Source organism: Daucus carota, chromosome 7, assembly GCF_001625215.2.
Source record: "Daucus carota subsp. sativus chromosome 7, DH1 v3.0, whole genome shotgun sequence".
NCBI lineage: Eukaryota > Viridiplantae > Streptophyta > Magnoliopsida > Apiales > Apiaceae > Daucus > Daucus carota.
This window is the reverse complement of record NC_030387.2, coordinates 36,937,042-37,076,173: the sequence shown is the minus strand read 5'-3', so window position 1 is coordinate 37,076,173 and position 139,132 is coordinate 36,937,042. Positions and strand designations below refer to the sequence as shown.

The 139,132-nt window shown below is 33.9% G+C and overlaps 18 protein-coding genes, 3 long non-coding RNA genes, 2 other non-coding genes and 1 pseudogene across 35 annotated transcripts; 13 read left to right on the top strand and 11 right to left on the bottom strand.

Annotated features, from left to right (window-relative positions):
• Nucleotides 1–2,977: 2,977 nt before the first annotated feature.
• On the bottom strand, nt 2,978–5,958 carry LOC108195892 (U-box domain-containing protein 4). Its single transcript, XM_017362903.2, has 2 exons — nt 5,563–5,958; nt 2,978–4,103 (listed from the first exon to the last, which is right to left on the bottom strand). The coding sequence occupies exons 1-2, from the start codon at nt 5,862–5,864 to the stop codon at nt 3,254–3,256; spliced, it is 1,152 nt and encodes a 383-aa protein (XP_017218392.1). The 5' UTR covers nt 5,865–5,958; the 3' UTR covers nt 2,978–3,253.
• A 1,544-nt stretch (nt 5,959–7,502) lies between these two features.
• On the bottom strand, nt 7,503–16,286 carry LOC108193292 (double-stranded RNA-binding protein 4). Of its 2 annotated transcripts, none has more exons than XM_017359894.2 (6): nt 16,018–16,286; nt 15,509–15,759; nt 11,646–11,853; nt 11,147–11,519; nt 8,038–8,132; nt 7,503–7,882 (listed from the first exon to the last, which is right to left on the bottom strand). In XM_017359894.2, the coding sequence occupies exons 1-6, from the start codon at nt 16,172–16,174 to the stop codon at nt 7,851–7,853; spliced, it is 1,116 nt and encodes a 371-aa protein (XP_017215383.1). In that variant the 5' UTR covers nt 16,175–16,286; the 3' UTR covers nt 7,503–7,850. The 2 variants fall into 2 exon arrangements, with proteins under 2 accessions (XP_017215383.1, XP_063937830.1); XM_064081760.1 differs by having other exon boundaries at nt 7,606–7,882; nt 8,038–8,135.
• A 3,009-nt stretch (nt 16,287–19,295) lies between these two features.
• Nucleotides 19,296–23,315, top strand: LOC108194106 (probable serine/threonine-protein kinase PBL7). Its single transcript, XM_017361004.2, has 6 exons — nt 19,296–20,221; nt 20,350–20,607; nt 20,709–20,881; nt 21,001–21,080; nt 21,191–21,338; nt 22,741–23,315. The coding sequence occupies exons 1-6, from the start codon at nt 19,696–19,698 to the stop codon at nt 23,089–23,091; spliced, it is 1,536 nt and encodes a 511-aa protein (XP_017216493.1). The 5' UTR covers nt 19,296–19,695; the 3' UTR covers nt 23,092–23,315.
• A 481-nt stretch (nt 23,316–23,796) lies between these two features.
• LOC108195652 (polcalcin Bra n 2) lies at nt 23,797–24,319 on the bottom strand. The gene has a single exon (XM_017362633.2). It carries the CDS (start codon nt 24,175–24,177, stop codon nt 23,929–23,931), a length of 249 nt encoding a protein of 82 aa, XP_017218122.1. The 5' UTR covers nt 24,178–24,319; the 3' UTR covers nt 23,797–23,928.
• Nucleotides 24,320–30,060: 5,741 nt separating this feature from the next.
• On the top strand, nt 30,061–30,489 carry LOC108195460 (probable calcium-binding protein CML23). The gene has a single exon (XM_017362422.2). The coding sequence runs from the start codon at nt 30,061–30,063 to the stop codon at nt 30,487–30,489; it is 429 nt and encodes a 142-aa protein (XP_017217911.1).
• Nucleotides 30,490–33,090: 2,601 nt separating this feature from the next.
• Nucleotides 33,091–35,324, bottom strand: LOC108193751 (protein C2-DOMAIN ABA-RELATED 4). The gene is made up of 4 exons (XM_064081822.1): nt 35,198–35,324; nt 35,006–35,167; nt 34,718–34,813; nt 33,091–33,644 (listed from the first exon to the last, which is right to left on the bottom strand). Exons 2-4 carry the CDS (start codon nt 35,114–35,116, stop codon nt 33,354–33,356), a joined length of 498 nt encoding a protein of 165 aa, XP_063937892.1. The 5' UTR covers nt 35,117–35,167; nt 35,198–35,324; the 3' UTR covers nt 33,091–33,353.
• A 6,929-nt stretch (nt 35,325–42,253) lies between these two features.
• LOC135147610 (uncharacterized) lies at nt 42,254–46,348 on the top strand. Of its 3 annotated transcripts, none has more exons than XR_010285206.1 (3): nt 42,255–42,386; nt 43,141–44,039; nt 46,121–46,348. It is a non-coding gene; the product is annotated as an uncharacterized LOC135147610 (long non-coding RNA). The 3 variants fall into 3 exon arrangements; XR_010285207.1 differs by lacking the exon at nt 46,121–46,348 and having other exon boundaries at nt 43,141–43,243; nt 43,582–44,140; XR_010285205.1 differs by lacking the exon at nt 46,121–46,348 and having other exon boundaries at nt 42,254–42,386; nt 43,141–44,140.
• Nucleotides 42,442–42,591, top strand: LOC135148132 (small nucleolar RNA snoR2/U65). The gene has a single exon (XR_010286025.1). It is a non-coding gene; the product is annotated as a small nucleolar RNA snoR2/U65 (small nucleolar RNA).
• LOC135148127 (small nucleolar RNA snoR77Y) lies at nt 42,620–42,703 on the top strand. The gene has a single exon (XR_010286020.1). It is a non-coding gene; the product is annotated as a small nucleolar RNA snoR77Y (small nucleolar RNA).
• A 73-nt stretch (nt 46,349–46,421) lies between the features above and the next one.
• LOC108193960 (L-type lectin-domain containing receptor kinase IX.1-like) lies at nt 46,422–48,566 on the bottom strand (annotated as a pseudogene).
• A 2,915-nt stretch (nt 48,567–51,481) lies between these two features.
• LOC108194265 (L-type lectin-domain containing receptor kinase IX.1) lies at nt 51,482–58,119 on the bottom strand. 3 transcript variants are annotated; one of them, XM_017361215.2, is made up of 4 exons: nt 57,680–58,119; nt 57,508–57,573; nt 56,703–56,768; nt 51,482–53,570 (listed from the first exon to the last, which is right to left on the bottom strand). In XM_017361215.2, the coding sequence occupies exons 2-4, from the start codon at nt 57,520–57,522 to the stop codon at nt 51,657–51,659; spliced, it is 1,995 nt and encodes a 664-aa protein (XP_017216704.1). In that variant the 5' UTR covers nt 57,523–57,573; nt 57,680–58,119; the 3' UTR covers nt 51,482–51,656. The 3 variants fall into 3 exon arrangements, with proteins under 3 accessions (XP_017216704.1, XP_063938361.1, XP_063938360.1); XM_064082291.1 differs by lacking the exon at nt 56,703–56,768 and having other exon boundaries at nt 57,680–58,118; XM_064082290.1 differs by lacking the exons at nt 57,508–57,573; nt 57,680–58,119 and having other exon boundaries at nt 51,482–55,463.
• A 4,029-nt stretch (nt 58,120–62,148) lies between these two features.
• LOC108196459 (serine hydroxymethyltransferase 1, mitochondrial) lies at nt 62,149–67,434 on the top strand. The gene is made up of 16 exons (XM_017363754.2): nt 62,149–62,427; nt 62,517–62,567; nt 62,715–62,801; nt 63,156–63,277; nt 63,514–63,590; nt 63,729–63,853; nt 64,024–64,116; nt 64,599–64,691; nt 64,806–65,003; nt 65,134–65,238; nt 65,600–65,665; nt 65,825–65,902; nt 66,156–66,267; nt 66,346–66,456; nt 66,938–67,106; nt 67,236–67,434. The coding sequence occupies exons 1-15, from the start codon at nt 62,335–62,337 to the stop codon at nt 67,084–67,086; spliced, it is 1,560 nt and encodes a 519-aa protein (XP_017219243.1). The 5' UTR covers nt 62,149–62,334; the 3' UTR covers nt 67,087–67,106; nt 67,236–67,434.
• A 1,899-nt stretch (nt 67,435–69,333) lies between these two features.
• Nucleotides 69,334–77,533, top strand: LOC108195951 (probable cytosolic oligopeptidase A). The gene is made up of 17 exons (XM_017362982.2): nt 69,334–69,772; nt 69,872–70,039; nt 70,249–70,372; nt 70,726–70,802; nt 71,082–71,225; nt 71,323–71,553; nt 71,636–71,726; nt 72,336–72,457; nt 73,054–73,161; nt 73,250–73,495; nt 73,613–73,758; nt 74,316–74,433; nt 75,170–75,329; nt 75,483–75,514; nt 75,954–76,019; nt 76,910–76,981; nt 77,102–77,533. The coding sequence occupies exons 1-17, from the start codon at nt 69,362–69,364 to the stop codon at nt 77,180–77,182; spliced, it is 2,397 nt and encodes a 798-aa protein (XP_017218471.1). The 5' UTR covers nt 69,334–69,361; the 3' UTR covers nt 77,183–77,533.
• A 1,442-nt stretch (nt 77,534–78,975) lies between these two features.
• LOC108195953 (protein BRICK 1) lies at nt 78,976–80,353 on the top strand. Its single transcript, XM_017362983.2, has 2 exons — nt 78,976–79,207; nt 80,021–80,353. Exons 1-2 carry the CDS (start codon nt 79,075–79,077, stop codon nt 80,143–80,145), a joined length of 258 nt encoding a protein of 85 aa, XP_017218472.1. The 5' UTR covers nt 78,976–79,074; the 3' UTR covers nt 80,146–80,353.
• Nucleotides 80,354–82,143: 1,790 nt separating this feature from the next.
• Nucleotides 82,144–91,954, bottom strand: LOC108195950 (nodulation receptor kinase). The gene is made up of 15 exons (XM_017362981.2): nt 91,394–91,954; nt 90,301–90,823; nt 88,970–89,445; nt 88,668–88,818; nt 88,507–88,578; nt 88,330–88,398; nt 88,146–88,217; nt 87,881–87,952; nt 87,597–87,769; nt 85,559–85,785; nt 85,038–85,164; nt 84,878–84,946; nt 83,915–84,104; nt 83,415–83,547; nt 82,144–82,685 (listed from the first exon to the last, which is right to left on the bottom strand). The coding sequence occupies exons 1-15, from the start codon at nt 91,485–91,487 to the stop codon at nt 82,344–82,346; spliced, it is 2,790 nt and encodes a 929-aa protein (XP_017218470.1). The 5' UTR covers nt 91,488–91,954; the 3' UTR covers nt 82,144–82,343.
• A 2,580-nt stretch (nt 91,955–94,534) lies between these two features.
• On the top strand, nt 94,535–97,618 carry LOC108193698 (uncharacterized protein At4g37920). The gene is made up of 6 exons (XM_017360478.2): nt 94,535–94,828; nt 94,951–95,231; nt 95,987–96,152; nt 96,297–96,541; nt 96,745–96,932; nt 97,046–97,618. Exons 1-6 carry the CDS (start codon nt 94,636–94,638, stop codon nt 97,251–97,253), a joined length of 1,281 nt encoding a protein of 426 aa, XP_017215967.1. The 5' UTR covers nt 94,535–94,635; the 3' UTR covers nt 97,254–97,618.
• A 669-nt stretch (nt 97,619–98,287) lies between these two features.
• LOC108196820 (heat shock 70 kDa protein, mitochondrial) lies at nt 98,288–101,916 on the top strand. The gene is made up of 6 exons (XM_017364265.2): nt 98,288–98,445; nt 98,777–98,853; nt 98,984–99,062; nt 99,170–99,736; nt 99,817–100,437; nt 101,005–101,916. Exons 1-6 carry the CDS (start codon nt 98,371–98,373, stop codon nt 101,626–101,628), a joined length of 2,043 nt encoding a protein of 680 aa, XP_017219754.1. The 5' UTR covers nt 98,288–98,370; the 3' UTR covers nt 101,629–101,916.
• An 876-nt stretch (nt 101,917–102,792) lies between these two features.
• Nucleotides 102,793–115,975, top strand: LOC108195779 (glycine-rich domain-containing protein 1-like). 3 transcript variants are annotated; one of them, XM_017362731.2, is made up of 9 exons: nt 102,793–103,075; nt 103,164–103,343; nt 104,211–104,328; nt 104,427–104,681; nt 105,011–105,466; nt 106,402–106,934; nt 107,549–107,747; nt 108,218–108,373; nt 108,462–109,402. In XM_017362731.2, the coding sequence occupies exons 2-9, from the start codon at nt 103,186–103,188 to the stop codon at nt 109,077–109,079; spliced, it is 2,493 nt and encodes an 830-aa protein (XP_017218220.2). In that variant the 5' UTR covers nt 102,793–103,075; nt 103,164–103,185; the 3' UTR covers nt 109,080–109,402. The 3 variants fall into 3 exon arrangements, with proteins under 3 accessions (XP_017218220.2, XP_017218223.1, XP_063937930.1); XM_017362734.2 differs by having other exon boundaries at nt 102,832–103,075; nt 103,167–103,343; XM_064081860.1 differs by lacking the exon at nt 108,462–109,402 and adding an exon at nt 115,141–115,975 and having other exon boundaries at nt 102,842–103,075; nt 103,167–103,343.
• Nucleotides 109,835–112,986, top strand: LOC135147859 (glycine-rich domain-containing protein 1-like). 3 transcript variants are annotated; one of them, XM_064081863.1, is made up of 5 exons: nt 109,836–110,766; nt 110,976–111,093; nt 111,192–111,446; nt 111,969–112,424; nt 112,517–112,825. In XM_064081863.1, exons 1-5 carry the CDS (start codon nt 110,399–110,401, stop codon nt 112,556–112,558), a joined length of 1,239 nt encoding a protein of 412 aa, XP_063937933.1. In that variant the 5' UTR covers nt 109,836–110,398; the 3' UTR covers nt 112,559–112,825. The 3 variants fall into 3 exon arrangements, with proteins under 3 accessions (XP_063937931.1, XP_063937933.1, XP_063937932.1); XM_064081862.1 differs by having other exon boundaries at nt 109,839–110,766; nt 112,798–112,986; XM_064081861.1 differs by having other exon boundaries at nt 109,835–110,766; nt 111,969–112,828.
• A 258-nt stretch (nt 115,976–116,233) lies between the features above and the next one.
• LOC108196019 (uncharacterized) lies at nt 116,234–117,410 on the top strand. The gene is made up of 2 exons (XR_001801703.2): nt 116,234–116,943; nt 117,058–117,410. It is a non-coding gene; the product is annotated as an uncharacterized LOC108196019 (long non-coding RNA).
• A 787-nt stretch (nt 117,411–118,197) lies between these two features.
• LOC108196018 (transcription factor GTE7) lies at nt 118,198–121,000 on the bottom strand. 4 transcript variants are annotated; one of them, XM_017363073.2, is made up of 3 exons: nt 119,017–120,999; nt 118,745–118,931; nt 118,198–118,609 (listed from the first exon to the last, which is right to left on the bottom strand). In XM_017363073.2, exons 1-3 carry the CDS (start codon nt 120,472–120,474, stop codon nt 118,548–118,550), a joined length of 1,707 nt encoding a protein of 568 aa, XP_017218562.1. In that variant the 5' UTR covers nt 120,475–120,999; the 3' UTR covers nt 118,198–118,547. The 4 variants fall into 4 exon arrangements, with proteins under 4 accessions (XP_017218562.1, XP_063938269.1, XP_017218560.1 ...); XM_064082199.1 differs by having other exon boundaries at nt 118,745–118,928; nt 119,017–120,997; XM_017363071.2 differs by having other exon boundaries at nt 118,198–118,931; nt 119,017–121,000.
• A 4,034-nt stretch (nt 121,001–125,034) lies between these two features.
• Nucleotides 125,035–125,996, bottom strand: LOC108194339 (uncharacterized). The gene is made up of 3 exons (XR_001801413.2): nt 125,840–125,996; nt 125,633–125,720; nt 125,035–125,295 (listed from the first exon to the last, which is right to left on the bottom strand). It is a non-coding gene; the product is annotated as an uncharacterized LOC108194339 (long non-coding RNA).
• A 960-nt stretch (nt 125,997–126,956) lies between these two features.
• Nucleotides 126,957–130,738, bottom strand: LOC108193586 (probable beta-D-xylosidase 6). Its single transcript, XM_017360302.2, has 6 exons — nt 129,839–130,738; nt 129,017–129,183; nt 128,815–128,912; nt 128,383–128,733; nt 127,764–128,180; nt 126,957–127,654 (listed from the first exon to the last, which is right to left on the bottom strand). Exons 1-6 carry the CDS (start codon nt 130,601–130,603, stop codon nt 127,053–127,055), a joined length of 2,400 nt encoding a protein of 799 aa, XP_017215791.1. The 5' UTR covers nt 130,604–130,738; the 3' UTR covers nt 126,957–127,052.
• A 1,291-nt stretch (nt 130,739–132,029) lies between these two features.
• Nucleotides 132,030–137,763, bottom strand: LOC108196318 (cystathionine gamma-synthase 1, chloroplastic). Its single transcript, XM_017363550.2, has 11 exons — nt 137,190–137,763; nt 136,934–137,037; nt 136,752–136,825; nt 135,259–135,427; nt 134,607–134,666; nt 134,259–134,462; nt 134,066–134,152; nt 133,845–133,952; nt 132,942–133,037; nt 132,710–132,828; nt 132,030–132,265 (listed from the first exon to the last, which is right to left on the bottom strand). The coding sequence occupies exons 1-11, from the start codon at nt 137,575–137,577 to the stop codon at nt 132,142–132,144; spliced, it is 1,533 nt and encodes a 510-aa protein (XP_017219039.1). The 5' UTR covers nt 137,578–137,763; the 3' UTR covers nt 132,030–132,141.
• Nucleotides 137,764–139,132: the final 1,369 nt, after the last annotated feature.

The following is a 139,132-nucleotide window of genomic DNA, read 5'->3' as shown; positions in this document are numbered from 1 at the left end:
CAGGTTGCTTGTTTCATGTTTGGGCCCTTGCTGGATATTGCTGTGTAATAATACCTATCAAGTCCAGTCTTTCTAATGGGCTGGTCAGGTATATTGCAACAAAAGATCTGACAATATATTTTTTCTTTTTGGTATGCAGCCAGCCCACAGACATATATGACATATTTGTTGTGGATGATTGATGATTCCAGAGCATGTGATGGCTTTAAGATATTGAGAACTACAGCCACTTACTAAAGCAGATGATCAGCATAAAGGTAATTTGTAACAGATCTTTTACTTTAGGTTTTTTGCACTCGATTCTCAGGGAAATGAATATTAAGCCGATACAGAATGCATATAGTGTAATATAGTGTACTTGCGATTAACATCACATGAAATAGTTTGGTAGAATTTTTAAACTGAGAACTGAAATCAAATTAAGTTTATCTGGTGTGGTTTCTAATTAATCTCGTTTCTGAATTGATGCATGTATATGTCATTATTTCTTGCATGTTTCCGAATTCTCTGCACAACGCAGTTTTTGCTTTTGGGACACAAAATACTGGCCGCCAATATTATTCTTACAATTCTGTCAAAGATTAGCTCGTATATATTCCTCTGGGGCAGCCATAAAGTGATGCCCAGTGCTTTAGATTTGATGCCTTTCTCTATGTTTCCAGGTCATGTATATTTTTTTTAATATCAAAGAAGACATTCTTGTTGCTTAACACTTATGTGCAGCCCGAAAATATATCTAAATATCATCAGCTCGGGCATATATAGACACAATAGTTGTTGATGGTGTATATAATAATTGTTTGCGGAGAATGTGGAGTGTCCTGCTCTGCAGAATATATTCTGTCAGGGAATTCTATTAGCAGCAGTGAATACAGTTGCAGTTTGTAACTGTACTTTGTGTTTTGATGCATTCAATTTTCAGTAGAAGTGAAACTGAAGGAGAAGCTAACAAAGATGAGGGTCCTATATAGTTACACCAGCCACATGCAGTACGCATTCATGATCTTAGCTACTGTATATAACCAAAAACATTACCCTCATTATTGACATTACCAAGTCTCCTTCTCCATAAATAAGGAAACCTAATTTCAACCTAACTCGACTCCAACAGATTTATAGAAGAACAATGAAGAAGGGGGAAGAATGAATACTTTTTGATGTAACCGCGCTTGCATAGCCATAACCGACACCTGTGTTACCCATGTCACAGAATAATTCGATATCAAGAGACCTGTGTTACCTATGTCAGAGAATAATTCTCACTACCTCTTACATATTGCTCAGAGAGAGTTCAATTATGACCTCTTTTACCTTGCCAAGTACAAACTGTCAATTTAAATTACTAATACAACTTATTAGTAAATAGAATGTGTCATCCTCCTAACACCTCGAGATTTTGGAAGAACTGGTCAGTTAACATGGTACCTGAGTTCAGCTCACGGGAGACTTTTGACTCCCTAGTATGTGTGAAGCACAAGACTCCAACTCTCCTATATATTTCCTTCTTAACATTTATAGCTTCCTCCTATTCTCTACCTTAGTTTCTTCTCCATCACTAGAAAAATAATAACTCAACTAGCATAGGAGTAGCATTTGCACAATCTCGATTTCAATGAGGATGCTTATATTCATTGTGTTATTTTCTCCTGTGATCATCACTTGCGGCGCCACTGATACTCCTCTGGTGAAGCATGATCAACAAGCAGAAACCATTCCAGTACTTCCTGATCCTTCTATAAAATGTGGGGAGTGCCCATGCGGGAACCCCTGCAGTCAACAATATTCTCCTCCACCGCCACCACCACCATCACCGCCACCTCCACCTCCCCCAGCGCTGCTGCCACCAAAGCAGTATTGCCCACCAAATGCACCACCATCACCGAGATTCATCTACTTCACAGGTCCACCACCTCCAAGGTTCATCTACTTCGCTGGTCCACCAGGAGGAGACTTGTACCCCATCGAAAATCATCCTTTCAATATGGTGGTATATGGTGGAAGCGGACGACATTTCGTTGACAAGGGACTTCTCTTGCTTCTGCTCTGCAGTGGAGTAGTAAAATTGTTCTTTTGGTAACATTGTAAGGTTGAAGATAAACGTTATATCTCCCAAGGCTATTCATGCTCTTGTGTTTCTTATATCTAAATATGTTGTATACTCATCAATTATCTGATAATATAGGTTTGTTCTTCACATATATTCAACATTTTGCAGATTATCATGGCTACACAAAATTCATAAACCCCAATTCATGCCTCTCGGTTAAAGTTTAGTCTAGTTTAATACATATGTTTAAAAAAAATTTAATCTTAAACAATTGTGATATTTTTGTTTCTGAAGAAATTGAGCGAAATAATTATAAAAACTAATTATATGAGCAAAATACGAAGAACTCGGAGCGAAAATCTCCGCGTCACAGACTCGGTCTAGGAAAGGTTCTCCAACTTAACCCTCTCAATAAATAAGCATGCTCTTTCTAGATTCAATATTTGTGATTATTTGCTATTACATATATAGTGCTACTGTGCTACGAAGCTGGGTCGTTAATGTTTATCACGAACAAATGCTTGAAAATGGATTTGATCTTTTGCCAACTGAATAAGAACGTGAACGATCGGCAAATCTGAGGAAGCATTGAAGAAGTTCCCCAGCTGCATCTGAGGAAGCTTTGAAGAAGTTCCCCAGCTGCACCTTCAATCAGTGGTTTCGTAAACGAAAGGAATCTCAGAAAAGCTGACAGGAATATCAGAGTCGCTGAAATAGTTATCCCCATAGTTCGAAGGACGCTCCAGAAATCTATTGTTGATACTAAACGGTAGGCTGGCCTCAATTTACAATCCTAAGGGACAAAATTTCATATACTTTGGGCAAGGATGGTATTCACAAGAAGATTTATCACCAGAGAAAGATAAAATGATAAAATGACATCATCTGGTATAGGGAGATTAGTCGATAAACACATTATGAGGCAGAACATGAGAAACACTTCCGATTGTTGCAGTAGTACTACAATTATAAGTTTATAACAGAGTATTTGATCCAAACATAGTACATAAACTATTACTATTAACCACCTCTTTGTATATCCAGTTTATTACAATACTTACCAGTCACTTGATACCATCACATAGGCCTGGACTGGCTTTCCTCGTCCTATCTCTTCTTTATTCATTTGTACAGTAGTTCCCCAAAACCCCATACCCGTGAAAGTTTCAAAACAAAAACAAAAGAAGATCTGATACATGCAGACAATCATTTTAAAGAAACTTCGGACGCACAGCTAGTAATAGGCAGATCCGTAGGGGTGCATACCATAGCCCGTTGCTGTAAATGTCTCAAGCTCTGTTCCATGCTGATCTGAACCATCTCAGTCAACATCTGCTTTGCTTTCCCAGATTGTTCATCCACATCGATTTGAGATATAAGATTGCACACGATATTCTCAAGTGTCTCAGGTTGAATATCAGTTCTTGGATTGGGAGAATCTCTCAACAACCTCAGAAGCGTCTGTGCTTTAAACTGGGATCTCTGGGATCCTAGAACAGTCAGCTCAAGAAGACCAGGAATTACACCTTCTCTAAGGATTGGTTCTCTATATTTACATCGATCGATTTGACACATGGTCAAAAGTGTACCAAGTGCATGTTCTCGGCTCTGAAGAGATCCACTTTCAAGCACTTCTACAATTGCAAGCACTCCACCTTCTTCAGAAGTTAATGCAATTCTAGCCTCTTCAAATTCAACCAAAGACTCTATCAATGCACTACATTTTTCAGCTAGTTTTGAAGACTTTTTACAGGTCTTGAGCAAGTAGACTATCGAAGGAACAGGTTCTGCATGAATAATTAATTTACAATAATCAGGGTGAGTTGACAGATTGTAAAGAGCCATTAAAGCATCAACTTTCGCCTGTGGGCTCCCATCTCTTAAAATGTCCGCAAGGAAAGGTATAACCCCTGAAGCCACGATAGCTGGCTTATTGACAGAAGCAGCAGAAAGAGTGAGCAGAGTAGCAGTTGCATGCTCCTGCATGTTACTATCTGAGTGAAGAAAACCAATAATTGGTTCCAAGGCACCAGCATCAACGATACTTATCTTGTTTCTGCAGCACATAAAAAGCACAGACGGTATATTAGTAAACTCTATGATAAGAGGTAAGAGATAAGCTTTGAAAGAGTATATGAACTCATGAAATCCACGGAGACTCGATCAGTTAATAAAAAACAGATATTCAACAAAAATACTTTAATATTCAGTTCAAGATGAACTTCCTTTACACAATATTGCTGTCGCCTTAATTGATACCCAACTAGCACTCAAACAAAGCAGTGATTGTCACCCATTTATTTTATTGGCTAGATAAGCAAAAATTATACAAAAAATATGTAAAGAAACTTATATGCCTAAATGAAAACCAAGCAAAGCCAGATTTAAAAAGAAAACCCCATACATACATGTTTCAAACAGCACATAGGCCTTGCCTATTATAACATCTGCAATATTTATCAAGTATCAAGTTTTGGGTTCTAAAGCAAACTGCTGAAGCAGTAGCCAAAATCAAATTTTACAATGGTCAATCATTTCTTATAGAACATACACTTGATAAATTTTGTTTTGCATGTCATAGTTCTACATGTATTTGGAACTCAATATTCCACTGTAAGTCTGTAAGTGAAAATAATGATAAGTCAAATATAGGAAATATTATTTAATAAGAAGATATGACGGGAATAGGATTCCTTTCTTGGCAGGGTAATTCCTACTTGTGATAACTTCATTTTGAAGATAAAAGAAAAGGGAAAAGGAAGACAAGTAGACAACAAGATAAAAGAAAGAGTAACATGTGAACAAAGGAGAAAACCCATCTTTAATCAATCCATATAGCATCTGAAGCGTGGTGTTAAAAAAGTATCAGATAGAGTACATACAAAACATCATAAACCTTTCTAATGATGCCATCATAACACGACCCATCAATATACAAATATATATATAAATTCAAATCAGTTGGCCAGTAATTATGGCATATCTTATATTCCATAATCTTCCTTTATTTATTCCACTCAGGTAGAGCTAAGGAGTTACTGTTCGGATGACAAAGATACTCGAGAATATCGCAACACTAAGTCCTAATGCTTATTTAGTTTAAGGCAAGACTTATCAATTTTAGAAGCCTTATATAATTTATTTAAATCTATATCCTATAACTGCAAAGGAATTACACAAACTAATAATCCTAACTCATCAAAAAGCAAAGATGACATAATATAACACAATCTTCCGATTCCCACAACGACTAATCCATATATAATTATATATCGAAAGTATGAAAGCAAGAAAGTGATAAATAAGTAGCCACAACACACAGCAAAGATATTATACAATTTAATCAAATTAATTAACCAAAGCTTCAACAAGTATGATTAAGAGAAGAAGTTTCAAACTTTATTAATTAAAATCAAACAAATCACTATAATCAACAGCAATTAAACATAATTTAATCAAATTTAAACAAAGAGTAATTTATTTAACCGGAAAATAAATGAACGAAAGACGCATACGTTTCATCTTTGACGGCGAGATTGAGGAGCGCGAGAAGCGCGGACTGAGCGGACTCGACCGAGTCAGAACGGAGCATATCGACGAGCTGTGGAATCGCCGACGAGAAGTGTCGGCGATTGCGGTGGGAAGTTTTGCTGAGGCGTCGGATTTGTTTGGCAGCTTCAATTTTGGAAGAGAGATCGTCGGATTGAAGGAGACGGAGAGTTTCGTTGACGGCGTACGGAGTTCGGGGACTATCGTTATCGGAACTTGTGCCGGCGGCGAGAGTATACGAGTCGGAGGAGTATTTTGGTGAATCCATTTGTTAATCTCTCTCTCTCTCTCGTGCTCTCTCTCTGGTATACTTGGCTGTGGGGAATGAAAAGAATGACAGGTAGGTGGGTGTTATGTGGATGGATTTTCTTGTTTATATTTTGAAATTATGGGGCGTATAATTTTTATGTCTACACGTGTATTTTTAGGTGTCATTATCGATTATATTTTTCTTAATTTTTAAGTTGGAAGTTAATAATACAGTTTGTTTTCAAAATTTCTAGTTTCATACATTAAAATTTTATCTGAATGTCTTTTATATCATTTACATCATATACTTTTCAGAAAGATATACGGATTTCACTTTTTTATGTGTATGTATATCATCAGTAATAAATCACTGATAGATATATAAATAATTAATAATTATCAAATCAAATCGAAAGTATCTGGTATATGTTTTGTTATCAATTTGAAAAAAGTAAAATGTACGCAAATCATGTCTATAATTTAAACAAGTAGGGAGATTAGTTTTGTGAAGGCTATCAATTAGTGCAAGAAGTATCGTGTGATGTGTATGTAAATAGTACTTTGGTGATTGTATTTATCTTCACATGTGACTAACCTCGGTGGTCAAGCCCCTTATCGTTATATGATCTGAACCCTTCTCTTCAGAACAATGATCTGAACCCTTCCCTTCAAAACAGAATGTCATAATTTTGAAATCTCACAACAGGCCTTAGATAAAATGTTATTACTGTTGTGTGGAACAAACATGTCATGTTCGGACTTAACAGACACGTTTTCATAGAAATAATAAAATTTGGGAGTGATTTTTAATTGGTTCTTAAATAACACCTCTCTTTTGATTAATCAACGGGGATTTGGTTAATTAAAAGGAACGTTAGAGATTGAATATTATTGGTCTCAAATTTATGAATGATTTCTGATTGTTCTAAGATAATTATTTTTCTCTTGATTGATTAACTGGAGATTCTGGTAGACTTGGCAGACTGAAATATTATAATATAAGATTTGGACAAAATTACAACTACTTCACAATAAAACATAAAATATAAAAAGTTGAAGATAATACGTGTATTTTACTATTTTAGTACACAATTCATCAGAGATATTTTAAGACTTTGTAAAGAGAGAGAAGGGAAACGTAAGGTTGAGAGTCGGGAAGAGGGTGTCTCGTGGGGTTAGCTTTAAGGAACAGTCTGCAATGAAAATAGATATTCTTATACAGTATTGTAATACTAGTCATGTTCCAGCCGACTGAAAGAACACTCATCTTTATACATCCGTGGACCAATTAGTGAGTTCCACAAGTCTCTGGTGGTTATATACATATTCCACATATCTTGTCGTATGAATCAATTACTCATTATTTATATTACTCATTATTTATATAAAAGCCGATGGCTCCTTAGCAATTATTAGTTCCTTTGCAAAACCCCAACTCTGCTTAACATAGATCAATGGTTTAAATCTTTTAAAAAAACCGAGACGGGCATGAGTGTATTTAATTAAAAAAAATACCTAACAAAGTTTGCTGTAGCCTACCAATTGCAAATTAGAAGAGAAAATACCAGGTTCAGTTCGCACAGCTCATGCGCGTTCCAATTTTTTTTATAACACTCTATTCTACCTAAAGGCTAAAAACAAATGAACTGTGCTTCGCTTCGCCACAAAATCAAGCAGAAACTCAAAATTTCTACTATCACCAAAGTTGTTTATTTATATTTGCAGTCGAACTAAGGTATGTGATGATGTGACAAGCTAAGAACTTTGAAATCACCATCCCCAACTTTAAATTACCGCCTCAAGAACTCATGGTTCTGAGAGCTACACTGATAGTACCATCCTTAAACTCTACCGACAAGCTATATGAAGGGGTAATCATAGCTCTGCATAACATCATCTACAAAAACTACAGCAAGTGCCAACAACATCACAAGTTCAGCCACATCCACAATTACAATGATAAAAAGGTTCCAGAGCTTTCTGGGTTCATTGAACACTTGATAATTCAGGTTTCCAACAGTACAGCATTGTCTGAACCTGCAAGTGTTCAAAGAACGCGAATTAGCCAAGCTTCTAGAACAAGAATATACACTTGTCTCAAACTATTCGTAGTATTGTAGGAAAGACGTCAGGGAAAGAAGGTGCAACATCAGCAGTGTGCTCCTATACTAAAAAATCACTAGTTGATTCACCTGGTAGAGATGCACAACTATTGGGCGGACAAATTTGGTCACTATAGTCTGCAGATGCTGTATTTTGACTTGATGGTGTTGCAGCAACCTGTACCCTGCTAATTGAAATATTTTAGTACTTGAGAAACCACCCAAAAAGTTACGTAATATATACAACCCAACTCCATATCTGGAATAGCATGAATGAATACGTATCAACTATGCACGAGGAAATAAATAAAATTTTCTGAATATAAATAATCATATTGGGAAGCTAACACTACTAAACTTAGCAACTAACATTAGTTAACATACAGGTTGCTCTTCATCATATCATTGGCTAGGGAAGATTCACCTAAATAGCGAACATATTTCACCACAGTAGAACTTCAAAAAAATTATATAATCAACAAGGCAGAAATGTATTCTAGTCAATCAACCAGTTGCACGGGCACTCAACAGTGAGCCTGTGACCATAAAGGACCACGTCAAAGCTCGAACCTTACCTAAACTTACAGTTTAATGTAGTAGCTCGCTTTATTTAAATAAAATTGTATTGACAAATATAAGAAAATGCTTTATTTCTGAATGGATTTACCACACAAACAGCTCATGTATTTATAGGTACAGCAGAGCTAATTAGAGCTACAAATCAGCTATCAAATCCCTTCATATCTGAACTCTAAAAAAAAAAAATCTCCATATCTGCCTGAAATCTACCTTTATCCCTTAATATAAGTCGATCATATCACCTATTCAGCCTCTAATTACGCTTATAAAGTTACAGCTATCAAATTTACAATTAATGTACACTAGCGCTAAAAATATAAAAATCCCCCGTCAAAGACTCAAAATTATGCGGGTAAATGGAGAAGCATCAATTTGCCATTAAGAAACTTGTTTAGTCGGCGCATCAAAGCTTTTGCAAAAAGCTCAGTTGTTAAAGTTGTGTATTAACATAAGGAAGTTTAATAACACCGCGTGTACATGCATCTCTAATATAATGGCAATCAATTTCAATGTGTTTTGTGCATTCATGATATACCAGATTTGCAACAATTTCAATAACACTTTTGTTAGCAGCATGGAGTGGAGTAGGATTAATTTGAGAAGCTCCCGACTCCCAAAGAAGTTCATGTAAAGCTCACATGGCTCTATATTCAGCCTCCGTGAAAGATTTAGAGACATGATCTTGCTTCTTACACTTCCAAAAGATCAAGACATCTTCAAGGAATGTATACCATCTGGTTGTATATTTCTAGTATCCGGAGTCTTAGGCTTATAAAGCTGCTTGTTACATATCAAATATCACAGATTTTACAGCTATCAAATTTACAACTAATGAATATTACATTAATGCTAAAAATATTGACATGTATTTAGCATAAACCTAGTTATTGTGCTCTTGCCATCACCTCTCCTCTGCACTGAGGTTTGATCAATTTAATTATTCCAGAAGGAAAAAAAAAACTATTACTAACTTAATAGAAGAGTACTTGTACTGATGTTCACTTAGAAAGAAACTTCTGACCTCAGACTGAATAGAATTATCTAGAAGACTACAAAAATCAGAAAGAGAACTATCAATTTAACATAGATACCTAATACGTAACTAAAAGAATGAGATCTTCACCTTGCGGATGGCATGTGTAAATGCCATAAAGCAGAACATGCTAATCTAAGCTTTCAAGTAATCGCCATCCTCGAATTTGCTAAAACATGAGACCATCCTACTACTAAAGCTAAAGAACAAATCAGCAGACTACTATGCAGAGCATATAAAATAACTAATCATTAATTCCTCAGACATTCTGGATTTCTGTAACTCAACATGATTGTATAAGCTACGCCTGCCACAAATCAAAGACAGCTAATATGTACTGAAATATCCCTGCTATACATCATATATCTTCCTCTTAATGTATGTTCCTCATAGCACTTTTAAAAGTTAGTAGATGTATAATTTATAGTGTCAATTATTACACAATGTTCTAAAATTTGATAAATAAAATTCGTTACAGATACATTCATATAAACTGTTCCACTTGCAAAAGTAGGTATTGCAAATGAAATGACACAGAGTAAGATTATCTAGTCTATAGTTATGTGCAAACAAATTATCTAACATATATATCATTAAAATTCAAATGTCTAAACCAAGACTCTCTGCAAATTTTTAGATCATAAAGCATATTGCCTACAACACAATATTCCTTGTCAATAATATCTAAATAGGAGTTCATAAGGAGTTCTATTTACATGTCACAGTATAGTAACCTGTTAAATATTCTAAATTCTAAAATGCATCTTTAAAAATGACCAAACCTCAAAACCTTTTCTAACAAGGGACTTACATTCTCTTACACTATTACACCAAGTCACTAACAGATATGAACTTTTAAACTCAGATTTTTTACTCGTCTCATTTCCCACATGTTTATCCCAAGTCTATGACATCAAAACAAGAAATCATCTGCATGCTTAATTAATCAATTGAACTGTTGAGGAAGACAACAGAGGCAGTAAAATCATGTATATAACTGATCAATTTGCAAGTTGTGAAGCTGTTTTATTAGCAATACAACTAAGATGTTTTTCTGGAATACAGACAATGACGCTGTGTCTCATTATAGAAAACATACCTTACTGCCAGTGTAGAAATAGATACTAGAATAGGAATAGATGACAATCTGAAATTACTAAAGTGGCTGTACTGCAGTAATACTCAGTCACTGATTGTTAACACATGGAAGATCTAATGAAAAGCCTAAGTTCCTCAATTTAATTAACAAGTGAAAAACACTGGTTTTGGTGCAGTAGGTGACAACCTGAGTATTGTATATTGTTGATAGAGAAGTCATTTACTCTTAAGTCCTTTGGTTTTATTTAAAATATGAAAAGAGTCATACTACTAAAATCAATTCCCCCAAAACCACTTCTTAATCTTTAGTATATATTGAACTACTTTCATTGAGATTTTCTCTGATAATTTCATTGATGCCACCACTACTAAAACTTCACAACTTTTTTCTGGAGAAGTATCAATTATTACATGGAACAAGACATTCTATATATGCGCAATGAAACTTTCTGACACCATAGGAGTATTTGAAGAGGAAATAATACTTACTGAGCATCACTTTCAACATTTTTATCAGCTTTCTTATTCTTGCGTTTTCTTTTTTTCGAAGATGTGGAGCCACCAAGAAGTTGTTCCAAATTCAGTGTAGCACTAGCCTCGACAAGGGAAATAGGTTCTGCCAAAGCACTGGACGAGTTTTCGATACAGGGCTCCTGTGTAGCTGTTTTAACCATGTTATCATTCACAACTACAGGCTCATTCTCTTTAATGGCGCTGCAGACAACATTAGATATTGTCTGTATCCCCGCAGGGTTGCCCACATTTTGAGCATTAAATGGGTTACTGACGTTACCCTTTGCAGGTAAAACCATCCTTCTTTTTGACTTAATAATCTTAGAAATAACACCGCGTGCATCAGTATCTGAACATGTATGAAACAAAAAAAAACAGTTAAAATGACCATGGAGCCTTACAAAGAAAATAACACAGGATATTTTCGGGTCTTTTTAAAGTTACATAGTGAACAACTTTGAATGGAGTCAAGTACCTAGAACAGACATGATAACAGCACGTGCTGCCAAGTGTTGAGACTCCTTTTTGTTGCGGCCTGCTTCTCCAACATATTCCTTGCCATTAAATGTTAAAGAAGAAGTAAATGCTGATGACCCGTCTCCTTGTTCTGTTTTGTAAATAGGGTTGCCTACATTTATCTTGTCTGCATACTCTTTCAGGATTGCTTTGCAAAGGGTGAGCTCCTGGCAAACAAAGAAAGTAAGAAAAAGAAAAAAAAAGTATAGTAGAAGTTCTAGAATTATATAACTTATAATTCTATCAGATGAAGGTTTCACAGCAGATAAATTCAGATCACTAATATGTTGAAAAGTACTACTTCCATTAGTCATTCAATTAAACATTAATAGTAAGATGTTTGATAAAAGTCGGATAGTACCAAACTGACATGGTATGTGCATGCAAAAAGATCCAATACCTTGATATCGGTCCATGGTTTCATTACATTATTCATTATTAATTACATGCAAATGCAACTCTCAAGTACTCCAAATGCTGCAATCTGTATAGATAATTTGAGTATAATGATACTAATACTGTAATGCATATAATGATTATGAGTAGGTTTTGGCTTCTCTATGTCCCTAAAGTTGCTTGTGGCAATAATTATGTTTAATTTGCATAATTAACAGATGAAAAGATCTCCAATTGTATATTAATCTGCTAAAATGTTTCTTTGTGCCTCCATGGGTTAACAACTTAACATACTTATCGTAAGCAGTGTTGTAAAAAGCGCATTAAGCGGCCGCTTAAGCGGAATCGCCCCTAAAGCGCTTCGATTTTGTACTAAGCAGGAGATTAAGCGTTTTTGAAAATTAAGCGGATTAAGCGGTTGTTAAGCGGATTAAGCGGTCAAAATGATGTTGACTTGCTAATTTTTTTTAAAAAAATAATTTTGAAATATTAATTTTTTAATAATATAACTATAATTACATTATAAAATTAAAAAAAAAATTATCAAAAATATTAAAAATGCATATTCTTAACACAACATAATATTATTTTTAAATATATTAATATTATAATTAAATATTTAATTAATCCGCTTATTGACCCGCTTAAAATTCCGCTTAAGCGTCCGCTTTACCGCTTAAGCGCTAGAAGGTCCTCCTGCCACTTAGAACCGATTTGAGCTTTTCACAACACTGATCTTAAGTAGGGTGGCAAAATCAGACCTGACCCGACAACCCGACCGGCAAAATACAAATTTGGGTGGAGATTTTTCAGGTTTAGGTTGATTCCAGGGTGACCCAAAATTAACACGAAAAGGCGCGACATTTTTGGGTCGAATTCAAGCTACCGAAACAGACCTGAAATTACCCGAAATCATGTATATGATATATGGGTTTTACTGCAAAACAATAATCCTTGAAATACAAACTACAAACAAAAATTAAAAAAAAAATTGAAATCACATTGAAATATAACACATATGATATGCAAATTGATCATTGGAAGATGAAGAAAAATACGGTGAAGTCGGATTTTGGTAAAAACTCAACGATTGACGGAAAAAGTCAACTTAAAAACGGGGGGATTATGTGGGATCATCTGTGAGAGGGTGTATTTTAATTGCGTGCAGTGACTTCTAGGGGCCATTAGATTAGATTCATCTAAGGACCTAGATTGAGTTTGTAATTTGTACTTTAAATTTGGTTTGTATTTGAGCAATTGCCTATATAATATAAACTATTACATATATAAATAAAATTCATATATTCTATATTATATTTGTAACACTATTATTTAAAATTAAGAAGTATTTTATTTTAATCTAATATAAATTAATTTATAGGATTAAAATGACATTTCTTTAGTATTTAAAATATATTTATTAGTAAATTAAAATTAAAATGACTTTTTAAATAGTTGGACTTTTAAGACAAGCCAAGTTAGGATAGGAATTCCAGATTCCTTCTATCATGATGTCTGATTACTATTTCTTATAACAAAAGATCAAAATTGTATATGTCGATTATAATGTGATCACCAACAACGACACATGTGAGATTACATGTCAAACAAAGGCTTACTTTCGACTTTGGATAAAAGACTTCGAAGTCTCTAGAAGTCCGAGTAGTATCTTTGGCTTAATACGATATTTCCTTGGCTTCGAAGTCTCTAGAAGTCCGAGTAGTATTTTCTTACACAATGCCCTTGACCTTTCAAAAAAACAAGCGTCTTGGGGCATAGACCCGCAGATTCTTTTAAAGAAGTGAATCATAAGCTTTGCGCCTATGGTTAATAGAATAGAGTCGAAATTTCTTTGATGGTTGAAGCCGACTAGGCCTAACGTCACTATAGCTAGAGCTGAGCAAACAGAAGGTTCGGTCTTTAACCAAACTAATCGAAAACTGAAGTTTCATATTTTTTAAAACGGAACCGAACTTGTCTTTCAAACCAACCCGAAAAACTTTGGTCTTTTCGATTCGGTTAAATAAAAACCGAACTTTATAAAAACGAACTCCAGCATAAATATTATTAATATTATATATATATAAATATTATTAATATTATATATATAACTTCGGTTAAACCGAAATTATGTTTTTCGAAAAGCGGACCGAACCAAAATTTTTGTTCAGTTATAACCGAAAACTGAAATCACCGGATTTTTAAGAAAATTTCAACCCCAACCCAACCGAATTTGTACAATTCGGCTCGGTTTTGCTCAGCCTTATATGTGGAAATGTTGGTTACATTGTCAAGAACGTTCAATATCAGAGATTAGTTAACGTCTAATCTACCTCGTGCACACAAGGCCATATATAGCATAAAACATTGCAGGAGTCGTGAGTAGATACATCCTTGATCCTCGTCAACCTCATTTAGAGGTATTTTATATGATATTAAGGTACCTTAAAGCTACTACCGAAAAGGTGTGATGTTTACTAAAGACAATCATCTCGGGGTTCGGGTTGAGAGTCATAAATATGCATATCGGTTGGATGTCTAGACAGACATCGCGCATCACGATATTTAGTTACTTAGTGAAGCAAGAAGCAACCACGGAAAAAAAGTACAGAGTATGGCTCGAGGTATATGAAGATTATTATGGATTAGATCGCTTCTAACAAAAATAGGACTTGCATCAGCCACTCCAATGAAGTTGCATTGCAATAATAAAGCAGCTATTGCTATTATTCATGATCATATTCAACAAGATCATACCAATTATATTGAGATCGACCAACACTTTATCAAAGAAAACATAAAAAAAAAAAAAAAAAAAATGTTTCATCCTCTTATTAGAAGGTTTGGCAAGTTGAGCATGAAATGTATGTGTGTGTGTGTAATGTTAATGTTATGGTAGTTTACTCGGGGTCTACTTTTGTTGACTACTATATAGAGTATATAATAGTCTTGTTAGTTGTTCCTCATAAATATAGGCCTTGTTTAGCAATTAACGGATCCCTAAAATCCCAAATCGGTAGTCAAACCTCTAATATTTTCTTAACCCTCTAACTTCCAAACGGGACCATAATAATGTGCAACTTGCTCACTTCTTATACCAATAAGTTGGTAACATATGACTAAGACATCAACACCGAGAATTTAAAAGGAAAAATTAGATACTATTGCCTTAAGTGTATACAAAACACATCACATTATAATTATAAACTAAAATGGTAATGGACTCATATTTGTCAAGCATCATTATCATAACTAGGCACCAATTTGATAACTTTCCATCACACATTCTCGTCTAAAGAAGTTCATTCAATTAAATCAAATGAAGGCGTAATAACCTAGACTATATAAAAAAAGTCCACATCAAACCCAGTGAATATCAATAATAAATAGAAACAAATTAAAGCCAAGTGATTTTCCATGCAATACCTCTTTATCTATCGAACAGTCTTCCGCCTGTTGTAGTTGTAGCAAACCACGCAAGGCTATGCCAGCAACATCCATCTCAGCAGCTTTCCTAGTCGGAAAGACATTGGGTGATGAGTAAGTTACACCGTTAACCACCACTGTGGACCGAAACATCGGGGAGTGTGATGCCCCATCCCAAACAGTATGATACGACGGTAGAAGGAGGCCTTCCCTCTGAGTGTATTCTTGCAAATAATTCTTGTACTTGCATTCTTGAGGAACCAAACAAAATTAAAAATTAATTAAGCCACCTCCAAATCCACACAACTAACCTAATAATCCTCACAAATTCAAAATCGAAACCGCAATTCCATTATACACACACGTATACAACATTTTGTATAGTTTTGTAGATATAACAAACAAATTAAATAAGCAGCAAGTGAGAATTACATGCAATTAATTAATTAATTAATTAATAAACAACAGTAATTGAGAATTGCGTGCAATTTTAATAATTGATTGATTACCAGGCTTGGATGGAGCTGGAGGCTGAGGCGGCGCCACTGGAGGCTGAGCTTGAGCCGGCTCTGCCGGAGCCGGATTCTGAGCTGGCGGCTCGGCGTAAAGCTGGTGGATATTAGAAGGCTGAGGCAATGAGGCTATTTCCTCAAATGAGTCAGCCATGATTGAAAGGAGAAATGGAGAAATTATAGGCTAGGGTTTTCAGTTTTGCGCCTGGTTAATTGAGAAAAAAATCAGAGTTTGTGCAGACAAGGGACAGTGTAAATTATAAATGCCGCGTGTCAATCATTTATAATGATTTATTATCAGGACTGGGCTCGGGTTTTATGTCGATTGTGTCGGTCCAGGTCCAACAAAAGAATAGAGAAGCCCAACATGATTGATGTATTGTGGGGTTTGCCCGTCTGAAATTATAAGCAGTGCCCGCTAATAACCTGTGCAAGTGGAGCATTTGCACGGGGTTAAAAAATTTCAGGGTCTAAAATTTTATCATATTAATATAATTTATAGTATCATGTTATTAAATTTTTTATATACTTTTTGTTATTTTAATGTTAAATAAAAATTATTTATATCTAACTAAAATTTCTTATTAGTGAAAATTAAAATTTTAAGTTAATTGATTTTCTTTTTAGCCTACAATATTTTACATTTATGAAATTTTAAAATAATATAAATAACCACCTATCTAAAATATTTATTTTTAAATGTAGATTTATTTTCATATATATTGTTTTTTTAATAATTATATTTGAAATAGATAGATTTTTCTTATTTTATTATTTGTGAAGATTACTTAAAAATATAATTTAGATTATTACATAGGCCATTTTAAGTTTTGAATAGAGCATCCCTAAATAATCAACCGGTCTTGGTTAGAAGTACTTATTCATACCATTTGTGTAAAAAGTCTAGAAGCATTTATAAAAATCTAAGAATTTTAACTTTTGTTTTATAATTTCTATTTTTTTCCCAAACATTTTAATCATTTATAAGTATTATCTAACTTCTACTTCACTTTTTTACTTTAAGTAAGAAATACTTATTTTAATTTCACCCAAAAGCGTCATTGTTTCTTGTATTATTTTTGTAGTTTGTGTAAAATACATGAAGCATTTGTAAAAAATTCGTGAATGCTAAATTTTTTTTTTTGAGAACTTTTTTTTTTTTCCCTCAAACAAGCTAATCACTACTAATTTTTGGGAGAAGTATTTTTGATGAGTTTAGCTAAACGTCTCGTTTGTATTACAATCAGAATTATCACAAACAACTAAATCGTCGTTGATAGGCAAAAGCTTGCGGGCCACTGAGCCAGACGGTCTGTCATGTCAACATATCTTGTACTCGTATCTTGGTTCAATGATTTTCTACCGATGTGGGTACGGATTAGCATAGAGCATGCTGATTGATATTTCTTGAGTGAGAAATGTCATGCCGACGTGGGTAGTAATTGAATATATTGGTTGGATATAATTTAAAAATAAAATGTTATTAATATTTTAGTTTGTTAAAATAGAATATATCATTTTAATATGGTAATAAATAATGTGCAATCATCCTACAGATTTATTTCAGACCTGTAATTATAGACAATATGTCCATGTGGTTGGAATATGATTTTTTCAATATGTTAGGCTAAATTTTTTATATTTTGAACCTTTTAGCTAAGGGGTTTATATGGTTGGAGATGCTGACCACTTTTTAATGTCTCATTATTCATATCAAAGAAAATAATATGTTTTATATAGAAAGTAACTTTTTTTTATTTCCTTTTATATTTAATTATTATTAATGATAGATTAGATTATTTTAAACTAAAATCTGAACCATAAATTACAAGATTGGGATTTCCATATATAACCTTGAAAAAAGTTTTGATGTCAATTTTAACTTTAATTCCAAATTATTTATAATTATATATTTCCTAATGTCCTGTTTTTTAATTAAATTTTTATAAAAAATAAATAAAATATTTACTTTAACCTTTTTAATACTATTTATGAGTCATGGGCATTAACAGTCCATAGACACTAACAATCAGTGCGACACGTCAAAATAGACAAATCTTTTGAGAAAAACAGGTATCAAGAAAAGGAGTTGAATTTTATAAATTGTTCACTCAAATAGGTACTCTTGAAAATTTAAGAAAATATTTAATTCCAAGATATAGTCAAATAAATATTAAATTTAATTTTTATTATTATTCATTATATACAATATCAAAATTTAAATACACAATAATTTTTTGGGAGTTGCGCTCAATATAGAACCAATCATTAAAATGAAATCAAAGAACCGATGAGATTTTGTTGCAGAACCCAAAAGTTTAAATATATTTTCACAATCCTAATCTAAATATATGTTTGTTGCATCATTATGTGCGTTTTAAAAATATTTTTTGAATAAATAACATAAACATAACATTTTTATATGTACCGTTATGCTGCAGAACTCTACATATAAAAAAAATGTGACACCATTTTCGGCATATCATTTACGTTTTTTTTATCTTACAATGAAGCAGTAAATAAATAACCAGCAAAATGGTTGGGATGATAATAAATTTGCATTAAAAAATCCAACACAAGACTATAATTGTGACTATCCGATGTCACTATTAGTGGTTGGAGAAGGATGAGAAGAGCTGGCACCGGAGGTTAATAGGCTGCTTACCAAACAAGTGCATTAATCCATTAAATAGTGTATGTAAATGCAATTGTCTTTCGATTAAATTCTTAGCATTGATGTAGGTCACAAGTTGGTCAAATAATAATTATATAGTATTATCATAAATTTTGAATGTATAAGCTTTTTTTTTATTTTAATTCAATAAAAACATGTCATCTCATTCTTTTGCACACAATTGTATATTTTTGTAATCTTTAAATTTTTACTTGTTAATCATTTTCAAAAATAAAATATATATGCTAAATTAAATTACTCATGTAAGCAGTAAGCCAAACAAGATTGCATATGATTATTACAACAAGACAATCTATATGTATTGTGGCTTGTTTGTATTAAATGCTAATATCTCTCTGATTCCAAATCTAAAAATATCCGAGTAGGGACATAATAAAATCTCATAATTACTCATAAAACTTTAAATGGGCCATAAACAATTAAACATCTCCTTTTTCCTTATCATTGTGTGCATGTATCAGTTTAATTTTCATAACCCCCTTCAACAATAATAATAGTACAATCATTTCGTCCTTGGAAATTTTCACATCGAAAATGTATGTAGCAATATATGCTCCTATTGCTGTTCTTGTGTCTTCTTGACCATTCACACCAAAGAATCTCCCTCTCCCCTGTCACTCCCTCTCTCCCTCTCCACTCAGAGAGATACATATATATTTCATTTTGCATCTCTCTCTCCGTCTCTCTCCCTCCCTCCCTCTGCATCTTGGACCATCTCTCTCTCTCTCTCTCTCTCCCTCTCTCCCTCTCTCTCTCATGCACTCTTACCATCCACCATTACTAAATACACCTCTACATCATTAATCTATTCCAACTATACATAAAATATATGTAACTGCAATTTACTCCAAAGCCCTCTCCTTTCTCTATTAACAAATTCTCTCCTCAAGTCCAAGCAAAGTTCTCACCTTTTTCTTTATCTCCCTTTCTTGCATCTCTCTTTCTTCTGAATTTCTGTGCCCTCATAGAGATCTACTCAAATGGGGTTTACCCAATGCATCACTTGTGCCACCTCAGAAGACTCGCCGGCTTCAAATACTAAAGTGGCTACTAGTGATAATACTGAGAAAAAGCCCTCCAAGTATAATGAGCTAAAGAGCCTCAAATTCAAGACTTTGTTGCAAAAAATGGTTTGGGAATTTGGGCTTTCTTGTTTTCTTCCGGCTTCCAATAGACTAGAAGATGACAAGAATATCAAGAATTCTGAACACAACAAGGCTTGGTTGCTTGCTGAGACTGGCCCTGAATTGACAAATGCTGACCCTCATTCTTCATTCAGGTTCAGTTTTTGCTCACAGATTGATCTTGAATCAATGACTGCTAATAATTCTTGTTCTTCTACTGTTTTAATGGTGAATTTGGACAATGGTTTGATTGAATCTGGATCTCGAGAACTAAAATGGAGTAGGATTGAGTCATTAGAGAGGACTATATCTCCTGTGGTCCATACCCTTGTTAGATTCACTTATGATGAACTTCTACATGCTACTCACAGCTTTTCCAAAGGTATATGCTTACACTTTAAACATATATGTAGTTGAGTAATTTATGCAATAGCTTGTTTTGTCTTGGGAATTTATATGTGGTTTTGAAATTTTAATAAATTTTGTTATTGGTTGTTTTGAATTGAGTAGGTAGAGTTTTGGGTAGAGGTGCATTGAGCTATGTATTTAGAGGAAGAGTTGGATACCTGAGGACTACTGTCGCGGTTAAGCGACTAGATAAAGAAGATAAAGAGTCTTCAAAAGCATTTTGTAGGGAACTGATGATTGCTAGTTCTCTCCACAATCCATTGGTTGTTCCTCTGGTTGGGTTTTGTATTGATCCAGATGAGGGCTTGTTTTTGGTATACAAATTTGTGTCCGGTGGAAGCTTAGAAAGATATTTGCATGGTATAATTTTTAATTCCTCTTAGTTACTGTCTTGCTCTTGATAAAACCATATTCTATTTGATTGGACGTGTTTTATAGAATTTATGTGGACTATATTGCAGAAAAGAAGAAGGGTGTGAAGGGCGGTTGTTCACTTCCCTGGTCTGTTAGGTATAAAGTTGCAACAGGAATCGCAGCGGCAATTGGGTATTTACATAATGGGACTGAAAGGTGTGTAGTTCACAGAGACATTAAGCCCTCAAACATTCTTCTCTCTTCCAATAAAAATCCTAAGGTGAGAGATGAGCTTTATTTAATAACATTATTCAATTGTAGTTTTAAGTTGATTTTGTGGAAGCACAGATCGGATGATAATTAGAATGTTAAATCTCAATACTTTAAGTGATATTGCAGTTGTGTGACTTTGGATTAGCTACATGGACTCAAGCACCTTCAGTCCCTTTTCTTTGCAAAACTGTAAAAGGAACATTTGGGTATTGATCTCTACAACCTAAAACTCTGGAACTTGAATTAAGAATCCTATTGACATTTTTTAGTTGTTTCACTTTTCCCCATTTATGGAACCTTGATATCTCATATGCAGGTATTTGGCTCCTGAATATTTCCAACATGGAAAAATATCAGACAAAACTGATGTTTATGCCTTCGGTGTGGTTCTTCTGGAATTAGTAACTGGGAGGAAGCCAATTGAAACAAGAACAGAACCAGGGGAAGGAAACATGATTTCATGGGTAGGTCATAGTTTTACTTTTTGCTCTTTTCTCTGCTAATTTATTCCACTCATTATGCTAAAAGATCAGTGTATAGGGGTTCCTACACATAATTGGGCATCAGGACTAGGCCTGGCAATTTGACACGTAACACGCTAACACGAAACGAAACGACACGAAAAAAATGGATACGGGTTTTGATTTTCGATACACGAAACACGAAAGTACACGAACACGAAATTACACGATAGATTTCGTGTCGGATATGGGTTTTCATTTGGGGTACACGAAATACACGAAAGTACACGAAATATTTGTAGATTATATTTATTATATATATGTAATGATATATTAAATATATAATTGAATATAAAGTATATATTTATATGTATGTGTGGATATATATTGCAGATACATTAACAAATTTATAAAGAATTGTATACAAGTATAATATATATCATTCACATTTAATAAATTTATAAAGGAAAATATATATTAAATCCATTTTTTGATTAAAAAATATATTAATATTTTTATATATAATATACACGAAAAGTACACGAAATATACACGAAACGATTCGAAACGGATACGGGTTTCAAATTAGGTACACGAAATTAATAACGGGCGGATACGGGTTTCACCTTCGAGTACACGAAACACGAAAATACACGACACGAAAGTATACGAAATGAAACGATTGCCACCCCTAATCAGGACCAATCCACAATCTGCATGGCCCATAAGAAGTAAAGTCTGATATCTATCGTTCTTATAAGCATTTTGTATATAAGCACATGTTCTTAGGACGATTAGCATATTTTTTGAGATGACAAATTATGGTTTTCGAGTCACTTTCAGTAGAGATTACTAGGTAATTTTTTAATTTTTAATTTTTAAATTAGAATCAACATCTTTTTTTTTTCTTTGTTGCTAAATTACAAGTTGACATCTATGCATTCTTTCTCTTTTTACCTGTAGTTACTACTAATCATTGTAGTAGTAGTAACTACTAAACATAAGATAAACCTGAATTAGATTATCAGCAATTTTTTGCATGTGCTGTATATACTATATAGGACTGACACTTCATTTTGTCCAGTAGTAATATATAGGATCTTATGACGTTTCAAATCACACATCCAGTTCAATTATATCAACGAAAATTTTACTTCAATTGGGATACTACCGTATACTATACTGACAAAGACTGAGATACTATAGTTGTATTTTACTTAGCTGCCATGGATCATGTCTTAAGCTAAAGAGTCGGTTATATTTACGTTCTTCCTGTGCCATTACCAAAAATTCGTTCTGGCATAATCTTTTGCAAGGGAAGGGGGCTATGCCGTGTATAAATTTAAGAGGATATATATTATATGTGGAGGTGCTGTATGAAAATACATCTTTCTGTCTGTTGCAGGCAAAACAACTTTTGCAGCAAGGAGCAATTGAAGAATTGATTGATCCGAATATCAAGTTCACTCAGAAAAACTTGAAACAAATTACGCGGATGGTCCAAGCTGCGGCTGCTTGTATATCCAATGAAGAATCCCGGAGACCCAACATCACTGAAATTATTACAATATTGAAAGAAGTGCAAACCAATCCATCTAATAAGAAGAAATCTAGTTTTCCAGGTAATGGTTCTGTTACCGACTGTTACACTCCATTACAACAGTCAAGAAGCGATATGAAGGACCATTTAGCTCTGGCAATGCTAGGAGTTTCAGAAGTTGAAAATGACGATCACTTAGGTTATCTTTGGGACTGATAGATCACTAATCTCCTGACCATATTAATAGCAATTTGCGTGGAAAGTTATATTTTGTAAATCTTTTCAAAAATGTGTATAGGCCAGCTGGTAGCATGCTGAGGTTGAGCAATCATATGTACATACTGAATATTTGTGCTTTATAATAGAAGATTACTTTGTAGGGTGGAAATTCTAGAATCAATTATCCTTACTTTACCATGGCAATTTTTTTCTTTGACCAACCTTCAGCAATCTAGTTTGCATACTGAATTTTGAGCGTAAAAATTAAATGTAAGTTTTAGTTATGCACAATGAAAGTCGTACTCAGTGCCTAAAACTTCAGCTTGTGCACCGGAGAGGAATCTCTTTATCGTGAAAGTTATGTGATAGGTAAAATAAAATAGTTGTTGGTGACGTACATTTGTTCTTGTATATTTTAGTCATCATGGAAAGCAGCACAACTGCATGTCTGATTATGCTTTGTTCTTTTCTCAAAATCTCAGTTTCTTTGATTAAGATGCTTCAACCTCTATCCACTCATATTGAAATAGAAAGTGTTGATCTATCCTTTTCTTATCTATATACACAAGAAAAGAACTGATTCCAAAATAATGGCTAGGAGCCAGCAGCCCTGCAATATTGTATTATACACCATGCATATAGAGTCAAGGACATGATAAACCACGTGGTTTTAGAAACTTCCACACAGTGAGACACTGAGATATGGTTCTGAAACCATTTTATTGAAAATTTTATTATCAGAATCCAAATGTAATCTTTACTACAAATTTAGGAAACTATTTCATCGATACATATTGTGTGGATTCGATAGTAAAAAGAAGTAGAAAACAGAAGCTAGAAGACCTTGGCGACGTCTTTCATTAAGCCCTTGTTGGCCTTGGCAAACTCTGTGAACTCCTGGAATGAAATGTAGCCATCGCCATCAGTATCAATTTCAGACATCATTCTCTTAACTTCATCCACCGTGACGTTGCCAAGGTTTTGCAAGGCGTCTCCTAGCTCCGTCGATGATATCTGTCCGTCCCCATTGGCGTCAAACTTCTTGAAGATTCTCTCGTGCTCTGCTGCGTCTGGATCAGCCATTGCTGCCTGTAGTAAATCTTTGATGTCTTTATCTGTTTAAATGGGATTTTGTTTTTAAGAAAATTTCTAGATGGGATGCAGTGGCTTATAAAGACAAGTTGAGTTTGGAAGGGGATGGTCATCCTTGTGATGAGGGATAAAAGAAAATGGATCACCTAGAGAAAACAAAATTTACTCGCTGCTTCGTACTATTTTTAGAATACATGCTTAATTTTGCTTCCTTGACTGCAGGAGAGAGATTAAATGTGAGCCATTTACATCATAGTTTGTAACAGAAATGGTTTGTGAAAGTAGGTTGAATAATCAGACACGGTTTGTTTACCATGAGTTGCAACTTGCAAACTCACAGGCCATACACCAACAGAGCTATATGCACATGAAGGTAATACTCAGTCAGCCCCAAGGTTACGGGACTGGACTCTAGTTGAAATCAGTTCAAGACGAACAAATCCCGAGGCACATCAATTATGAAAAAATAATACGGAGTATTTTGAAAAGTTTTAGGATTATTAAAGATGTATTTAATTGAAATTAAAAAAAATCGTTTTTAAAATCCAGTTGTATTCAACTTGTATTTCAAAATTTTTAATAAAATCGTAAGGTATTCGATTATAATCGGAGCTATTTAGTTAAGATTTTACATTATGTTTAAAAATCTAATATTATTCAATTAAGATCGTTTAAAATCTATTATAATCTGATAATATTCAAGTGTTAGTAGATTTTTTGAACTTCATAAAATGATAAATTTTGTGAATTTGTTCGGTGTATTTTATGTTTATTGAAATCCTACCGTAATTAATGGGATTTTAAAGTATTGTCCATAAATTCTAATGACTCTATATAAACTCTGTGACACTTTAAAATCAAAATCAGATATAAAAAAAACAATATTCAAGATCCATGGAAACAAGCAGAAAATATATAAATATATTTAAGATTTCCTGACAAGATAAATATATATAAGCTACAAAACGTAGAAATAATTTTTTTTTGGGTAACAAGTTTTATTCTTTTAAAGTGGTAAAAATTAGAGTTAAGTTCTATGGAGTACATAAAAACATTGGAGTATTGGAGTACAAATCATAATTTTTTTGTTTAATTATAAATAATTACTCTTATTATCCAAATTTATATATAATTTATCATTTATATGTAATATTAAATATAATAGTCAATTAATCATTAATATCTTTCAACTTTAACAAGCATTAAGATTATTGTTCTGCTTTTAAGTTATACTAGTGAATAAAGCCGCGCTTCGCGGCGACATTATTAATTTTCTTATAAATTTTAATACGAATTATTATTATAATTACATAAAAATTATTTCGAGTCATCTTCACGTTAAACATATCACTAAATAAAAAATATTATAATTAATATAAAAATTTGTTTAAGTGGCCTCTTGTCAAACACAATACTAATAAAAAAAATTGTTTGAACCGTCCTTCCAGACAATATTAATCAGTAATTATGATAAAATTAAATATAATAATATAGATAAAAATTAGTTTGAGCTGCTCTCTTGTCAAACACAATACTAATAAAAAAATATTATAATATAAATATTAGTTTGAGTCGTTGTACCATCAACACACAATACTAATAAAAAATTAATATAATTATGATAAAATTAAAAATTACAATTGGATGAATTTTTTTTTAAGCCATGGTCTCATTTTAATAAAAAATACTGTATATTATAACTTAGATAAAAAAAAAATTATTTTAGCCGTTTTTCCGTCAAACATAATACTAATAGAAAATTTAATATTATTCAGATAAAAATTAATTTGGGCTGCCCTCCCCTTAACACAATACTAATCAAGAATCATATACATTATGATAAAATTATAATTATAATTGGACAAATATATTCAATTCCATAGATTATAGCTATTATATTTTTCTTAAGATTCCTATTTCTTAACTGTTTAGTATCATCTCACTTTTCTTTTTAAGATTTGTAGTTCTTAACTACTTGGAATTTAATAGATTCTAGCTATTGTATTTTTTTAAAACTCCTATTTCTTAACAATTTAGAATTATCTCTCTTTTTTCTTTTAAGATCTTTTAAGATTTTTATTTCTTAACTACTTAGAACTTCATAGATTTTCGCTATTAAATTCCCGTTAAGATCCCTATTTCTCAACTACTTAGAATTATATCTTTTATAATTGTTATTTCTTAATTATTTTACTTATTTTCTCTCAAAAAAATAGAAAAATTAAAACTACACCAAGATATCAAATGAGATAAGAAATAAAAATTCGAACTTTATCATAAATCTCAAATCCCACGTCAAAGATTCGATCTTTATCGGAAAACTGTGTCATCACAGTCCAGAATTATATGAATGGCATGGCAAATATCAAGATTTTATGATAAATAGGGTTTTAGTTAACCTTTTTTTTTTTTTTTTGACGGATGGGTTTTAGTTAACCTGATAAATGCAATTACATAAACAAAGAACTAATAATTTAAACGGGGTTTTAAGAATTAAGATCTTGCTTGCAAATGTGTGAGTTAAATAAAATAAGAACAATCTCCCAGTCCTGTCAAAAAAAAAAAAGAACAATCTCCCAGCCTGATTAAACTCCTTTTTCAATTCACATACAGTATATATAGCTGCTCCAGTCAATGAAATAATTTTATTTTTATCATACAGATTTATGAAATGCAGGATGCAGATACTCTGGATCGTGTATTAATTAATTTATTTTTTAATCATGATAGATATTTATGTTGGTGATCCGTATGATAAATGTTACTTCCGTAAAAATTTTAGTTATACTCTAAATCTTCAATAGTTAAAGAATTGTATTACCGAATTCGATAAAAAAAAAAAGAATTATATTACCTTCAGAATTAATTCTTGAACCTGATTTTTGAAAAGAATTGCGCGCTTCGCGGCGGCGTTACGAATTTTTTTTATAAATTTTGATACGAATTAATATTATAATTGCATAAAAGTTATTTTGAGTCATGTTCCCGTTAAACATATCATTAATAAAAAAATATTATAATTAATATAAAAATTTGTTTAAGTGGCCTCTCGTCAAACACAATACTAATAAAAAAAATTGTTTGAACCGCACTCCCATCAAAGATAATATTAATCAATAATTATTATAATGATGATAAAATTAAATATATTAATATAGATAAAAATTAGTTTGAACCACTCTCTTGTCAAACACAGTAATAATAACAAAAAATTATAATATAGATATTAGTTTCACACTACTAATAAAAAATTATTATAATTATGATGAAGTTAAAGATTATATTTGGATGAAAATTATTTTAAGCCGTGGTCCCGTTTTAACAAAAAAATCATATTATAACTTCGATATTGGCCACTTTCCCGTCCAACATAATACTAATAGAAAATTTATTATTATTTAGATAAAAATTAGTTTGGGCCGCCTCCCGTGCCCGTCAAACACAATACTAATTAAGAATCATTTACATTATCATAAAATCAATATATGATTCCTATTTTATATATCCTATTTTATTTGTTAATTATTTTCATTTTATGATTCCTATTTATTAGTTAAATATTATTATTCTTTTATGGTTCTAATTTTTTTGCTATTAGTTTTTTTAATGATTAGTATCTTTACAATCTTTTATTTTCTATTCGAAATAAAAATTGTACGTATTACCTTACAAATCTTAAATATAAATTGTATTTTATCTATGATTGTTAGTTTAAATAAATATAATCCTATTTCTTTTAGGATTACTAAATAAGAAAAGAATTGTATTATCTTTAGAATCCAAAACGAAAAAAATTGTATTAACTTTTGGAATCCTTGAACTTGATTTTACAAATTATAATTATATTTTTTATCCGAAATTTAAGAAAATTATGAGAAAAGAATTTTATTATTTTTAGAATCCAATAAAAAAAGAATTGTATTACCTTTAAGATCCTTGAACTTAATTTTTTGAATTATAATTTTATTTTCTATTCAAAATTCAAGAAAATTATAAGACTGAATCGAACTGTTATCGAGATTGATTGTAAGTTCATGCATACTATTTGATTGAGGCTGCGAAGATCTCAAAAATGTTTTCATGATTGAGATGCTATCTTCTTCATCATTATGGAACGACGTTAGTTTAGCGCTACAACTTTTGAAAATAAGAATTGTATTTTTTAACCTGATTTTTATGTTATAATTTTATTTTCAATTTGAAATTTAATTAAGAAAATTATAAGACTAAATTCAATAATTCTAGACACGCCGAGTTAATACATTTTGTGGTTCGAACATATCGTGTCATCTAATTTATTATTTGTGTCTACTATTTAAATTTTATGATTCGAACATATCGTGTTATCTAATTTATTATTTGTGTCTACTATTTAGACTTTTAAACACAGTTGTAATTACGGACCTAGTATTAGATTATTCTTCTATATATCTTATCGAAAATAAAATTTTATAATATAAAATTCAACTACATATTCTATATATCTTATTGAAAATAAGAACTGTACATATTATCTTACAAATCTTAAATATAAATTGCATTTTATTTATTATTGTTCGTTTGAATAAATATAATCCTATTCCTTTTAGAATTACTAAATAAGAAAAGAATTATAATATCTTTAGAATTCAATAGGAAATACCAAATAAGAAAAGAATTGTATCATTTTTAGAATTCAATACGAAATACAAAATAAGAAAAGAATTGTATCATCTTTAGAATTCAATATGAAAAGAATTGTATTACTTTTAGAATTCTTGAACATGATTTTTTGAATTATAATTATAGTTTATATCCGAAATTTAAGAAAAATTAGAAGACTGAATCGAGCAAATTCGAACATATCGTGTTATCTAATTTATTATTTGTGTCTACTATTTAGACTTTTAAACAGAGTTGTAATTACGGACTTAGTATTAGATTATTCTTCTATATATCTTATCGAAAATAAAATTTTATAATATAAAATTCAACTACATATTCTATATATCTTATTGAAAATAAGAATTGTACATATTATCTTACAAATCTTAAATATAAATTGTATTTTATTTATTATTGTTCGTTTGAATAAATATAATCCTATTCCTTTTAGAATTACTAAATAAGAAAAGAATTGTAATATCTTTAGAATTCAATAAGAAATATTAAATAAGAAAAGAATTGTATCATCTTTAGAATTCAATACGAAATACAAAATAAGAAAAAAATTGTGTAATTCAATATGAAAAGAATTGTATTACTTTTAGAATTCTTGAACATTATTTTTTGAATTATAATTATAGTTTATATCCGAAATTTAAGAAAAATTAGAAGACTGAATCGAGCAATTCTAGAGACGCCCCGCATCCTCCTTTATATATATATATTGATTGCAGAACATAATGTCCTACGATTCATAAAGGTAATTGTTATATTTTTTGATTACCATGTTTATGTTGTAGAACATAATCCGCAAGTTATGGGATGTTTACAAATATTGTAAAACAAAAAAAATTAAGATTCAAATGACTAGATTATATTTTATAAATGTACTCCAATACTCCAATTGTTTTTGTACTCCATAGAACTTGACTCGTAAAAATTATATGTCGTTGCCGATTTACAAATTGTGTATTAACAACTTGGGCCTGTGATCAGTCCAAAATATTCGGGCCACAGCCATATGGGCTGCTCGTTACCCAGCAACTTCGACACAACTGCAAAGTCCTCGCTGCTCATACCATAACTGAATCCGTGAAACGCGGCCACGGAAAATCCAAATTACACACATTCTAAAATCCCACCCCTCAGTCCCTATATATTCTCTCCCTTCATCCCCAAACGCTCGCTTTTTCAAATCAAGTCTCTCTATCTCTCTGTCTCTCTCTTTCAATGGAAGACATTAAGAAGGTTTTCAACAACTTCGACGCCAACGGCGACGGAAAAATCGACGCGTCGGAACTTCAGTCCGTTCTCCTCTCTCTCGGCACCGACGCCACTCCCAAGGACATCGCCGGCATAATGTCCGAAATCGACGCCGACGGCGACGGTTCTATCGACTTCAACGAGTTCGCGACCTTTCATCTCGCGAGTTCCGACGACGTCCGCGCCGTCGACAAGGAGTTGCGCGACGCTTTCGACGTGTACGACCGCGACAAAAACGGAGTGATCACCGCCAGTGAACTGCACTTCACGTTGAAGAGTTTAGGACAGAAGTGCACGTTGAGAGATTGCGAGAAGATGATTAGCGCTGTTGATGACGACGGTGACGGCGGCGTTAACTTCGATGAGTTTAAGAAGATGATGCATAACAAGCCTTGATTAGGTTTGTATTTTCTGTTTAATTGAGTTTAATTTTTACGGAAGATCGAATAGGCTTAGAATCAAAATTGTTTCAACTTGTATATGATGCACAACGAGTATTGTTTACGTTATCGGTTTTGATTAGCCCCGAGTTTTAGGAATTGGATTCTTCGTTATGTAGTGGAAGCATCAAAAGTAACCGCCTGCAATGTCATTTATAATTGACTACGATATTAATGGAATTTATTGCTGCTACTATATACATCGTCGTTGATGATGTGTTTTCACGTAACGATTTTGAAACAAATTGTTCATTTCACTGCGTGACATCCAGTGACGGATACAAGATTTTATATATGGTGTGTCACAAATTCGATACTTGTAAAATCTTATTGCATATCGTAGAATTGAAAATGCGACTTGTTGAGTGTGGGATAGATATGTTTGATTTGTTCTGATCTCGGTTTTATTGAATATAAGATTATGAAAAATAAGCTAAGGGGAGATATTTGATAAAGGTGCTGCATGTGCAGATGGTGAAGAGCATTGGTTATTTGGTTCACGCTTGTTTTGTGAATTATCAGAGTAATCTCGTGATAGACCTGCAAAGGTAGAGTGCAGGCTTAGTTTTACTGGCTGGTATATTTATTCTTTGCGTTTGATTTTGAGAAACAAAAAACGCGTTTTCACTTTTTTATCAGTGTTTAATTGTTTATCCGGTTTTAGAAATACTCTGCCAAATTAGTTCAGGAATCTTTATTTTATAGTAGTTAATAAGTTCGGTCACTGTCAAAATCTCATATTCACATGTTATGCCAAGATTAATAATTTTATTAGATAAAATGAAAACCTTATTTATGGACAACAAACAGATAACTTTGCCACGAAGCTACTCTCAAATATATTACTTGATTGGTAAATTATTTATTTTATATTTTGAATATAATTTTCGTATCCCTCATTCCCAAATGGTTCTTCATTCCCCTGCTCCACCACTGCAAGTATGCAGAATGCGGAGAAGCAACAGGTGTTTAAATCTTTAATAAGAAAACATATTTAATCATAATTTTATTTATCACTTGACACATTTATCATGTCCATTTGCCTCCATTCATATTTTCGTTACCCCTTCCATATTTCGGCTATCGATTTTTTATCAGAGACTAAGAATGGAGAATCTGATTCTCAAATGTCCTTTTTGTAACCATTGTATTTCTGCGGTTTGAAATGACTTGCTCTTGGCGACGCTTGGTCAAAGATGCGAAAGTTTCTAGTACTGCATTTTTGTAAACAGCATGGGGACTCGATGTGAAGAGGCAAAAACAGACGATAGCTTGTCAAGTAGGAGATTTATGACCAGTCAAGGGGGTTTACGTAATTTGAGGAGTTATTTAGGCGAGGAGTTTACAAATATACCAGATGAAAGCTTCTTTCTCCCGGCTTCTGCTTGATTTCAATTTTCAACGATAGAGAAAAATGCCTCTAAAGTTTCTGCGGGTATTCTTTCGGTGGCAGCCTGGGCTACGAGCTGAGTGCTGTTCCCTTTGCTCTTTGTCTATGTTTAATTGTCACTTGAAAAAGAATTGTGCTTCTAGTTATCCAAAACATTTTTTGCAGATCTTTTAAAACTAACTCCGCACTGCTGCTTTTGATATAATCATGCTCGGCAGGTTAATCAGAGAAATTGAGAATTTTAGCAGATTCAAGAGCTAAAAGTTGCATCCTGACAAAAAAAAAAGAGCTAAAAGTTGCATCAAGTTAAAAGCAAATGGTGTGCCTAGTATTGCAGATGTTGTGTTATTCGGATCAGTATTTTCAAACATAGAATACTTCGATGTTATTATTCGAATTCAGGATGATTTCAAGTTAGAGCAAATATATTTATATTGTCTTCGGTATTAAAAATAAAGATTTACAATATGGCAGTTCAAGACTGCCAGATGTACAGAGAGACAGATGAGTTTAAGATTTGTGATACTTTTTTATTTCATCTCTAATTTATAGACCAAATCATAAAGTCAATTTTGGATATTTGTCAACGAAAATAAAATAGGAAGAAAGTAAACAGATATACCAAAGATTCTTCCTAAACATGTTGCAAAGTTGAGCACCACACTGACCTTGTAATTAGTCGCCTGCATTACGGGGAAAACTTGCTAGTTACAGCCTTACAGGTTGGTGTGGATGCACATATTCTCACTAAAGCTTCTTTTTTATTCCTAACATCAGGCACATCAAGAAGATCCTTATGAACCACCAAAAATATACCATACAAGAGCCTCAAACAGGAGTCTGGGTACAATTGATGAATTTGATGGGGGAGATTAATGAAAGATGGAAAACAAGCTTGTGTGGGAAAACCAAGTTCCGAAAGAATAGGTAGAATCCTAAACGTTCTGGAATGGTGATCCCAGTAAAGTTGCTGGTGAAGAGTCGAGCTATGCTAATAGTATTTCTTGCAGAAAGACGTATACATTTCAACCTGACACATATTTTAATTTCTAGAGGATTCCGACTAGAATTAGAGATGAACTTCACAGAGCTGACAAACACGCTGCAGGTTGTCATTAACACTGATACTCTACATAAAGTATGGCAAGGGAAGCTGAAAACACCTCAGGTTCAAATGTTTTCATTATATAACATAACTATAAAATGCAGATTGCACAGACAGATATTGCTCTCTGATGTTTCTAATAATAGCAAAATCACTTCATAAAAAGGACGCAAGGTCATAACTAGAAAATCTGGTCAACCCTACCTAATATTCACCATTATGGCATTACAGATGATTTACATCGTCATCGACTACTATGGATTGCATAAAACACTCCAAACACACTATTTAGATCATGTGGCGCCATGTGCATTAAGGAAGTGACTTACTGACCGTTTAAACCAGGAATGTCTATCCACTCTAGTTGAAGTTCAACTTCACCACATTCGACGTTTCGTAGTCTAAGAAACAAGTTTTGGACAAGCTTGCCATTTGTCCAGACGATGTTGCTCTCTTCAGACAAGCAATTTTCCCTGCTTGGTTTTACTCTGGTGATTATAGTTCCTTCAGGAGGCCCTTCTAATTGCATTCGTACAAAGTCCACAAAAGTTTTGATCTCGAATTCTGCATCTCCCATTTTGTCATCAAGGGAGAATGTATCCTTGTCATACACTACCTTCAATTATGCGAGATAATGGTGTTAGAAACGACTAAGAGTACACTATTACCAGAACCAACTCTGCGTTAACCCAGCATATATTCACATATAAATCAGTACTTATATCATACAGGTATTCTATCAGATTTATAACAATGAATACCAATGACTTGAAAGTATCATAAAGAAGACGAATTCAATTTAACACCAATTCAGCTGCAACAAATGGATTTTCTTGCAACACCTCATTGCATAGATATCACTTAACTTCATTAAACAATTTCTTTGACCTTCAGCTGAACTCTCGTATATGAACTTAAGATTAAGTCGCCAAGCATAAAAAATGTAGCAATAGTTCATAATTTTTCAAATCGTAAATTAAATAATTTAACGTGGGCATTGTATCAAAGTGAAGTCCTTAAATTTAGACTATTAAACCCGACATTTTTGGTAACTTAACAGTGTAACAGAGTGGAAGGCTTTAGTTCCACGCTCAAGTATATGAAGCAGGGAAACCCAACATTTTTAACCATTTGGAAAAAAGGATCTGTATATTTGATCCAGAAATTGGATCCTACCAACATATTATTCAAACCGAAAATACGGGCTTTCATTTTCTGGTGAGGGGAAGTTTAAGTGATATAAGATCCAATTACGTATTGCTCCTTAAACCGCAGGGTCAAGTTTGTTCCAAGGATCATAATATCCAGATCATCACCTTGTTTACACTTAATTTAAGGACTATTATTATCCCATAAAATAGATTTCAGTCATTGATTTATTTCATATAATGGAGATCATTAGAGAAATTGTTATAATCTCATAGAAATTAACCAAAAAGATGCCTGAAAACTAGTTCACAGATTATAATATTTTAATTTTAAGTTATTAAGGTGATAGCCGGGAGGCGGAATTATAATCCCTCAAAACAAACATGCTGCGAAAAAAATCATAACATCAAAACTTAAGCACCTACAACCTCTTCAAGTCTTCATAACAATAACAGAGGGGTACAATAATGAAGAATGGTATTCACAGAAATCACAGTACACTACTACTAATTAAGAAAATGTAGAGCTTGAAAGGCTTACTAGCTTGACAGGGAGATTAGTATCTGTAATAGAAAGTGTCAACTCTTCATTCCACTCAGGATTAAGATTATTCTTCACCACACGAGTCTTCAACTTCTGCAAGTACGAAAATGAAAAGGCCCACCATCAATAAACAAATTACATGGCCTAAAATTGCTACATCATCAATAAAATCAAGAATCTTGGCAGCCCATGTAAGGATTTGAAGCAAAAACAACTCAAAATCCAGTCTTTAGAACAGATTAAAGAACCCAAGAGAAATAACATGAAATGGAGTGGTTTAATTACCTGTTTTCCCAATCTGAGAATGACATAGGGATCACTGCTCCTGGTGTCTCTGATGGCTAAGTTTACACCCCTCTTCACGCGAACTCTGAGAAGGCCCAACAAATGCTCCATTCTGTATGCTTATAAGAAGACAAGAGAGAGAGAGAGAGAGAGAGAGAGAGAGAGAGAGAGAGAGAGAGAGAGAGAGAGAGATTTCAAGGAAGCAGGGAAGGGGGAGGGGAGAGAGATGATTCTGATTTCTGAAGTTTAAGCTCGAGGACAATGCAGAGGTGGTGTTTTTATATACTTCGACTGAATGTAATCATGCCTGTTTTCACGCGTCTATATACTTTTTTCAAAATATGGGCCTGCTTTTGCTGTGATTTGTCTGTTATCACCAAAGAATACAAATGTAACCGGAGTATCCAGATTTTAGAAGGGGGTTGTTTTGGAGTAGTACGAAGATTTTTGAGATCTCTTAGAAAATGTTTTATTTCAACGTATATATTAACGACATCACGGAACTTTAAATTGGTGAACATGAATATAAGATCGACTTTTCCAAATCCAAAATAGTGCCAAAAATATAGAATACACGGGGCTTGTTTGGTTGAGAGAAGCAGAAGCTGACCCGTTTGTGTAAAAAAGTAAAAGCATTTTTAAGAAACTGAGCACATCTCCTGCTCTTTTCTAAACACTTTATTAACTTATTTTTTTTTTTTTTTTACTCCACTTCTTTACAATAAGTAAGAATTCACTTCTTTTAAACTACTCCAAACAGTCCCATAATTTTCAAATGCGTGCGAGGAGAAACGATAATGATTTCTTGAGGAGAAACGATTCTTGATTTAAAAATAATTAATGACACAATGAACCCATTGTTCTAACTTGCGACTTTTAATAGTGGAGTTTTAAAATAATTTTGTTCAAATTTATGAGATTATCTTATTTATGTTAGAATTTTATTTTAAATAAAAATAATAGAGAAAATACTATTTTTCTATTAAACATTGAGAGGAATACGCACGTAGTGAACTGTTCAATATTACTCCCTTGCCATTTATGCATTTGTGCTTTGCTTTCTTCTATGTTTCTCTTGACTTTGTATGTTTTAAATTTTTTAAAAAATAATATAAATTTTTTAATATAAACTGATAGGATAAACTGATTTTGTCCATCTTAGTCAGTCTACTAATAACATATAATTGAATTTTATTATTTTATCCATTTTTCATTCCTTCACAATATTTATATATTTAATTTCCAATTCCAATATATATAATTCCTAATCTTCATACCCAATTATAATATAATAAAAAGCTTATTGCACTTTGTCACCCCAGACTTTGCCTCATTAGCAAATCAGAGTTCACACTTTGAAACGTGGTTGTTTGTAACTCTAAGTTTCAACTAGTTTTCAGTTTATAACCCTGGCCTACACATCCGTTAAAAATAGCAGTTAACTTTAACTGTTTGAGAAGTAACATTGTGTGCATTAGTTTCTAGCAGTTATTTTACCCCCACGACCCCTCAAATGTTATGTATTATATTTTAAAATTATTTCTGAACACATGCAGCAATGCAAAAAAATTAAAATAGATTTTAAAATATGTACTTAATTAAAATATAAGTTACATCGTTTATGTAAAAAAAAAATCAAATTCTAAATCTAAATATATATTTTAAAATTTTCTTTAAATTTTTTTACTTCATTTGGTGTGTTCAGAAATAATTTTATAAAATAATACATAGACTTTAAGGTAGGCCTGAGCATAATTATCCGAAACCGATCCAAACCGTCCAAAATGAATATTTCGGTTTTTTAACAGTTTGGTTTGGTTTTGGTTTTTGTAATTAGAAAACCGAAAATTTCCGGTTTGGTTTCGGTTTTCACTTTCAAATCGACCGAAATATCCAACCGAACCGTTAGCACATATGATATATAATTATTTTTTAATAATTTAATTTAGGTTTAAGTGTTCAAGTGTTGATCAATATTATAGATATTCTTATTTTAGAAATAAATTTTTTCCTTTTTCTCCGTCCTTTATTTACTCTTCATTAGTAATCAATCTTTCTTCTTTTTCTCATTTGAATAAAATAATTTGTTTAGTTTTTAAGAAAATGATGAATTATTTATTTCATAACAACATAAAACGGTAGACCTAACATTATTTTTATTGAAGAGTGATATAAATTTCGTCTTTAACTTTTATTAAGTGTTTTGTTAAGTGACAAAAAGGAGTAGTACCTAAAATTATTTATTTTAATTTAATAAAAATGTATATTTATTTAATATTTTGGTATTAAACCGAAACCGAACTGAACCACTCCGTTAAGAAATGGTTCGGTTTGGATAGGTTTTGGTAAGAATCGATTTGGGTACGATTTGTAAATTTTTGAAACCGAAAAATTCGGTTTGGTTCGGTGTGGACCTCCAAAATCATCCAAACCGAACCATACTCAGCCCTACTTTAAGGGGTCACAGGAGGTAAAGTAGCTGTTAGAAACTAATATACACACTGTTACATATCAAACAGTTAAAATTAGCGGTTGTTTTTAACGGATGTGTGGGGCAGAATTACAAATTGAAAGCTAATTGAAACTTAGAGTTACAAATTATCACGTTTAAAAGTGTGAAGTCTCATTTGCTAATGAGTCAAAGTCTGGAGTACAAAGTATAATAAGCTCTCTAATAAATCGGATTTGACGGTGGAACTACAGTTATTTATAAACTGTTCACATGTATGTTCTTGAGCAATCCTGTGACTCCTGTCAGAAAAATAAAATCTATTTAACATCAAATTGATAAGCTACTCTTACGAATTTTCAAAAAGAAAAAAAAAGAGAAAGATATCGGTAAAATGGTTCTTCAAATTTGACTTTAGTGCTACAAATCTTAAAATACTAAACACAATCATAGTGATTCGTTCATGATTAGTTCTGAGAAAATAATCATCGTCACGGAACACTTATCCAACCACCTGCAAAAGGTGTTGGATGGTGGATGATTAGGCCGGTAGGGCACGACCGGGATAGTTGATAATAATATTTTATCAGCCGACTTCTCCGATATTATATTCATGTTTCCTCAACTTGGTCACCTCTCTTTGAGCATTGTTAATTTGTTATGATCACGTAGACATGTCTTTGTCTTTTGTTGGAGGTGCTCATAGCACCGTCTTTGTAGTTTGGAGCAGGGTTAGCAACAATCCGAATAAATCTGAAGCCAAAACCGAAACTGCCAAAAACCGCTAAGAATCGAACCGTATAAAATCGAATCGAAACTGAAATCGAAAATTTTAAAATCGAACCCGAAACTTAATATTCAGTTGCAGTTATAGCTAGGAACCGATCCGAAAAAATTCGAACCGATCTGATTTTTAAATTATTTATATATATATTTAATATTTATAATTTATATAAAAATTTGAATCTAAGATACAAACTTACATATTGATATACATTACCATAGAATTGCAGGAATTAATTCAGTGTGTTGTATAGTATAGTAAATGTCAAAGCATTAACTCCTGCTGTCTGACATATCATTTCAGTGGGTGCATAAGTTTAAATATACATTATATTTTCAAAAAAAAAAAAAAAAAAAAAAAATATACATTACCATAGAATTGCAGGAATTAATTCAGTGTGTTGTATAGTATAGTAAATGTCAAAGCATTAGCTCCTGCTGTCTGACATATCATTTCAGTGGGTGCATAAGTTTAAATATCTCCATAAAAAACATTATCACAAGTCCGTTTACACGTGTATGAGCAATGTACAAAGTTTGTACATTGCTCATACATTGCTCATACACGTGTAAACATACTTGTGATAATGTTTTTTATGGAGATATTTGGTTCATAACTAATAAATTTGACTATCAAAATTAGAGTTTTGAAATTATGAGTAATGCTCGAATTAGTGATTTTTTAATATGAAATTAAAACTTGAATCTTTGTTGGAAGATAAATCATTCATCACACTAATACGCATATATTCATTTTCATACTCCTCATTAACATATCCTTCATTCTTATTCTTCATTCTCGTTTCAATTGATAATCCAGATACTATCTTAATTATAATTATTATATACAGGAAGAATTAGGGGATTAAAGGGAAATTAATTTTGCAACAATCCCAAAATTTCAACATGAATTCAAAAGTTTTTTTTTTTTTTTAAATCCCAACCCCCTAAATATTACAAAAAATTAAAACTGAGATGCGTTAAACTTTTTATCAGTGAAAACTATTAGAACAAACCTTCGAAGTTGAATGGATAATGAATTCGTTAGATTACTTGTTGGTGTATGTCGAAAGGAGATTACTGAAAGCATTTTTATCGGAGAAATATAACTCATTCTATTTAATCAAGAAAAGAGGAGCACATTATAAATAATGTATATTTCTATTTCTATTCATTTTGGTCCTCCATCTCGTATTAGATTATTAACTTCATCCTTAGCTTTATACGATTTTATTGGTTTTATTTGTTTTGAAATTTATGCTGTACAGCCTGCCCTCCAGCTTTCTAGATACATGATATATTTTCGAATGCAGATTATTAATTTAAGAGATACTAGCTTATAGCCCGTGCAAAGCACGGGAGCTTTTTAATTATTTATAAACTTTTTAATTATATTGTAAATAGTGTGAAAGAATTTAACTTATAAATAATAAATTAAAATTTTCAATTAAATAAAATTTGAAATTATGATTTGTTTGTAAGTCAGAACTATTGTAAAAATATATAGGTTCTACTTTTCAGACTTGTTACTGTAAATAAAAAAAACTGGTCACATATGTTGGATCATCCGACAGTGGCGATACAGTATAAAATACACTGTCACAGCCATTAATGGCTTCAAAAAAAACTATTGTAATCAAGCCATTCCTTTTCTCTTATGTATCATGGCAAAATATTAAAAAAAATGATCAAATTTTAATATATATTGAGTAGAATATGTGACGTCAACTTTCATTAGATTATATTTATAAATGTATTTTATATTAGAATTATTATAATATGATTTAAATTTGGCTTACTAATTTTAAAATATATTAGATAAAAATAATTTTGTGACAGTGCGATTTATATGATTCTACAATTAAAAATGGTAAGAAATATTTATTTTGGATTAAAATATCCGGCTTATTAATTTTAAAATATATCAGATAAAAATAATTTTATGACGGTGCGATTTATATGATTCTACAATTAAAACTGGTAGGAAATAATAAACATGTGAAAGACAGAATTTGTTTTGGATTCAGAAAAGAAATTATAAACATGCAAGTAGATATCAGTTGCCTTATAGAATTAGAAGTTAATTTTGTTTAAATCTAACAGTGCTTATTTGTTTAATATTCGATCCAACGGATGATAAGCTTTTGGACCATGTGACCATGCGACCAAATTATCTCCCTTACGCTTATTATATATAAGTATATAATGGGGCAAGGACCATTGCGAGTGGAAGCAAGCTATGTTATTAGAAAGGAAAAATAAACAACTTTTTCAATAATTAACTGTACCCGAAACAAGAAAATATATCCTCATCAAGTAACATATAAAACTACTTGAAATTATGTGGCTCGTTTTAGGCGTTTGTTCCCGTTACACACTCACACTCAACTTATATTTAGAATTTTTAAAATCTGATTTTTGAATTCAAACTCAAATTTAATTATTAAAATATTCAAACCAAGATGATTTTTATAAATACATATATAAGTCTCTGTTCCATAAACAACCATCTTCTATAGACTCTCGTTGAGAATTATTTACTTGTACTTTAAAATTTCATTAATAATTTGCAAACTATCAGACAGATCCGATTCCAATGTTAAATTCTAATCATCGTAACATGCGAAAATAATTTAGCACTTATAATTTAAACAAAAATTCATAATTTATATTTAGAACATGTTTATTTTACTATAAGATTACTGGGACGAATATTATTCTACTGTAATTACAGTTTTAATATTTTGATTAATACTTAATGATTTTTTGGAGGAAAAATGATGAAACTTTATTTACTCGATGAATGATGAGCCTAATATATGTATTTTGTATTTATATATAAATTTTCTTCACTGAAACCTATATAAGTTGACTATTCATGAAGTGGTAGATATATATATACTTCTAATTTTCTGGTCATGTCGGATTAATCATCTTTTTCTGTATTAAAATTTTCCGATTACGATATATTCCATGAATCATACCAAATACTCACTCCGTCCCACCAGGTTCTTTACGTTACTTTTTCGCACGCACCAAATTTATTTTTTAAAAAAATCCTGAAAAAATGTTTGACGTTTAAACTTTTATTCAAAATAAAAAAATAAAAAAAAATTACTGAACTATACTTTATAAGAGTCTCAAAAACGGAGAGAGTAATACTTTTATATTTATCTGCATGCACAGCGGCAGGAACCAAGGGCCCTCTACAAATGGGCATTCCACTCAGAAATTATGTAATGTGACGCATGAAAATAACATGCAAGTTTGAAACACAGTTTGGAGGCAGCTATTGGACTGGCCCAGTTTGATATAGTTATTGCCTCCCACCATTCGCCAAAAGCCTAAAATGAGCTCCTTTATTTTAAAGGTCTTTTCCCAAATAATGCTGAACTTTGTGGTGCGTTTAAAATGTTTTCTAGTTTAGGAGTCCAATTATATATTGAAATAAATTTGGATGGAATGAAATGAATTTTGTATTATAATATTCCGCTGATTGTGAAAATGATAAAATTTTTATTACTTCAATCATTTTGTTGTTATTATATTAAGTAGAATTTTAATCCACATGTTTTGAAATGAATGTCGATTTCATTTCTACATCATTTTTGCTTACAATTTTTATCGCAACAAATTTAACATATTTATTCACTATCATCTCGTACTTTCTTATTCCTCAATAAAATTTTTATATAGTTTTTCATCCATTCTTTGTTCATTCTATTTAATTCAAAATTAAAATTATATAAAAAAAGTATTGAACTATTATTGCAAAAACCTTAAATACATGTTAAGCAACGAAAAAACGAGTTACACTGAAAGATAATTCTTTATTTGAAAAACATGATAGGAAAAATTAAATGAAAATAGTACAGGGATAAAATCGGGCCGGGCCTTCGGAGACAAGTGACAGGCCTGTTTTCAATTTCCGTCATTTACGAACAAAAGGCCAACACAAGAAACCCGATTAAATGCACGCACCCACAGTCGTCATCACATAAATCCACATAGCCACAAAAAATACCGAGCCCGGCCCATCTACCCAAATTAGGGTTTCAATCCCCCTCCTTATAAATACAAACACACTCATCAACACAAACATAACTTCTCTTCTCCATATCATCCACATCCATCAAGTGTTCTTGCTGCGTAAGTCTCGTCATTTTTATATTTGTGTATTGATAAATATTTATTTGTAAATCGAGGTTCGATGCCACGTCGACGGTAGCGAAAGTGCAATGACCGACGATGCTACGATTGAACCTATATTAATTTACGTGTTTCGCATTCTATAGGAACCTGTGGATTCTATTTTTTCCGTATGTCCATGGAGCCGTTTTTTGCGATTACATTTTTTTTAAATTTAATGTATTTGATTAATAGAGCCAATGAGGATTTACATATTAATGTTGGAATTACCGACTGATATACCTTGATGTCAACCCATCGACCATCTGAGGCTTCTTTTTCTTCATCAAAATTATACAAATTGATTTTATTTCTTTGGTTGTGTTTTGAATATTAAGGTGTTTTTTTTTTCATTTTTGCTGTTTTTTGTTTTAATTCCTAATAAGTGAATGCCAATGAAGATTTTTGTTGAAAAGTTGGAATTACCAACTGATTACTTTGATGTGAGATCGACTATCTGATGGTTTTAGTTACAACATACATGAAGCAGTAGGCTTTTGTAATTTGTTTATTGCAATGGAGGTTGTATTTTGTTGTAATATCGTCATTTTGTATAAATTTAATAAAATAAATAAAATGAAATAAAGTATTTTGAATAAACGAAAAATAGACTCTGTGTCCGTGTTTAAAAAAATCCGAAATCAAATACTATATTTTCTTCAAAAAACACTTTTTATTTTTAAAAAATAGTCACTAATAAAGTCACGCTCCTCAGGAAAGATGCAGCAAGGCAGATGCAAAACCAACTGACCAACTACCAAGTGATATTTCGTACTCTATATGATAGCCCAAACAAGAGGACTCTTCTGGCCAAACAGGTGAGAATCAAGACTCCCATTCGTCATGAACTCATAGGCAAGTAGGAACTGACCCTGATCATGGCACCCTAGAGATATTTTTCACAGCAATTGGCATATCAAGGTCTGTGAGATATCCCTTGTAAACACAGCCAAAAGCAACAAAATTATTCTGATAGGAAAATCTTCTGGGACCTGCCCTTTCAATGTTAGATTGTGAGCTGCGCTTCTTTTCTGGCAAACCGTCTTTTTCGCCTAATCCAGACTAACCAGTAATATAGTCAAAGATAGATACAATACAATGGACACTGTTGTAGAAATTAACTGTGACCTTCGTGTCTCTGCTTGAATTTTTTTAGATAACCCCCTGCAGAGTTGGGAGGGAGCCCGATAGGAGCAAGAAAGAATGCAAGACAGTGCGACTAGATTGGGTATCAATGGTAAAAGTGAAATCTGTAAGCTCTCCAGAGTTTGAGCCCCATATCTGCACAGTCTCAGCGTGCAAGGCTTGACCTACACGACACTAGTACTTATATCCGTTGATCAATCATCAGTTAAGCTGCTCCAACAGAAGGTACAGCATCCCCTTGATAGAGTATGTGGGCATCATCAGGACTAAACCGAGGTTTTTGAAAATGAACTCAACTATCAACACCTAAAAGGCAAGAGATTATGAAGACACGAAGGGTTATTACCATGATCAAAGAAGCGTCAATATTTTAGAAGAAACCAGTACTATATAAAGTCTGCATGACCATGTTAAGAGGAAATAGTAAGCGTTGATATTGGTATCAATAGCTTAATTTCCTGGAACTAGGTATGCTTATGCAAATTTGACAATGATATAATGAACAATTTAGTGAATGACCAAGTGTAAAATCCTGTGATTTTATTTATTTATTTAAACATTTTATTTAATTAGTATTGTTATTATGTGTTGGATATTAGATTTAGATTGTTTGTATTTATATATTTATATATTAGTATTAATTGGAAGCTTCTAGAATATATTTTGTGGTAGTTTATTTGAATAATAAAGTAGAGAAGATTCTTTATTAATGGAAAAAAAGCGTAGAATTATTTTAGAAAATCGAAATCTTTGTGAGAAAACCTTATATTTGGAAATTGGTTTATGAGGTGGAGAAAATTTTGACCCAAGTTTGAAACTTCCCATTTATGATTAGGTTTTATGTGCTATATAAGAATCCCTTTAGAATCGGAATAAGTCGTACAGTAATTTACGTGGACGGGTATGTTTTCTTCATCTTCGATCTTTGCAAGTATATGTTGACTTGAGATATTGATTTGTTGTTCCTTGTCATGTGTATTTGATGTGAATATATCTTGTTTGCCTATTTGTTTATGCTGAAATTCGTATATAGTATTTTCTGATAATCAGTCCGTTTGTAAAATTCGTAGTAAATTGAAAATTGATCGGATTTTGTTGATTCTGGACATTCTGAAAACCTCCTTTCGTTATCTACAACTTTTGTCTCAGGACGTATTTCGAAATTAGCAGTGTATTTATGCTTAAAATCACATTCTTTGTTATCCTTCAGTTCTTAGTCGCGAAAATTTTTCCCATGTTCAAAAATTACTATAAATTGATCGTATGTCGAAAATTTGCTCGTGATACCAATCTGGAAATCTTGAGATATATTCTTTCGTTACCAGTCATACCCATTTGTTGTTTAAATTTATTTAATTGTCTAAACTGACTTGCAAAGATTCAGGGCTGTTTATACTTTCTGCTGAGTTGTTCCATGTTTAAAAATTCATATCTCCCTCGTTATTTGTCATGAAATAGTGACCTTTACCAATTTTGAAACCTCTGAGAATGATCTTTAAGTGTTTATTTATAGTCTAATTGATATCTGTTTGTTTGCTTCGTGAAAATCTGCTTTGAATGTAAACTGCTCCTGAGTAAAATTCTGCTCTGTTACTTGAATTTCCAAAATTCATAACTAATTCGTTATCTGTCCGTTTATTATGAATATGGTCATTTTGGAATCCTTGTTGAATGTACTTTAATTCTCCGGTTGATTATTTTCTCATAATCAGAAGCTATCTTTGGTTAATATTGAGATTTGTGACAACATGTATGTTATTTATCTTATTCGATAAATGAAATTGTGTTAATTGTTATTAGCTGTTAAAGTTTGAATTTTGTTAAGACTTGCCACGTGCCTTGCTCCTGATTGTTTAAGAAGTGCTGTGTTAATTATGTTTTGTTTATTAATTAAATGTATAGGCTTTGTTCGTGTTATTAATTTCGGATTTTATGTGTCGACTTTGAGCTAAGTACTTTTTGACTTACTTTTATTTTCGAAAAGATATTTTGATTTTGTGAATTTCGGATGTTTGTTATAAGATATAAGAATTTTGTTTCGAAGTTTATAAGATATAAGATATGAGAATCTTTGAAGACCCAGTCTCTACGTTTCGAACTCGTTCGTAATTTACGCTATAGTTCCGGAACTAGCCTTAGATACCCTTAGTAGGCGCACAAGTGTGCAACTTCAGATACCTATTAACCCTTAGTAGGCGCACAAGTGTGCAACTTCAGATACCTATTAAGGGCGCGTGATTATTGAACTTTAGATCCCGGTCACTGGGTAAATGTGGCAAAAGAATAAGAATAAGATCCCGATCACTGGGAAAGTGTGGCCGTAGAGTAAGACTGCTGTATTTATAAGATTTTTATTTCTGCTCTGTTTTAAATTCTGTTTGCTTTTAAAATATAAACTGTGGGTTGGATTTTCTTTTACAAGTGTTTTAAAAATTGTTATTGTTTTGAGGAACAAGGTTTTATAAAAACATCCACTGATTTCGAGATTAATTGTTAGTCAAATTGTTACTTGCTGAGCTGTGTAGCTCATCCGTTTTTCTATATTTCAGGTTCTATCAAGTGGAAGAATTTTGAGAATAAGATTGAGGACTTTTGGATTTATGCTTCGTGATTATTTGCATCAGTGAATAAAGACTTAGTGTTTATTTAGAATAATTTGATGAATTTATTAGTTATTGGTTTTGGATTTATGGAGCCGCGTCTCCAAGTTTATGACTTTTGATTATCGGGTTTGACCGCTGCTTTGACTTATATATTATTTGAGGATTTTGATTTAAGTAATTGTATTATTTATGTCGTAAAATTAGTTTTTAATATTCTGAATATTCGGGATGTTACACCAAGCTTGAACAACGATGGCTGGAACAAGAGTGTCAGCATAACAATGCAGTATTGAAATTACAAGGAAACATAAGTTCTTTAGATATACATACTTAAACCAAGTAGATAGGTATAGATAATCATACAAATTTCTGATACAGAAATGTCAACCTGGAACAGGATACTTCAAAATGCACTCATAGAGGTGAGGTGATTGCCAGAAATATGAAATACTAGAAGATATACAAAAGAACTCTACTTATTTAGACATAGGTATAGCTCGAGCCATGGGGAGTTCGGAGTTGTATCTTGCAGCCAATATACACTTGTTTAACGTCCAACGTTAATGCAATAATGCTTGTGAAAGTCATAGACGCCTCGCTGGAGATAGCTGCTGTTATACTTAAGGGTAACTGATAAAGAGGAACAGGCATATTTGTCGGAAGAATTGGCATCGCCACCTCAAAGTTAAGTGCTTGGATTGCCTGCCTAATCGAAGGCCTCAAATTGTGATCAGGGTGAGCACACCATAGTCCTACAACCATCAAACACTCCACTTGTCTCGCGTCAAACTCATTATTGAGTTTCCTATCCACAGCTGAGAGAGGCTCTCCACTTCCATAGAGATTCCAAACCCACTCCAACAATCCCCTTACACTCCCCATTCTTTGGTCTATCCCTTGATCTTCTTCCCGTAACAATTTCTAAAATAACCACACCAAAGCTATAGATATCCGATCCTTTACTAGCGATACCTGTGTTCACATATTCTGGGGCCAAGTAACCGAAAGTTCCAGCCATCCCAGTTGTCTGAAGAACAAGCTCGTCGTCCACAAGTCTAGCTAACCCAAAATCTCCAAGCCTGGGGCTGAAGTTTGAATCCAGCATTACATTGCTGGTCTTAATGTCTCGGTGCACCACACATTGCTCACACTCCTCCTGAAGATACTGCAAAGCAGATGCCAAACCAAGTGTTATCTTGTATCTAACCTCCCAAGCAAGAGAGCTAATATTGCCAAATAAGTGAACGTCAAGGCTTCTGTTTGGCATATATTCATAAGCGAGTAGGAATTGACCCTGATCGTGGCACCAACCTATCAGCTGCAATATATGTCGATGTCTCAACCTGCTAATAATATTGACCTCGGCTACATACTCTTTTTACCTTGTCTAGAACCCCTTGAAATCTTTTTTACAGCAATTTGTATTTCCAGGTCGCTGAGATATCCCTTGTAAACACAACCGAAGGCTCCCTCCCCTAACTTCTGCTCATTTGAGAAGTTATTAGTAGCAACAGCCAGAGACTGGTAGGAAAATTTTCTCGGTCCTGATCCTTCAAGGTCATCATCAAATACTTCCAAGTTGTTGGCTGCTTCTGCTGCTTTCTTGGCAGCCCACCTTCGTCGCTTATACAAAACTATAACACAAACTATAGTGAGTAGAATAGCCAAAGAAAGCAGTACTGCAATGGTCACTGCTGAACTTGTACTCAAGGTGTTCAAGGAAGAATTAGATAAGAGCTCTTCATAATAAGCGGTGTTGAAGGAAGAACTAGACGAGTTCTTGTTGTTTTGCACATGCTCATTTAGAGGAAGCCGCTTTGGATTTGTCAAATGGTCAGAGTCAGCGCCAACAATCTGATATTCAGGTGAATCTCCGTTGCTTGTGTTATGAAGTCCTAGAAACCCGTCAGCAGATTTAAGAGGGATCTGGAACACAACAGGAGAAAGAATGAATGCAAGATCGGAACCATGATTAGGACGAGGTTGGTTGTCATTGGCAAGGTTGAAACGCGTGCTGAAACTTGAAAGCTCCCTGTTGCAGGATCCCCATATCTGCATGGCTTGACCAACATGAGACAGAGATGTACTATTGGTGATCAATTCAACCACTCCAGCAGAAGCCACAGCATCTCTCTGATACAGTATGTCGGTTTCCTCTTCCTCGGGACTAAAACATTGCATTTGGAGATGTTGTGAACTATCAACACATAGAAGGCAAAATAGAAATAAGAGACTGACAGATATTCCCATGATTTTAAGGACAGAGCAGAAAAACTATTCAAGGAAGAGATGATACCATATATCACAAACATTGCATTGGATATAGTCCGGATGATCATGTTTATATATGTACATGTTATAGCTAACTGCAGGAAGTTTCCTGAAAATACTAAGTCAATGTTTTGTGCAATTAGTATTGGGTAACATTAGCTTAATTTGCTTCAACCAGTAGCTTCATTTGCTTCAACCAGGTATACATTTGTAACATTAAGATAATGAGTATAGTGGAAAGTATAGTAAATGACCAAGCTTGGACAACGATAGCTGCCATAAGTGTCTCAACATAACACTACAGTTCTGGAGGATCTCTGACTTTTGATTGTTGTAACAATTTTTCTACTGTTATATATAGCTAAATTACATAACTTATTTTGTTTTGTTTTTTATGTGAATACAGGGACACGTCACCTATCCGCACTTTAGACACCCATCCGAGAGTTTTTATATTTCAGACATAAAAAAGTGCGAATAGATTATTACTCACAATCTCTTGTCAGGTAGATACATTTACCTACAACAACTTTGACGAGAATATCAATTAAAAGAGCAGATTCTGAATAATTCAAAGAATTTATAGTTTTCCTCTTTACCTGTTACTACAGGCACTTGCAAGGAAATATGTATCAGCAAGAGACCAGGGCCGGCTCTACCCTAAAGCAAACTAAGCCACTGCTTAGGGCCCCCAAATATAAAAAGGCCCCAAAACTTTAACCCTTTTATATATTAAACATTAGTATTTGTTTTTATAAAAAAAAATAAAACAAAATTTTACCAAACTTTTTTATTTTTTTAATATATTTAATAAATATAAAAAAATTGGGTTATTATTTGAAAATGAGTATAATTAAATAATTTAACATTTTTTGGAAGATTTTTGAAATATAAATTATATTTATTATGTTACTATAAATAATATGTATCATATTTATATTAATATTTGTTTAAAAAATTTAAAATATTTATCACGAATAATTGTGATGAAAAATATTATTACATTAATTAATATGTATCATGTATAAAATGTGTAGAATCAAATGTAAAAAAAAAAAAAAGATAATAACACACGTAAAAGAAGTCTGGAAGACGAGTATGTGTCATAAATACTTGTTTAGGTAAATGTAATATCAAGTTCATTAACCTAATTAATATTAATTAAATCTACTAACGTCTTTTTTTTCCCTTTATCTATATAAATGATCAAATACTAAAAACAGACTCCTGCTTGTCTTTTCACCTTTCACTCCTGTGTGTGCATTTATTCATCTCGCTTCCTCGACGGCTCTACTGTAAACTACTAAATAATTATAATATTTGCCGGTGAGATCTATCCCGTAATCTTTTCTTGTTTTAATGTATCAAGTTGGAGATTGAAGAAAAAGTTGGGATCTTTAGTTATTATAGTTTTATTGTCAAAATTAGTTTTAATTTTGTATTTTATAAGGATTTTTTTATAAATAAATTTATATTATATTAAAAAGAATTAAATATACAAGGGCCTCATTTTTAAGTCTTGCTTAAGGCCCCAAATTTGGTTGAGCCGGCCCTGCAAGAGACTAATCCAAAGGAGCTGTATTTTTGTCCGCTAATGATGTTTATGCATTGTATATAATACCAACAGACTCCTAAGCCAGTGACTGCTTAATTATTCGGGCAACAGTGACATACTGCACGATAGCTTAATTATGGTTAAGGATATTCAGTAGACCAAAAATTTAAATTAAGTAATTACAATACATTACAGCATTTTATCAAAAATATTTAAGTGTCAAGGACAATTAAGGAGATCTTATATAATTTAAGAGTAATGCTAGGTGTACAGAGACTGATACAGAAAAATGTACAGAGTGACGTGGAATCCACTTACTCTTTTATTTTCATTGTTTTTGCAGGAGCTGTAATCCATACTCTTTTACTTTTCAGTTTTTTGTTATAATGCTCCCAAGTTCTAACGATTATATCATTAGATATCTTAACAAATCTATTTTAATGTAAAATTTCAAAAAGCTACATAAAAACACTGATATATTAGTTTTTTATTTTATATTATATAAAATAAGAAAAACTTTCATTATAATATTAAAATAATTTTATACACAAGACATATTATATTTTGATTGTGACAAGTAGTGGAAAAAAAATTTGTACACATCATTTTGAATTTTCTTTTTAAATAAAAATTTAACATCTATATTCTTTTAAAATAATATGTAGAGATATATTTTATATTTTAAATTAGGAGTAAAAAGTCAAATGACAATACTTCAGAATAGATAGAGGATGTTTTAATGACTTTTCACCAAAATTGTGTACAATAAAAATCAAATATAATTTTATCCAATATTCATATTTGTGGGATAAATTACTAATATTTAAGTCTTTTTTCGTTTTAGTCAATTTTTATATATAAATTTTTTTGGAGTATAAAATAATAAAGCGGGATTATAATAAAATTATAATTTTCAAAGTATATATGAAAAAATGATAAAATTTAAAAATTTGATCTAAGATATAAAATTTAAAATCACTTTAACTACAATATGTCAATTTTCAACTACTCTATCTCATCAATAGTTTATGTTATTAATAATATTATTCTTCCTCTATATAATATTTTAATATTATACAAGTTGACTTGAACTTAATAACTTATGCAAAAAATATGTATATCATATGAAATTATATTTAATTTTCTACTATTCTTATAAATGTCATAAAAAATATTAAAGTTCAAAAGATAATTTATATATTGTTTCGTCTGTCAGTAATATATTATTTTTTATATATTGTATCATATAAAATATAAAAATTTTATTGTGTGTTTGTCTTTATTTTATATTTAATATGATAAAATTCTTAGTTAAGATGCAAAGTTTCTAGATAAAACAATAAGTTAAGGGACCGAAAACTGAGAAGAGTACTGGTACAGAAGGGTAGATTAAAAAATTAAAAATGAAGAGCGTGAGTGGATTCCAGCTCATTCTGTGCATTTTTCTGTATCCGTCTCTGTACGCCTAGCATTACTCATAATTTAATGAAAACAATAACGAGAATATCTTATTAATCGCCACAGCTGACCGAATACACAAAAGTACCATACAGGATATCTGTTCAGCAGATAACAATTCATGAACGAGCATAAAAAGAAATTCTATCTAGACATCGAAGGAGCTTGCCACTGCAGGGAGTTCTAAGTATACATGTTTTAACGCCCAAAATTCTTGCTTGTGTAAGAAATAGTAGCCTGACTAGAGCTGGCCGCACTTGTTGAGCTTGCTGCTGATGTAGAGCTAACCGGGGTCACGGTGCTAAAGGGTGCATGATAAACAGGATTAGGCATCGTGTTCGGAAGACTTGGCATTGCCACCTCAAAGTTAAGCACTTGAATTGCCTGCCTGATCAAAGGCCTCAAATTGGGGTCAGGGTGAGCACACCAAAGTCCTACAATAATCAAACACTCAGCTTGTGCCGCGTCAAACTCAGAATTTAATCTTTCATCCACAGCTGCAACAAGCTCAGCACTTCCATACAGATCCCAAACCCACTCCACCAATCCCTTTTCAGATTGGCCAACATGCAGTCTATCCCATGACCTTCTTCCTGTAACAATTTCCAATAGAACCACACCAAAGCTATAAATATCAGACTCTTTACTAGCTCTGCCGCTGTATACATATTCTGGTGCCATGTAACCAAAAGTTCCAGCCAACACGGATGTCTGATGACCGAGCTCATGGTCCATAACTTTAGCTAAGCCAAAATCTCCAACCTTGGTATTAAAGTTTGAGTCCAGCATTATATTGCTGGACTTGATGTCTCGATGCACCACACACTGCTCACAATCCTCGTGAAGATAGAGTAAAGCAGATGCAAGTCCTTGTGTGATCTTGTATCTAACTGGCCAAACAAGAGAACTCCTGTTGCCAAATAGGTGAACATCAAGGCTTCGGTTTGGCATGAATTCATAAGCAAGTAGGAACTGACCCTTTTCATGGCACCAACCTATGAGCTGGACTAGATTTCGATGTCTCAACATACTAATAATCTTGACCTCGGTTACATACTCTTTCTTACCTTGTCTGGAGCTCCTTGATATCTTTTTAACAGCAATTGGTAGATCAAGGTCTATGAGATATCCCTTGTAGACACAGCCAAAACCTCCCTCGCCTAGCTTTCGCTCATCTGAGAAATTGTAAGTAGCCACAGCAAGAGCTTGGTAGGAAAATTTTCTGGGTCCTGCTCTTTCAAGGTCATCACTGATTGATGTCATTTGGGCTGCTTCTGCTGCTTTTCTAGTAGTCCGTCTTCGCCTACAAACTATAACGAGTGATACAGTCAGAGAGAGCAACACCACGCCGCACACTGTTGTGGACACTATAAATATAACCTTCTTGTCTCTGTTCCTTGAATTTTTTTCAGATAAAGTTGAACTGAACTCCCAAGATTTTAGAAAAGTTTGCTGAGCCATATATCCTATAGAGGCTGAAAATCCGATACTAGTGACCTCAGGTAGAACATCCTTGAGGTCAATTTGATAGAAAAGACTGGAATTCATCTGAAAATTGGGGTTTTGCTTGTAGGACCAAAAGACTGACAAATTTTTGGTAGTAGCATTATACATAACCCACACATCAGCGGTATCTCCACTATGCAATGAAGCGTTCCAAGGAGCGGTCTGAGCTGAGATAATTGAGTCAATGTTAATTCCCACATGCTCATACGGAGGATCCCAGCCTTTATTGACGTAAGAGTCAAACTCGACCTGAACAATCTGATTTCCAGAAGGAACAGGTCTAGTCGCGTTAAAGAGACCTAAGTATCCAGGTACTGAGTTGGGAGGAATCTGGTAGCCAACAGGAGCCAGAAAGAATGCAATACCATGGCCATATTTGGCTCTAGATTGGGTGTCAATGGTAAAAGTGAAATGAGAAGTGAAATCTGTAAGTTTTCCGGAGTCAGAATCCCATATCTGGACAGGATCAGCATAAATGACTCGACCAACACGCGTCCTGCTTGTATCGAGATTGTCCTTGTTGATCAACTCAGCCTGTTCACCTGCTCCTACAGCATCTCCTTGATATTTAATTATGTCGGTTCTCTGACGACTAAAATGAGATACCTGAAAATAAAGAGAACTATTTACGGCTACAAGGCACAAGAAACATAAGAGACTGAGAGCTATTGCCATGAGTACAGAGTTTAAGGTTGAGATTATTCTATATAACATGAAACCAGTACTACAGTGCATATTATAAAGAAATTGTTGCGAAAATGTTGTAAAAATGTAAAGAATGACCTATACGATCCCCGAAGACTCAACTTCCCCCCTGTCCATTTTCTCTAATTTCATATTAACTGATAAGCAATATAGATGTAGCCTTGTTGATTAGTCTTTCAGTGAAAAAGAAAATTGATTCTTGTCCTCTGTATAACATAGGTTGGCCAAATATTCCATGGTTTGATCATGTCAAGTTGTCAACCACAGTTGTTATTATAACTATTACCATGGTTGCCAAATCCATGATTTGTTTATCCTATCTCTTTTGTCAAGTTACCAGAGATTAAAAGGGCCTGAATGATTATAAACGGTGAGATGCATGCTTCTGCTGCTTATTTATTTGCAGTCTGCGTTCGTTGCTAAAATCAAACTATAATAAGCGAGCTAAGCTTAAAATAAGTGTTTGTTGCTTAAGCAAGACTAATAAGTGATTAAAGTGTTTGAGAAAGAAGTAGAAGCCATTAAACAAAAATTCTCAACTTTTTACACAAAGAGTATGAATAAATACTTCAAACTTATAAATTTAGAAACCGGGCTTTAAGCCCGACCAAACACCCACTATTTAGGAGAAAGCAGCACTACTATGGTTACAACAGTACTGTACTCCTGCGGTTGTGAAGGTAAAACTCTGTGAATAGATACTCTTTTGAAACAAAATTAAATTAAATTCACGATTACAAGATAAGACACACCAAGTATTAGTTCTCCACAAACTTATTAGACAAAGATGTTCATGTATGTTATATTATATTCAAGTATTAGTTCTCCACAAACTTATTAGACAAAGATGTTCATGTATTATATATTCTTTGATGTTTCTTTTTGTTTAAATAAATAAATAAATAATTTTATATATACATAAGTTGACTAGTAAAATTTTCATACACGAAATGATGAGGAAACTACGTATAACCTAACTTTCATTTAGGAAATGATGAGAAAACTACGAATATTTTTATTTGTCGATTTCACTATGTATTATAATTTTCTTTTTGGGTTTTATACTAAAATTATTGCTCGTAAAAAACTGTCATGTGGCTATTGTGCACATGAATTACAAAAAAAAAACAGCTAAGAATAGAAAAGATATAATAAATACTTCCCCTTTTTCATTTATTTTTTATACAGTTTCCGTGTTGGAATGTGCACTCGATTCTATATATTTTTCTTATAATAAAGTTTTAAACATTTAACTGCACTCTATTCACGTGATACCTTAAATATTATTTGGTCCACCACTTTACCTATATTTTTTTATTTTTTTATATTTTTTCATTAAATTATAATTTTTTTTCTCAATTTCCATTCTTTCATTCTATATATATACTACTCCATGAAATCCAGAGAATATATGATTTCTTTAATAATTTTTTTCAAGAGATTTTTCTGATGAATCTTTAATAATTTTTTCAAGAGATTTTTCTGTTTCATCATCGTCTCCCAACATGTGATATACTCCCTCCGTCCTCCGTGGTTGTTTACGTTCACTGTTTGCACACGCATTTTGAGACTCGTGTAAAGTATAGTTGTATAACTTTTTTCTAAAATTTTCTCTTTTTAATAAAAGTTTAAATATCAAATTTTTATTAAAAAAAAATTAAAAAAATATATTATGGAACTATACCTACGAGTGTGGAAAAACATGCCGAAAAGTAACGTAAAGAAATGAGGGGGAGAGAGGAAGTATCCAACTATCCTTTACAGAGGCATATTCGAAGCAGCAGACAGCAGTTGCTGGGAGGACCCAAAATATGCGAGAAAACTTGGGTCAATAAAACAGGAAAGGAAAGAGTATTGGTAGAATGAATTACTGTCAACAATTTAATCTTGAAATGAAATTCCACTTGCCACTAACGTACGCAACTTATACATGCTTGTAAGTGTTTCAAAAGAAAAATACATTTCATTTAGCGCAAAAAAAAAAAAAAACATTTCGAGTCATGAGAAGAACATTTTTTATTGAACAAAGTTTACTTATGAATTCGTGTACTACATAGTCGTCTATACAAGTTCTTTTCTAATACAAGAAAATGCAGGGAAATTACTTGTAATCTAATAAACTGGTCGTTTCTGCATTTCCAGTTTCCGGGTATTCTCAAATATTTTAATATTTGTCATTCCCCCGAAAAATCTTATTCTTATTTCAACTCTTGAATAGTCGGAAAAATGAGTATATAATATCCCTACAGACAAACTGAAGTATTCACGGCTATTATTATGAGTAAATTTCAAAGTTGTTTCCAAAATTTACATCGATTATCAAAAAATTGATCAGAGTTTCAAATTCTCGAAAAGATGGCCAAATTTTAGCTCCCCTTTTTAAAATTGTGGCTCCCGTTAAATGTCACTAATGGGAGTAACGGACAGAGGGGTAAAAATGAGTTCCGAAATCTCTAAAAGGTGGTCAAACGGGAGCCACACTTTTAAAAAGCGGAGCCAAAGTTTGGCTACCTTTTTAGAATTTGAAACTCTGGCCAACTTTCTGAAAATCAGCGTAAATTTCGACCACAACTCTGCTCTAATTCTGTTAATACAATATTATATACTACATGGTTTAAAATACCAGTAGAATGTGCCATCAGATGCATCGTATACAGATACAGTATCAAATTCGTATGTGAAAGAAACCATTCTCGCTATGTAGTTTATCTGAATAAAGCTGTACTGACACGCAAAGGAGATAAGTTGAAAATATTCTGCAGAAGGTATTAATTGAACAAGCGAATCAGAGGGCTACTAAGAGCATCTCCAATAAACTTATATAATAAATTTAAACGTCATTTAATATATATGATAAAGTGCCAGTTCAATGTTTGCAATTGACTATAACAGAAAAAAAATAATCAACAAGGATATAATTTAAACGAAATACGGCTTTGATGTTCAAACAGATTAAGAGTTGTATTAGCAAGACTATGATACATATCGAAATTCTAGATAGATGCTGAAGCAGTATAGGAGATTAATACTTACAGAGCTGCCTACACCGAAGATCAAGGTGTACTGCCAGTGTTGCCAAGTACGAACAGAAATAGCAGGCTGTAATTCAGTTAGAAGATGACAAGAGAATGGATGTTATAGATCTGTGTGATTATACACCATTTTTCATAAATAAATTGGAATCCTATTGGATGTGGAAATTCAATCCTATTGGGGAAGAATGAATAAAATGGAAAGAAGTTTAGGTCCTGCGACTGATGATCCATATTAAGTATCTTTCATCCATTCACATAAGTGAACCTCAGTATTGAGGTATCAGGACTTTAATTTTAGAGTGAAGGGTCCCAAGCCCCAAGGCTATTATAAATTTGAATAGTAAATAGGTTTAGTATGGACATCTCTATCTTCCCTATATCCGAGGGCATGTAATATTTATATTACATTCTTTCATAGTGGGGATTTGAAATCGTATTCGGCCTTGGACAGACCAAGATCGCTCCATGTCTTTAAGTCGCTAGGTTTTAAGTAAGTTCAGGGAGGAGTGGAAGATAATAAGATCAGAATCAAGTAAATAGGGATATTATTCATCAATTCATAGTTTGTATAAATCACCAATATTACAAGTAAATAGGGATAATAAGATCAGAATCAAGTAAATAGTTTGTATAGTAAATAGGGAGTAGTTGCAATTATTTCATATTCATTCCGCGGAGTCCTGTAAGTAGTATAGCCACAATGCTATGAGCACTATTACAGAGTAGAACACAATTAACAACTAAATTATTAGATTCTTAAAAAGTGAAGTAAAGATATGAAAAATGTAGGAGGAACACTATACCTGCATCATACGCATGTCAAAACGTCCAATAAATCAAAGACTGTCTTAAAAAGATCAGCCGACGTCCTGTGTTTAAAAATAGTAATCAGAGATATCATGAATTCATGATGCATAAACTCTGTACTAAAATGATGTTGGTAACAAATAACAAAGCATCGAACCCATTACCCACCCTGAATACCATGGAACCATATCCAAAAAATCAGGCTTCATTTGTTTTTTCTTTAGCTTCTCATACTCCTTCTTAGGACGAGGATGTGTGAGAGCCCAGATTAATTCGTAGCCTGGACTCTGGAGGAAGATTCATAACAGTTACACAGAAAAAGTCAAGAGTCGTGCAACTAAAATATTGGTAACAATAACTTAACTTCCTTCAACCGTGTATATTTTATACCACATTGACATAAGTTGGCATCATTCTGATTCCTCTTCTCATTCTCTTGTTTTCCTTTTTAGCTTATATTCTGTTTTCCCACATTATTTCAGTCGTTTATTTACCATCTATCCGGTGCATTTAATTCCAGTACCATAGACCAGAGTAGCTTATTCTAACGAATGCAGTTGTGTGTAAGCACATTTCATTCTTATATTGAAAAAAATATTGAACGGCATTTAAGTGGATCTTACACTACTTTTAGTGACTCAAATCGTCTCGTGTACTTTTAGTGCAGAGTAGTCTCGTGTACATTTTCTCAAATCGTCTTTTTAGTGACTCAAGTGGTGGGTTTATCCTCTGTTGTCCCGGAAGACCCCAGGTTCGACTCTGGCTCATCCGAAAAGTATTAGAACAGATAAATTTTAGTCTGCATTGTCAAATAATATAATAAAATAAAGTTTAGTCTTTATTTCGTACTTTTAGTGACGATTTTTTGCTTCAAATATTTTGCTCAGTTATTCAATTAGTTAATTAGCAAACTTAAGCATATTATTTTTTTGATATTATTGTATTATAAAAATTCTTTTTATAGATACAAACTATTAAATTAAAATATACTTGATTCTGTTTTTAACGAAATATGATTGATTTTAATGAAAAAGTGTTTCAAGGATGCAAACTAAAACGAAATATAAAGTTAGGGGTGCAAACTGCTGTAAACTATTTTTAACATCAAAGTTAACGGAAAATTTAACGGAATGGGGCAAACTGCTAACGGATTAGAAGTTTGGAGGGCGAACTGACACATTTAGAAGTCTATGTACCAAAGTGTTTTTCGAGGAAAGTAGAGGGTTGCAAAGTGCAGTAAACTCTTTTAGTTGTTAAAAGCGGGATTCTGTTTAAAGGGATTTTTATGATTTTGAGATTGAGGTATAGAAAAAGAACATCATCGCTAAAGTCAGTAAATTTTAAGTTATTGGGGGCTGTACTTAGAAAATAATAACTTTTACTTGAGGTAAAAAGATGGATTGGAAGTGACCCTTCTTTACCTTAAACATACTAAACTGTTTGGAAAAAATAATTTTTACTTAGAGTAAAAAAGTGGATTGAAAGTGATTATTTTGTTTGTAAACTAAACAAAATCATCCAAATACACATTTTAAGAAAAAGTAGTTAGATATAGGGTCTGTTTGTTTACCAGAAGCAGAAACTGCTTCTGGCTTCTACTTTTCTTGATCTGTTTATGTAAAGAAGCAGAAGCACTTTTAAGAAACTGAGAATCCTAACTTATTTCTCGCAGCTTCTGCTTCTTTCTTCACTTATTTACTTCTCACTTCTGCTCTACTTCTTTAGTTTAAGTAAGAAATCACTTATTTTAAACTTGACCAAACGGCCCCATAGTTTTATCTCATGTACTATCAATTAATGTATTGAGAACTAAGAATAGAGTTGAATTTCAAAAAAATAACAATAAATATAGAGATCCAGTGCATTGAGAAGTAAGAATGAAGTTGAAATTTCAAAAAAATCACAAAAAATACAGAGACAAATTATTGCTGAAAGAAGAAAGGACATAAATTTGGCACAATTTTTTTTCATGTATATTGAAAGTTGGGATCGAAAAGAATATCTTAGATACTGTTTGGTATTGTCGTTACAGACAGCCACAACACCAACAGTTTTTTGCTGAAAAGCAGTTGAAAAATTGTTTGATAAATCTAAAAACAGGCTTTTCGAACATCAACTTTTAATTGAAAGCTGTTTTTAGAAAAAGGAGATCCTCCTATGCTTTTAAAAAAACTGCTTTTCAGCTTTTGTAGCGGTTACAAATTTCATTATCAAATCTCACCAAAAACATTATTTTTTTATATTATAACTCAAGACAAACAAATATGCAAAAATTTATGAAACAGTTATCTAATTTCTAAAACAACATTTTTTTTATCAATATTTTTTCCAACATTTCCAAACTTTAAACTTAATAAAAAATAGGATTAAGGGAAGGGAGATTAGAGTGGCGTCCAGTTAAGCTAGATAAACCAGACTTTAAACAACTTTTGTCATTTCGTTGCAAAAAATATGGTGATAAATCTGCGCGGCCTTCTAGTGGAGTTTCAGAATGTCAATATTAGAGCACTTCCACCAAGTAGGGCTGCTCATGGGTTGTCCAACCCGTTCAAACCAACCCAACCCAACCTTGAACTAGGCCGACTAACCCGACCCATTCCAAACCGTGGGTTAATTGGGTTGTTTTTGCTTGAGCCGTTTATAATGGGTTGGGTCGAAATATGACTTTTAAAAACCCTAAACCAACCCAACCCGGTCAAAATATATCTTTAACACTCTGATACTCCCTCCGTTTCTTTATTCTTTTCTCGTTTGATATGTCGAGACTATTCATAACATGAGACTAATTACTAATTTACGTCTAATCTATAAGACTAAATATAGTCGTGAGTGATCTTGTTGGATTCGTATTCACGAGTACTTTAATACAATGAAGTTTTTATATTTAATACTAATACAAAATTAATGATATTAAGGATCAAAAGTGTGTATTGGCAAACGTGCTAGAGAGAAACAGGAAAAGTAATAAGAGACAGGGGGAGTAGAATATTTTTGGTTGCTTACGGAACTATATTTACTTATTTTTGGTTGCAAATTTTTCAACCCGATCAACCCTACCCTAACCAACCCAACCCGTCTTACAATTAGTAGGGTTGGGTTTCTAATTCTTTTTATGATTAATGGGTTAAATTTTTCTAACCCGTACTAAATGGGTTGGGTCGCTTGAATGGCCGAAACCGGCCCAACCCAGCCCATGTGCAGCCCTACCACCAAGAAATACTGAGCGGGTGTCAATGATACAGGACTATTCTTGTCAGCATTCTGTTACTTAGTTCCTCCGTCCCAGATTCTTTACGGTTTTTTTATTTGGCCGTCCCATCCATCTACAAAATTTTTCTAAAATAGTTAATGGGTTCCACCATTTTACCATTTTTTCTTCTTATATAAAAAAATTAGTGAGTCTCACCACTTCAACTTTTTTTTTTTCTTTTCTCCTACTTTATATATATTTTTACATTGAGTGGACGGAGGGAGTAGTAGTGTTTGAATGATGCGGGAGACGGCGGATGTCAGATTGGAATTTTTAGAACTCAAATTCAAATCATAAAATTTTCATCCCTAGAAATTAGAATTATACTGAATTCAAAACCAAAATTTTTAGATCAAACTCATCATATCAAATCATGTATATTTTATATAATTATTAAAATAATACCACATAATTTTATGATTAATCATTTTGATCACGAGAATTATCCAAGTAATTCCTCCAAAGTTAAATTTTTAATAATTTTGACTATTTTAACTAATTAACTCTCAAATTATTTGTCAACGATTAAGTTCAATTATCGATTTCTTAATAACACTGAGCATGAATTTTAATATAATACTACCGGTTGAAATTTACTCCTGGTATAGCATAGTTTTCGTTTTCATTTTGTAAGATCAATTAAAAAATCATACTTAAAATATTATTAATTCAGCAATGATGGTTGTTTAAAATAAAAATATATTACATAATCTGCGTAACACTTTTAAACTCTCTTATTTGTAAAAACTTAATAATACTCCGTACTATTTATACCTCCTCTAAGAGCAGCTCCAAACTAAAACCATTAACTAAATTATCTACATGACATCTAGTTGGCATCCAGTGGCACTATTTAGATATTATATAAAAAGGTAAGCACTCCAACCATTACCTCTTAGTAAAAAAATATAAATGACTACAATTGGGGTGGTTACATTTGTAAAATCTCTAAACTCATTATTTATAATTTTAGATATTATAATTATACATAACACCATTGGAGTGAATTTAGGACCCCTTAACTATAATTTTAGATGATTATCAATATATTATATTATAGCTAATAGAAATGCATAACATTCTTGGAGTTGCTCTAAATATATATGAGAAGTTAATTTTGATCATGTATAATGAACGAAGGAAAAGAATATTAACTCGGTTACAGAATTATAATTTTCACTTGATTATCTTTCTGTTGATTTTATCATTGAGATACTCCTATATAATTGTCCGGATCGAAATTCACCGACTTTACCTACTTCACCAATCTGTTTACGGCGGTAAAAGTAAAACAGAATTTTTACCTCGTAAAAATTTTTGGTGGGCGCCATTTTACCGGTAACCGTTGGTCTTGCTTGAAGCTACGTTGATAATAATAAGTTAAAAGAAAATACTCCCAAAATATCATCATCCTTCTGTCTCCTGCAAATCCACACCCACCAGAAATATTATCCCGATTTTCTTCCACCACCGAAATCTAATCTCCCCCGTAAAATATATTCCTCATTATCCTTCATTTTTTTATTTTTTTTAAAGTAAGCCTGTCTGTGTGTTTCACACTCAGAAACTAAAAATGGCAATGGCTCTGGCGCTCCGTAAGCTCTCTTCTTCCCTTGCTGACAAACCGGCTCGACGTCTCGTTAATGGAGGCTCTCTGTATTCCATGGTACCTTCTAAACTCATTTCTTCTTCTTCGCTTTATTCGCATGCTTAATTTAATTTAAGTTACTTTTTTTTTGTTGTGTTTTTGTGTAGTCATCTTTGCCTAGTGAAGCTGTGTATGACAAAGAACACCCTGGTGTTACGGTAATATATTGTCCTGCTTTTTCTTTTTCTTTTTAATTTTTATGTCTAGTTACTCGTAGATTGCTAGACTAATTATTTTTTGCTGCACTGTATTCTATATTTTTTTCCCCTTTCCATGGCTTGACTGTAGTATTTCTATTATTACAGTGGCCTAAACAATTGAATGCTTCAATCGAGGTCGTTGATCCCGAGATTGCTGACATTATTGAACTTGAGAAAGCGAGACAGTGGAAGGTACTAGCTCTATGTTCATTTTATCAGATAAGATAAGAAACTTGTACTTGAGGTTAGGGACGGATCTAGGATTGTTTTGTAAGAGGGCACCAAGCAAAATTTTAAAAAAGACCTGTATATTTTCAAAATTTCCCGGGGTACTTCTACAATTTTGCAAAATTTTTAAAATTGTGAGAAAATGTCAAAAAAAGAATTTAGGGGGGACACGTGCCCCCGGTGCCTCTTACTGGATTGTCCTCCGCTTGAGGTATTAGTCACTCGTATTTCTATTTTTCTCAAGTAAGAAGAAAGCTTATGGAAATGTTACAGTACTTTATTTTGAGCTCATACTGAAACTTTGATATTGTGTTGAAGGGGCTGGAACTCATACCATCCGAGAATTTCACTTCTTTGTCAGTGATGCAAGCAGTTGGATCGGTTATGACTAACAAATACAGTGAAGGATATCCGGGTGCTAGATACTATGGAGGAAATGAGTACGCAGATTATATGTTTTCTTAAAAATATTAATTCATTGACATACATTAATATAGTAACTGGCTACTTAGATAAAGCTTGAACTGGAGTATGCACACGAGAATTATAAAGAAAAAAGTGTTAAGCTGTTCCAATTTTGCCTCATATTAAATTTTGATATCAGAATAGCAGATATGGTCATGATTCAATCGGTCAGTTCCATTACTGAAATCCGTTGATGCTTTATTTTCCCCAGATATATTGACATGGCAGAAAGATTGTGTCAGAAGCGTGCTCTGGAAGCATTTAGGTTGGATCCAGCAAAATGGGGAGGTAGAATATCTTGTTGATCTATAATAGCCACATAGATATTAGGTTATTTGCTAAAGATGCAACTAAAGTTAGACGCTTTTTTTCCATGTCCCTAATGTTGTTCGCCCAATTCTGATAATCATCTACTGTATGTTGCAGTGAACGTACAGCCTCTTTCAGGATCTCCGGCTAATTTCCAAGTGTACACAGCACTATTGAAACCTCACGAAAGAATAATGGCACTTGATCTTCCTCATGGTGGCCATCTTTCCCATGGATATCAGGTGCATATAGCTTCTAATATTTTAAATTGTTACAAGATTAATGTTCTCTACTTCTGATTACGATGATCAGGATAATATTATCATACAACAATACTTAAATTTGTATATATCCCCCCAAATATGTGGTCACAAAGACACAAACTGACTTAAGCTTCTTTGAATTCTCACAGACAGACACAAAGAAGATATCAGCAGTTTCTATATTTTTTGAGACTATGCCTTACAGATTGAATGAGAGCACTGGCTACATAGACTACGACCAGGTAACCTTCCATCTTCCTTTATACATACTCTCTTGTATAGCACTTCTATCAAGCTATTATCTTCATCATTTATTCCACCAGTCAAATCTGCGGTTCCTCTTCTTGATGTTTCTAGCTTCTTAGATGATAACTTCTAAGATAAAAGAAACAACTTAACTATAATACTAGCCACTTTGAAGGTGAAAAAAAATGGAGAATAGGATATCGGTTACATGCAAACTTTAAGATTGGTGGTGTCTTCCGATAGAAGGCCATTCTAAACAAAAAACAAGAAGGGGGGAAAAGAAAAAGTAAATAGAAGATAATGATATCAAACAAAATTAAGTATAACACCTCAAAAAATACTGTCTCGTTAGCTAAGCAAGTATATTTGCATACAGGAAGTTACTTTATCGTTATAACCATATGAGCAACTCAGTACTTGGTAGACTTGTATCTGCTAGATCTGATAGAAGGATGTTACCTTTTCTCTAAAATGGCAGATGGAAAAAAGTGCAACACTATTCAGACCAAAATTGATAGTTGCTGGTGCCAGTGCCTATGCACGGCTCTATGATTATGATCGCATACGTAAGGTACGTTCTGTGAAATGCAAGTTTATTCTTGAATGTAAATATTGTGTCTGAAGGGTGTATTACTGATCTGAGAGAAAGAGGCTTCAAGTTCTTAAAAGTCCATTCGTACGACAGGTTTGTGACAAGCAGAAAGCAATTCTGTTGGCGGATATGGCACACATCAGTGGGTTAGTTGCAGCTGGTGTCATCCCATCACCCTTTGATTATGCAGATGTTGTGACCACCACAACACACAAATCTCTTCGTGGGCCTCGTGGTGCCATGATCTTCTACAGGAAAGGGCTGAAAGAGGTTACCAAACAAGGCAAGGAGGTTAGTCAAAAATAATATTAATTCTTCCATTGTATCTTCCTGCTTTTAGCTCTCTTTCTCTCTTGTTTGAGCTCTATACATTATCAACCGTGTTGTTAAGGTAACATTGATAATTGGTATATTATTACAGGTGATGTATGATTTCGAAGACAAAATTAATATGGCTGTGTTCCCTGGACTTCAAGGTGGCCCACACAACCACACAATCACTGGCTTGGCAGTTGCATTGAAACAGGTAAGAGCTGACAAATTGAATTTTTTCAAGAAAATTACTTTGAAGGGACAGTCTGTGTATGAAATTCTTGCAATCATAATGTATTGTATTGTATGTTTTTTTTATTAAATCAATAGCATTACAGAACATATTGATTTAAAAGGAAAAAGGGTGATATTGTTTGTGCCGTAGTATTATAGAACTGGGTTTTATACACTAAAAAACTTGCAAGTTAATGATCCTACTGGTACTTGAGAGGTCATAATACCATCAGTCTTTTCTTTAACTCCTTTCCGTTGAACTATTCTGATCAGAGGAAGTATGCCTTTATCTGTGATTGGTAAGTTCAAAGTTATTGTCCCTAACTCGTGATGGAATGCAGGCAACAACTGGAGAATACAAGGCCTACCAAGAACAAGTCCTCAGTAATTGCTCCAAGTTCGCACAGGTGTGACGAATGAAATCTTTGTATTGCTGTCTTATCTTTGATCTTGTACCTAGAGAATATTTTGCCTTTAATATTTGCAATGTTACTGGATTCAGTTGGCATTTAAGAAAACATATTCCAGTTTGGTAAATGGTAATGAATTAATATCCTCTCTTGCAGACTTTGATGAAGAGGGGCTATGAACTTGTTTCTGGGGGAACCGACAATCACTTAGTTTTAGTGAATCTGAAACCCAAGGTAAATGACAATGAGAGCTCTATTTTTTTCGTCCACTAGTCCTAGAGAATTTGAGCTTCATGATTCAAAATTGGATTACTTATTTTTCTCTTCTGCCAGCTCCAGTGATCTGACAAAAAAAAATTCTCTTTCAATTGTGAAAAGATTTTCCTGTATTCAAGTCTGAATAATTACTGCTCCTTTTATATGATGTGAACTTGCTAATTTAATTGTGAAAAGAATACATATTTTATTTGAATTTATACTTCTACAGGGTATTGATGGGTCCAGGGTTGAAAAGGTGCTGGAAGCTGTTCATATTGCAGCCAACAAAAATACCGTTCCTGGAGATGTGTCTGCCATGGTTCCTGGTGGCATCCGAATGGGTAGATAATATTTTTACTTACAGGTTCTATTATGAAATGCTTCCTTCACTAACACCTAAAAAATCTTGTTTACTTTAGGGACCCCTGCTCTTACTTCAAGGGGATTTATTGAAGAAGACTTTGCTAAAGTGGCAGAGTTCTTCGACAGTGCTGTGAAGTTGGCACTGAAGATAAAATCTGAAGCTAAAGGTACTCAACCTATCTAGAATTTTTTTTTTTTGCAGTTATGCTTTGTGTATATCTTCTACCATTTTTGTGTGGTAATACTATTTTAAAGTAGAAGACTGTATTGTCAAAAATCTTAGTCCATATAGTTCGACCATTACAACTTTATAAATACTGCTTATATGTACAAAACCATATTGATATTCCATTCTGTATTTTACAAACAACCATAGATCAAGGAAATTACACAGTTGTTCTTTCAATTTGCCTGCAAAATCTACTGGAGAACTAAAATGATATTAAGAAGCCAATTTTCTTGTTGGAAGTCATTTCTAGGTGACTAATTTAGGTCCATCTACTAGAATTGGAGGCATTTTGGAGTTTAACATACAATGTCGATCACTATTTTACCAAACTCAATCATGGTTGAACAAAGTAAAATTGAAACCTCTCACTAAAAATGAAATGTCAACTTACAGAACATGCTTCTCTTTTCTTGTTCCAGGAACAAAGTTGAAAGACTTTGTGGCTGCAATGGAATCCAGTGCCCCCATCCAATCTGAGATCTCAAAGCTCCGCCATGATGTAGAGGAGTACGCAAAACAATTTCCAACCATTGGATTTGAGAAAGAAAGTATGAAATACAAGAACTAAGTAGGAGAGTTACTTGCCAGGTATGCCATGCTAACATTCAGTTGATAAGATTGCGTATTGCTTCCTATTATCATACTCAAGTTACGAATTCACACGGTGAACCTGTTCCTATCTCAAGACATTTACTATTACTAAATTTGTTTGGACAGGCACCTGAAGAAAGATACCATGATACCGCTTGATCTATGGAGGTGAATGGCTAGCAATGGCAGTACATAAGGCTCGGACATGACTGTCACTGCTTCTGTCTACAATGTACATCATTATACTGAACAAGAATATCTCCAGTGTATATGTATATGTCTTTGAACCTCTGAAATCAGTAATAAACTTAGCATTATGCCATCATCTCGAGTTTGCTACTCAATATTCCCTTCGCTGTGATATGGTCGATGCCTTTTTTCATTTCTCTGAATTGCCATCTCCTCAGTTTAGTTGACACTTGATAAGTTACTTAAGTACAAGCTTTTGTCAGTGTCATAAGTAAAAAGTTCAAAGTTGATGCATCAAGTACAGCCTTTCACAATAAAAGTAGTAAGCTTTTCGTAACTAAAACTCTAAAAGTGGATATGGAGGATTCTATAATTGTTTCACGGGCACATGCTAATAATTACTTTTTATTTGAATGAATAATTTTTATTCGTGGAAATTTTTGTTCGCGAAGTTGGAGCCAACAGAATCCGACACCACGCACTAGTAGAAATCCCTTCTTTTGTGTGTTTTTTTGGTTGGAAAAGCACAACTGTATTGAATTGCTAAACAGGTTTATACTACAGGATGCTACAAAACCCCATTAACAATTGGGAATAGAACTGGGGAAAATATGAAAAATTGTTCTGAGAGTGTTGAGGATTATAGAGAGGTTATTTGTTCGCATCTCTGGATACTCATAATATAAAAGGTCATGCCCCGCGGCATTAGAGTTATCTGCTGGGAAATTGTGAATTTAATGGATCATTAAGTTTCTAAGATTTTCCTAAAAAAGAAGTAAAAGTAGTAAAATTTTGCACCCGTAACGGAAGATTCTTTAATTGATTCAGTAATCATATCTGAATTTTAAATTTCTATATATCACTTCAAAAGAACTTATTTGTCATGCACTATGCACATTTATGATCTCAGATTTGCCTTATGATCTAATTTTTTTTATAGAAAAAAGAGAGAAAGAGTTAATAATTTAAAACTTTGCATGTTTATCCAAAATAATTTCTCGCCCATTTTTAGAAGATCATGGGAGAAGAGAAAATAGTCATTCCGCCATTTTTTTCTTAAAATAAATGACAATCTCATTTGTCAGACATTTTACCAAAAATATCATATTATTAAAATTAAAATAGTAAATATTAAGTCCGCCGTATTTGAACATACGATAAGAATGTATATGATACAATAATAAATAAAGATTATTATTCACGTACATATTATAGTATATAATAATAATAATAATAATAATAATAATAATCTAATATAATAATAAGAACTAGTGCATCAAATAAGTTTAAAGCTGGTATAAATAATTTATCATTTATGAGAAATTTTGAACATCAAATTAATCATGAATACTCTTCAATTTTAATAATCATCAAGATCATTGTTCTGCATATGAAAAAAAATTGTAACCACTACATTATATTATATTCAATTTTAACGAATTTGTACTTTAAAATTCCATTATAAATGGGAACTCTCTATATATTTTTTTATATTTTCAACATGGATAAAATAAAAAAAAATTAATAAAAAATTTACCATGACTTAATTATTACGATTTCATATCCTAAAGTAAAATACAGCATACAGTAGATCAAATTTATCAAAATAAATTTGTAAGAGCATCTCCAATAAGCTCTTTATTTGAGCTCTTAAATTAAAAAATAAAGAGCCATGTCAAATTTTGAGCTCCAAGAGACTCTTTAAAAGCTTAAGAGTCTCTTCTCTCTCCTCAATTGTAGGAGCCACTAGATAGCTCTTAACTAATATTTTATTATAAGTTTGTTCCACTTACTCTCTTTTTTTCCACTTTCTTTTGTCTTTTTATGAGTTCAATGTACTTTTAATAATATAAAAATAAATAAAGAGTAGATATAAAGAACATTGTTGGAGTACATATACACTAAATTGCTAAGAACTAATAATTTATATTATATTTAAGAGTGATTTTAAGAGTCTGTTGGAGATGCTCTAAGTCATTCGAGATTCTGATCCTCTGGTCTAGACCTATACGGTTCATACACCTTCCGTCAATCACAAGTCACAAATTAAGCGCACGCACAAAATGCAGACCCACCCAACGAATAATCCGCACCACCGGGTCATCACACTTATTAAACCGTTTCTCCTACTCATCCTAATGGCGAGCCGCATCTCATCTCTCTCTTCATCTCTCTCTCGCTCTCTCCCCCTTTGTTATTATCACTTAAAAAAACCTCCCCACTCTAATCTCACTTTTCTCCCCAAACATCTTCGTAAATCCCATCCCTGTCCCCTCTGGTCCTCCTCTTTCTCTCTCTGCCTCCCTCCCCGCCGCTCCTCCGCCTCTCGCCGTCGTATCACCACCGCTGCCTCTCCGACAATGGCTGCTGTTGATCAGGACAATCCGTTGTTGAAGGACTTCGATTTCCCGCCGTTCGATTGCGTCACGGCCGATCATGTCCGTCCCGGCGTCCGTGCGCTGCTGAAAAAAGTTGTATGTATCGTATCTGTTGTGTAGTTTTTGTGATTTGATGTGTTTGTGTGTATATGTGTATGTAGATTTCTGATTTTAATTTTGATTGTGTGTGATTAGGAAGATGAATTGGTGCAATTGGAGAGTAGTTTGGAACCGTCGTGGCCGAAGCTGGTGGAGCCGTTGGAGAAGATGACTGATCGGTTACAGGTGGTTTGGGGAGCTGTTAATCATCTTAAGGCTGTGAAAGATACTCAAGAGCTTCGTGCCGCTATTGAGGAAATTCAGGTATAGACCGATAAGTCTTATTATATACTCAAGTTTTCGGATTTGATAATTGATGTGTTTGAATGGCGAATTTTTTTGTTGATTTTGTATTTGTATATCTTTACAACTGTTTGTTGGAATTTAGTTACTTGTTTTTATTTACTGTTACATCAGATTGAACCGTTGAAGTGTGTCTAATTGAATTTGGTTTAATTATTGTTTCCTTACAGCCGGAAAAGGTCAAATTTGAGCTCAAGTTGGGACAAAGTAAGCCAATCTATAATGCGTTTAAGGCTATCAGAGAATCTTCTGATTGGGATAAACTAAGTGATGCTCAGAAGCGTATAGTGGAATGTGAGTTCCGACCAGTATAGAAATTACTATAATTTGTGATATCTATATATAAATGTTTACACAGGCTAACAGTGATGGGCAATATATAAAGTAATGATTTTATTGTTATTTTACAGTGTTTACTAAATTATCCAGCACACTTTGTCATCCATTCACTTTAGTTTAGCATCCTTTGTTTGTTGACTCTGATTCCTCAGTAATTTTATATAGTGAGGGAAGTGATGCCTATCTCTGACCTGCACATTAAACTTGATGCTTATTTTCAAGAGTTTAAACCATACATATTCTTCATTCCAGACTGTGCTAATTCCTTCTTTGATATGCTGAGTTATTGAAATTTTTAATTCATGCAGCTCAGATAAAGGAGGCTGTTCTTAATGGTGTCTCACTTGAAGATGATAAAAGGGACCAGTTCAACAAAATTGAACAGGTAAGCTTTAGTAACTTGTTATGCATTCAACCAAGATTTATACTGTGGTGCATAGCATCCAGTTTTTTTTTGTGGGAAAAAATTTAGGCAACTATATATAGTTTAGTGGTCCTTATTTGATTATTTAAATTTGTAATAGAGACTGTTAAGACTCAGATTCGTAGATCTGTTATAGTTACATTAGTTTTTGTTCCTTATTGAAAAGTGAAAACATTGATCGGTATTAAAAATGACAGATATGAAAGTTGATGCTGATGAATTTTCCCTCTCTGTTTGCAGGAGCTGGTGAAGCTTAGTGAAAAATTTGGGGAGCATGTTTTAGATGCCACAAAGAAGTTTGAAAAACTCATAACTGAGAAGAAAGATATTGAAGGGTTGCCAAGTACTGCTTTAGGGTTGGGTGCACAAACGGCAGTTTCCAAGGTAGTCTGCACTCAAAGTAAAACCATACATCAGTTGTTAGTTACATATAGCACAACTGCTTTTCCATCTCAATTATAAAAATGTATTGTTTCAACAGGGGCATGAAAATGCTACCGCTGAGGATGGCCCATGGGTAATAACTTTGGACGCTCCAAGTTTTATGTCTGTCATGCAACATGCTAAAAATCGATCTTTGCGCAAGGAAGTGTACCTTGCTTATATTACCCGCGCGTCTAGTGGCGAGCTTGATAATACAGAAATTATTAATCAAATTCTAAAGCTTAGATTGGAAAAAGCTAAGCTTCTAGGCTATAACAACTATGCGGAGGTATGACTCTATTCTCCTGCAGTTCACTCCTTTTCTCCCACAGTTCGCTTTTCAGACATGCTTAGAAGGTGAATGTTATCAGGTAAGTATGGCAACCAAGATGGCTACTGTTGCTAAAGCTGAAGAACTTCTCGAAAAGATTCGTGCTGCTTCCTGGGACGCAGCTGTTAAAGGTAATATGTTGGCATAATTTAATGCAGTTTTGCAGTTCAAAGTGTATGGGTAATTAAATGGGAAACCCCAATTACAGATAGATGGATGCTGTTATATAACAATGCAGGGAAAGTATGTTTGAATGTTTCACAAATTCTTTCTACGGATAAGCATTACTGCCGTGCCAATTAAAGTCGAGTTTTCTACAATTTAAACCGAAACCTCTTCCATACAAGTAGAGTGAATAAAGTGGATTTGTCTGATGAAAGCATATTGATACTGATTACTGATTCCCTTGTTGTTTTCCAGCAGATCTACGATTAGTCTATTATAATCTGTTATAGTATTGTGATAAATTAATTTCATCGAATAGTCGAAATAACTCCTTATAACTTGTTCTGATTGTGCAACCTGGAGATACATTATACAGTCGTCTAGTTGATTCAGTGCTGGATGTCCTTGAAGTTTCAATTGTGCTACCTTCATATACATTTTTCATTATACAGCTGTTTAGTTGAATTATTGCTAGATGCCTAAGAAAGAACCATGAGCTCATGAGCTTGCTTGTTATAGAGTACCTGTGATTTTGTTAAAAATATAATAGAGGTTAATTACTTTGATCTTGGTAGATATGGAAGAACTGAAGCAATTCGCAAAAGATCAAGGTGCTCCAGAAGCAGATGATCTGACCCATTGGGACACAACATTCTGGAGTGAGAGGCTGCGTGAATCAAAATATGAAATAAACGAGGTTAGTTATCTCTGTCCTTTTAAATGTAATTTCCGCTACTGTTAACCTATGCAGCATGCAAAAGAAATTATACTTGTACTTGTTGATATATCCCTTAAGGCTTGTAACCACTTGATAAATTATATGACAGCCCCAGATTTTATTACGTACTGACTTGGCTGGCTCCAGATAATTATGTTTTAATTATTTTTTTTTTAAAATTTAAATACTTGGTTTGTCACATTCTGAAATCTGGTACATTGGGCTTGTGCCTTGTTATAATAGCCCCTCATTTATTGTTTTTGGTATGATAATTAGATCTGTAGCGTTTGTTATGTATTCTATGTGCAATGCAGATTTTCTAGTCTTTTAAGAAACTTTCTGTGTAGCTTTTATTTAAATCTCGATACCCTTTTAAACGTCATTAATTTCAGTCTTGCTGTTAAAACTTTTATGCAATAATTTAACTCTACGACAATGCTCACTTACTGTTGTCCTCCACGATACTAGTGATGCCTCTTCTGTTTTTTGTTTTTGTTGTTAATTTTGTGCTTCATAAACAGAGTTTTCTTTTAATGCATGGTTATGCTGATGTGCTGCTGCTATACATATTACAGGAAGAATTACGACCTTACTTCTCATTGCCTAAAGTTATGGATGGCCTTTTCAGCCTTGCTAAGATGCTGTTCGGAGTTACCGTAGAGTCGGCTGATGGTCTGGCTCCGGTAATTATGATTTAAAGTTTAAGTGGTTTTTCTTGCCAAGCAGCAAGAAATGTGTCGCAACTGATGATTTTTTAATGTTGTTTTCTAGGTGTGGAATAGCGACGTCAAATTTTATTGTGTCAAGGATTCTTCTGGAAGTCCTATTGCCTACTTTTACTTTGATCCATATTCTCGTCCATCCGAAAAGCGTGGAGGAGCTTGGATGGATGAGGTTGTTGCTCGGAGCCGTGTACTTTCACGCGACGGTGCTTCTCCTAGGTTGCCTGTTGCACATATGGTGTGCAATCAAATGCCTCCAGTTGGGGACAAGCCCAGCCTCATGACTTTTCATGAGGTAAGAGTGTACTTTTTTGGGTGGGTATGCCTTATATATAGGCAATTGGTGATAATATCTACTTGTGCTATATACACGGTTAACAATCCTTTTACTTTTTAACTCCCTAATTTTCAGGTTGAAACTGTCTTCCATGAATTTGGTCATGCACTCCAACATATGTTAACGAAACAAGATGAGGGTCTTGTAGCTGGTATAAGGGGCATCGAGTGGGATGCTGTTGAATTACCTTCCCAGTTCATGGAAAACTGGTGTTACCACAGGTACACCTTTTCAGTCAATATTTCTCAATGTCTTTGATACTTTCTCTTTTATTATTTTCAATTATAGAAGTAACTTGTCCCACTAAAGAGTAGTATAGCCGTATAGGAAACATCAGTTACCTCAGGATAAAGTTTTAGTTTTACAGTCAAATTCGTTTAGGAATAAATGATGTTAATTGTCTTTATAGTTTCTGAAAATGCTAGCTGCTTTAATTTATTCCTTGATATTGATATGGGTTCTGTTTTGTTTTTCCAAATGTTTAGGCACACACAGTATACCTAGTTCTTTTAATATATGTCCATCATTGTTCTAGACTTTTTGCAGAAATCACAAACAATTGGAGTGTAACAAAACTTCTGGATTTTACAAATATCAATTATAAATAAACAAGAGTCAACAGTTTGTATCTTGACAGGGGAAGTGCCCACGTCCTTGGTTCTTTGGACAAAAACACCTTAATGATATTTGCTAGTACTGTATTAGTAGGCAATATCTAACGGAATTCCCTCATTTCATAAAATATATGACTTCCCATTTTTCATATTTATTGTTACAGGGATACCTTGATGAGCATTGCAAAGCATTATGAAACTGGGGAGACTCTCCCAGAAGATATCTATTTGAAGCTTCTTGCAGCTAGGACTTACCGTGCAGGCTCATTAAGTCTTCGCCAGGTCAGTGAAACATCCGCTACTATTATGATGTAAGAGCATTTATATATGGGTTCTGGTTGGTGTTTTGGAAGTTGCTATACAAAGTACATAGCAATGTGGATTTAAGCACAAGAAATCTTTTGGCCAGTATGCATAACATAAAGTGTCGCCTTGTTGAGTTGTAAGATTATCATATAAATTTTGTTTTATTCCCATCTGTATATGATAAACCATTAAAATCTATATGTTAATAAATTATATTGATTAATATGATGTTTTCTGTGAATTTTTATCTATTATTACTAATGATTTGATTGTAACAAATTGCTTGTGATTTGCCTTAAAGTTCTTGGTGTCACAATTCAGCTTTGTGTTTAGTCATGCACATTTGTTACAAGTCTAGATCCTAGTGAATGTTAGTGACACCGACAATCTTTCAATCATACTTCTGTAGTTCTGTTCCTTGTATATATATCTTAAACTTCCATGTCTACTACCGACTATACCGTACTCCTTAGTGAAGGACTGCATGGTTGTCAATTTTGTGTAGCTTCAATACTTGTATTTATTTGTTTATTTATTTTTCTTTCGTTCCTCTGTTTTCTTTTGGTTCTCTGCTTCTCTCTCTATGGATAAATTCTGGGTTGTCGTAGTTGCTAGGCTCTTAGCAGAATACAATACTGATGCCTTACAAGTCATCACTTGTAAAGAAGATAGTATGATTTATCTTATCTTTTGCTTGCACAATTCTATCCAGATAAGATTTGCTAGTCTTGACCTAGAACTGCACTCAAGGTATGTACCTGGGGGTTCTGAATCTATCTATGACGTTGATCAAAGAGTTAGCCAGAAAACGCAAGTGATCCCTCCACTTCCGGAGGATAGATTTCTTTGTGGATTTAGCCATATTTTTGCAGGTTATTTCTTCCTAATAATTTTACTTTATTGTCAATTATATTGTCTAGTTTGCATGTTTTAACTTTTTTGCAATTTAATATAATTACTTGATACTGCTCTTGGCATTAATATTTATCTTTTTTTTTGATCTGGTGGAATGAATGGATTAACAGGAGGATATGCAGCTGGATACTACAGTTACAAGGTAGGAATTACATTAACTTATGTATTTCTGGCTTCTTTTTTATTGCATGGTTTAAAACTGTTAACTTGTTTAGTTCTCAACTTCAATTCATTAACATGCTTTTCATTTTTCAGTAAATATTTATATAATCAAGTATTTGCAAGTATTCTACATGTTTTGTAAATAAGTTTTGTAGTACATTATTATGTTTCCATTTCTGGCTCTTTCCACTATAAATTTAGTCTTAGTATGTCTGGTTGATATCTACTGCATGCTTGCTTCCTCACTTTATAAACTCACCAAATTGTGGGCTATATGTAATCTCTTTGTATCTGTTGGAAGCTTGAAAAATGTGTTTAAAGGTTGCCTCAAAGAGTATCTAGATCTGGGAGTATTTTTTGTGAAAGTTACTTCTAATAAGCTCCTTAATATATCAATATCAACTGTTGGATTTTGGCAGTGGGCTGAGGTATTGTCTGCTGATGCTTTCTCTGCATTTGAGGATGCTGGTTTAAATGACATCAAGGTATGCTAATATCTTGAAATTTTAAGCCTATTTTTCTAAGGTCAGCTTTCCATATGGCAGCATCATATTCAAGTGCAGGTCTTTTCTTGAAGATTTTAGATACCTGTGTAGTTCTTTTCTATGTTGCTAGCAAAATCATAATAGGAACCTGGAATATAACTTTAATAGGAGTTTATGTTGCGAGCAAATTCATTATAGGAACCCGAAATATACCTTTAATCTAGTTTTTCTGGTACCGGTAGAAATAGCTTCAGTTTTTCAGGGTAGAAATAGCTTTAGCTTTAGGTTTTTAGTCCATTCCTCTTAATCAGAGGAGACTAATGCATTGGTCAAAATTTAGTAAACAATGTTGTCTTTTGTGGTAGCACTAGGGGAAATGATATTAATATCTTGGTTATAAATTCACTACTTTCACATTTTCAGGCAGAATTCGTTGTTTTGTTTATTTAGTAGCAAAACATTTTATTTTATTTTTTTGCTAAACAGTCGCGAACATTTTTAATGCTAATAATACATGCAAAGTATATTGACCTGTGACACCACTATTTTCATGCAAATTGATAATTCTCATCTTCTGAATACATCATGTTAAACCAAAGGTCCCTCGGAATAATCTTCAACAGCTGATGGAAGTTTAAAATTATTAAATTTCTTGGAGAAGAATGATATGGACTGTGAATCTATCTGTGCTAGAAGTAACACTTTATTGCTGAGATATACCGATGTTTATTGATATTGTCCTGTAATACATTAACTCTTCAAGTCAGGACTGCCTTAAAAGTAGCCCTTCTTGTGTTTGGTTTATTATTTTTTTTTTTTGCTAAATATGTTTGGTTTATTTTAGAGAACAGAATAAGTTAGTTGCCATACTAAATTTGTATTTTCAACAGGCTGTGAAAGAAACTGGGCAGAAATTCCGAGAGACCATACTAGCTCTTGGAGGTGGCAAAGCACCATTAGATGTAAGATGATACCAGTTTCTATATACTTCTTTGCTGTAGTACATTATGAGTGACGGTGATAGTCAATCCTGAATTCCTGATCTTGGCATTCCTTTCTCTTTTGTTTACAAAAATCTCCAGGTTTTTGTAAATTTTCGAGGGCGTGAACCATCTCCTGAGCCCTTGCTTCGGCACAATGGCTTGTTGGCAGTTTCTGTATGAAGCTAGGTGACAGTTCCAATGAACCGGTATACTGAAACTTGGAAGGGATGAGTCAGGGAATAATATATATTTAGCTGTTGGCACAGGAGAAACATTGCAATGGATGCCCAGATCTAAGCAAAGGGCAGAAGCATGTTTTATTCATTGGGATGATCCTGCACAAGGAAGTCCCATATCTTAGATGGAACTTTTTGTTTTTTTGTTTAATTTCGAATTTTAACTTTCTGGTCATTACTTTTAAATCTTTGACTTCACAAAAGTTGAGATAAGTTTAGGTTTGGAGATCCTTCAGAGATCAGGTATCATGCTCGATGATGCTGCTATGGTATATGACATGTTCGTCCCCTTTCATACTTGATTGCAACTAAAGCAAAGAAGTAATGTTGTGTTTGGTTGGGGTGAATGATTCTGGAAGGAATGGAATGAAAAATGAACTATATTATGAGAAATTGTTAATAAATTTCATTCTTTTCTCCATTCCATTCCTTATTTTATATGCTAGAGATCAAACCTTCAATTTGAGATGGAATGCTCCATTCTCTCCTACCTTCAATTTTTTCTCAAATCTCATCATAGCAATTTTGCCCTCACTTATATTTATTTCAAAATTTCCCCTCCTATCTCTATTAGTTCCAAGTAATTTTACTCATTTCATTCCATTTCATTCCATTCTCCTCAACCAAACACAACATAAATATTATTGCAAATAAGTTATAAAACTTTTGCCTCTTTAAATTATCAAATACTCTACCAACTTAGAAGGAAAATTATCCAAACTTAGGAACTTGCAAGGGGTAACTTCTTTCGGTAATCTACTTTTTTTTTTTATTTTAAACAGTAAGGCCTCATTTATTAATCGTTGATCATGCCGGGACAGTTGAATCATACCTAGGAGCTAAATAAAACTATTTCTTGTTCAAATTAGATGACTATTTTTAAAAAATCACATAGTTTAAAAAGAGTGAATGTATAAAAATTAATTAATTACGGTAATATGTGGAATGAGGACCATGTATGATAATGTATGATAACATATGTGGAATATAAATAACATATATGTGAAATAGATATGATTTTGAAAATATAATTTTATTTTTCAATTGATATGAATAACTATATTGAAACAGATTTTATTCTCAAAAATGAACATGTAAATTGAAACGGAAGGAGTATTGTTTAAGAATTCTATTATATTAAATATTAATGCTACATTTGTATATAAAGTATAGTCTCATAATTATTTTTCTTAAATAAAATTTTAAAATATCAAAATTTTATTTGGAAAAAATATTACAAAATTATACTTTATAAGAGTCTTAAAAAGCGTGTCAAAAACTAAAGTTTATATATAATTGAATGGGACTGGGAGAGCATATAATATTTATAAGTCAAAATCATCAAAACAAAACTCGGCTTGTTTTTTTTTTGAATAGAAAACTCGGCTTGTTAGTATTATATATAAAATCATATAAAATTTAATATGATATAGTTACTATGTACTTTCTGTAAGTAGACAAGTGAATAAGTGAAACGTTTGCCATCTCAAAATCAGGAAACAAAAACACAGTAACAATTCAATAATTAGGTGAAATAAAAAAAATTAGTCCTGAAATTGATATTTTTTTACGTATTTTCAAAAGTTTACATATTAAATTTTATATTCTATGAAAAGAAAAGAAAATACAATATACATATTTTACGACATGAATTTTATGCAAGTGAAAAAGTGACAGGAGTACAGTAAAAACAAAAAATCTTCGCAGGGAGCACCGGTGAATCTCAGTGATTTGGAGTCGTGAGGAGTCAGTGCAGGAGAAAGTTTAATTTCAAAGTAGAGCGAAATAAACATTATACATACGCGGCGTGCTCTGTTCTGTATCTACAGTATCTCAATGGCAAGAGCCGGTGGAATAACAAACGCGGTGAACGTGGGAATAGCAGTTCAGGCAGATTGGGAGAATCGTGAATTCATTTCTCACATCTCTCTCAATGTCCGTCGCTTATTCGATTTCCTCATCCAATTTGGTACTGCATCTCTCTCTCTCTCTCTCTCTCTCTCTCTCTCTCTCTCTCTCCCTCCCTCCCTCTCCCTCTCCCTCTCCCCCCCTCTCTCACCCCCCCTCCTTCAATGCTGTAATATCAACTGATCTGCTTCTGCTATAAAGTATCCCAACTTAATTGGCTCAATTATGTACAGAGAACACTCTCTGTACTTTGATCTGACCCCAAACTTTAATTATGTAAACTTTGTTAATCCGTTTGAGTTTCTACACGTTTTTATCGTACTCTACTTGAACATATATTCTTAGCTCAGATGAAACTCACACAGTGCTCGAACCATATAAGGTGTACCATATCTAACGAGTTATGGGATTTGCTTCAGTCAGAGCAAGTCAAAATGCATAGCTATAATTGAATTCGTGGCTAAAATGTAGTACTGGAATTGCTAATTATAACAATTGCATTGTTATAATTTGATGGAAAATTAATAAGTGATTAATTTCTATTTTAGCACCAAAACTGCTTTTGGTGCCAAAATATACAAATAGCTTTATTCCATTATAACAATTGTATTTGATTTGCTCTTATATGGTTACATATGCTTGAGCAGCTTAGCAGTTTTAAGTATCCTTCAAACATTAGCACCCGATCTGATTTGAAATGAAGCATTTAACATCTTTAGACTCATTTTACTGAATATATCTACCGGGACTAGTTTTTTGAGTCTGTTTATAATTTTAGGCCCAATGTTATTGTAATTGCACCTGTGTCAAGGGACATGGCAAAAAAAACAAGTTATCAAATTATCTTACAGTCAAATTGATTCTTGTCTTCCAGAGGCCACAACAAAGAGCAAACTGGCATCACTAAATGAGAAACTTGATACACTAGAACGTCGCCTAGAATTGCTTGAAGTTCAAGTTGGTGCAGCTACGGCCAACCCATCTCTGTTCACGACGTGAGTCTATTGAATTATGGCGTTTTAGAGAAGAGCTTACATGTAAGCATCCATTATATCTATGAACAAATATAGTGTTCCTGTATTCCTTCCTGATGTTATATATTTTTATGTTTTTGTGGTTCCATGTTATCTTGTCAAGAACAAATGCAAACTTGTTTTCCTCTACATATACACATATTTGAGTGGTAAATTGTTGTTATTTCTTGCTATCTCGCTTTATTTGCAATTATATTCTTGTGAATGAATTTACTATGCTCGTGACCACCTTTTTATATATTAATCAAGTCTTATACGATATGGGATATGTTATGTGGGTATGTATATCATTCTATAAATATTAAAATACCTAAAGAATAACCTAATGGCCATTTGCGTACTTAATAAACTTTTAACCCCGCCTGTAGAACATAAAATAGATATCTTTTTTTCCCTTTCCTGTAGATATGTATAAACTTTTAAATAAGATAAATCCATCACTGGTTCACTATCACCAGGGCGAGCCAGTAACTAATTATCTATGCTTAGTATACCTATTTAATTTTCTCTGTCTTTTTAATTATATTATTAACTTGCTAACACAGCATATGCAAAATCGCAGATTATGAAAACCATAATTAGACAAATATATGTTAAACCTAACAGTTTGAATACTATATATAAGACTTAATATACCCGAAATCCGAATACAATACCGCATTGTCAGCACATTAGCATTTCTAAAGTTGTAAGGATGTTAGGCTGAATGGTGAATGCTGTATAATGTGTATAATTAGGGCTAGCTAGTCTGGAAAGCAGCGGAAATCTTAACTTGGGATTTCATAAACAGACCGAAAGGATTATGAAGATCTTTTGTCGATACCAAATTACCAATATCTGACTTCCTTTTCTTTCGGACAGATCCATATGTAGATCAGTCCGGTCTTTGTCTTTAGAAAGCTAATAAGGTTCTTCTGCGTTAAGTGTACATGCATACTGGAGTGTGTACTTCATTAGGTTTTACCTGTAAATTGTCTAATCTTTGAACTAGCTAAAAATTACATTCTGGTTGAGCACGTACCGTTTCAGAAGTCTCCATTACTCCAATCATACTTTATCTATGTTCTGCGCACTGGTCCTTTTGCGCATCACCTTGTTTATTTCGTTATTTGGACCATGTGCTTATCTTCTTTTTGTGGCTACTCTTTTAGAATGCTTTATGTAGTTTTTATGTCATGTATATTGAAGTCATCAAAAACTTATTTATAAGAGCGATATTTTCTCCTTATTTTAAAGGATATAGAAAATTGAGATGAGCTATGCTCTACTTCTTTATGTAGGCACATATCATTCTAGAATATTAGCAATATTTAGCTAGACACTTCAGCATGGAGAAATATTTTCTCCAATGTGTTCCAAGATTTTAAAGAAAAGATAGAGAAATGAAGGTAAAATTTTAGTCAGTTTCTCCCAAAAATTTCTTCCCAAAAATGGGATGATTGAGAAAGAAAGTTAAGTTACAAAAATAAATTTATTTGTTATTTTTCCATGTCTCCACTACTTTTTTGTTTACTTACAAACTCGGGAACATAAGAGAGAATTTCATATATGTTTTTTTCTTTTCTTTTCTTTTCTATCAACTTCAATACCTTTCTTTTCTTCATCTAAAGAAATCAGGAACACTGCATTGAAGAGAGTGAAGTGACAGTTTCTCTGTTTCAGTTTCCTGTATCTTTGCTCATTCTCCAGAACTCTATAAATTATTTCATTAACTCGACAAAGCTACTATTATAATTGTTCTGGATCGATTTTAATATCTTTCATCATCGAATTACTCTTCAAGAAGCAACTATGGAAGATTTCTTTTCTTTTCGGATTGGTATGAAGATATCACACAGACAACCTTCATTTCTTAATATGCTGAGAGGCCTTTCCATGCTGCTACTAATTTACCGGATTCATTGTATCTTAAGATAACCATTGCATTATGGATTTCTTCCTGCACTACAGACTCAGTTCTGACTTCTGAGTGACCGAGAATGATGAATGAACTTATATTACATAGCATCCTCGTTAAATCATAGATTTTGGATAACGTGCAACGATGTGTATAACTTATATCCATAGAAATGATGCAGATACTTTTTGAGTGGAGAAAATTAAGTAGAGATGATGTACCAAACCCTATTACAAGAGTGAGGGACTTTTGCTTTCTCTTCATAATCATCTTGGTTGTGGAGGAGCTGGTTGTGAAAGGATGGGTGAAGTTTCTGTTTCTGTTGGAGTTGGAGTGGGGGGAATAATGATCGTCCTTTCTATGGAGAACCGATAGGATCCTCCCAAGCTGTCCATGGACTTGAGATATTCAGATGCATTATTCTCTATAATCAAAGCATCTTCTAACTCGCGTACAATGTCAACCATGCTCGGTCTGTATGCTGAGAAAGTCTCTATACAATGCAATGCTACCTCTACCACTCTCCACATAGCTTCTGCATGATATGCTCCCTTTATGCTAGGATCAACTATTTCATCGATTCTTGAGTTCCGTATATAAGGTTTTGCCTGGATTTGAAATAGGAGTTAGAACAATAGTATACAGCAAAAGAAAAAATTTGGTTCAAGTATAAATAAACAAAGACACTATATTTTCCATAGTGGCGCCATTCTAAATCTAAGTATCTAACTGTTTATTATATATTTTTTTTTAAAATAATCCTTCCAACTATTAATAGATATCTTAGCTTCTCATTGACTTATTTAGTTATATCATATTATTTCTATGTACCACCCTTCCTTTCCAAAATGGATACTTGTCTTACAGATTGTATTTGGGCAATAATAATTTATAAGCAGCGCCAAGGATGAAATGAAGGATAGATTTAGATTTCTTGTATAGTAAAGTTTTTGTTTACAAGCGTAAATAGGATGTTTGTGTGTACGTCCGGCATGTCTTAGATTGTTTTCGATATATTTGGTCCATTTGTACATGGGACCATACTTCATTTTGTTGAGCAAACACTTTGACTAGTTACTGATTCTTTTTGAGTACCACAAATAAGAAAAGGGAAGATCATGGCGTTATAATGCTATAAAAGTGTAACTTCTCGTTGATGGAGGTTAATTTTCCAAGTAATTTCCTTAATCTTTCAAAACTTATTGTAATTGTAGGAAAGATAACCGAAATCGTGAGATCTTGAAATCATAATTAAAATCTGTATTTTTCTTAAGCAACAAACAGTTTTTCCCCAACTAACCACAATATGCAGCATTTTAAGTGAAATCAGATTATACCCATTCGACTAAGCTCCACTCATTGCGTGGCCTTTGTACGTTGAGAGGTTCTCTTCCACTTATAATCTCAAGTAGGACAACTCCAAAGCTAAAGACATCACTTTTTGCGGTCAAATGCTGAGTTGAATAATACCTGAAAGGTGAAATTGTGATGTTTGATTGATCGTTAGTTCACAAGAAAGCATGACAAGGTTGATCCACTGACTGACTACATTAATATAGGATGAATCACGGTTCAATACTTCAATTATCACCATACTTCTCACCATAGATATATGCAGTTTGCTCCTAATATATATAAAAACGAGCCTGAATGACAGGGCCTTGATAACATTTAGGATATTGTAAATTAATTAAACCATATCTCAAACAATTACTTTGTGTATTATACAATAGCAAGTATAAATAAAAATAAAAATACAGCTTTGCCTATTATTTTTATTTAAACATGTTATGGGACTATCGCATAATATGATTTCAGTAAATTATAATATACTTACTCTGGATCCAAGTATCCAGCTGTTCCCCTTACTTCTAGAGAAGCAGCGCTATCCCCCTCTTGAGGAGCATATTTTGAGAAGCCAAAGTCTGCTACTTTGGCACTCATGCTCTGATCCATTAGTATGTTACTCGATTTTACATCTCTATGTATTACACATCGGCCCGAAAATGTGTGAAGATAAGTCAGTCCTAAACAATGAAAATAATTTACATGGGTCAGAGATATATAGTTACAGGATGGAAATGGTTAAAATTGAACTGGTTTCAAAAAATAATGAAATTGAATAAATGGTGATGCACATTCAGTTCAAGTGAATTATTTTACCAAAAGGAACTTAAAGCTTAAGCATGTGCAACCACAAAGCAAATTATTTCAAATCAGCCTGATCTTTTTTGAATATCTATATCAATCATGATTTCTAATTGGTTATGCTGCTATAATTCTTGATCAGGTTTCTCGAGTTCGCTATTATCATTGTATATATATTTTGTTTTTGTTATTGTTGAACAAACAATCATGTTGTATTGCTGATTTGCTGCCCAACTATATATGGCCACATTTCGAAGTTTTTTTATTCTGCATTTTTGGAAATCATATTCTTCAGGTAAAGGTCGAACAACTGTTTTTGCATATACTTGGGAGATATATATGTTCTTGTCATACGGCTATGGAAACTAGAGTTTTACAGTTCTGTTAATTTTTAATAATGCATACTGCTATGTCGGTTGTATTAAAAGTAGAGTTTTACAGTTACGTAAAAAGTTCTAATGATGCATACTGCTTAAATCAATTAATTTAAGGGACTCTATGTTCAAAGAAACTGTAAATTCTTAAGTATTATAGACACAAAAAATGCACTTTTTTCCTCGAGAAATCTTTACATATATATATGCCTTGTACGTAATATTCGATTGCATAAAATAGGGGGATATTTCATATTGTCAAAGTATGTGCAACTTGCCTCGAGCAGCTCCTAAAGCGATGGAAAGCCTAGTAGGCCAATCTAGAGTTTTGCGTCTAGCAGCTTCCCCTGTTGTATAATTGATGAAACTAATCAATCATATTGTAAATCATAGAAGAGAAAAAATGGAAAAAAACTTTAGGTGAAAACTGAGAAGTACCATAAAGACGATCTTGTAGGGAACCATTAGACATAAATGGATATACAAGAATTTGTTGGTCCTTCTCATAACAATAGCCAAGAAGGGGTACCAGATTCTCGTGTCGAATAGCTGACAGAAGGTTTAACTGTAGATAACAATCTTAATGATGGTCACTTATATGTATATGGCAACATCAATCATAAAGTGAACCTTTGACATGACTCTTCCTAAGTTACGCCCGAATATTTGTTCTACACACATAATCATGTTTTGAAATATTACTATACTCTTCAGAACCTATATGCAAAACAGCTATAGCAATGAAAATAATGTGTTCTATATGCTCCTTCTTAATTTAAAAATGCTCAAGGCAAAGAAATATAAGGAAAATGATAGTAACAAGGAAAGTGGATGTTAGCATTTAGAAGCGACCTCAACTAAGTTTTTCTATTTCGAGTAACTGGTATAATCAATGTTGTCTAAACTCGGACCATCACATAAATTTTATTGACTAGGGTAGTTTTAGAGCAGGGTCTTACCTCATTATTAAATTCACGAGTACCCTGTGTTGAAGTTGCTGAGCGAACCTTTACCGCCACTTCTTGGCCATCTGTCAGAGTTCCACGGTAAACAGATCCAAAACCACCTTCACCTATCAAAGTTTTGTACTGCTGAGTAGCAGTTTCTATGTTCTCAAGGCTGAAATTCAGAATGTTTATTGATCTTATTGAGATATCATCCATGCTTCGTATTGAATAGATTGCATCTGCATATAGACAATGCTTGGTAAGGTATCTTTTCTACTTGTAAAATTGAATCAGAAACTGAGTCAGTTATTGATACCTACTTTCATTTTCTTGGTTGAAATTAAAAAAGGAAAATGAAGATATTTCCGTTATTGATATTGATTAAAAGGGTGGTGGGAGGAATTGAATCCATGACCTTTGCCCGGGGGGGGGGGGGGGGGGGGGGTTCTACTAGGGGAGCTCACGGTTCGGATCGGTGCGGTTTTAGGGCAAGACCGCAACCGAAACCGCAAACCTTCGGTTTTTAAAATTGAAAACCGCAACCTAACCGTCGGATCGGTTTTGGTTTCAAAAATCTCTGTTCAGTTTTCAGTTGGTTCGGTTTCGGTTTTAAAACCACAAGAAATAAAAATAAGAAATATACTTCCAATTGAATAATAAGATATTATCAAAAAATACTTAACAAAGTTATATATATATATATATATATATATATATATATATATATATATATATATATATATAAGGATGGGATCAAATAAAAACTTTTTTAGGTTACAAACTTACAAACTTTTTTTTATTCTCCCATCGTGTTAATCTTTAGTTATAGAAAGTATTCATGTTGAAAATTCTTGAAAAAACATCACAATTTTTAAAAATAACGCATAAATAAATCGCGCATTCAACACATTTGTAACTGGGGTTCAACATCAGCTGTAGAACACTAATTATCATTATGTTGAATATATCTATAAAGATACTTAAACTATATCTCTGGGGTTTGGGTGGGGTTTAGAAACATAAATATTAGTTATATAATACGTTTAACTTAGTTTTTACATTCAAAAATTAGTTTATGTACTTCTCCAACACAATTTTAATCGATGTTCAACAAAATATGTTAAAAAAATGTTGAACTCAAATTATATATGTGTTGAACGCAGAAAGTTTGTAAGTTTGTACCAGAACCCACCCCTATATATATATATATATATATATATATATATATATATATATATATATATATATATATATATATCATCCAAAGATGATGATAAAGCCTGGAAATTAAAGAGCATTGTACACTGTCCAATGCACTCTACACCCCCCAGCTTGCCTCGACTCCAGGAATCATGACTTGAGCTTCCGGCAGATTTAACTTAACTTCTGTGTAAATTTATTCTTTAAAAAAATTATGTAAATTATGTGTAATATACATGTATTTATTTTGATAATCAGTTCGGTTTTAACCTAAAACTGAAACCGCAACCATTATAATCGTTTCAGTTTTTTAATTTGTGGTTTCGGTCCGGTTCGGTTTTTTGTCGGTTCCGGTTTTAGTTCGGTTTCCTGCTTACCCCTAGTTTCTACCATTAGGCTGAACCCTCGGCCCCAAGAACCAAAAATTTTATTTTTACTTTACTTGGTTGGACAAAAGAACAAATTCTAAGAAGACAAGTTTAGATTCAGTGGCACTAATTTAGTAAATTGTTATGCATTAGTCAGAATGTTTCGGTCATAGGATTTAAAGTTTTTAGATTTCATTTCCTGTGCCAGTTCTGTATGTAAAATCTTAGCTTGGTTGTAATAACTTTCGTATGCAGTATATAAAGTGGATGTGTTGACCACTGCCTACTTCTCATCCTGGGAAGACCTGGAATGTTAGTTTAGATATAAGGTTTTCCTCCTGAAATTCAAAAATTTGCAACTAGGACCTAGGTGAGATATACTTCTATCTCTCGCTTGACATTGTAATGCTAATCTGGTAGTAGCTTTTCATGCCATGCCAAAAAAAATGAACCTAACAATGGAGAGAGATTTGTTTACGCACTCTTTGTCATAGAATTGCCTCGGTCAAACTTTCCCCTAGTCATCACCTTTTTCTTGTAAAAGCAGTAGCAAAACACTCCAGCCACAACAACAAAAAGTATTCCACCTGTAACGGTGCCTATGATAATTCCTTTTGATGTGTTTGATGATCTTCTACGATTACATGTTCCATTGCTGAAAGGGAAACCATGTGAAATTGTAAGCTTTGTACCTTCTTTCTGTGCCACACCAACACCATTTGCACTGAACATATTCATAAAATAATCACGAGTGTAAAACTCATACTCTGTGTCAAGTTTTGATCTGTTAAGGTTTCCAGGAAGCTCCCTGCTCATATGCTGATTGCATCCAAATGAACTGTAGTAGAACCAGAGAGTCGATTAGGCAGCCAGCAGAGATCATTTTTGAGAAAAATAGCCAGCTAAAAATCATTGAGTTGATCTGGGCTTTGTAATGAAGTTCTGGTAACAGACTCTCTAGAAATTAGTCAACTGAAGTTGGCATGTTACTTAATTGATCTTGCACCTTATTTACTATCATAAATACTCACAGTGTGGTTAGTTGTTGAAGTGAAGCAAGTGATTCTGGAACCTTTCCCTTAAGATTGTTGTGGCTGAGATCCCTAAATATTGTCATATTCAAGGAAATATTGTTAGTTCTATACAGTCGGTCAGTACTGAGTAACAATTCTTTATGATGAAGTTATCAACTCTAATAAGTGAAGCGTTCTGTACAGTGAGGTCAAAATGGATGAAGCTGGAAATGCTGGGACAACACCAGTGAATCTGTTGTTGCTCATGTTCCTAGATCACAGGAAAATAGTAGTAAACAAATATCCTAATTATGAAAAATAAGAATCGTATCTCAAACTTCAGAATGACATTAGAAATGAAAATTTTGTTAAATCATACAATTCCCTCAGGTGGCGCATTTTTAAGATACTAGGAGGAAGTGATCCTTGAAGATTTTTGTAAGACAGATTCCTGTGGATCCAAGTCGAGTCAATAAGGCAGTCTATAAAACGAATGAAGACAAAAAACAAAATAACCATCTTGAAGTAGAAAAAACTTACAACTTGGTGATAACTGAGGAACCATCAATTGATGTACAAAACAGGCCATTCCATGGAAGGGGTAGGCATGGGTCTCCGTACCAGCTTCTCAATACTTTGTTATCTTGGTTTTCTACTAATAAATTATCCTTCACATCCATGATGATATTCACTGATAGAAGAGATTGATTAAGTTAAGAGCCTTTTACATTGTCCCATGATTGGTATTCATTCTTACTTGTGCTTTGGTGAGTATTTGTTACTGTCTTCTAGGTTCCTTCTGAAAATTATATTTACTATATATGAAAAACTTTATAGCTTACCATCTTCTTGTGTGGTCCCATGAAGTTGGGGTCGAACCTGCAAAATCTCATAGGCATTACAAATTGGCCCCAACTGGGAGCCATTTGTTTTGGCAAGTGTCAAATTCAGAACCCCATTAGCTTTGAAGTTCAAATCAACTGTTCTTTGATTAGAGCCAGCACTCAAAATGTCAACCTCTTGTTGCTTCTCGTTGTTGATGTATATATTGAACACTCGATCCCCCGCTTGTACTGACTCATTGTGTTCAAAAAAGTATATGTAAAGATTGTAAGTGTAATATCCAGTATCTAGGTCATTATGTAGGAATTCTAAGCGCTCTGGATGGGTTAGAGCTGTTTGTAGTACTTGGGTAGGAGGCAGTACTGTGCTAGTAGGGATGATGGAAATATTGAGCACAGATGACTCTGTGGCATCAGTGGAATGGACATCATCGGGTTGCGGTCTCCAAATTTTATCATATGGATCATATGGGTACCTGAAATTGTGTGATTTAAGTCAGAATTATGAACTATTTTGTGCAAGTTATGATACTACTATATCAGTTGATCATTTAGTTTAATTGTCGATAAAAAAGTGATTTCAGTTTTTCTTGATTTTAAGGTCACTTTTTGGTGTATGTTACACAGCAGTTTATTAGTAAATGATTTGTGAACTTTATTAGAATTTGCTGTGTTAGCCTCAAGTTTCAGGTGCCCAGTCCCAGTATGCTGTATATTATAGTAACCTTTTGGAGATATTTCTTCAAGCACAGCATATTATCATTTATATTTCTTTGTTTGATAGTGTTTTTCACTTTTATATACTTTGTTTACATTCTATTATTTAGCTGCATAAAAGCAGGCGTCTGAGAAGTGCTTATCTTTGTATAGTAATATTAGTAACAGGGAAAAGTTCTAGGAGACCACTATTTTATCGGAGACCATATATGTCCTTCCAGCAGAACATGTTTTGCAATGTCCTGCAAGCAGAACATATATAGTCTTCAATAAAATAGTGGTTTCCATTTAACTCATCCCATTAATTATATATATTATTATCACTATGGTCATTTGATAACATAGCACAAATGTTGGTTTTGAGGAATGAGAAATAAAAGCTTGTGCAGATTTTGCTTATAATGTTTGAGGTAAAATAAATGCACGACATTGATGGATATGCCTTTTTGTGTGAAAAAGTAGAACTCTGGTGTATAGTATGAAATATGCCGACTCTGGTAACTTATAGTAGTAATTTGGGTGGACTTATTATCAGTTTTCCATGCAATTGCATTTTTTGTCTTGCTTACTGTTAATTCCAATTTAGTATTTGGTATCAGTCAAAGTGCACATACCTGATAGCCGTCCCTGTATTTCCAACATCGATTCTATGTGTAAGTTTGAGAACAGTTGAAGCTTTCTCTTTCAGATAGTTTGAACTTAATGGCCTCAGCTCAAGTTTTGACAGGTAAGGATCTCCTTGTTCTTTCAATAAGCAGAAGTTCATATAATCCATAGTAGTTCTGAAAATTCCCTCCACTACAGCATCGTCTGATGAGTTCACTTGAGCTATAGATGTAACGTCTATTAGTACATCAAAGATTCTACTCTGAGGTGCTTTCTGTAGATCTCCAGCTCTGAATGTACCTCTTATAAGATAGTCTTGATCCTTCCTTGTTGTCAAGTTATAACACCATTTGGTGGCAAAGCTCGAGTTAAAAACTCGAGTTTTAACAGATAATGTGGTATTATCAATATGTTGAGTTATGCCTTGACAAGTTAGTTTATCTGGGTACCAGTTGTCATCTGTAGCCCAACTTATGTTAGTAGTTGAGTCAGTAAAATTTGTATCCGCACAGCACTGTATACTGCTGAAACCTGCACGGCAGTATGTTATGTTAAAGAACAGTTATGGAATTAATGAAGATTGATCCACTACAAGTTCATTTGTGACGGATTGAAAATGATAATGTCTCACTCTCGAGTCTCGGGATCTGTAAATCTTTTTTCGTCCCCAGAGAATTGAGACCCGTCCTCCCCTCTTCCCTATTTTTGAACATTACATCCATGACTCTAATTGGTAAGGTTTACTATGGTGGAGGTAGCAGTGCGTGTTGAACTTCTATGATTAGTTTAGTTTTAAGTGCTCTATGCAGAGCTCATCACATGTCACCTATTGCATTGTCAATAACCAGACTTTGCCTATTCATTTCCAAGTGTTGATGAAAAATCGTAGTTAGGGTTTATCAAGCAAGATCTAACTTCTTCAAAATTGATTATCAGATTATATTGTACTAACCTAAAGAATACAGAATCGCGTCAATCTTGTCACCCTGATTGCTTGCTAAGTAGTTTTTCTTATTATTTTTGTTATGATTTATAGAACAAAGCCTATTTTGGAGAATTTAGAGAACACTGTCCTGTCCTTATAGATCATCAGAAAAGTACCTTGTTGGGCAGCAGCAGTTTGAAGAACTATAAGGATGCAAAGGGTAGAACGGGTAAAAACTCCTCTTGTCCAGTAATCTGAACTTCCCATCATCTCCTTATCAGGAGTACAAGCCCCATCTGATCTTCATGGGACTAAACTTTTTTGTTGACATCCGCAGAAGACTTCCTCAAACTTTGTTCTGGACACCCAATTTTCCGCTTATGAAGGCCTTGACATTTTGCAGTTTTTCGAGGGGTGGGGGGTTGAGTCCTTAGTTTTATGAATACTGGGACTGCAGGCGCAGATCAGTTAGGTAAAACCTTCCCACGAAAACAAAGAAAGAGGTTTAGGGGCAGAGTTCCGGGCCAAATTTCAGTTTGACTTAGAATTTAGAAATTATAGAACTGGTAGGAAATGAAGGATAGATGGTTCCGAACAATACATACAGACTAATGTTGTTAATTATTGGATTATATTAAGCTAATCTCAATGGTTTATGTTAGTAGTGTAGCTGGGATGTATATCAATAATATTAATATACAGTTTTCCTTTAGAATAATACGAAAGGAAAGGGCAGCCTCTTGTCTTCGTCTCTCATTTTGTCTGATGCCTTTGAAGTTTGAACAATGCGTCATGAAAGTGAGGTTTGCCTTCTCAGTTATAAAATACTCAACTGCTGTTTTGGTGTCCATTTTTTCGATTGGTAACGTCGTTATAACAGTTTACGCAAGTTGATAGTATAAGACAATAAGCATGAGTTGTGAAAACTGATTAGCCTGGTAATTTAAGTGTTTAACCATGTATTACAGGTTGCAGATTCCCCAGTGTGGTGCCTGGTCAATCTTATTTTGTGTTTTGAACTGGAACTCGTTGGCTTCTGCCTTGGTTGTTATTATTGTAGAACTTACTGCAGGTTTCTTTTACGCCTCTTTATTTGCTCAGATAAAAACAAACATTTAAGTGGCGTATCAGCATCACTTGCAAAAATATATGTCCATTTTTTCCATCTATTTGGCAGTTGGTTACAATACTTTTTTAGCTCTAAATATAAGAATTTTTTGGAACTTTTTGTACACCATCTTGAACGAGATTGGATGCTGTCAGGTAGTGGTGACAGTTTTGGGTTTTGGTTCATTTTCGTGTTTTTAAACTTGTTGATCAATGGTCAAGTTCAGGTCGCTTCGATTGAATATTAAGAGTTTCGTTATCAGGATTTTAAAGTTTTTATGTCATCGTCGGGTTTATTTCAATAAATTGAATTAGAGTCGTGTTTTGGTTTGTGTATGATATTGTCGCTTCTAATATTAGAGTTTTTCGTGTAAGAAGACTTATAATAGCATTGTTCTAAAGTTTGATAATTAATATTATCAAATAAATCTCGTTTCTGATTATTTAATTAATCGCTTGATTATTTCTTTTCGCTGATTAATCTGATTCTCGTTTTCTGTATACCGATTGGTAACGAGGATTGAGATGGTAGACGCCTAGACAGTAGAGACTTGTGGGCAGGGACCGAGGAGAAATGTACTGGAGGATTGGGAAATAAAATGTTCTTACTGTTTATGCTAAGTTCTACGTAGTCTCTTTATTTAAAGTTGTTTATAAATTAAAATAATTTAGTAGAGGCAGCTGTCCAATAATTGGCTAAAATATTTTAGTTTCTTTTTTATATAGTTTTGGTGAAGACCCTGATTCTCATGTTTGGTACTAAACGTGCAATTCGGTTTGGTCTATGCTTCAAACAATAATTATAGACTATAGGAGTATTAAGTATTGGAAGTTCTCTGGAATATCCTAAATTCGTTGTTGAGCTCTGGAAGTAGTGGTTTTAGTTGACATCTTAATTATTTTCACAAGATTAAAATGTTGTTAGGGAAAATCAATATTAATTTATAAAGTAGAGAGAGATTACTGTGTGACAAGTTGAATGAATTGATTTATGTCAATAAACGAATGAAATATTGAAATTTAATTTTTCAGAATTGTTAATAATTATACAAATGAGTTTGAGAAATAAGATGATGATAAAAGGACCGAAATACTCATAAAAATTCTAATAATATTAGTCAGATTTGGTTTATAAATTATTTATATGTATATGTGATTGAGATCGTAATGAATTGCTTTTTATTTATGAATTTAATAGGTTGTACGTATTTTTGATTTTTCACAGATTCTTGATAAAGTATCGGATAGTTGATATAGATTTAGGGTTTAGATTCTTTAGAATTTAAGCATAATGATTCAAAATTTCATGAATTTGGTGGGATTTCAAAAAACTTAAAATACACCGAGAAATCATAAAATCCATCATTTTATGAAATTAAAAAATTCATCAACATTTGAATATCATCAGATTTTAATGGTACTAAACAATCCCAATTGAATACCATCGAATATTTAAGCATAATTTAAAATTATGATTTAATATCATCAGATTTTGTAACATAATTTAAGATTACAATCGAATATCCCAAGATTTTAATGAATTTTAAACGAGCCCAATTGAATACCATCAAAATTTATGAGTAAAAAAGTAAATCTTAACTTGTAAATCTTACGGGGGTGTATTCAATTGGGATTTTAATGGATTGTTTTTAGTTTATGGATTTTAATGGATTGTATGTGATTTTGATTTTGTGTGGATTCTTGATAAAATGTAGCAGAGTTGATAAGATATAAGCACAATGCTTGAAAGTCTCATTGATTTTGGTGGGATTTCAAAGAACTTAAAATACACTTAAGAATGCCACAAAATCCATCATTTTATGAAATCCAAAAAAATCCATCAGCGTTTGAATACTATCAGATTTTAATGGATTTTAAACAATTCCAATTGAATACCATCGGATTTTTAAGTATAATATAAAATCCTAATTGAATACCGCCAGATTTTGTAGTATAATTGAATACCTCAAGATTTTAATGGATTTCAAACAATTCCAATCAAATACTTTTGGATTTCATGAATGTAAAAAAAAAATGCTGTGAAATCTTAATCCAATACACTCCTCTGAACTTACTTTTATCTTCTGCTTCACTTTTTACTTTAAACAAGAAACATTTGTTTTAAACTCAACCAAACAAAAAGTTGAATTAGAAAAAAAAGAAAAGCAAAAAGAACTGCCACAGTGGGATTGGGGTTTTAGAGGGGTTCTTATAAACGACGTCGTACCACAATCACCACTCATCTTCATCATCCACAAATTTGTATACACAAGCTCTCACACTCTTTTTCCAGCCCCAACAAGGAGTAAACATGTCAAATCTTTTAGGCTTTCAAGCACCAATCTCCACTTCCACTGCCAACCCATCTCAGCTAAACACCATCTCATCATCCTTCAATGCAGAACTGCCCCCAACTTTTCTCACAATACCCATCATGTCCTCTTCATCTCTCATCTTCCTCACCTCAAGACCCACAAGACCCACCTCTCCAAACTTCACCAAAAGTAAGCATCTTTATTGTTCTTTCTGGGTTTTTAAAATTTTTATCTGTTTCTTTAATTTTTATTGAATTAGTTGGTTTTAGCTACTGAAATGAATAAAGTTCTCATTTTTTTTGTTGGGTCAGAAATGTTTTCAAGAAAAGTGGGTTGTGTACAAGTGGAGGAGCAAGCTGCTGAGGTTGAAATAGCAGATGGGTATACTATGACTAAATTCTGTGATAAAATAATTGATTTGTTCTTGAATGAGAAACCTAGGGTTAAAGATTGGAGGAGATATCTGGTTTTTAGAGATGACTGGAAGAAGTACAGGGATCACTTTTACAATCGATGTCATACGCTTGCAATGTCCCAAACTGATTCTGTTATGAAGCAAAAACTTATCACATTGGGAAGAAAAGTTAAGAGGGTATGGATTTTTATACTTGACCGGTTTATTAATATACGTGTTCATTTGTTTTATAAATTCATCTTGTTAAATTACTGTCTTGAAACTTTGGAACATAAATTGCATCGTATATAATCATAATCCACTTTCGGAATCAGATTAGGTTACCAAATATTTGAAGCTATTGATATTGGTTATTGATTTAGCACGGTGAATATATCTTACTGTGTGCATAATCACTTAGCTTAACAGATAACAATTTGTCTAGGAGTTGCTAAAGGGTAAATTGATAACTGAAGTCATTTTTTCTGGAAAACTTGAGGTCTTGCGATTCTTTCTTGATTTCATTTTCGAATTTTATTTTTAGAAAACATAGCTTGTGAAATTGATGTTTTAAATCTAATTGCCCACTTTACAACCTGGCCAGGGGCCAAATTGCATCCTATATTCCTATGCAATGGGCTTCGGAATCAAAATGAGATCAGTTTTAGCGGATATATGTAGATTTGATTTTAATAGCTGATTTATTTTACAACTGTATATCACATGTATATGTGCAGGTAAATTTTGTTAGGAGTTTTTAAAGAGTGTGTCGATAAAACAAAAACTTTACTATTAAATGGATTCATCTCTCGGATAGAAAATAAGTATGTATATCTCTATTGTAATTGAGTTTTAATGACTGAATTTAGGAGTCTTTCACCTTTATCTTCCTTTTTGTCCTTCCTCTTCTTTTTTTTGCCCTTTTATATTGTGTTGACCTGGAAATGTTTCAGATTGATGATGAAATGGAGGGGCATACAGAACTTCTGAAAGAGATAGAGGGTAGCCCTTTGGACATTAATGCAATAGTTTCCAAGCGTCGCAAAGATTTCACAGAGGAGTTTTTCCGTCACCTCACTTTGCTCTCAGAAACATATGATGGCTTGGAGGATCGTGATGGTAATTTTTTTTGCTACAGTACTAAAGTGAAGGGTTGATTCGAACATCTGACACCTTTTGAGTTTTTGATATGAGAGTTGTTTATTATAATCAATATCATTAAAACTATCCAACAATTAATCTTGCACTTCTGTTGTCGAGCAGCTGTGGCCAGACTTGGTGCTAGATGCTTAGCTGCAGTTGGTGCCTATGACAATACAATAGATATTGTGGACACTTTGGATTCTGCACAGGCCAAATTTGATGATATTCTGAATTCTCCATCAGTTGAAGAGGCATGTGCGAAAATCAACAGTCTTGCGAAGGCAAAAGAACTGGACTCATCTTTGATCCTGTTAATAAACAGTGCTTGGGCTTCTGCAAAAGAGTCTACAACCATGAAAAATGAGGTAAGGATGACGGCGTATATTACATTTCTGTCAAATTAACAGTACTTGAGTTATTTTGATTTGCAAAACGTATCAATAGTGTATGGTGTCGTTTTGATCATGATATGCAATTGTAATCTGGGCTATCATCTTAGCTTTTTATGCTAGTAAGCTAGTTGCCTGACTACTAGGTTCTTTATTTTGAATTCAATATTTGGATGTAGGTTAAAGACATTATGTATCGATTGTACCGAGCCACAAAGAGTAGTCTAAAGAGCATTGAGCCGAAAGAAATTAAGCTGCTCAAGTATTTGCTGAATATCACAGATCCTGAGGAGCGATTCTCTGCATTGGCTACTGCTTTTTCCCCTGGTGATGATCATGAGGCAAGAGATCCGAAAGCTGTATACACGTATGGGAACTTCATGCTGTTTATTATCTTTCATCTCCAACAATGACCTTCAGGATCTCTTAATTAACCCCCTTTCTTTCTTTTTTTTTTTTTTTTTTTTTTTTTTGCAACAGAACTCCCAAGGAGCTGCACAAGTGGATCAAGATTATGCTCGATGCACACAACCTTCATAAAGAAGATACTGAGATCAGGGAAGCCAAACAGATGACCCCGCCTATGGTTATTCAAAGGCTATTTATCCTCAAAGAAACAATTGAAGAAGAATATTTTCAGCAAAATGCCAACCAAGAAAATAAATCAGAAAATTCGGAAGAATTGTAGCTTGATCAAGTTTAGATGTTATCATGCGTTGTACACTCTGGAGTATCTGGTGATCTCTTCATTGTCAACTTTTGAAGGGGTTCTGTTTGCCTCAGTGAAGGTGAAGAATAGACATTAGTGCATGTTCAGGTCATGATATACTTGTTACTTCCTGATGAGGGTCTCTAATGTTCCAAGTTTCATATCTTGTATCTAGCATCTTGCCTATTTGAAGCTCAAGGGGGAGATGGTTTGAAATTAGTAATAGCAATACATATATGGCATCATTATGTATTATGACCTATAAACAGCATAAGATTTGTAATTCTTGACTTTTAACAATTGTGTAGAAGAAATGTAAGCTGTCATGCTTACAGAATTTGTAATTCTTGACAAAAGAAAAAGGAAACACTGAAGATTTGCAATTGCACCAAATAATCAAATTTTTCTAAGAGTAAAAATATATAGCAAAACATCATGAAGGTAAAATGTGACAATTGTCATTAATTAGCACAGTATGGAAAATAATTAACATAGTTGTGTCTGTAAAAAAAAAAAGTTTTTGTTAGTTCTGAGGTATGGGAAGAAATTAATTAGATTAACATAATAACATGAGTACATGATTTAAATATCAAATTTGTCGGAAATTTGAAGGATGTATCATGAATTTTTTTTTGAAAATTGTAACTTGTAAGTGGGACTCAGATCACAAACTTATAAGTCAATTTATGACTAGTAAATGTTAAAAATATTAGTAAAATTTTATGATTAATTTTTATTTTTGAAATTTGATTTTACAATAATGTGTAGGACCACTATAAAAGATAATCTAAAATAATTTATTATTATATTAATAAAATTTATACCTGATTAATTATAAATACCAAAAAACTGTTCGAACACATAAATTAAGAATTACTTTATACCTATAATTAATTTATCACATGTAAATAATAAGAACTTTTTTGTGTTAATTCAAATGAGACTTTCAGAAATCAAAATTCCAAATGGAACCGGGCCCCAGTAACCCCTTGCCCAAGCTAACCAACCTCCGTGTCCTTGTTAAAACCCCTAAAACCCTCACACAGCCTCTCCCTTAAACCCTTTGAATCCATTTCTTGCAGGTGTTGAATAAGCCATGGCCACGTCTATGCTCTTGCGATCTCTACGCCGCCGAGAGCTTCACACTTCTTCCTTAGCTGCTTACCGATCGGTAACTCTACCTACCAATCTCCCTTCTTTATCTCCCTGTTTTACATGTTTCTTCGTTATCATTTAATTTTTTTTAATGGAGACGGTTTAACTTTAATCTCGATAAATTAATAAAATTAAATTTTCCGTTCTCGTGTATGTTTATGTAGGATAAGATATATATTTTACATTCGGAATTTATTTTTTTGAATTTTGTGTATTCAAATACCGGATCTCGCAGACTTGTAGAGTTTGTAATGGAGCTTGGCCTTGTGTCTCTGTGTGTGTGTGTTTGGATATTTACATGTGAATTTGAGCTTCACTTGTCTTAAATTAGCTTCTTTGATGCCCAGTTTACTGGAATCGCCAAGTCGCCTATTGCCACTCGGCCTTTTACTGATAAATTGACAAATTTCGCGAGATACTTCAGGTAATTTAGTGTTCTTAGCATTTGCTGGCTTTAGATCTTTGTTTACATGCCCTTGAAAACTAGACAGAATAATCGATGTTCTTCTACTGATGATTTGTTTTGTTCAATTGATGTAAAATAAAATTTGTAGCTCAAAGCCGGTTGGAAATGAGGTTATTGGTGTTGATCTGGGTACAACAAACTCATGTGTTTCGATTATGGAAGGAAAGGTCAGTTTTTTGTTTACTTTTGGAAGTTAAAGCTTATTAAATTGCGTCCTTTAGAAAAATTCTAGTGACAGGGAGGAAATGAGGTTACCGGTTTTTGTTTTCTGTAGACTCCTAAAGTGATTGAGAACTCTGAAGGAGCTCGAACTACACCTTCCATTGTGGCTTTCAATAACAGAGAGGAGCTATTGGTTGGAACTACTGCCAAGCGTCAGGCTGTGACCAACCCAACTAATACGATTTTTGGGACTAAACGATTGATTGGGAGACGTTTTGATGATCCTCAGACACAAAAGGAAATGAAGATGGTACCATATAAAATAGTTAAAGCTCCAAATGGAGATGCCTGGGTTGAAATGAATGGGAAGCAGTATTCCCCAAGCCAGATTGGAGCATTTGTTCTTACCAAGATGAAAGAAACTGCAGAGGCTTATCTTAATAAGGGTGTAAGTAAGGCTGTAGTCACAGTACCTGCCTATTTTAATGATGCACAAAGACAAGCAACTAAAGATGCTGGGAAAATTGCTGGTCTAGAAGTGCTAAGAATTATTAATGAACCAACTGCGGCAGCACTTTCATATGGGTTGGACAACAAAGAAGGTACCGTTGCAGTTTTTGATCTTGGAGGTGGAACTTTTGATGTTTCCATTCTTGAAATATCTGGAGGTGTATTTGAGGTACATTTTTTATTTACTTTACATGGTTATGATAATCTACCTGAAGCAGTATAATAACATTTTAGCGATACATTTGACAGGTAAAAGCAACTAATGGGGACACATTTCTTGGTGGTGAGGATTTTGACAATACCCTATTAGATTTCTTGGTTAATGAGTTTAAGAGAACAGACAAGGTTGATCTATCAAAGGATAAGCTTGCTTTGCAAAGGCTTCGTGAAGCAGCCGAGAAGGCTAAGATTGAACTTTCATCAACTTCACAAACTGAGATTAATCTTCCATTTATAACTGCGGATAGTTCTGGTGCTAAACATCTAAATATACAGTTAACCAGGTCTAAGTTTGAGACCTTGGTAGGTCACTTGATTTCTAGGACCCAGTTACCTTGTACGAACTGTCTAAAGGATGCTGGAGTCTCGGCAAAAGAGATAGATGAAGTCCTACTTGTTGGAGGAATGACCAGGGTTCCAAAGGTCCAACAAGTTGTTGCTGAAATATTTGGGAAGACTCCAAGCAGAGGTATTAATCCTGATGAGGCAGTTGCAATGGGGGCTGCTATTCAGGGTGGTATACTGCGGGGAGATGTGAAAGAGCTCCTTTTGTTAGATGTAACTCCACTGTCACTTGGTCTTGAAACGCTTGGTGGCATTTTCACCAGATTAATTAACAGAAATACAACAATACCTACCAAGAAATCTCAGGTCAGTCCACTCACTGCTTTTACATATTGTTATGCTAGGCAAAAACTCCATAGCTAACGTAGAGGAATGTACTCAACACTATAGGATGTTTGCTTAGGGTTCTTGCTTTCAATGGTAGAAAATAATACCTAAACATGCATTATATATAAAATTTACGATCTAAATACTTTGACAACTTGTCTACGCAGTAGTTCATAGTACGCATATGTTTTGTTGTTAAGCTGCTTTTCTATGTGATGGAGTTACGATTTTTAGCATTTAAATGATTTTCTTGTTATATATTTAGGTGTTAGTGTGTGTGTCAGTGTTAGTTGGTTCAAGATGTCTTTTGCAAATGTACGTCAAAATAGTAAACATTACAATCACCTGCACATTTCATATTTTGGATACATGAGGTACTTGAGTCTAGTAGAGTAGTAGTTATTAGGTTATCATTCAGAAAAAGAGTAGATATCATTTAGGCATCTGCACTTCTGTAGGCAATTGTGCTGCTCCTTTGCTTAGAAATTTAGATGATAGATACTGGACAAGTCACTTATGAAATTCCTTGGTGCATGTATTTTCTAGGTCTTTTCTACAGCAGCTGACAACCAGACACAAGTTGGAATTAAAGTGCTCCAAGGTGAGCGTCAAATGGCTTCTGACAACAAGCTTCTTGGAGAATTTGAACTCTCGGGTATACCACCTGCACCCAGGGGATTGCCACAAGTTGAAGTGACATTTGATATTGATGCCAATGGTATTGTTACTGTTTCTGCAAAGGATAAGGCAACTGGAAAAGAGCAGCAGATTACAATAAAATCATCTGGAGGGCTTTCTGATGAGGAGATCCAGAATATGGTCAGGGAAGCAGATTTACATTCTCAAAAAGATCAGGAGAGGAAAGAATTGATTGACCTCAGAAATAGTGCTGACACAGCTATATATAGCATCGAAAAGAGCTTGGGCGAGTACAAGGATAAGATTCCATCAGAGGTGGTTACAGAGATTGAGACTGCAGTGTCGAGCTTAAGGACAGCAATAGGTGGTGAAAATGCTGAGGAGATCAAGTCCAAGCTTGATGCTGCAAATAAAGCCGTTTCAAAGATTGGGGAGCATATGAGCAAAGGCTCGGGAGGGGGCGCCTCTGGAGGGTCTCAGGGTGGAGACCAGCCTCCTGAAGCAGAGTATGAAGAAGCAGCCAGCAAATAGACCAACCTGCTAGCCTACAAAGTTCAATAAATTCAGACTAATTCAAATCATTGCATTGGTTCACTACCATCAGTTTTTTGTACTTGGAGACTCCAAAGGTAACTTGAATGCTGAGTATAGAAGAGAATGAAATTTTACATTTATTTAAAATGCTACAACATTGGTTATATCATGATGCCTCTAATTTTTTTCGATTTAATTGTTTGGGGAGATACTCATGAACCTTTCCCAGTTGTAATCACTATCGATTTTTCTTAGTTACGTTATTATTTCATGGTCTTATTTTGAGTGCTAGCTTTAACTTTATAATATCATGATTAAGCAATAATAATTTGTTTACTGAAGTTAGCCTGAGGCTGTAGCTGCAAAACAAAATGCACATAAACTTTGGTGACCCACAAGTCCCACCAGGCCACCCACAAAGGTGTACAATAAGTACCGCAAGGAAATTAGAAGTACAGTTTGTGTATGAATTATTCAGATAAGATTTAATAGTCGAACAACTTGTACTGCATCACACTTTGGTAGTACAATAATATATTATCCTTTGATTAGTTTAACTCTCTTCTTTCTTGCACGCAAAAGCATTAGGTGGAAAGTGGAATGTCTCATCTCCCATTTCTCTACCCATTTCTGGAATTTATTTCTTTCTCAAAATTTGATGTCTTGAGCATCTATCTTCAATCGAGTAGACTTTTTGATTAAAAATTAGTAATATATATATTTTAAATAAAAATTGAGATTATGTAAAAAAAAAAATTAATGATATATTTCCTTGCCCATAAATATATAACTTTTTTTTACTATTATAATTGTCCAACTGCAATGTAAGAGATACCTAAGAAAATTTTATATCATTTACTATCATATTCAGATAATATATATATTATATTTATAACAATTTATAATATTAATAATTAATAATATGCTATTATAAAAATATAGTCAACTAATACAATCGATACGTTAACCAAATTTTTTTTTAAACAGTAGCTTAACCAATTAATTGTAATTAAATTATGTAAATAAAATATAATTACAAAATAATAATTATACTTTTTTAAAAGAACTACATAAAATATTAAAAAAAAAGAAAAGGAAACCACATAAAAAAAAAAATCTTGAGATAAAAGACATCGGTTAGGACTCAGGAAAGGCCAAAGGGTATCTTTGTCATATAACTGTAGTACTGCATTCCAAGGGTTCATACAAAACGTACATTACGTTCTACAGAGAAAATGACAGGGCTTGACCATAAATTATATACTACATTGTTACATGATCGTCTTTAAAATCCTGCAAAAAAAGCCAAGATTTTCACAGGGAAATTTAAAAATTAAACACCCAGAAGTCTATTCAAACAATCTAGTCTGCTTTCATGATCTTCTAAGCAATTTCTTGTTGATTTCTCTGCGTTTCTTCCAGGATTACTTTCAATCTTTTTCTGGTAAGAATAAAGATTCTTGATTTTGCAATTCTGTTGAAAACCCTTTATGATTTCACGTTAATAATAGTCTTTGTTTAATTGTATATAGCAGCTGCTTGTGAGATTTTGATATGGAGAAGAATCAGGAGATAGAGTGGAGCAAAGCTCAACAGATTGTTATAAGTGAGGATCTTGTGGCTACTGCTAAACAGCAGCTTCTGTTTCTTGCAGCTGTTGATCGGAATCGCTGGCTTTACAAAGGCCCTGCACTACAAAGATCAATTTACAGGTATTTGTGTTATTGTTTTGAATTCATAAAGGTAGATGCATATAATTGTAAGGTACTGAATGTGGTATGTATTGATTGAGTTATTAGCTTTTGGTTATGATTTGACCCGTAAGCATCGATGAAGAGAATTGAATGGATGAATGAATGATGTCGAATAAAATTGAAGGCAAAGGAGTGAAACAATGATTTAAGTGCAAAATCTTGATGATGAGGTACTCAAATTGATGTGTTTTGAGCAGGTCCGCTCAATAATCTGGGAGGCCTTGTGCAAAACTAAATTATTAATTTTTTTGGGTGTAAAACTAATAATTTTAAATATATATATATAACATAGTTTAAAAAATGTAATAATGATAATATATAATTTGTGATAAGAAATTTAAATTATATATTAACTGTCCACTAAGAATACTTGGCAAATTGATACAAAAGGCTCAAAAAAATAATTTAGTAAATAACAATTAAATTCAAAATAAAACACTAAGACAAGAATATAGTATCAATTTACATATAATAATAATATTAATTGCAACTGGCCAACTTCAAAAGAAGAAATATAAGTTAGGGATTTTTATCAACATACATTAAAAAAGAAGAAAGAAATAGATATTAGGGATTTTAATTTAACATACAACAAAAAAATAAAGTAGTTGCATATGTAGAAATGTTATGGGCCTGAAATTTGGGCGCCCTCCAGATTTTGAGACCCTGTATTGTGGGGCTGTTTGCCCATGCTATTCGCCGGCCCTGGTTTTGAGCTTGTAATCTGTATTGATAGGATTACTATGTAGACTACTACTTTTGGTTGCGCTATGCATGTTTAGAAGTGTTTTTCTAGCTTGTAAAGTAGTTGTAAATGAATTTCAGGTATAATGCTTGTTGGCTTCCGTTGCTTGCTAAAAATGCCGAGTCTCAGATCTCTAAAGGACCTTTGGTTGTTCCTCTTGATTGTGAATGGGTTTGGCACTGCCACAGGCTTAATCCAGTATGCTTCTGTGCTGTTTTAACACATAGTTGTTCACAAATTTCATACAGACATATTATATTTGGACTGATTACCGCAATCCTTTGTTTCTTCTACAGGTAAGGTATATATCTGATTGCAAGAAGTTTTATGGAAGGATTCTTGATAATTGCAATGTTGCATCATCTATTCAAGGGGCTTCAGGAAGTGAGACAGAAGAGATTTGGGAAAGGTTGTACCCAGACGAGCCCTATAGCTTTCAACCCGATACATCATGCTGGGACGAAACATTAGAGAAAGCAGCTGATGCTGAAAAGCACACCACATACGATCTTGTTTTAGCTATTGAAAGACAGAGTCCATTCTTCTACCAGGTAAATATAGGATATGATCTTGTTATCAATATTCCATGTTACAATGTTGGACACCGAAACTCTATATCTGTGCATGATTTATGTTGTGATCGCATTCATTTTTAGCATTCAAGTAACAGATAGTCAGAGATTTTAATTATATCAAATTGCAAATAAATGACGGTACTTAAGTTTTAATTGTAGTTTATGTGTTTACTTCTTCAGCTTTTCTTTTTATTTGAACCAATTAGCTCATTTACATTTAGAGCCATTTTAAAGGAATTCACTAACTGAGACATTGAATGTGTATTGCAATCTATATCATCTTTCTAACTTGTATTGTTTACCAGGTTTCCAGACCCCATATGAAGAATGACTTATTTCTTGAGGGAGCCGTGGCCAGATATAAAGGTTTTCTGCATCTAATTAAGAAAAACAGAGAGCATATGCTCAAACGCTTCTGTGTTCCCACCTACGACATTGACTTGATATGGCATTCTCACCAGTTGCACCCAGTGTCTTACTGCAAAGACCTGGTCAAACTTATTGGGAAGGTTTTGGAACATGACGACACAGACTCAGACAGAACAAAAGGGCAAAAACTGGATGTTGGTTTCTCTGAAACTACAAGCCAGTGGGAGCAAACATTTGGCTCAAGATATTGGAGATCTGGCTCAATGTATAGAGGCGCTGCTCCATCTCCTCTGATAACCATCCCATTTATGTCAAAATCCATGACCAATAAGATTGTAGCGACTGATGTGCAGCAACAAATCATAAGTCTTCCTGAGCTGAAGTCTGTGGAGGTAAATTCTTATCCAAATTCGTGTTTCCATGTGTGTTGTTCTCTGGTATTGTGGTGAATAGTGATAGCCTGATACAAACTGAACCTTCTGAATGCAGCTGTATTATATATGTTCGATCATATATTAACTAGATGCGTTCTCTCCTGTCTCCAGCTGCAAAAGAACTGTACTGGTAGAGATAAATACCAAAGTCATCACTCGTTTGGTTCATATATATCAAATTAGTCACTCATTTCAAAATTTACTCAATTTGATTATCAATTTGAAAATTTGCATCAACTTAGTCATTAAAAAGTTGAAAGTTTGTATTAATTTAGTCAGTGGCGGATGATTTACTTAATACAAAATTTAAAATTAGTGACTAAGTTGAGTCGATTTTGAAACGAGTGATTAATTTAATATATCTGAACCAAACGAGTGACGACTTTGATATTTATCCCATTTCTGGGATGTAACAATTTCCTTAAGTTATCAAACATCCTTAGCCTTTTCTTCTATATTTGTTCAAGAATCTAGCTTCAGTGTCTCCAAAATCATTTGCTAGACTTAAGTCTCAACTTCCGAAAATTTCCTCGCTCTGAATACATCTTGTGATGAGTAACTTTATTACCCGTGGCAGCTCTTTCTACTGAGCAGAAGAAAAATGCTTTTAAAGTCACTTAGTTTGCATCCCTGTTTCCTAATTTTGGTCTACGGGATAATCTTTCTGAGCAATCATGTAGTAAGAACACTTACAGAGTTGGTGTATTGAATTTGCAAAAGTAAATATTTTAAAGATGTGTGTCATATATGGGCATGTGATTGGAAATTAAGGTCTTCATGAGCAGCAGGTCAATTGGCTCATTCAAAATTCCTCAAATTATTATATGTAAATTATAAGAATGTTTTTGGTTACAGTGTTATTATTAATAAATACAATTCTTATTATATCCAAGGTCATGCTGGAGTTTGTTGATATAAAGAACTTGCCTGAAGGACTCAAGGGAAGTGTCTACGTCTCTTTTAGCAAGGCACAGCCAGATGCAATATTTAACACGAAGAGAAAACTGAATATATTGTCTGAGTATGGGGAGAAACAAGTTGCCTTATTCAACTGTGAACCATCTGGACTCTTGCTTTTTGAAGTTCTCGTGCACTCAAATTCCAACTTAGCAATATCAAAACCCAAAGCTTTAGGATCCGCTACTATCTCGCTAGAAGATTTTCTCGTTCCCGTCTCCAGTCTCTCAGTGGAAAAATGGCTGGAGGTCGTTCCTCCCTCTGGTCTTGTCAGTGCGAATCCAATCTCTATCAGAGCAGCCCTCTCATTTAATATTCCAAGCCCAGCAACACATGTGCTTCACATAGTTCGTTCTCGTCCATTCTTGAAGGGTTCCTGTTTCTCACCTCTTCCGGAAGTTCAATTTGCTAAGAGTTGGACACACATCAGCGATGAAAATGGAAATAAGCTCATTAGCCTTCAAATGAGGTATTCATATATGTGTACTACTACCTCCATCCCAAATTAGATGAGCTAGTTGACTTTGGGCACGTAAATTTAGGTGCATTGACCGTCTAGTTCTGAAATTTAATTTTTTGATTTTTCTTTTGTTAACGAAAATTTCGTATCTAAATTTTTATTTGCAAAAATAAAATTTTAAAAATAAATAATGTAGCTATGCGGTCAATGGACCTTAAAGTGTGTGCCCGAAGTCAACGAGCTCATCTAATTTGGGATGGAGGGAGTACCTTTGATGGATGATTGTGTTTCAAGTTTAGTTTGATGGATTTTTGTTAGCTAGATTGCATCTATATTGTCATAACATGGATAGAAGGTGTAATTATTTTTGAAAAGTTACAGATACAGTTGTGAACTTCTGCAAAATTTGGTTTCCGTACCTAGGAGGAACTGTAATCAGAATATTTTTTAGTTAACTATGACATTTTAGAAGAAATTAATGTAACCAGAGGGGAAATTTGGTTTACGATGTTCTTATTGCATTAAAAGCCCTGAATAACTACTATATCCTGAATGATACTAGTTAAAGATCCTATGTAGAAGTCTTAACCTACTCTTGGTTTTTTGTTTCTCCTGCACTACAGGGACAATAGAAAATTGAAGCGAGCGGATAATGAACTTTTAAAGAAAGAGGTGATTGGCATCACTGAATCAGGCGAAACACGCACTCTTGCAAAGTTGGTGGGAACAAAGTGGTCTTTGATAGATTCTTCATGGTCTGTTCGAATTCTTACTAGTGTTGATATTGGAGTTCCCTTTTTTGAGCTTACAGGTCACCGCACGGTAAGACTAACTTGGTTTTTTCATGCAAGTCAACTAAAAAAAACATATTTTATGCTTAATCGCACAATTATATGAGCTAATCCTGTTCATTATTTTTATAAAAAGACTGTTCGGCAATCTAGCTTATCTATGATGTATCGAGCGAAATCTTAGACATTTCTTCTAATCCGGAATACTTGAAGGATTTATTGAATTGATTATAAGCATTCATCTAACTAAAATCAATTGTGAATAGGAAAAAGTACTGGTAAATGTGTTGAAAGAGCTATGTTTTTTCAGGAAAATACTACTCCTTGGGCCATTTGACTATATGCTATATTCTGTGACCATATCTATTGTTCTAGTTTTTCCCTGAACTAGATTTCAACCACTTTGTAGAGGGTTCTTCAGATATGTAATCCATAGGGAAAGAGTGGGATCAACGTGCTTATGAATAAAGCAATAAATATTATCATCATCTTTTGGAACAGGTAAGATATTTTCCTGGCAGAAAATTGGAATATGAACCAAAGCACTGCGAGAAGAGTAGAAGTGACCTAGATTTTCTCACAGCAGTTCAATTCTCAGCAGAAGACCCATACGGCCGTGCGGTGGCATTGTTGGACTTAAAATATGGAATTTACAAGGTAAAAAACTTAAATATAAACTATACTCACGAATTTACCATGTTTTGTTGGTTGTGACGACGTTAAATTTTCATCCTTTATATGTTAGGTACAAGAAGATTGGTTTGTGATCCCTGGTATTATACTTGGTTTTATATATTCTGAAACTTTGAGAAAGAAAGGATATAGTGGCCTTGCTAATTTTGCTAGTGAAAATCCAAAGGAGGGTGCTTTGATTCAAGGAGTCAACACCTGTGATGAAAAAGAACAGAAAACTGACTTTTGCGGTGAGGAGAAAGGATCGGAGCTGATCCCTGAAGGTGCTGAAGGGAATGCAGTGGCACCTTTAATCGGAGGATGTGGAAACTGTGGCAGTGAGTGCGGTAATGTGACGAGGACTGTGGATTTCGGTGGATGTGGTAGTGGTTGTGGAGGTGAATGTGGAAATATGTTGAAAAGTGGTGGTTGTGGAGGTTGTGGTGGCAGCAGCGGTTGTGGAGGCTGTGGTGGCAGCGGTGGCTGTGGAAATATGGTGAAGAGTGGTGGTTGTGGCGGCTGTGGAGGTGGTTGTGGCGGCTGTGGAGGAGGTTGTGGAAATATGGCAGCGAGTGGAGGCTGTGGAGGTGGTTGTGGCAGCTGTGGTGGTGGTGGATGTGGAAATAGACTAGCGCCTGCCAGCATCGATGGCAATCAAGCAAACATGCAATGTGAAGCAATAATGGCATAGTAAGTTTCGTACTTTAAGCAGTCTACTAGGAGCATGCTATGTCTCTGAAGAGCTGCACTTTGAAATAGTTGTTAATTCTTGGTGTGTAAATCTGCATAATAAGGGGAATCCATGTCTCATAATGAATTAATCTTCCGAGTCTGTATACAAGTCGACCATTAACCATCTTTCAGTGTTGTATGCTATTTCTATCCTGCTCTTGGTGCTCTATGTTGGTCAGCATTTTCAATTGTTCATTGTTGCAAGTGTTTCTAAATAAATTGTTTTGCAACATCTCATTGTAAGATAATCACTTCATATTATAATATACTGGTTTGTGATTATTTTTTTTCTATTAGGAGGGAGATAATGTGAATTCACCCATTATATTTCATTGATTCAGATTATTTTGATCCACAACACTCGTCGAAATTATGTCTCTCCTTCTGTCAATACTAGGGCTGAGCTCGAGCCGAGCTCGAGTCGAACACGCTAAAAACTTGACTCGAGCTTGTTTTCTTAACGAACTCGGAGCTCGAGTTCTTAACGAATCGAGCCGAACCGAGCTTTTATTGAGGCGAGCTTGAGCTTGTTCGCGAACAGCTTGATTCGTGAACAGTCCTGGTTACAGAAGAAGAGACGTTAGCTTCCAACGTTAGAGGTGAACAAAACTGAACTGAACCAAACCGTATAATTTCGGTTCGGTTTGATTTCATTTTTTTTCAAAATTTCGATTTGGACGGTACAGGGTTTTTAAAAAATATGACTTTTTTTAAACCGAAATCGAACTGCAATAATTCGATTGATTTTGTTCGGTTTTGAATAAAAGTTCGGTCCACTTCGGTTTTGAGAAAAACTTAAATCCAACGTACATATTCCTCCGGATTCGGTGGAACCGTTCCCCCACTTCGCTATTGGACGGACATGTTCAAGGGAGTTGGTTCTAGGCTTATTAAAAGACTTGCACTTTACCATTCTGCTGTTGGTTCTAGGCTTATTAAAAGACTTGCACTTTACCATTCTGCTGATCATTGACTCGATACACACACAAACACTTGCACTTTACCATTCTTGCTCATTTGAAATTAGCTTATTCTCACACCTTCGATGAACCGGGGACAATCCTTGCATTCTTCTTCTTGCTGATCACATCTGGCAATAAACTTCCGGTAGAAAACTGGTTCAAACTGTACCAAAGCAGCAGGAGTAGTAATGGGATTGGAAATTAGTTACTTCTTGGCCAAGAAGAATAACATAGAAGTGAATCAAAATTCTGGGCCTGAATTGATGATACTCTGCTCTTTTGCGTTCTGCCAGCTAAATGTTTCACAAGTAGAGATATGATGAAGAAGTTCTTGACATCAACTTCTCGATTTCTTGGACTTTCCGCAGCTTCAGCTCATACTTGTTGTCTTGCACCCTTTTGTTTTCATGCAACTTCTCACTTCTCCACAAAACCTAACCCTGATCATCCCTCTAAACCCAAACTCCATTTCCCTTTTTTCTCTCGACTTCAAGATTTACTCGTTGAGTTACTTGTTGAGAAATCTAAGGTTGGTGTTGAGGAGATAGAGTGGAGCAAAGCTCAACAGATTGTTATAAGTGAGGATCTTGTGGCTACTGCTAAACAGCAGCTTCAGTTTCTTGCAGCTGTTGATCGTAATCGCTGGCTTTACAAAGGCCCTGCACTACAAAGATCAATTTACAGGTATTTTGTGTAATTGTTTTCAATTCATAAGGTTGTTGATGCATATAGTTGTAAGGTATTGAATGTGGTATGTGTTGATGCATAAAGTGCAAAATTTTGATGATGAGGTTTGTGGAAAATTTCGGCATTAGTACTCAAATTGATGTGTTTTGATTTCAGCTTGTAATCTGCATTGATAGGATTACTAACTTGTTGTGATTGAATTTCAGGTATAATGCTTGTTGGCTTCCGTTGCTTGCTAAAAATGCCGAGTCACAGATCTCTAAAGGACCTTTGGTTGTTCCTCTTGATTGTGAATGGGTTTGGCACTGCCACAGGCTTAATCCAGTATGCTTCTGTGCTGTTGTAGTATATAGTTGTTCATAAATTTCATTCAAACATATTATATTTAGACTGATAACTGCAATCCTTTGTTTCTTCTTCAGGTAAGATATATATCTGATTGCAAGAAGTTTTATGGAAGGATTCTTGATAATTGCAATGTTTTATCATCTATTGAAGGAACTTCGGGTAGAGAGACAGAAAAGATTTGGGGAAGGTTGTACCCAGACGAGCCCTATAGCTTTGACCCCGATACATCTTGCTGGGACAAAACATTAGACAACGCAGCTGATGCTGAAAAGCACACCACATACGATCTTGTTTTAGCTATTGAAAGACAGAGTCCATTCTTCTACCAGGTAAATATAGGACATGATCTTGTTATCAATATTCCATGTTACAATGTTGGACACCGAAACTCCTATATCTATGCATGATTTATGTTGTGGTCGAATTCATTTTTATAGAATTGTGTGTGTTTTTTCTCTTTACAGCCTCTAGATATTGTGTATGAATAGCATATTTCTTGCCTTCTATAATGATCAAGTGTGGTCCATGCATAGCTTCTGCTCAGCTTTTCTCTGTTATTTTAAGGTTTTTGATATTCTGTTAGACTATTACTGCAACTGAAGATCTGTCTTGGGCCTCTTGGCATATAGTATTCAAGTAACAGAGAGTCAGAGATTTCAATTATTCTAAATTGCAAATAAATGACGGTACTTAAGTTCTAATCGTAGTTAAGTATTTACTTCTTGCAGCTTTCTTTCAATTTGAACCAATTAGCTCATTTACATTTAAAGATATTCTAAAGGAATTCACTAATAAGATATTGAATGTGTATTGTAATCTATATCATCTTTCTAACTAGTATTGTTTACCAGGTTTCCAGACCCCATATGAAGAATGACTTATTTCTTGAGGCAGTCGTGGCCAGATATAAAGGTTTTCTGCATCTTATTAACAAAAACAGAGAGCATATGCTCAAACGCTTCTGTGTTCCCACCTACGACATTGACTTGATATGGCATTCCCACCAGTTGCACCCAGTGTCTTATTGCAAAGACATGGTCAAGCTTATTGGGAAGGTTTTGAAACATGACGACACAGACTCGGACAGAACAAAAGGGCAAAAGCTGGATGTTGGTTTCTCTGAAACTACAAGCCAGTGGGAGCAAATATTTGGCTCAAGATATTGGAGATCAGGCTCAATGTATAGAGGGGCTGCTCCATCTCCTCTGATAACCATCCCATTTGTGTCAAAATCCATGACCAATAAGATTGTATCGACTGATGTGCAGCAACAAATCATAAGTCTTCCTGAGCTGAAGTCTGTGGAGGTAAATTCTTATCCAAATTCGTATTTCTCTACGCAGCTGCATTATATGTGTTTGATCATATATTAACTAGATGCGTTCTCTCCTGTCTCTAGCTGCAAAAGAATGGGACTGGTAGAAATGTTTCTGGGATGTAACAATTTGCTTAAATTAACGGACATCCTTAGCTTTATCTTCTATATTTGTTCAAGAATCTAGCTTCAGTGTCTCCAAAATCATTTGCTAGACTTAAGTCTCAACTTCCGAAAATTTCCTCGCTCTGAATACATTTTGTGATGAGTAACTTTAGTACCCATGGCAGCTCTTTCTAGTGAGCAGAAGAAAAACACTTTATATCACTTACTTTGCATCTCTGTTTCCTAATTCTGGTCTACAGGATAATCTTTCTAACCAATCATGTAGTAAGAACACTTACAGAGTTTGTTGAGATAAAGAACTTACCTGAAGAACTCAAGGGAAGTGTCTACGTCTCTTTTAGCAAGGCACAGCCAGATGCAATATTTAACACGAAGAGAAAACTGAATATATTTTCTGAGTATGGGGAGAAACAAGTTGCATTATTCAATTGTGAACCTTCTGGCCTCTTGCTTTTTGAAGTTTTCGTGCACTCAAATTCCAACTTACCAATATCAAAACCCAAAGCTTTAGGATCCGCTACTATCTCACTAGAAGATTTTCTCGTTCCTGTCTCCAGTATCTCAGTGGAAAAATGGTTGGAGGTTGTTCCTCCCTCTGGTCTTGTCAGTTCGAATCCAATCTGTATCAGAGCAGCCCTCTCATTTAATATTCCAAGCCCAGCAACACGTGTGCTTCACATGGTTCGTTCTCCTCCATTCTTGAAGGGTTCCCGTTTTTCACCTCTTCCGGAAGTTCAATTTGCTAAGAGTTGGACACACATCAGCGATGAAAATGGGAATAAGCTCATTAGCCTTCAAATGAGGTATTCATTTATGTGTACTACCTTCGATTGATAATTGTGTTTCCGGTTTAGTTTGATGAATTTTTGTTAGCTAGATTGCATCTGTATTGTCATAACATGGATAAAAGGTGTAATTTCGTATTTTTGAGAAGTTACAGATACAGTCGTGAACTTCTGCAAAATTTGGTTACCGTACCTAGGAGGAACTGTAATCAAAATTATATTTTTCAGTTAACTATGACATTTTAGAAGAAATTAATGTAATCAGAGGGAAATTTAGTTTACCATGTTCTTATTGCATTAAAAGCCCTGAATAACTATCTGATATCTGGCATGATACTAATTTAGTCTTTTCCTACTCTTAATTTTTGGTTTCTCCTGCACTACAGGGACAATAGAGAATTTAAAGAACCGGGTGATGAACTTTTAAAGAAAGATGTGATTGGCATCACTGAATCAGGCGAAACACACACTCTTGCAAAATTGGTGGGAACAAAGTGGTATTTCATAGATTCTTCATGGTCTGTTCGAATTCTTACTAGTGTTGATATTGGAGTTCCCCTTTTTGAGCTTACAGGTCACCGCACGGTAAGACTAACTTGTTTTTTCATGCAAGTCAACTATAAAAACATTTGTTTATGCTTAATCACACAATTATATGAGCTAATCCAGTTCATTATTTTTATAGAAAGACTGTTCAGCAATCTAGCTTATCTATGATGTTGTATCGAGCGAAATCTTAGACATTTCTTCTAATCTGGAATACTTGAACGATTTCTTGAATTGATTATAAGCATTCATCTAACTAATATCAATTGTGAATATGATAAAGTTCTGGTAAATGTGTTAAAAAGAGCTTATAATTTGTTTTGTGATATACTGAAATGTAATTTTTTCATTATAGCTATGTTTTTTTTGAGGAAAATGCTAATCCCTGGGCCATTTGACTATATCCTATATTCTGTAACCATATTTATTGCTCTAGTTTTTCCCTGAACTAGATTTCAACCACTTTGTAAATGGTTTCTTCATGTAATACATAGGGAAAGAGCGGGATCAATAGTTTCTAAAGAATTAATTAGAAAGTGTTCGAAAATTATCATCAAAATATATTACCACATACTTGTCTGGGGGTATTAATATTATTTTAAAGTATAGTGCGTGCAAATTGTAAATAATCGGAGCTTATAGTCCTTGTTACCAGACATGGCCTACATAGTTAGTGAAGATAGGATATATGTAGTGGCATAAATTTTATATAATAATTATCTTATTTTAATTAGCAAAAAAGTATTATGAAATATCAGTTCTGTTGAATAAAGTATGCAATTGATTAGAAACACTAATCCAGGAATCGACACTTGAAGAAAGTCATAGTCTTTTTTTTTTTTTTTTTGACAGAGAAGAAAGTCATAGTCTAATATCAGTAATCCAATAATCTAAATGAACCTTAAGTTAGTAATCAACCAGGATGCATATTGTTTAAAGATTTATTCTGCTTGTGAGCAAATAATTTTAATAAAGCAATAAATATTATCATTATCTTTTGGAACAGGTAAGATATTTCCCTGGAAGAAAACTGGAATATGAACCAAAGCACTGCGAGAAGAGTAGAAGTGACCTAGATTTTCTCACAGCAGTTCAATTCTCAGCAGAGGACCCATACGGCCGCGCGGTGGCATTGGTGGACTTAAAATATGGAATTTATAAGGTAAAAAATCTTATATTCAAACTATACTCAAGAATTTACCATGTTTTGTGGGTTGTGACGACGTTAAATTTTTGTCCTTTATATGTTAGGTACAAGAAGATTGGTTTGTGATCCCTGGTATTATACTTGGTTTTATATATTCTGAAACTTTGAGAAAGAAGGGATATAGTGGCCTTGCTAATTTTGCTAGTGAAAATCCGAAGGAGGGTGCTTTGATTCAAGGAGTCAACACGTGTGATGAAAAAGAACAGAAAAACGACTTTGGCGGCGAGGAGAAAAAATTGGAGCTGAGCCCTGACGGTGCTGAAGGGAATGCAGTGGCGCCTTTGATCAGAGGATGTGGAAGCTGTCAAAGTGAATGCGGTTATTTGACAAGGACTTTGGATTCCGGTGGATGTGGTAGTGGTCGTGGAGTTGAATGTGGAAATATGTTGAAGAGTGATGGTTCTGGAGGATGTGGTGTCAGCGGCGGTTGTGGAGGCTGTGGAGGTGGTTGTGGAGGCTGTGGAGGTGGTTGTGGATGATGTGGAAATTAACTAGCGCCTGCCAGCATCGATGTCATTCAAGCAAACATGCAATGTGAAGCAATAATGGCATAATAAGTTTCGTACTTTAAGCAGTATACTAGGGACATGCTATGTCTCTGAAGAGTTGCACTTAGTGAAATAGTTGTTGGTTCTTGGTGTGTAAATCTGCATAATAAGGCGAATCCATGTCTGACAATGAATTAATTTTCCTAGTCTGTATAGAAGTCGACCATTAACCATCTTTCAGTGTTGTATGCTTCTTTTATCCTGCTCTTAGTGCTCTGTGTTGGTCATCATTTTCAAGTCTTCACTGTTGCAAGTGTTTCTAAATATATTGTTTTGCAACATCTCATTGTAAGGTAATCACTTTATATTATAATATACTGGTTTGTGCTTATATTTTTCCTACAGACGATTCACTCATTTTTTGTTTTTGGTAATAAAAACACATCATCCTCTCGTCGAACTCTCGATCTCCAATAAACGGACCAAATCGATCTAGCAACAGAGCGAGGGAGATCAGTGAACAAAACGAACGGAACTATGGAGATACCATATGACCAATAAACGGACTAAGTTGATCTAGTAACAGTGCGAGAGAGATGAGTAAATAAAACGAACGAAACTAGGGAGATACCATATGACGAAGAGAGCTCATTCCAATATAATTTCACTTGATTGTTTAGTTTGGTTGATGAAAAAGAAAAGATAGTAGTCCGTCATCAGTGGTCCAATTGTGTGCAAAAGTGGGTTGATACATATCTCTGGAATCATCCTCAGTGGTTCAAATTTGAACAACTTTTTTGACCCATCTTTAGTCCATTCAATCTTCAATGCTTGCATCATTATATATCTCATATTTTTTCAAAGCACAAACATGTAACATATGCATTGTTTATTTACCAATTCACATCATCACGAAGATTAAATGACAACATGGTAGATCTACAAAGAATTCCACAGTATCTTCTCTTAAGCTTCTGCGATAATTCATAATATTCCACCAAGATTTTTCACTTAAATTTTGTCTTATTGTCCTGAATCCTCAAACTTTAATTTCTCAGCACCTTTTTATGCTGTTGATGACCAAACTTTTTCACCCTTTTCGATAAAAATGCCCAAACTTGTTAAACCATATGAACAATAGTAGTACTAACATAATTTGCTTTGAACCCCCTTTTTCTTTTTTGTTGTGCTGCAAATTCTGATTTGATTCTCTCAATCTTTGAAGAATACTTAGATTCTTGGTACAGTTTCTAATCAGTGAAGAGATATCAGAGGTCATTTTCTCTGTAATAATAATGATGCTAATTTCACATCACTGATGACTTTGTCTGATGCAGGAACATCAGATATTCATTTCTGGTAAGTTCTTTTATCTCTTCCATCTCTCTATTTTTATAATAAGCCTGTGTGTGTGTGTGTGTGTGATTTTATCTTTGTAAATAAGGTTGTACTAATTAAGTATTGACATCCCAGGTCATCATGTTTTCTTGGATTAGTGACTGAAGCTTGACAATTCATCAACTCCTGACAAGGGATTTGATTTGGGTTTTTTCTGACATGATTCTTGATTAAGGTAACTTCTTTTGTCTTGTGTTCAGAATCTGGAAAGATGCTAACTTGACATGACTATCAACTTGAATAAATTCCAGCTCGGTTTTGTTAGATCTGTATACACCAATTGTTTACCTTGCTAAGTTCAGATGTGAAAGTTTTAATTGATAATTAAAGATAATGGGTTAGTCGATTCATGTATAGTTTCTCTAGCTAATTATCATGTCTGTACATTTGTCTTGAATGGTTATGTTAATAAAGGCTCCTTTTTGCCAGTGAAGGCAAGTACAGACTACAGAGGATTTATGTTTTCACTATGTCATTTGTTTTCGTTACAAAGCGGATGAATTTGTCATGTTTATGCTATTCGTCAATTTCAATTTACATCCAGAGTGTTGGAAGAACATTAGATGATTGTATTACATTACTTTTGCATTATGATTTCAGTTAAGCCTGGAATCGGTTGGCTTCTGGTAATCTTTTACCAAGTTTGTTTCCAGCGATGTTGTTTTGTCAGTCTTCCATTGTTGGTTGCTCTTTCCCCACAAATATATTTTTAGATTCAGTTGATCTTGAACGGTAACTTTGGCTTTTATCATCCTATGGCAATCTTTGATGATGTGTAACACTTTTAAGTATAATTCTTAGGTTTAACACTTGGCTGCTCATCCCTTTTACCATACAAACTTTCTCTGAATTGTTAAAATTTGCTTTAGGAGGCCATGTATTTTGTTCCTATATTGTTTTCATGTTTTCGTTCAAGCTGGCATATCCACAAAGACACAAGAACTTGGTACATGTGGTATTTGGGCCTTCCCAGCTCTCTGTTTACTGATCTAAGTTTTGCTGCATATCATCATCTTTATTTGGTTGTACACTATAATCATTGTTAGTTCTGTTCCCCAGTTTCAGATTCTATCTGTTTTCATTCTTTCCTGTGCCTGTTTGCTCTTTAAAGTTTGATTATTCTGTGCAGCTAGTATTCTGATTCCTTTAGAAACCGAAAGAAACACTCTCAACACTCAACAGTCTTATAAAGTGTTAGAAATTAAAGAGTCAAAGTGCACAAATTTAGAAGACTTGATATATATATTTCATTTGGATACTAGTTACTCTGTACATCTTCTCTGCCATAAGCTTTCCTTCAACCCATCAAGCAAAATCATGTATGATAATAGTCATACAAGCAATACTCCCAACACTTCTTGCCCTTTACTCCTAATCAACAACTCTGTCTGCCTAACATATTTCTCAGATCTTCTACATTTCGCCTACCTACATATCTGGCTTTACCTACCAAATCTTTGTCTCTAGTCAGTTCTTTTTACACTGATTAACTACACATCTTTAGTCTTTAGATACCCAAAAATTGACCATATGCCTTGAGGAGCTCATGTTCCTGGTGGAATTTCTTAGGTGGCTTCCTGTGAATGCACACTTCCATCCGAGTCACTTCCCGAAGAGCTTTCAGATTCTGCTTCCACACACAAACAACACGATATACACATTACTAAAAACCCTCTTCAAAGTACAGGAAACTAAAAACCCTCTTCAAAGTACAGGAAACTATAGAACTGCACGACAAATCTCAAGAAACTGCATCCCTTACCACTTGAAGAGTCAGTTCCAGAACTTGAGCTGCTCGAGTTGCTTGATCTGATAGGACTTGGAGCATCCCTCTCAATCTCTACTGGAGGGTAATCGTACATTGGTATTTCATCGCCAATGTCAATGTCCTCCTCAACCTTCAGCATTGTCGGGACATGTGGTTCTTCCATAGTCGCAACTGGAGACTGCTATATACAAAGAACATTAGCCAAACAACAATAACATAGGGGCACAATACAAAATAGTCTACTATTTACTGCCATGAGTTATAACCTTGATGTTCTCCAAGTTTGATGCCAAATGATTTACTAGCTCTTCTTTCCTCATCCTGTTCCGAGCAGCTTTTTTGTGAAGCCTCGCAAACTTTTCCAAATCCCACATTGTCTCACTGTCAAGGGCATGAACATCGAGTTCAATTTCCCCATCACCACCCGGGGAAGCCAATTCAGAATTCCGCTTGGCCACAATTTGCAAAATATCATTCAAATATTCCCCAGCCAAGTCCTGCAAGATAAGCCCCAACTTCTCCCTATCCCCGTCACTCATTTCTCTTCTGTTTGATACAATTGGCTTTGCCTCGGGCACCATCTTTTGCTGTACACTCAAAGACTTCTTAGCAACATTGCAAACTTTCGCAGCCGATGCCTGAACTGGAGGTACCACATTAGTGAATGCCCCCTGAGAATGCATTTGCACAGGCTTCTCCATTTTCACCTGGGTCGCGACTATCTGTGCTTCCGCCAACCTAGGCAAAGGCTTGCTATAATTCTGCTGTGCAACAACAATCCGCTGCCTTTCAGCCTCAAACTCATTATAAGCCGGAACAAACAATTCCTCAAACTTATCGAGCAGGATACTAGCCATGGTATGAGCATCATCCCCTTTCGGATTATAAGTCATAGCATTATCAAAAATCAATCTCACATCAGCAGCAAAATCAGCCGGTGTTCCATATAAATGCTTACCAAGCTTCGTCTTCACCGTACCTAGATCCATCGGACGCTTAATTACTTGATGATAATTATGAAGCCCCAAAGCAACCGCATCCACCGGCTTATTAAACACCCAACCATGCTTATGTTTCATCAATTTCGACAAAATCGCTCCACATTTCCTCCTCATCACCGCCTCAACCTTCCTCGTAGCCGTCGAATCAAACACCACATTCTTCACAGGCCTCTTAATTTCTCGATTCGACGACACCTGCATTCCCCTCTTTTGCCCTAGAATCTTCCCGGGCCCACTCTTCTTCCCCGAACCGCCTTTCTTAACATTCGAAACCACATTATTAATCTGACCCGAAGGCGGACCGAAAGACCGGTTCAATCGAGCCTCCGATTCACGTGACTTAATTTCGTACATAACACTCCTGACCCGTTCAAGATCCGAAACAAGCCGGTTCTTCAACTCCTTCAACTCACTCCTCGAATACAAGTCCAGATGAAATATCACGTGACCGTCACGTGCCGTCTCCTTCTCCACTACACAACAGTCCGGCGAAACATCCGCCGAAAATCTCGGCGCCGCCACGTCACCCTTCCTTACATGGCCTCGATCAACACTCTGGACATACCTAGGGTTAGGGTTAGGGTTCTGACTAACAAACCGGCCAATGCCGGCGCTGCCGTAACCAGAATTAGGGTTAGGGTTTATCGCATTGTAACCCGTGCCGTGGTGCGCGTAATTCCTCCACTGCCCCTCGTTTATCCTCGGCAGAACTGCTGACGTCATCAGTTAGAAATGAGAATCTCCGGCGAGTTATTGATCGAGGACTCGCCGGCGGACGGCGGAACAACGGCGGAGATTATAAGAAATGGGCGAGGGTTTCAAAGCTTTATATATAAGACTCTTTTGGTGATGAGTTTCTGTGATAGCAACACGGGCTTCTTAAAGAGAATCAGATCTGCCCGTCGACGTTTCGGGCAGCTCGTGAGCCGTTGATTGGCTATTTTAACGGCTGAGATTAAATTGTTGGGCACGTGAGGGTTCTGACCGGCAATCTGTAACGGACGGTGGTGATGGGAGGTTGAGGACACGTGGATAGCTTGGTGGACGTAGATTGGGGGATGAACGTTTTCTCGGGGCGTTTTATATTTGGACGAATTTAGGAAAAAGTTGAATGAAATTACTGAGCTTTTATTGTGTTAGATATGGATTTTGTAGATGCAGATATGGAATTATATTTTCATTCGTAATGTTGTATTTTCTATCTGGTCCCACAATTTTTTTTCTTTTTTCTTTGTTATTTATTGTTGATGGAGAGATAAGTTTATATCTGTAACGGCCTTTGTGCATATCTTCTCAATCCACAACGATTTTTGATTTCCATGAGATATATGGTATTGAATGTTTTTGATTTTGTACCTTGTTTGTGGTTTGGAAAAAAATAGCGAGTAGTACATTATACAGTTGCAAATGGTGAGGATACATACATAAAAAAAGAAATGGATGACATGGGGAGGGTCTGTTATCTGGGTTGCTTCCAAAATAAATTCCCGCCAAAACAAGGGTTTCGTACCGGTGGAATCTTTTGGTTGAAAAACTGTCAATAAAATAAATGTTGTTGTAAAAATATTAAAAGGGTATATTCGATAGGGATTTTAATGGGCTGTTTTTAATCTATGAATTTTAATGGATTGTGATTTTGATTTTGTGTGAGTTTTTAATGAAATGTTGTAAAGTTGATATTGATTCTTTAGGATTTAAGCATGCTTCAAAATCTCATGAATTTTGGTGAGATTTCAAAAAAATTAAAATACATTGAAAAATTGCATAGAAATATAGAATCCATCATTGAAATCCAAAAAATTTCATTAGCATTTGAATACCATCATATTTTAATTAATTTTAAACAATCTTAGAGGGGTGTATTGGATTGGGATTTTAAAGTATTTTTTTTCATTCATGAAATTCGAGGGTATTCGATTGAGATTGTTTGAAATCCATTAAAATTTTGAGGTATTCAGTTGAGATTTTAAATTATGCTACAAAATCTGGTGGTATTCAATTGAGATTTTAAATTATGCTTTTAAAATCCGATGGTATTCAACTGGGATTGTTTAAAATCCATCAAATGCTGATGGATTTTTTTTCATTTCATAAAATGATGGATTTTGTGGCATTTTTCAGTGTATTTTAAATTTTTTGAAATCTCACCAAAATCAATGGGATTTTGAAGCATTGTACCTAAATCCTATCAACTCAGCGACATTTTATCAAGAATCCGCTCAAAATCAAAATTCCATACAATCCATTAAAATCCATAGACTAAAAGTAATCCATTAAAATCCCAATCGAATACACCTCCGTTAATTGAATACCATCGGATTTTAAAGCATAATTTGAAATCCAAATTGAATACCATCACATTTTGTAGCATAATTTAGAATCTCAATCGAATACACTCGGATTTCATAAATGAAAAAAAATCCTTTGAAATCCCAATTGAATACACCCCATAAATATTTCTTTGATATTTATATATTTTAAATTATAATATAAAAAATATTTTTAATATTTTATAATCAAAACTATGACAATTTTTCGTAGAAGTAGAAGTCAAAAAATAGCTTTATCCAAAAAAATGGGTGGGTCCTGTTTCTTTAAAAACAAGTTTTGAACTAAAAAGTAAAAACGCATTTCCAGAAAGCTATTTTTGGATTTAACAAGTAAATTCTTACATGTTTTTTAACTAAAAGTTGTTGCTATATAGAAAGATAAAAAATACAAAAAAAATGTATAATATAAATATTTACCATTATAAATATACTCCCTCCGTCTCAATTTATAGGTCCAGTTTGGGAAAAAAATTTGTCTCAAAATACTTGTCCCTCTCTTCTTTCAATACAAATTTATCTACATATTAATTGTGATTTTTTTGAAACTCAACATTATTCTCATTTCTCAATGCACTAAATCCCTATATTTATTGTGATTTTTTTGAAACTCAACTATATTCTCACTTACCAATACACTAATTAATGATATATGAGATAAGATTCTATCTAACCAACTTTTTTCTTAATATGTGTGTTTATTCCAAAATGGACCTATAAATTGAGACGGAGGGAGTATAGATTTGTATGTTAGGAAACCGTAGTGCGTATCGGTTTTGAACTGTGTTTATTCTATGTCAAATCACAATCTACACTGCGCGATTTATTATAATTTTAACTTGCCACCAACACATTGAAATATATTGTAGCATCTCTTTTCTTGTCATGTTCAATTTGAACATTTACTTCTTTACCCCAAAGTTAGCAGGGTAAAACGGTAAAAATAAAAAATAGTTCACTTATATTTCAGTTTTTAAAATTATTATTATCTAATATTTTAAATTAAATTATTCAAAGGATATATTATCACTATATTTCCGTTAATTTCTCATCATCGAATTTTAAAACTAATAAAGAATTTCAACATAATCTATAGCATATTTTTAGATTTTAATTGAAATTTTTAATCTATATAATATCCCACATATTAAAATCAAATATATGTATATATATTAAAATATAAGACATTAAAAATAACCTGTTCACATGATGTAAACAAGTATTAATAATACATCAATCAACCACTGTATTTCAAACATCTCAATTTACAGAGCACCATTTATTGATGGTTGGGGGTGGTATTTCTACGTTAAGGTTCCTGGCTCCGGTAAGAGTCAAGGATGTGTCTAAGATATGTTAAAATCAAAATCTGGTTCTTTCATAAAAATTTGTCTATCATTGCCGATGCTCAAAACTGGCATATGGCTGGCATATGGCTGCGTATATCCCCTCCGCCCTTACTTCTTATTCTCCGTGAAGAGAAAGAGAGAGAGGGGCAATTAAGAAGATGGGTTTGTCACATGACGCTGCTCTGATTTTCAAATCCTATGGGGTTCCTCATGGTTCAACTGGTATGCCCTTCTATTACAATTATTTACAATATTCTTTCTTTTTCTCATGATTTTGAGTGGAATTGCGAAAGGTGTTGATTTTAATCTTGTTTGTTTGTGTGTATTTGTTTGTTTATTTAATCCCTGTGTTTTGTTTGATTTTTGGTGTTTTTGGGGGTTTTCGTGTTACATGTGATACGCTTCGTTGTTCGCTTCGCATACGACGAGGCAACTTGATCGATAGCATAGCGGTGGTGGCCGATGGTGGCGGTGACGGCGGTTTCAGGACGGGATCCGGTTTCAGAAAGAAAAGCGCGCTAATTGTGCCTTAATTGAGGGCGGTAATTGTGCCTCGTTAATTATGCCTCTTTATTGAGGGCGTAAATTGTGTCTCAATTATTGAGGGCGTAAATTGTTCCTTTTTATTGAGGGCGTTAATTGGGCCTTATTTGAGGGCGTTAATTGTGTCTTAATTAAGGATATTAATATTTTATTATTATGCCTTAATTAAGAGCTTAATTGTCTCAATCATGAGTTATCATGATTGTGGGAATATTTTGATGTAATCTGTTAAATATATCGACTTATATTCTTTTTGTTTCTCTTGTTTTATTTTCAGGATTTTTGGAAGAAGACCGGTTTTCTTTTCGGACATTAAAGTTTTATTGTCTAAATTTCCCCGGTCATCTTGCATGTCCGATGGTTAGATAATAAGCTTTCTTGAATGAAAGAATTATCACGGTGAATTGCCGATTCTCGTTGAGATTTTATTCTCATTTTCAAAACAAAAAAAAAAGTATTAATAATACATCGAATAACAATTCTTGATATTGAATCTGGATGATTAACTATTTACACTGATGTTCTCGAAAAGAAACTATTTAAACTGATAAATATAAACAACGGTAAAACGAATTAGAATTAAATCATTATTTTTGTAATACTGTAATTTTGAGATAATAAAAGTACGCGATTTGTGCTTTATACCTTCGTGGCTCCGAGTGCAACCACACTCTCGTGATTACTACTTGTACTAGGTTAGCAATGTCCCGTGACAACTACTCCAGCACACTTTAAGACTTCTAGGAGAAATAATCAAAATCATATTATCGGTTGAAGGAGATGAGAAAGCAAGCAAGAAATCTGTGGCAATAAAGAGTACTCGAAAACTGTAGTCCCAAATAATTGTTCACCTTGGTGTAATATAGGGGTGGTTCGGATAAAATTATAAAAAAATTATAAACAAATTAAGATTTATAAATTATTAAAATGTTGCGATACTTGAGAATTTCTGATGGATTAAAAGAGTACAGTATAAACAGAAATAAAAATCAGTAAAGAAAAAAAAATATGTTTCTCAAAGTCCTACTTAAATTTGTTGCCACTATTTCTTTCACACAAATGAGTCACCAAAACAGAAACCATCTTATTAACAAGAGAAGCCCAGCTCCCACTACCCAAATATGCACTTAATTTTGATGGAATGCATTACAGAAACTTACAGTACATGAGATGTAAAGCAAATTTACGCTATGAGATGTGATTAATTACTAAATTTGGTGGAGTCTTGTAGACAAGGAGGAAGATGAAGGATTTATAGTCAACCGATGAAGATAGAGAGATCGCAGCACTCTTCAAACAGGCAACAGCAACACAAAGCTGCGAGACTGCAACACCACACATAAACAACATAAAACACCTGCACTGTGTTCATGAAATACTAGTATATAACTGCAAGAACTGATGCCCAAAACACCTTTGTTAATGGTGCTTTTTAACATAAATTTGTTATTCGGACATTTCTTAGGTATTCTTCAACTAGCAGACACTCTGTGAACCGGATTCCGGAATGACCTAACAGAGTACTCCCTCTTTTTGGATCTCTCGACTTTTTTTCACATACTTTTTATATACATGATCAAAATTTTTAAAAATATATATATGAAAATCAAGAGACTAACGTATCCAAAGTCCAAACGGAAAGATACTGGTTCATATTATTACCATCCTTCAAGAAAGCCTGGTTCCCTCCTGGGCGGCGGAGGTGCGTAGTACTGTGGCGGTGCCATCACCGGAGGACCATAATAGTTACCTGCACCCGCTCATCATTTTCATGTAAACATAAATATGAATAATATTATCAATCTTTAAACATACTGACACTTGTTTACGAGTCGAGTCGAGTCGTGACGGGACAACGTATTTGCTTACCTTGAGCAGGGTAGGGATATGCATACTTTGGTGGTTCATTCATCTCTTCACTCGCTCGCACTGGACTTCTCAAATCAGACTACCAATATGCTGCCTTAAATTTCGGAATAAGAAACAAAAAGCAGAGCCACAAAAGCTCTTTCACTCTAGTGTCTTCTTTGAAATTTATTCTACGAGGTGGGACCCTGTACTGCCCTACTTTCTTACTTTCAAGCTGGTGTGGTGATCACATAACTGTGTCAAAACAAATCAGAGACAGTTTCTTCGAAGACAGCTACACTTGCATTGATTAAAGATGCTTAAATTTTCCATGCTCATACACTATATTCATATTACCTTTTATTTTCAACAAGTATGTTGAGTTACATCGGTTTGGCTATATATTTTGTCAATTATTTGTTTTATTTTCTTTTTGTAAATTTTTATTTTAGAGAAGAATGATTCTTTTTTCTTGATACAGTTGAATACAAGCAGTCTCTAATGTCAACAATTCTTGTATTTAATTTAAATAAAATTTAGTGACAGTTAAACATACCGACAAACACCTCTCCTATATGTATTTGACAATATTGGAACTATCGATATGTTGGAAGTTAAATAAGGAAAAAGAAAGATTTGGTAGCGGTAAACTTGTATGCGTGACGTGGATGCTTTGACTGCTTGTGGAATGGAGTAGTTGAGAAATTGCTAAAAAGAAAATGGAGTAGTTGCTCCGATGTTGATTAGACATGTCAGATAAATTAGCTGATTTTTAAAACAAATTGCTTGAAGAATCTGAGAGTTGAGACCCTTCTTTTCTTATCATCATAACCAGCATATTCTTAGAGAAAATCTAATATATGGAACATGCGTTTGATATCTTAAGATTTTAGATGGACAGTTTACTTAACATGATATATAGACTCGGTCTGGACGGACTCGGATTCGAGTCTCTTCATTTGAGAGAGTTCTATCTATTTAATATCTAAACCTCTCAGTCTGAGACTCTGAGTGCATTTTAGTTTTTACTGTCTCCTTGTATTCCAAATTTCGAAGGCAGAAAGCTTTTTGCTTGACGAAGAACTGCACAAGTCACCACATAATCATGCAGAAAGAAAAGGAAGAATGAAAATTCTGCTTCTGTAAAAACATCTGAATTCCATTAGGCTTATCATACGCATTCTTTACAATCAGTAATGGCGATGCCTTACAAATATTCAATTCAATTAGTTCATCATATTTGTATCGAAACAATGTGCTCTTGATCTTCCAATACTAAAGCATGATCGCCCAGAGGCAATATTCTCTTACCATGCTCATTTGCAAAACTGAAATGATTACAAGGATCTACTAAGAAACTAGATTCGGTACCTCTGTATGATGTAGTTTGTACACGATCAAATCCAATCAGTTGTTTTCTCGGAGCACCAGCATGTTCATTTGTAACTCTAGAATATAACATGATAACATGGCTTCCATCCATTTCCCCTTCATTCATTACTGAGACTTGCACATTGAATTTCAATGAATTACAGGACTCAACCTCATCGAGGTTAATATAGTCCAGTTGATATCCTTCTCCTATTTGCAATTGTATTTTCCTCTTGGATTCTGGGCTGATAGATCCTGACAATGTTAGTTGCTTGGGCGCGTTGAGGAGCTTGTAAGTGTAATTTGTGAAGCTGAGGCCATATCCAAATCCATATACTACCTTGCCAGTGTAAAATCGATAAGTTCTTCCAGGATAGTCCCGTGAGGGATCAGCTCTCATGTTCATATCATTCATTGGTACGCTTGTGAATGCCTCTGGATACCAAGTCAAGGGAAGCCGTCCACCTATTTTTGGTTATAAGAGAAAAAAATCGACTAGAAGTTAAAATACTGTGGAAAATTTTGAGGTTATATGTCTACCTCAATATCCTTTCTACCAATTATATCGACCTACCTGGATTATAATCTCCAAAAATGATTTCTGCAAGTGCATTGCCCCCGGCTTCTCCTGGGTAACCAATCCACAGAATGCTGGCAATTCTTTCATCTCCGTTGGCCATTGAGAGGTCAATAGGCCCACCACCGGTTATGACTAAAACCAGTGGCTTTTTACTTATAGCTGCAATAGTGGTAATAAGCTTGCTCTGAAAACCTGGTAGAAGGAGACTATATCTGTCATGATCTTCAGTTTCTTGGGACAAATCCAAACCAGCAACAATGACTACAATATCAGCATCTTTAGCAATAGAAATAGCTTCCTCAAAACCAGAAGTGGATTCGCAAGACACTGCCAGGCATCCTGGTGCGTAATTTACATTCTTTACATATGCCTGGAGACCCTCAAAAATGCTTTTTGGGCTACAAGGAATACCTAAACAAAGTGAGGAAAGACAAACATATTATAATAGATATTCAAACATGTTGTAAACATGTGGTGGAACAATTTTTAGGTTTCCTAAGATTGACCAAAAGACATTAAGCACAGAAGTAATTAACTCCTATATACTGCATAAAACTATAGATCTATATCCAAGGCATATAAATGAACCAAATCTACAAGTTTAAGTTTGTACCTGTATAACCACCACCCATTTTACTTGTATTATTTGCCAGTGGACCAATAACAGCTATTGAAGAAATGCTATCCTTGTTGAAAGGTAGAAACTTATTTCTGTTCTTTAAAAGCACAATGCCCTGTCTTGCTGCTTCAAGTGCCAGTGTCTTGTGTTCTGTGCTGCAGACATCTTTTGGTCCTAATTTTCCGTAAGGACCTTTAGTAGGATCTCCATTAAAAAGTCCAAGTCGGAGTTGAACTAGAAACAGATTAAGCAGAGCCTTATCTATGTCCATTTCTTGCACCTTTCCTTGTTCTATGGCAGATTTGGTGTTAAATAGCATATATGTTCCACAATTAATATCCGTTCCTGTCAAAAACTCATAACGCAGATGTTAGGAAGCAACAGTCTTTGAACAAAAATATATAGAAGAAGATTTAAAACTAAAACCTGATTTAAGAGCAATGGCAACTGCATCCTCAGGACTTTTTGTGTAATTTTGATATTCAAATATTGTGGCCACAGCATCACAGTCAGAGGTGATATATCTGCATTTAAGCCATTTTGTGGAAGAAATGTAAGTGTTTATGATCAACCCAATTTCAGAAATTTCCATCTCTAACACTTTTTATAAGATTAGTGGGAATATCACCCCTCGAAACCCCAATCATTCCGAGCTTTCTGCAATAATTCCTTATCTGCGCATGCAGGTATCCCGTTTACTGCATTGTACGAACACATTAAGCAGCTTGCTTTCCCTTGTTGGATGCAGCTCTGGAATGGTGGTTGATATGTGTCCTGCATATCTTGCGCTGTGACCTGAAAATATATAGGTGCATTTGATGCAAAAATGTCAATCTTTGGCCTCAGCTGAAAGAAGATTTTAATATTCTGTCCAGAACACTTGTCCTAAACTCCTAATGCAGATCATTGTGTTTTAGTACCAAGTGGTTTTCAGTCCAAATTTAAACGGAAGTTTAACTAATATGTATCAGATTACTGATTAGATATTTAAACCTCTAAATCTGAGTCTAGGCTGTCATGAGTGGATTGTCACAAAACAAGATCATCGCTGTACTAATTATATTTGAACTGAGATTATACAAATTAGAGTTAAGTACAACTCCTACAAAACACACATTGCTCTATCAAAATTCAAGAACTCCAGACTTGGATGTTCCTTGTTATTCAACACTGTATTGATCTACAGTACTCCGTCTGTTAACCCATAGACAATTAACATTGAGGGAATCCTAGTTCATTCCATTAGTAAACTGAACTTTATACATCTGCACCATTCAATCTCATTTTTTATCTTGTTCTTTACAAACAAAATAGGGGTCACAAAAGAGATATCCTCTAAATTGTCATGCCTCTACTTTTAAAAAAAATGGATATTGAAAATTCGCAAGCATAGCAAACAACATTAAATGATCAAGAATGATATATAAAAGATCGAAAAGGATAAACTTACCACAGCATTGAAATTATATCTAGCAAAATTGTTCCACAACTCCAAATCATAAGCAATCATATGTTTGCAACAAGCAGACAACATCAAGCCCTCATTCCCATCATCATCACCATCACTCAAACTTCTCTTCCTAACAACTCTCTTCACATTTCCACCACCACCACTGGCCTTCTCCCTCTGGAACCCTCTCACAAAATCAACAGCAAAAGCCGACGCAACCATCGGATCCTCTCCAGGTGTCTCCTGGCCTCTCCCCCATCTGGGGTCCCTAAAAATGTTAATATTAGGTGCCCAAAAGGTCAATCCAGCTTGGCCAACATTGTACATTGCTCTAGCTTCCACTCCTATAGCCGCCCCGATCGCGTACCACAAAGTCCTGTTAAAAGCAGAGGCTGTCACAATAACCTGAGGAAAACTTGTAGCAGCCTGAATTGTGCCATTAAAAGTGATTCCAGGTCCATTAGTAGCAATCCCATGAAGTGACTCAGACCACCATTCATAAGCAGGGATTCCAAGCCTTGGAATCCCTGAGGCATTGTTACAAAGCTGTTGGATTTTCTCAGGGAGAGTCAAGTGAGAAATTATAGATTGAGCCCTGGTTGTGATTGGCAGAGAAGTATCACAGAATGGGTAGGAATTATATGGAGGCTTACATGGGTATTCAAGATTTTTGACAATTGTTTCAGAATTTGTGAGAAAAAGATTGAGATTGAAGTACAAGAATGTGATGATGATTGAACTGAAGAGAAAGTTCCATTGAGACATTTGAACTGAACTAGAGTTTGTTAGCTAGAATTTTTGAGTTTGAGTTTTGTAACTAAAGTAGTCCACCACTTGTGTAATCATAATAGAGATAGGATCATTAAAATATTGACCTGAGAATGAAGACAATTGAGAGGTGGTGGTTGTTTAATATTGTTGGTTAACTGGTGTGATTCTGTAATTTGGATACTAGTACCGTTTTAATGCAGCATTTATGCAAATGATTTTATATGTATTCTTGTTAGGTGAAATAATAATTGGGCTAAATAAACCTAGATTTGTGTCCTTTGCTGTGATGTATAAATTGGGTTGGAGGTGGTCATGTATTTTGACCATAAATGTGTTATTTAAGGCATTTAAATCTGGTGGACCATAAAGAGGTTTTTCTTTCCTTTTTTTTTAAATGATAGGGAGGTGATTTATATCACCTATATGGCTATATATCATATCATAATTTTAGCATAAAAACAATACTTTAAATAGGTGTATTCAATTTGAGTTTTAAATGCAAATTTTTAGTATGCATCAAAAATTGAGGAACTGGGATTCAATAAAGTCATTTAAGATCTTGAGACATTTATAATATTAATACTAATCGACTAACTATAAAAAAATAACCGTGTCCGTGTCAGCTCATTAATTAAGAAATAGAAGATATTAATTAATTATTAAGAAGATAACACATATCATTGTCTCGAATTTAATTTATAATATCAAGATTAAAAATTTATTATTTTAAAATATTAGTCACGAAAGAATTAATCGAATCATCAATTTGTTATTTAACATAAAATAAGTGTTTCAAATTTCATTTATGTTAAAAATCTTAAATTTTAGTTTTGGAAATTGTCTTGAGAAATTATTTTAAGACGTCATTAGGACTTGGGACTTCCTCCACCACTCTCTTTCTTTGGCATCAGGGCTCTGCTCTTGAATTCCAATTTCCAGGTCCTTAGTTGTTTAAAATAAGAAGCCAAACACCCATTTGTATTCGTCATGAATGATGCTCTTATGGTTCTGAGTTCTCTAGTAACGAAATATTTGAGAGCATCAAAAAGGAAAATTGAAAAAAATGTTTTCATTTTTGGGTGTCTAATTACTCTGTATAGTATTAAGATGCATATACCCTCAACACTTGTAACAAGATATATCAGTCAAGGATTATGTGGAAAAGTGGACCGCATCTGTTAAAATTGCTTGTCAATCCAAAAAACTACATGGAAACTCCAAATCATTCCAAGACGCATGATGCAAGTTCAGAGAAATATCAACTCCCACTCATCCCATTTATGGTGTTAAACACTTAAAATCTCTTATCAGACTCTCGTTTAGTGCCAAGGCTTCTTGATTCCAATTAACAAGGCATATTACACGTTCTACTAGATGAGTACTGGGCGAGTTCGCCGTGCAGAATGTGCTAGAGAAGTAATGGAACAAATTGTCTGTTACTCCATGTCAATAATTTCATTAAAACATAAATAATGCAGAAACAATTTCTGGAAATTCAATATTAAAAAAAAAAACACGGGCATGTTAATTGCCTATATGGCCTCTAGGGCCTGAAGAATGTCAGTCTTCAGATCTTCAAAATCTTCGACACCAAAGCTGAACCGAACCAAATTGTCAAAGATCCCATACTTGGCCCTGTCTGCTTGACTCAGATCCCTGTTTCCAAAATATAATCAATTAGGCGTCTCGGTCATATTTTGATACAATAGAAAGCATTATTCAATATGTGCGGCCTATTCCAAAGAGACTTCAACCATGCAAGGAGAACATCATGCCAAGAGACTCCTTAATCACAAAGCTAGTGGATACTAAAATATTTAACATATTATACATAATTAGTTCATACTTCGGATGAATTCAAATGCAACGAATATACAATGTACGGGAGTTTCTTCAGACCAGGCATCATCACAATAAATTATTTTGCCTTTTGTACTACAAAGCATAGTATATTAGTACAAAACAGTAATACGTGCATATATCTGAGTCTTTTTACTTCTAAATTTGTAGATGTGTTTATACTTTATATAAACTTTTGCTAATAGACAAATCCAAAATGTAATGATTACTAGGTAGATTGTGATGAAATACGATACAAACCAGTAAGACATGATTGCTGGCTGGTCCACAATGCTCTCGCATCCTCCAAAGGAAGGGGCAATGTATGGAATTTTCAGATTGTCAATGAACTTCGCAGTGGTATGTAAGTCACCATCAACCTATACAATAAATGATATGGATGCGGAATTCAGGCAATTAAAGATATATACAGCATGTGGCAGAATGTATTAAAAGTGAGCCAATTGCATTTTGAATTTATGACCAAACCAACCTCAAAACTGACTACACCACCAAAACCAGTCATTTGACGGACTGCGATATGATGTTCTGGATGACTTTTCAGACCTGGATAATAGACACGCTTCACCTGAAAATGATATCACCAAAATTCAGTTAAAAGATTAGGGCTTATTTGCCAATGATATTTCCTCAATCTCACAATCCCAGTCCGCACAGCCTTACTATCTAATATATCCGGTTGCCTATTCATGCATTATTGAAAACTAATTAGAAGAATGTATATGTATTAGTTGCGAATAAATAATAACAGAGTATTAAAAGTGAATTTCATCTGAAAATCAGCATATAGTGCAAGTTGTGCAACACTACAACCATTCGCCAGGATATGTATTAGCTGATAACGAGGGTAAATATTTACATTTCATAGTTAGGGTATAACAGCTGCTGTAAAGGCTGAAAATCTTAACTTTAGCTGTATTTCAGGGAAGAGTTAAGCTTGTAATATTGATATAAGAATTTATATAAAGTGAGGACTCTCTAGCCCTGGGAGAAACACTTTCCCCCCACATTTTTTCTGTCCTAATAATTAGGTATGATAGAATATATCCAAGGGACTAGATTAGCTAATAAGTTGAATGGGACGAAATTGAGGTTAACTGAATAGTGAATAACCAGAAAACTGCACCTACATGTATATAATATTTATATATAAAAATGTATGTATGTATATATATAGATCTAGATATAGATACTGTGTGTGTGTGTGTGTGGCGTAGTGGAAATGAGTGCAAAATACTGATTCTAGTTGCTTCATGCAATATGCTATCCATAGACTTGTTCACAAGGAAATTGGTGTCTATTAACAACAACACCTTCCAGACAAATTATCAAATATAATGCAGTAAGATGAATGCAATAAAGATGTGTTTTATACCTTGGGATGTGCCTCTAAAATTTCGGCCATCCTCAAGGCCGTAGAATTTTGATGCTGTACACGAAGATGCAGGGTCTTCATACCTCGAAGGATAAGATAAGCAGCATTCTGATAAAAGAAAAAGAAAAGTCATCTCATGCTATTGTCAGTTTGACTGGCAAGGTTGAAGCAAAAAAAAACACTATTATGCACGAGACAAGTTAAAGTCAAGTAGCACACACCGGGTTTAAAGCACCACCAAGAATATGATGCAAATTACGAACAGTAGAAATCAACTCCATCGAACCACTAATACAACCTGCAAGTACCTGAACCAGAAAAAACAATATAAAGACATATAGTAAAGCTTTAACAACACATGTCCAATGTCATAAATTTAATCAATGCTAAAGTTATTGGCAAAATATATCATACATCATTGTGCCCTCCGATAAATTTTGTCGCAGAATGCAGGACAATATCTGCCCCTAGAGCAAGGGCTTTTTGATTCAGAGGGGTGGCAAATGTTCCATCTATACAGACAAGGGCTCCTTTACTGTGGCACATTTTTGACACCAGCTCTATGTCAACACATCTCAGGAATGGGTTCGTTGGTGACTCTGTAAAGAACAAACTAACCTGCATAATAAAGTAATGTAACCTATATTATATTCAGAAGTGTTTACATCGTTTTGAACTGGCAAGTATGATCACTACAATTTCTGACAAAGATCATGTCTTGGCAAAATATTGAAATTAATGAGCAGATTACTGTCTTCTGACATTGTTCTCCTCCAGAGCAGCTTCAAGGCCTTCCATGTCCGCAGGGTCAATAACTGTGGCCTGGATTTCAGAATTTTCAATCAGCATGTTTCCAAAACTGTAAATGACAAATGCCAGTATCTAAATACATAACTTGTATATGCAGTTCCTGCAAAATACATAACTTGCTAATGTGTTTAATTAATTCTGTAATCCTTTGTGCATTGCACATTTAAAGCATGACTACCTATGTTACAATACATGTGTAACAGAATATAAATTTGAATGCACTATATTGTTACAAAATTTACTTCATTTCATAGCACACTGCAAATAAGCAATAAGGTGATTATGTCTGAACTCATGTTCTAATCAAATAAAAATAAATTGTTTAGCTTTGTTAATAAATTAAGGTGTTGACGTGTTGTGAAATAAACATATAATAATGCAGAAAAACCGAGTAAAACTCTATTCGAAACCAGGGCAATATGTATGTGAGAATGATTAATTCTCTAAATTGGCTACTTGCATGTGATAGCAGACCATCAAAAGATGGACAAGAAGTATAAGTATTGTTTCCCAAAAAACAAAAATTATAATGTCCGAATCTGTTCGACCCTTCCAGTGCATAAACTGAATGCATGCACACTCCTTTGGCCGAAGAAATAATTACCTTGATACCCATCTTGGGAAGTATTGTTTCAATAAAAATCCGAGTCTTCCGGTAGCAATCAGTGGTAGTCACCAGATGCCCACCAGCTGGGACCAGTGCCAACAACAAAGCAGTACTTGCACACATTCCAGAAGCCATTAAGAGGGTTGATTCAGCCCCTTCCAGTGCACTGCAAGATATCATCGAGCAAACATGGTAAGTCATATGTCATTCAGCAAATGTGCCTCTCACTGACCACAAACTTCTTATAAGCAAGCAAATGTACTAGATGAAATAGGTTAAGAGCATTGTTTAAAACAGCATACAAGCTTGCTTGATCACAAAGTTGGGTTTGCACTTCAAAAACAGCCCACCATTTACAAAACTGTTTGAGGAAGCAATGATAAGCAGAAAGTGCTAAGCAACTAACAAAAGATTTGCTTAATTTTACTAAAATTAATCAGAAGCATGAGTACGGGTAGCAGGGGTTGGTAGTACGGGGGATACAGAAGATCAGCAAATATTAAAACATTGAAAAATATATAATACAGATTTCTATTGATACGTGTATTTAAACTATATAGTCATGTTTATTCTTCATAACTGGTATAATACTTAATAACACAACTATTGCATTATAAGGCAATTAAGTCATTATGTAATCATCTAACTACTTTATTAATTAATTAAGAAGAATCCCCAAAATACTAAGTTTGTAGTAGTAAAGAATCTATGCTTTCTAGATGACCAATAGTTTTGATCAACAGAATATTAGAACATCCCAACAATGGCAAAGGCTTTGAGTCACGGAGAAGATGAAAATCTCTAAGTTTCTTATATAGTAAGAAAACAAATTGTTTATTATCGACTAGAGGCAACATGAACTCATTTGTTTTTTATAATTATATTACTAAATTTTTAAAAGTATCACTAACCATTATTTTATACAAATACATATGCATATATACAAAGGGTCTTACTCAAATACAAACTAAAAAAAACTAAATCACATCAAAATATAACATATGCAGTATGAAAATTGATCGTTGGGAGATGAAAATACAATGAAGTCAGATTTCAAAAAAAAGATCACCGGTTGACGGAAAAATCAAATTAAAAACTAAAGGGATTATGTGAGATCATGTGTGGGAAGGATTATTTTGATTGTGAGGTGATTTCTAGGGGGGCATTAGATTAGATTTATTCAAGGGCCTAGATTAAGGTTTTAGTTTGTACTCTAATTTAATTTGTATTTGAACAATTGCCTATGTGTGTGTGTGTGTCTATATATATATATATATATATATATATATATATATATATATATATATATATCTGTGTGTGTGTGTGTGTGTGTGTGTGTGGAAACAGAGATTCCATGAACTATGCTTCTCTTGGATGAACAGGCGCTTAGCTTTGCAGTTAAGCTCTAGTGTTCCATCGACATCTTGTAGCAATTTTTGCATTTACAATAATAGTGAAGGGTGAGGAGTGAAGTTATAACGAAGAGAGACCTGATCTTCTCCTCTGCAACCACAGTAGTAGGATTCCCATAGCGCCCATATTCAAAGCTCACACTTCTTTTCTCCTATCATAAAGATAAAACAAATTACTATCACCAACCTTAAAAACAAGCAACACACAAAGAAAATGTGCATAACTCCGCAAACTAGTAAGCAATAATCAGGAAATAAACCTTAAAGTCGAGGAGATCAGAAGTCTTTTTAAAGAAGTAAGCAGAAGTATTAACTACTGGAGTAGTTATTGCATCCGTGACAATGCCGCGGCCTAGCCTTTCACCTGAATCAATCATTTCGAAACTTAACTCTACACATCTAATCATCATCTAATCTAATAATAACAAAAACACAAGACAAAACATAATAATCGGAGAATATATTATATAAATATAAATATAAATGTGTTAATGTGTAAATAATTAGTAAACGAACCGGCATGAATAGCGAGACTCCCATCGGAGGACAAGAAAGAGAGAGGATTAACCACCTCGATCTCTTCAACGACGCTTCCGTTGGCGGAGTCAGTGGCCACGGATTTCGGAGGCTGATTGTTCGACCAAGACGCAGCAACGACTTGCGCAACACCGATGTTGCTGCAATTCCTGCGAGCTTTGTTGCTCAATTGACGAACGAAGTCGGGAGGGAAGCGCAATATCAACGAAGACAGACCGAGAGAGCCGTGAGATTTGGAGATCTTCGAGGTGAATCTGGATCTGCCGTCGGAAGTGGGGATTTCCGGGCCGGAAAAGTCGGGATCTGAGCGGCACTCAAATGACGGAAATGCCCTCATGCCGTAGCAAGTGGAGAGAGAGACGGCCATCGCGGATTTGTTGGTGTGAGAGAGGTTGGGAGATCTGGAGATCGAGAGCGCCGCCGTGAGTGACCACCGCCGCCGGCCTTCTTTTTTGGTTGGTAGAAACCCTTGGCGTTCTAATTGATTTTAAATTTATTATATACTAACGTCTTTCCTATCGGCTGACTCAGATTTTTTGGTACTCGTATACTGGAGCCATTATTTTACACCGTATTCATTATTTAACTTGCCATAACCAGACACGGACTTAAAGGGGTGTATTCGATTGGGATTTTAATAGATTGTTTTTAGTATTTGAATTTTAATGGATTGTGTCTGATTTTGATTTTGTGCGGATTCCTGATAAAATATCGCGGAGTTGATAGGATTTAAGCACAATGCTTCAAAATCTCATTGATTTTGATGGGATTTCAAAAAACTTAAAATACTTTCAAGAATGCCACAAAATCCATCATTTTATGAAATGCAAAAAAATCCATCAGCATTTGAATACCATCAGATTTTAATGGATTTTAAACAATCCTACGGGGGTGTATTCGATTGGGATTTTAATGCATTGTTTTTAGCTTATAGATTTTAATGGATTGTATGAGATTTTGATTTTGTGCGGATTCTTGATGAAATGTCGCAGAGTTGATTGGATTTAGGTACAATGCTTCAAAATTCCATTGAATTTGATGGGATTTCAAAAAACTTAAAATACACTGAAGAATGCCACAAAATCCATCATTTTATGAAATGAAAAAAATTCATCAGCATTTGAATACCATCAGATTTTAATGGATTTTAAACAATCTCAATTGAATATCATCAGATTTTAAAGCATAATTTAAAATCCCAATTGAATACCACCAGATTTTGTAGCATAATTTAAAATCCCAATTGAATACCTCAGGATTTTAATGGATTTCAAACAATCCCAATCGAATACCCTCGGATTTCATGAATGCAAAAAAAAATGCTTTAAAATCCCAATCCAATACACCCCTCCTAATTGAATACTATCGGATTTTAAAACATAATTTAAAATCTCAATTGAATACCACCGGATTTTGTAGCATAATTTGAAATCCCAATTGAATACCTCAAGATTTTAATGGATTTCAAACAATCCCAATCGAATACCCTCAGATTTCATGAATGCAAAAAAATGTTTTAAAATCTCAATCCAATACACCCTTCTTAGAAATATTTTCTTCCAAACAAATTTTTGAAAAGCAATTATATATTTTCAGATTTTCAGAAGACACTTACATAATTTTGTAAAATTTAGAATGGTAAAAATACGTTAAAAAAAATTTCAGAAAGATACGTATTCTCGATGCTTCTTACTAGATCTGCCCCCGATCATAATGCCATAGATTCCAATATTTTTCACTTTCGAGATCTATGCTGGCCTTATCCTGGATTCCGCAACTCGATTTTGTATTGGTTAATTGATTTACAATTATATATTTCTAATTACCGCTTTTTTTAATATACATTTTCTGTACGAGGAAACAAAAATTTCTGGTCTCTTTGGATGATTGTAAATTAAATGAGTCATTTATAAAAAAATGCA

Bases quoted from the DNA above. Each gene is read 5' to 3' on its own strand.
- LOC108196820 (XM_017364265.2), top strand. From the start codon at position 98,371: ATGGCCACGTCTATGCTCTTGCGATCTCTACGCCGCCGAGAGCTTCAC. The intron at 99,737-99,816 runs GTACATTTTTTA...TACATTTGACAG, and splicing joins TATCTGGAGGTGTATTTGAG to GTAAAAGCAACTAATGGGGA. The intron at 100,438-101,004 runs GTCAGTCCACTC...TGTATTTTCTAG, and splicing joins TACCTACCAAGAAATCTCAG to GTCTTTTCTACAGCAGCTGA.
- LOC135147859 (XM_064081861.1), top strand. From the start codon at position 110,399: ATGATGAAGAAGTTCTTGACATCAACTTCTCGATTTCTTGGACTTTCC. The intron at 111,094-111,191 runs GTATGCTTCTGT...TTTCTTCTTCAG, and splicing joins ACTGCCACAGGCTTAATCCA to GTAAGATATATATCTGATTG. The intron at 111,447-111,968 runs GTAAATATAGGA...ATTGTTTACCAG, and splicing joins AGAGTCCATTCTTCTACCAG to GTTTCCAGACCCCATATGAA.
- LOC108196018 (XM_017363071.2), bottom strand. From the start codon at position 120,474: ATGACGTCAGCAGTTCTGCCGAGGATAAACGAGGGGCAGTGGAGGAAT. The intron at 118,932-119,016 runs GTTATAACTCAT...CTTTGTATATAG, and splicing joins CAAACTTGGAGAACATCAAG to CAGTCTCCAGTTGCGACTAT.
- LOC108193751 (XM_064081822.1), bottom strand. From the start codon at position 35,116: ATGGAGCATTTGTTGGGCCTTCTCAGAGTTCGCGTGAAGAGGGGTGTA. The intron at 34,814-35,005 runs GTAATTAAACCA...TCGTACTTGCAG, and splicing joins TTCTCAGATTGGGAAAACAG to AAGTTGAAGACTCGTGTGGT. The intron at 33,645-34,717 runs GTAAGCCTTTCA...GCATAATTGAAG, and splicing joins CTAATCTCCCTGTCAAGCTA to GTAGTGTATGACAAGGATAC.
- LOC108195779 (XM_017362731.2), top strand. From the start codon at position 103,186: ATGGAGAAGAATCAGGAGATAGAGTGGAGCAAAGCTCAACAGATTGTT. The intron at 104,682-105,010 runs GTAAATATAGGA...ATTGTTTACCAG, and splicing joins AGAGTCCATTCTTCTACCAG to GTTTCCAGACCCCATATGAA. The intron at 107,748-108,217 runs GTAAGACTAACT...CTTTTGGAACAG, and splicing joins AGCTTACAGGTCACCGCACG to GTAAGATATTTTCCTGGCAG.
- LOC108196459 (XM_017363754.2), top strand. From the start codon at position 62,335: ATGGCAATGGCTCTGGCGCTCCGTAAGCTCTCTTCTTCCCTTGCTGAC. The intron at 62,428-62,516 runs GTACCTTCTAAA...GTTTTTGTGTAG, and splicing joins GAGGCTCTCTGTATTCCATG to TCATCTTTGCCTAGTGAAGC. The intron at 63,278-63,513 runs GTACGCAGATTA...TATTTTCCCCAG, and splicing joins AGATACTATGGAGGAAATGA to ATATATTGACATGGCAGAAA.
- LOC108195953 (XM_017362983.2), top strand. From the start codon at position 79,075: ATGGCAAGAGCCGGTGGAATAACAAACGCGGTGAACGTGGGAATAGCA. The intron at 79,208-80,020 runs GTACTGCATCTC...CTTGTCTTCCAG, and splicing joins CGATTTCCTCATCCAATTTG to AGGCCACAACAAAGAGCAAA.
- LOC108195652 (XM_017362633.2), bottom strand. From the start codon at position 24,177: ATGGCTGATCCAGACGCAGCAGAGCACGAGAGAATCTTCAAGAAGTTT.
- LOC108194106 (XM_017361004.2), top strand. From the start codon at position 19,696: ATGGGGTTTACCCAATGCATCACTTGTGCCACCTCAGAAGACTCGCCG. The intron at 20,222-20,349 runs GTATATGCTTAC...TGAATTGAGTAG, and splicing joins TACTCACAGCTTTTCCAAAG to GTAGAGTTTTGGGTAGAGGT. The intron at 21,339-22,740 runs GTAGGTCATAGT...TGTCTGTTGCAG, and splicing joins AAGGAAACATGATTTCATGG to GCAAAACAACTTTTGCAGCA.
- LOC108193292 (XM_064081760.1), bottom strand. From the start codon at position 16,174: ATGGCTGACTCATTTGAGGAAATAGCCTCATTGCCTCAGCCTTCTAAT. The intron at 11,520-11,645 runs GTACTTGACTCC...ATACATGTTCAG, and splicing joins TGTTATCATGTCTGTTCTAG to ATACTGATGCACGCGGTGTT. The intron at 7,883-8,037 runs GTGAATCAACTA...GAACACTTGCAG, and splicing joins TAGTTGTGCATCTCTACCAG to GTTCAGACAATGCTGTACTG.
- LOC108195950 (XM_017362981.2), bottom strand. From the start codon at position 91,487: ATGATGGGAAGTTCAGATTACTGGACAAGAGGAGTTTTTACCCGTTCT. The intron at 90,824-91,393 runs GTACTTTTCTGA...ACTGCCGTGCAG, and splicing joins AACTGCTGCTGCCCAACAAG to GTTTCAGCAGTATACAGTGC. The intron at 88,399-88,506 runs GTATGATTTAAC...CCTGTGATCTAG, and splicing joins ATGCGCCACCTGAGGGAATT to GAACATGAGCAACAACAGAT.
- LOC108196318 (XM_017363550.2), bottom strand. From the start codon at position 137,577: ATGGCCGTCTCTCTCTCCACTTGCTACGGCATGAGGGCATTTCCGTCA. The intron at 136,826-136,933 runs GTTTATTTCCTG...TCTTTATGATAG, and splicing joins CTGATCTCCTCGACTTTAAG to GAGAAAAGAAGTGTGAGCTT. The intron at 132,829-132,941 runs GTTGGTTTGGTC...TTTATTGTATAG, and splicing joins GTGGTGTAGTCAGTTTTGAG to GTTGATGGTGACTTACATAC.
- LOC108194265 (XM_064082290.1), bottom strand. From the start codon at position 53,699: ATGCACTGTAGTACTGGTTTCATGTTATATAGAATAATCTCAACCTTA.
- LOC108195951 (XM_017362982.2), top strand. From the start codon at position 69,362: ATGCAGACCCACCCAACGAATAATCCGCACCACCGGGTCATCACACTT. The intron at 73,162-73,249 runs GTAATTATGATT...GTTGTTTTCTAG, and splicing joins CGGCTGATGGTCTGGCTCCG to GTGTGGAATAGCGACGTCAA. The intron at 74,434-75,169 runs GTCAGTGAAACA...AATTCTATCCAG, and splicing joins GCTCATTAAGTCTTCGCCAG to ATAAGATTTGCTAGTCTTGA.
- LOC108195892 (XM_017362903.2), bottom strand. From the start codon at position 5,864: ATGGATTCACCAAAATACTCCTCCGACTCGTATACTCTCGCCGCCGGC. The intron at 4,104-5,562 runs GTATGCGTCTTT...TATGTGCTGCAG, and splicing joins CTCGCCGTCAAAGATGAAAC to AAACAAGATAAGTATCGTTG.
- LOC108195460 (XM_017362422.2), top strand. From the start codon at position 30,061: ATGGAAGACATTAAGAAGGTTTTCAACAACTTCGACGCCAACGGCGAC.
- LOC108193698 (XM_017360478.2), top strand. From the start codon at position 94,636: ATGTCAAATCTTTTAGGCTTTCAAGCACCAATCTCCACTTCCACTGCC. The intron at 95,232-95,986 runs GTATGGATTTTT...GAAATGTTTCAG, and splicing joins TGGGAAGAAAAGTTAAGAGG to ATTGATGATGAAATGGAGGG. The intron at 96,153-96,296 runs GTAATTTTTTTT...GTTGTCGAGCAG, and splicing joins TGGCTTGGAGGATCGTGATG to CTGTGGCCAGACTTGGTGCT.
- LOC108193586 (XM_017360302.2), bottom strand. From the start codon at position 130,603: ATGTCTCAATGGAACTTTCTCTTCAGTTCAATCATCATCACATTCTTG. The intron at 129,184-129,838 runs GTAAGTTTATCC...ATATATTTTCAG, and splicing joins GATATAATTTCAATGCTGTG to GTCACAGCGCAAGATATGCA. The intron at 128,181-128,382 runs GTACAAACTTAA...CACTTTGTTTAG, and splicing joins AATGGGTGGTGGTTATACAG to GTATTCCTTGTAGCCCAAAA.